General features: G+C 47.1%; 1 protein-coding gene, 24 non-coding genes and 3 pseudogenes across 26 annotated transcripts; 6 read left to right on the top strand and 22 right to left on the bottom strand.

Annotated features, from left to right (window-relative positions):
- Window positions 1-3,905: 3,905 nt before the first annotated feature.
- On the bottom strand, window positions 3,906-11,779 carry LOC148663449 (uncharacterized; annotated as a pseudogene). Its single transcript, XR_015936427.1, has 2 exons — window positions 10,704-11,779; window positions 3,906-7,239 (listed from the first exon to the last, which is right to left on the bottom strand). The product of XR_015936427.1 is annotated as an uncharacterized LOC148663449 (transcript).
- A 4,756-nt stretch (window positions 11,780-16,535) lies between these two features.
- trnal-caa (transfer RNA leucine (anticodon CAA)) lies at window positions 16,536-16,648 on the top strand. The gene is made up of 2 exons: window positions 16,536-16,573; window positions 16,603-16,648. It is a non-coding gene; the product is annotated as a tRNA-Leu (tRNA).
- Window positions 16,649-22,615: 5,967 nt separating this feature from the next.
- On the bottom strand, window positions 22,616-22,697 carry trnal-aag (transfer RNA leucine (anticodon AAG)). Its single transcript has one exon. It is a non-coding gene; the product is annotated as a tRNA-Leu (tRNA).
- Window positions 22,698-37,264: 14,567 nt separating this feature from the next.
- Window positions 37,265-37,373, top strand: LOC148663446 (5S ribosomal RNA; annotated as a pseudogene).
- Window positions 37,374-44,038: 6,665 nt separating this feature from the next.
- Window positions 44,039-44,110, bottom strand: trnap-agg (transfer RNA proline (anticodon AGG)). Its single transcript has one exon. It is a non-coding gene; the product is annotated as a tRNA-Pro (tRNA).
- A 2,117-nt stretch (window positions 44,111-46,227) lies between these two features.
- trnap-agg (transfer RNA proline (anticodon AGG)) lies at window positions 46,228-46,299 on the bottom strand. The gene has a single exon. It is a non-coding gene; the product is annotated as a tRNA-Pro (tRNA).
- Window positions 46,300-48,416: 2,117 nt separating this feature from the next.
- trnap-agg (transfer RNA proline (anticodon AGG)) lies at window positions 48,417-48,488 on the bottom strand. The gene has a single exon. It is a non-coding gene; the product is annotated as a tRNA-Pro (tRNA).
- Window positions 48,489-50,605: 2,117 nt separating this feature from the next.
- trnap-agg (transfer RNA proline (anticodon AGG)) lies at window positions 50,606-50,677 on the bottom strand. The gene has a single exon. It is a non-coding gene; the product is annotated as a tRNA-Pro (tRNA).
- Window positions 50,678-52,794: 2,117 nt separating this feature from the next.
- Window positions 52,795-52,866, bottom strand: trnap-agg (transfer RNA proline (anticodon AGG)). The gene has a single exon. It is a non-coding gene; the product is annotated as a tRNA-Pro (tRNA).
- Window positions 52,867-54,983: 2,117 nt separating this feature from the next.
- Window positions 54,984-55,055, bottom strand: trnap-agg (transfer RNA proline (anticodon AGG)). Its single transcript has one exon. It is a non-coding gene; the product is annotated as a tRNA-Pro (tRNA).
- Window positions 55,056-57,172: 2,117 nt separating this feature from the next.
- On the bottom strand, window positions 57,173-57,244 carry trnap-agg (transfer RNA proline (anticodon AGG)). The gene has a single exon. It is a non-coding gene; the product is annotated as a tRNA-Pro (tRNA).
- Window positions 57,245-59,361: 2,117 nt separating this feature from the next.
- Window positions 59,362-59,433, bottom strand: trnap-agg (transfer RNA proline (anticodon AGG)). Its single transcript has one exon. It is a non-coding gene; the product is annotated as a tRNA-Pro (tRNA).
- A 2,117-nt stretch (window positions 59,434-61,550) lies between these two features.
- Window positions 61,551-61,622, bottom strand: trnap-agg (transfer RNA proline (anticodon AGG)). The gene has a single exon. It is a non-coding gene; the product is annotated as a tRNA-Pro (tRNA).
- Window positions 61,623-63,736: 2,114 nt separating this feature from the next.
- On the bottom strand, window positions 63,737-63,808 carry trnap-agg (transfer RNA proline (anticodon AGG)). Its single transcript has one exon. It is a non-coding gene; the product is annotated as a tRNA-Pro (tRNA).
- Window positions 63,809-73,003: 9,195 nt separating this feature from the next.
- trnaf-aaa (transfer RNA phenylalanine (anticodon AAA)) lies at window positions 73,004-73,075 on the bottom strand. Its single transcript has one exon. It is a non-coding gene; the product is annotated as a tRNA-Phe (tRNA).
- Window positions 73,076-75,911: 2,836 nt separating this feature from the next.
- trnal-uag (transfer RNA leucine (anticodon UAG)) lies at window positions 75,912-75,993 on the bottom strand. Its single transcript has one exon. It is a non-coding gene; the product is annotated as a tRNA-Leu (tRNA).
- A 3,505-nt stretch (window positions 75,994-79,498) lies between these two features.
- On the bottom strand, window positions 79,499-79,586 carry trnay-gua (transfer RNA tyrosine (anticodon GUA)). The gene is given in 2 exon segments: window positions 79,499-79,534; window positions 79,550-79,586. It is a non-coding gene; the product is annotated as a tRNA-Tyr (tRNA).
- An 8,901-nt stretch (window positions 79,587-88,487) lies between these two features.
- Window positions 88,488-88,949, top strand: LOC148663432 (histone H4-like). Its single transcript, XM_088633042.1, has one exon. The coding sequence runs from the start codon at window positions 88,644-88,646 to the stop codon at window positions 88,947-88,949; it is 306 nt and encodes a 101-aa protein (XP_088489168.1). The 5' UTR covers window positions 88,488-88,643.
- A 306-nt stretch (window positions 88,950-89,255) lies between these two features.
- On the bottom strand, window positions 89,256-89,311 carry LOC148663431 (U7 small nuclear RNA). Its single transcript, XR_015938984.1, has one exon. It is a non-coding gene; the product is annotated as a U7 small nuclear RNA (small nuclear RNA).
- A 7,835-nt stretch (window positions 89,312-97,146) lies between these two features.
- Window positions 97,147-97,317, top strand: LOC148663430 (U1 spliceosomal RNA). Its single transcript, XR_015938666.1, has one exon. It is a non-coding gene; the product is annotated as a U1 spliceosomal RNA (small nuclear RNA).
- Window positions 97,318-105,677: 8,360 nt separating this feature from the next.
- Window positions 105,678-105,796, top strand: LOC148663429 (5S ribosomal RNA; annotated as a pseudogene).
- Window positions 105,797-112,843: 7,047 nt separating this feature from the next.
- Window positions 112,844-112,915, bottom strand: trnap-agg (transfer RNA proline (anticodon AGG)). The gene has a single exon. It is a non-coding gene; the product is annotated as a tRNA-Pro (tRNA).
- A 2,117-nt stretch (window positions 112,916-115,032) lies between these two features.
- On the bottom strand, window positions 115,033-115,104 carry trnap-agg (transfer RNA proline (anticodon AGG)). Its single transcript has one exon. It is a non-coding gene; the product is annotated as a tRNA-Pro (tRNA).
- Window positions 115,105-128,528: 13,424 nt separating this feature from the next.
- On the top strand, window positions 128,529-128,600 carry trnah-gug (transfer RNA histidin (anticodon GUG)). The gene has a single exon. It is a non-coding gene; the product is annotated as a tRNA-His (tRNA).
- A 755-nt stretch (window positions 128,601-129,355) lies between these two features.
- trnaf-gaa (transfer RNA phenylalanine (anticodon GAA)) lies at window positions 129,356-129,428 on the bottom strand. The gene has a single exon. It is a non-coding gene; the product is annotated as a tRNA-Phe (tRNA).
- A 2,225-nt stretch (window positions 129,429-131,653) lies between these two features.
- On the bottom strand, window positions 131,654-131,725 carry trnae-uuc (transfer RNA glutamic acid (anticodon UUC)). Its single transcript has one exon. It is a non-coding gene; the product is annotated as a tRNA-Glu (tRNA).
- Window positions 131,726-138,304: 6,579 nt separating this feature from the next.
- Window positions 138,305-138,386, bottom strand: trnal-aag (transfer RNA leucine (anticodon AAG)). The gene has a single exon. It is a non-coding gene; the product is annotated as a tRNA-Leu (tRNA).
- A 2,758-nt stretch (window positions 138,387-141,144) lies between these two features.
- trnal-aag (transfer RNA leucine (anticodon AAG)) lies at window positions 141,145-141,226 on the bottom strand. The gene has a single exon. It is a non-coding gene; the product is annotated as a tRNA-Leu (tRNA).
- Window positions 141,227-141,907: the final 681 nt, after the last annotated feature.

The following is a 141,907-nucleotide window of genomic DNA, read 5'->3' as shown; positions in this document are numbered from 1 at the left end:
CCCGTACTACACTACGCGCTGGCGTGCCGCCCCGCCACCCCGCTTCGCCCGGGTCTGCAGTTCCTTGCCTGCTGATCCTCCTGACGGCTCCTCCTCTGTCCACCCTCCTCTCCTCGGTCTGCGTCTTCTGCGTCTTCCTCAGAGGGGTGGGCAACGTTTTTTTCATTTTGTATCCTCCCCGTTAAGGTGACGCCCTGCGGATTATCAGCCAATGGGGGGCTTCAGTAGGCCAGGATCTTGCCCAGCTGTGCCCTGAAAGAAGCCAGGGTATCGACTTTAACAACATGGGTGGGCGGCTTGTTCCCCACCCCCGCCCCCCTCTGTGTACAGTAGAGCCTCCTGTCCTGACTGGAGGAGCTCACCCAGCTGTGTCTGGAGAGAAGCCAGGGTATCAGCTTCAAACACATGGCTGGGCAGCTTGTTCCCCACCCCCACCACTCTTTGTGTACAGAAGTGCCACCTATCCTGAATGGAGGAGCTCATCCAGCTGTGCCTGGAGAGTAGCCAGGGTATCAGCTTTAACCACATGGCTGGACAGCTTGTTCCCCACCCCCACCAACCTTTGTGAAAAGACGTGCTGAATGGCACACTGCTTGTGGTTTGGCTTGGTCCCACTTCTGTGTATAGACTTAAAGAGACGTAAACCCGAAGTGAAAGGGAAGTCATTTTATTTCTGTTTGTGTGTTTTCAGCAAAATGCGGATGACAGACCTAAAAGACATGAGGGAGAATCCCAGCTTCGGCAGTCGATATTTTTTTTTTCCTGAGACGACCCGAACTACCCCCCAACGCCCCCGAACACCAGACAGAACTCGGTAGACCGGACCCTCTACGATATAATCTGCCCTTGCACAAACCCGCAGAGCTGCGGGTCAGCATGATATCCCCCCATGCCTGCTGGCTGACTGACACACACACACACACACACACACACACACACACACACACACACACACACACACACACAGGAAATGCCTCTTCTTTACCAGCGAGCTGACTGGAAGTCGAGAGCATGTCAGAGTGAGGGCTGGCGGCGAACCTGCTTGCTTTCTTTTTTAATGCAAAACCAAAAAGAAGGATCTGAACACGAGCCGTTTAATGCGCTGGGCTCTGGGGCTGGGTGAAAAAGAGGGGGGATTATTTTTAACACAATAACGTGCTACTACTATGATTCCTGCATTTTCTATAGATTCTACGCGCTCCTTCCGTGTGAAATGAAACACCCAATGTCGCGACAGGCTCGGCTGCAGGAGAGACGGGCTTCAGTTCTGTTTAAAACAAAAAAATACCTGCCTGTAGGAGACTTTCGCTCTGCAGAAGAGCTTTGTCGTGGTCTAAGCAGTCAGGATGTTACTCTGTGGTTTTTAAGGCGCTGTTCCCGGGGGTCTGCAGTAATTGTTCTCGCTTATTGTGGGCTCCTTCCTGTTCCTTACTTTTTGACGTTGGGAAAAAAAATTAAATTCCCCCCCAGAGAATCTTTACTTCTTGTTACTTTTGAGCCGCTGGCAAGATGTCATATGAAAAAAAGGAGCACGTGTTTATCTGTGTTCATCTGTGGCTGAAAACGGGTAGTTTGGACGTGTACCAAAACAAAACCGCCAATGCTTTAACGCTTCTCACGCGGAAATGCAAAAGGACTGAACCTCCAATTAAAACGTGAAAAATAAACATGACCGATGTATGTAAACAAAATGGGCTTTCTTGTGCGCAGAAAACAAACAACAAATCACTCCTGTCTGTCTTGTGGGGTCGTGAGTGGTTAATTGGTTCCAGGGGCTCACCCAGTTGTGTCTGGAGAGAAGCCTGGGTATGGGCTTCAACCACAGGGCTGGGCAGCTTGTTCCCCACCCCCACCCCTCTCTGTGTACGGAAGCGCCTCCTGTCCTGACTAGAGGAGCTCATCTCAACCCAGGGTTTGGGCTTCAAACAAAGGGCTGGGCAGCTTGTTCCCCACTGTGTAAAGATGTGCCTCCTGTCCTGACTGGAAGGTCCCATCCATCTGTGTCTGGAGAGAAGCCAGGGTATCTGCTTCAACCACAGGGCTGGGCAGCTTGTTCCCCACCTCCACCCCCCTTTTTGCAAAGTAGCACCGCCTGCTCTCTGTATGAAATGCCCTTCCTCTGTGCCCTCTGGTCCACGATTCAGTATTCACTCTGAAGAAGCCAGCTGGACTGACTTGGCCAGTGACCTTTAAGGATTTGGAAAATTTGTATCACATTCCCCCCATTCTCCTCTGTTTGAGAATAAAGAGATCTAGTGACTTATCCCTTCTTTTCAGCACAGAAATGTATCCAATGTGATCCCAGAGCAGCGATGTCTTTTCGAGTAAAATCGCATGCAGCATTCTCACCAAGGTGTGAACTATGGCGGCGTGCGGGTGGAACATTGCGTGGTTTTGTGTTTTGCAGCAGGTACCCTTGTGTACGAACGCGCCTTTCTGCACTGTACTGGGGCATCTGTGAACAGGATGTTGCCGTCATAGAAAGACCGAGGTTGCTGCAGTCTTCGCCACCTGCCGTAGAGAAATACGTGGGGGGGGGGGATAAGACGAATATTAAGATCTGGTCATGTACATGAAACGGGTTTGTGCGTGTGCGTGTGTGTAGGTACACTCTCCCCTGGTGGAGATTCGCTAGTCGTATTCCAGAAACAGCAGTGAAATGGGAATCAGGGGGCAGGAGTGGACACACAGATGGTGTGCGTTTTGGAAAGGAGAACGATTGGCGCTACTTTACACAAAGGGTGGCAGGGGTCGGGAACAAGCTGCCCAGCTGGGGTGTTGAAGAGGATCGCCTGGCGCCTCGCAAGACACAGCTGGATGAGATCCTCCAGTCGGGACGGGACTGGGAAGGCGCTTCTTTACACAAAGGGTGGCTGGGGTGGGGAAAGGGCAACTTAAACATCCTGTGTTGTCCAGCCCCACCTGTGTGTGTGTGTGTGTGTGTGTGTGTGTGTGTGTGTGTGTGTGTGTGTGTCTCCCTGACTGTGACAGAAGCTTCGTAGGGCACCGATGTCCTCTGCTGTCCCCCTGGACTACTGAGGGGCTAAGTTTGTGTGAGGCTACATGGGTCAGTTTAATCACCTCTCTCCTCCATTTCTCCTGCCTGATCTCTCTCTCTCTCTTTCTCTCTCTACCTTAGATTCATCAGCCGGAGGTGTTATATATATAGCGCTTTTCTGGACACTCCACTCAAAGTGCTTTACAGGTCATGGGGATCCCACTACCGCCACCAGTGTGCAGGTCTTTACAGGTCATGGGGATCCCACTACCCCCACCAGTGTGCAGCTCTTTACAGTTCATGGGGATCCCACTACTGCCACCAGTGTGCAGCCCCACCTGGATGATGATGCTCCAGTCCACTCCCCACACACCAGCTCTCAGTGGGGAGGAGAGTAGAGTGATGAAGCCAGTTCAGAGATGGGGGTTATTAGAAGGCCATGATGGGTAAGGCAGCAGCCATATCACCCTGCAACTCACAACTGGCAACCCACTGAAGCTAAGAAGGTGTGAGCCTGGTCAGTACCTAGATGGGAGACCTCCTGGGAAAAACTAAGGTTGCTGTTGGAAGAGGTGTTAGTGGGGCCAGCAGGGGGTACTCACCCTGTGGTCCATGTGGGTCCTAATGCCCCAGTATAGTGACGGGGACACTATACTGTAAACAGGCGCCGTCCTTCGGATGAGACGTAAAACCGAGGTCCTGACTCTCTGTGGTCATTAAAAATCCCAGGGCGCTTCTCGAAAAGAGTAGGGGTGTAACCCCGGTGTCCTGGCAAAAATTTCCAATTGGCCCTTACTAATCATGGCCTCCTACTAAAACCCCTCTATGAATTGGCTACATTAATCTGTAATCTGATGGTATTAGAATCCAGCCTTGCGGGATAACTCGAACAACGCACACACACGGGTACTAATACACGAGGATACATTTATTAATACATAAAATGTGCATATAAACATAACAGATCTTATCGTGAGGATTAGCAGAATACAAAAGGTATATATTTAATCATGAAGAGTTACAGATACCAAGAGGACATACATTCAGTATATCATTCATTTAGACCGTTTCGTAAATGAACTTGGATAACAACTTCTACACTAGATACTCAAAACAAGTACATCACTCATAGGAATTAAATTGATATCAACTGGTTGGGATAACAATTGAATTCTCGAGCTGTAATGCAGAATGTTGAATACTCATCCAATCTGTGGGAATTCAGATCTCCCGTGGACACAAAGAAGCAGTGGCAGGCTGTTCCTGTGTCCAATCGGCACTCTCTGGCTCTGTGCCAGGCAGTGCTCAGTGCAGCTTGCGACATCGTGGGAGAGATTCCTGCAATGCTCAAGCAGTGCGCTCTCTGAAGACCAGCTAGTTAGTGTTGGCTGAAACTAGCAAAGTTTGTGCACAGGAGGAAAAGTGACTGCGGGTCCCAGCAGGTCAGGATGAAGACCGGTTTGTTCCTGATGAAGCGCTAGTCCTGAATTCTTATTCAACTGTCCACAGTTCCGACCTGTTCATGAGGCTTGCTGCTGATGCTAACTTCGGGTGGATCCTTTGGTTACGTGCTGGCAACTTTCGCCCTCGACTCTTAGAACAAAGGAAAGTCCTGCCACTCGGACACAGTGGCCGTTACGTGGAGGTCCGGACCAAGTCGGAGGATGTTCAGGAGGTGCTCCAAGGCTGAAAGTCCAGCAGGCGCGCTGTGAGAATGTCCTGCTCTTGGGAACTGTGCTCGAGAGGTGTCCAGCCGGCCCAGGGGCTCTTTGTTGCCTGTTTAGACCTGGAGGAACTGCAGGTCGCTCATTGGTTGAAAGTTTTATGGGGATCAGAGACCCACGTGGGGTTAACCTGCCCTACCAGTTCCTGATTGGCTGATGATGAGTAATAATGCACTCTGACCTTAGGGTCATAAACCAACTTTGAATGACATTTTCCCTTGGAATCTCAGACTTTTAGTCACTAGAAATGACATTTGTTAAGGTGGTTGATGTGTACCAGCTTTTGGGAGCTGTTCCTTAGCAGGACACTCTATCGGCTAGAAAAACACCTTAATTGTGAACCAAATTGAATGGACTCTGTATCAAGCACCACTGAGGTGAAGGAGAGAGGGACTGGCAAGGGAGCAGCAAACTTAATTCTTGTATTTTAATAAACCTTGTTGCTACAACGGTCTCTCTCCTGCGTGAGTGCGCTGGTGGGTTTTTAAGTCACTTGACTGACTAAAACTCTTCTCACACTGACTGCAGCTGGTCTCTCTCCTGTGTGAATGCGCTGATGTCGTTTTAAGAGGTGCGAGTGACTAAAACTCTTTCCACACTGACTACAGCTGAAAAGTCTCTCTCCTGTGTGAATGCGCTGGTGTGAATATAAGTGGTTTTTCTGACTAAAACTCTTCCCACACTGACTGCAGCTGAACGGTCTCTCTCCTGTGTGAATGCGCTGGTGGACTATTAAACTACTTGACTGACTATAACTCTTCCCACATTGACTGCAGCTGAATGGTCTCTTTCCTGTGTGAATGTGCTGATGTCGTTTTAAAAGTTGTAAATGACTAAAACTCTTCCCACACTGACTGCAGCTGAATGGTCTCTCCCCTGTGTGAATGCGCTGGTGTGATTGTAAGTGGCTTATTTGACTAAAACTCTTCCCACACTGACTGCAGCTGAATGGTCTCTCTCCTGTGTGAATGCGCTGGTGGGCTATTAAGCCTCTTGACCAACTAAAACTCTTCCCACACTGACTGCAGCTGAATGGTCTCTCTCCTGTGTGAATGCGCTGGTGGGTTTTTAAGTTACTTGACCGACTAAAACTCTTCCCACACTGACTGCAGCTGAATGGTCTCTCTCCTGTGTGAATGTGCTGGTGCCTTTTTAAGTCATATGACTGACTAAAACTCTTCCCACACTGACTGCAGCTGAAAGGTCTCTCTCCTGTGTCAATGCACTGGTGTGACTGTAAGTGTCTTTTCCGACTAAAACTCTTCCCACACTGACTGCAGCTGAATGGTCTCTCTCCTGTGTGACTGCGCTGGTGGATAATTAAGCTACTTGACTGACTAAAACTCTTCCCACACTGACTGCAGCTGAACGGTCTCTCTCCTGTGTGAATGCGCTGGTGGGTTTTTAAGTTACTTGACCGACTAAAACTCTTCCCACACTGACTGCAGCTGAATGGTCTCTCTCCTGTGTGAATGCGCTGATGCCTTTTTAAGTCATGTGACTGACTAAAACTCCTCCCACACTGACTACAGCTGAAAGGTTTCTCTCCTGTGTGAAGGTGCTGATAGGGTTTTGAAATGCTAGACTGACAGAAACACTGCTCCTCCATGTGCCATAATGGCAGTTTGTCCACTCCATCTGAGCAAGGCCTTGAGTGATTCTTCCTCATCCCCTGATCGTCCTGTGGTCTCTTATTCTGCAAATGCTCCATGGAATGGTCTTGCTCTGTGTGATGAAAGTGAGATTTGTTTTCTTCATTATGTCCCTCACTTTTCTGCTCAGCAGTGTGAATCATCTGGGGCTCCTTCTCCAGCTCTCTGAGACTAAAACCGCCCAGTTCATTCAGTTGTTCCTCTCTTTGCCCAAGAACAAACACACTCTCCAGTTCATTAAAACTTTCAACAATTTTCTCAGTAACCAGATTATTTAACCTGTGTGTAAAGTCATCAGATGCTAAGGGATTACATGATTGTTTGAGACTGTGCAATGACAGTCTCTCCACTTGAACAGAACAAGGCCTAATTATCAAGCCCTGTAGGAGCTGCTGTTGCTTCTCCCTGTACTGACTCTCCTCTCGGTGCTGTATCTCAACAATGTTCTCTTCACCAGGTACATCAGTCTGCTGCTCTGTACAGTCAATCAACTGGGGCTCCATGTCCTGCTCTGTAAGATTAGAGACATCCAGTTCTTCACTGTGCTCTTGTACAGAGACACAGCCCAGTTCATTACAACCTTGTGTAATATTGTTCGAGTCCAGATTATTCATCTTCTTTGTAAAATCATCACATACTAAGAGCCCAGGTGTCTCACTCTCAGACTCCATTTTCATCATGGGCACAGAGTCCAGAACCTCAACAATCTGTCTGCTCTCTGTGTGCTGCTCACTGAGAGTCTTTTTCCCTTCTGGAGCAGTGAGCTCTGTCTCCTGCATCAGACTGGAGCCCCACTCCTCCTCACTGTGCTTCTGTTCAAGAGGAGCCCTTTCCCAAGCCTCAGAGAGAGCACTGGCCTCTGAACCTGTAAACAGAACAAGACAAAATCTTTATAATAATAATAAAAAACTTTATTTTATATAGCACTTTTAAAGGTGGCTTCTCAAAGCATTTTACAGAATGCCAACAACAAAAAATACACAAAATAAGCATGATGAGAACACACAGTTAGAGGAGACAGTAGATGGTGGTACTAAATACAGTAGGAGCAGAGGGGTAAAGAATAGTTCAATGAAGGGTCTTCTAAAGAAGAAGGTTTTGAGTCTGGATTTGAAGGAGTTTAGAGAAGGTGACTCTCTGATATCCTTAGGGAGAGAGTTCCAGAGCTTGGGGGCATAACAGGAGAAGGCCATGTCACCCATTGATTGTAGTCGGACTTGGGGACAGATAGGAGAACACAATTAGAAGAGCGAAGGTTGTGAGGTGGGGAGTAGGGTGATAACCCAGACAGGTACTGAGGTGCCAAGCCATGGAGAGCCTTATAGGTGAGCAGGAGGATTGTTAAGTCGACATGCAACTTGACAGGAAGCCAGTGCAAGGACTCCAGGATAGGAGTAATGTAAACACTTGCACTAGACCTTGTCAGGATTCTGGCTGCCGAATTTTGGACATACTGAAGTTTGTTCAATGTGGATTTAGAGTCCCCAGAGAGTAGAGCGTTACAGTAGTCGATTCAAGATTAGACAACTCTTTTCAGCCACAGTTAGTGATAACATAGGGCGTAGTGGAGCAATATTTTTGAAGTGAATGAAAGATGTTTTGACAACATGCTGCACATATGGGTCAAACGTCAAATATCATCCCCAAGTTTTTCAATATAGACTGAAGCTCAAGTATAAGAAAATCTACAGATAGAGTTACAGCATTGGTTTTACAAAGTTGATGGGTGGTGCCAATAAGCATGACTTCAGTCTTGTCACAGTTAACATGAAGGACATATTGAGTCATCCAAGATTTTATATGGGAGATGCAACTAAATATAATAGAGACAGACACATCAGCGTCAGGTTTGGTATGGATGTATATTTGAGTATCATCAGCATAGTAGTGATAGCTGAGGCCATGTGATCTAAAAAGCTTTAAACTACACAAACGCGTACTAGTACACTGACGATCAATTTGGGTTGTTTAAACAGCGGAATAAGTGGGTATAAGGGGGTGTTCTGATTTAGCTTTGTCAGAAACCTAACTACCATGTAAAAAGTAAGTCTACTGTAATAATATCACAATCACATTACATTTACATTAACAGTGCACTGAGAGAGAGAGGGGGGTTAATACAGACACATTGACTGGACACTACAGTACATTAACACTGCACTGAGAGAGAGGGATGAATACAGACTGACTGGACACCACAGAACATTAACACTGCAATCAGAGAAAGGGGTTAATACAGACACACTGACTAACTGGACACTACAGAGCATTAACACTATACTGAGAGAGAGGGGTTAATACAGACACTGACTGGACACTACAGCACACTAACAATGCACTGAGAGAGAGAGGTGGGTTAACAAACAAATTGACTGCACACTACAGTACATTAACACTACACTGAGACAGAGGGGTAAATACAGACACTGATTGGACATAACAGTACATTAACACTGCACTGAGAGATAAGTGTTAATAGATAAATACTGACTGGACACTGCAGGATATTAGCACTGCACTGAAAGGGGTTAATACAGACATGCTGACTGGACACTACAGTACATTAACACTACACTGAGATAGAGGCATTTATACAGACCATACACTAACAGTGCTCGGGGGGGGGGGGGTAAATGCAGACAGACTGACTGGACACTACAGTACATTAACATTGTACTGAGAGAGAGGTTAATACAGACACTTTCTGGACACTACAATGCATTAACACTGCACTGAGAGAGACAGGTGTTAATACAGACACACTGACTGGACACTCCAGTATATTAACAATGCACTGAGAGAGAGAGGGGTTAATACAGACACATTGACTGGACACTCCAGTATATTAATACTGCACTGAGAGAGACAGGGGTTAATACAGACACACTGACTGGACACTCCAGTATATTAACACTGCACTGAGAGAGACAGGGGTTAATACAGACACACTGACTGGACACTCCAGTATATTAACACTGCACTGAGAGAGACAGGGATTAATACATACACACTGACTGAACACTACAGTACATTAACACTGCACTGAGAGGGGTTAACACAGACACACTGATTGGACACTACAGCACATTAACACTGCACTGAGAGAGAGGGGTGAATACAGACAGACTGACTGGACACTACAGTCTATTAACACTACACTGAGTGAGACGTTAATACAGACTCTTTCTGGACACTATAGTACATTAACACGGTATTGAGAAAGAGAGGGATTAATACATACACTGACTGAACACTACAGTACATTAACACTGCTGAGAGAGGGGTTCATACAGACACTGACTGGACACTACAGGACATAAAAACTGCACTGAGAGAGAGGGGTGAATACAGAAACATTGACTGGACACTACAGCACATCAACACTGCACTAAGAGAGAGGGGTGAACACAGACAGACTGACTGGACACTACCGTGCATTAACACTATACTGAAAGAGAGGGGTTAATACAGACACTGACTGTACACTACAGCACATAAACAATGCATTGAGAGAGAGAGGTGGGTTAACAAACAAACTGCTTGCACATTACAGTACATTAACACTACACTAAGACAGAGGGGTAAATACAGACAGTGATTGGGCATAACATTACATTAAAACTGCACTGAGAGAGAGGTGTTAATAGAGACATGCTGACTGAACACTACAGTACATTAACACTGTACTGAGAGAGGGGTTAATACAGACACACTGACTGGACACTCCGGTATATTAACACTGCACTGAGAGAGAGGGGTTGATTCACACACACTTACTGCACAGTACAGTACATAAACAATGCATTTAGAGAGAGAGGTTAATACAGACACACTGGATTAATATTCCAGACGAGTTAATACAGACACAGACCGTGGAGGACGGTAATACAATTGAAATAATTTTTATATACACAATCATTAGTATACATATAAAATCTAGACCAATACAACGTTTACAATACAATATTTATAAATGTTGTTTCATAATGATGTTGGATTACAAATTGATTCAGTGGAACAATTGTTAAATGTGAACGAGGTGTTTTCAGCACCGTAACCGGACAAAACAGTTCAGTTTCCAGTAAAGTATCCCGTTGCTACATCACACAAGTCTTTCCCACTTCACTCTGCATCTCTCCACTATATTCTCACCAGTGAGGAAAGTTTTTTGATGACAGTTTGATAGTTTGTTAGATAACGAGAATGTTTACTCTTGCGAGATGTTTTCTTTAAAATAAAGTTTGTTATTTAAAAAATCTCACCAGTGAGGAAGTTATAGACACTGGTTTTAAACACACATACTGACTTCATACAAGTCACCACACTGACCTGAGAGCTGCAGTTCTGTGTCCATTTCTTCTTTTATTTCTGCAGAGACTTCACAGGGAAGCGTGTGTCCAACACTGTCTGTCCGTTCCTGATCTCCTCCTGCTCCCGACTCCTTCTCCCTCAGCTGCAATCTCCACTTCAGGCTCTCGTTTTCCTTCTTCAGTTGCGCCATTTCACTCCCGACACTGTCCTCCACACACTGTGTGATTTTAAACACGGCCCGTCTCACCAGGATGTGGGAGATATTGCGGAGTTTGTCTTGAAACTCGTTCTCGGAGTCAGACATCCTGTTTCCAAAAACTTCTGACACTTCATACACGATCGATTTGAGCAAGAGGTGCATGAAAGAGTCAAGCTGGGTTTGCAGATTTAACAAGCACTCCGCCATCCTTCTTCAGAGTCGGTCAGAAACAAAGGCTGACTTCCGGAGTTTAAACAGAACAACTTATTTTTTATTCTTCACAGATCCTGTTGTCAGGGCTGTGCTCTGTTCAAGCATAAACACAGTCGACAAGACGTTACGTATTCAGAACCTGAAGTTATTTTAAAGAAAAACAACAACTTTCTTTAAAGAAAATTATTCAGTCACCCACACGTGGGTGAAATACATGCAGGGTCGCGCAGTAAAATGACGTCATTCGTTAGCGCGGCCGCAGCTTCAAAACAATAGAGAAGCGGAGCTGAGAAAGAGGAGTTTCTTCAGCCGGATATAAACTTCTCTGCACCTCCTAGCGCGACCTATTCAAGAGGAGTGAATCACCTGCGACCTTCGCCGTTCGTAACGGAACAGATTTATTTTTTTGCCCTTCCACAACCCTCCTCCCCAACGAAAACGTCTCAAGTGGATTTTTTCAAGTGGATTTTGATCTCCCTATGCAGGTTTTTGGTTAAAGAAAAAAATGCTGTTGTTTCTTGCCAACTGGCAGTATTTCTTCTGCACTGATAAGCAAGATTTCTATTTCATATTTCACAAATTGTTTGAATTTGTCCATATTCCATAATTGTTGTTTATGTTTGATTAACAGACAAAATATGACAACCCCTCTATTGAGCATATACTTTATTTTCCTGATGTACTGTAGCAGCCTCGACACTGAGAAACGAAGAGAAAATGGCTTTTATCTAGCATTTTTCATGTTCAATGCGTTTGACATATCCCAACAGCGACAGAGTTCTTTTGCGACACTGTTTCTACTTTTATCTTCTTTCTGTACGCTTTGATAAAAAAAAACGAGAAATCGTGCAAGGGGAAAAATGTATTTTTTCATAGAGAAAACGTGCACCAGGAACTGTGGTGTTGAGAAGAAATGATTTAACACGATATGTGACCTTATTTAACGGAGCAAATGCTCACCCAGCAAGGTCTGGAGAACTTGGAGAGTCTGGTGGATGTGATAATTTCACGGTATTATGGAAGAAAATAGTCTTTCTTTGAATTCTCAATCAATCGGAATTCCAGTGTGAAACATAAACCCTTTGTCTGATTTAAAGAGATTATATTTTAAAACTCATAAAAATTCAGAAAACACGTTTCTCACTTTGAAATTTTAGACAGGGCTGTGTATTACTAGTAGCGGCGCTGAGCACACTATGGGGGAATTCAGGTTATGTGATATACTAGAGTTTTAATAAATAACGCATCTGATTTTGGATCTTAAGATTGTAGGTTCGACTTCTAGCTGGTTCGTGTAAATTTTAATCAGGCTCTTCAGTAATAGATTATGTAAGGAACCGCACCTGAAAGCGAACGTTGGGTCTGTTTCCTTTGTTTTCCAGCATGAAATAACAAATCGTTACAAAAGGCACCAGCTAATGTCCAATAGCGTTTTTTTTTTTCAAATTACATTTTCAGGTTTAAGACACTGTTTAATAAAACACAAGTGTCCTTAAAATCTTCAACTTTCAGGTTTGTTTTACTATATAATAAAGGAGATCTGAAACTGAGATCTGATGTAGCTGTCTCTAAAGACAGAGGTGATGATTCACAGATGTGAACCGTGCCTTTTCTCTTGTATTCAAGGGTATTCACTGTGTGAGCTACTAAATGTGTGATCTGTATTACTCTATTTTGTTCAGATTATCTATGTGGTGTACAGATAGAACTCAACTGCATGGTGTGAATTCCATGTTCAGCACAACCAGAACCTGAAAAACCTCGACGTGATTTGAACACGCAGCCTTTTGATGTGAAGTCAGACGCGCTTCTGTTGCGCCACGCCAAACAGTAACTTTTAAGCCCCCATCAGGGTCGCGAATTTTTTTTTCCTCCTGTGAGGAGCGCCGCTCTTCCAAACAGAGTCTCTTCTTCCCAGACCACATTTTATTCTTGCTGTGCAGCTCTTGAGCAGGTGTTGTTCTCGACAACAGATCCAGGAACACTGATTGTTTTTTTTTTTCATTAAGGACCCCATGGTGCAACGGTAGCACGTCTGACTCTAAATCCGGAAATTGAGTGTTTTAAGTACATGGGAGTCAACTGATATTGAACAGGTTCTGCTGCTGAACCTGCAGCCTTCACCATAAGGTCCAGTTCCCCAGCCTTCTGACCTTATATGTCCATCCCTTCTTGTCAAAACTCATATTTTCACAGGGTACCCTTCAGAAATCGCAGTATAGAATGAAAAAACTCCAATAAGTCTCGGCCGCTGTTGGTGATTTTCCTTTAAAAACAAATGAATCTCCGAAACTTTTACGGAGTGTATCACTTGCACTGAGACCGAGATGTGTTAAGCTGTACATGAGTCTTTGTGGCTCGGGTGTTAACCAAAAGGGTGGTGGTTTGAGCCCTCCCAGGGACGCTGAGCCTTTTAATGAACACATCCTCCTCACTTCATTTCTCCACGGGCGGTCTTGTACCACAATCAAATACAGAGCCTGTAGGGGGCAGTAAGCTTGCAAATATAGCTCGCTGTGTATATAATGAAGAAGCAGAGGTTAGTTTCTCATGTGCATGTTGCAGAGCCTTACGAAACTCGTACTAACAGCTGGGGTTTGATCCCTGCACGGGCTATTAGTTAAAAGGCCATTGTAAATGACGTGTAACAGATTTTCCAGATGGCTTTTATGTTTCACACTAAATTGTGATCTTGAAACTAAAATAATAAGAAATAAAGAAATATGGAACACAACTGTTGTTCCCCAAGAAAAGCTGTTTTACACTGATGTCACTCCTTTTAATAAAATCCAGATTGTGAAGACAACTCCGCCCTATCAAAAGAAAATGTTACACTAAAGTTGGAAAGCACACTCTCAATCCATCTGTAAATTTGATTTCCGCCATCCATTCAAGGGTGCTTGGTGCTTCGCAAACAAATCATTTCAGGGAAGAAACTTAGTTTAATGAACTACTGTTGTATTTTCACTGATTGAATTTGATCTTTGTACTCTGCATTCTCAGATATAATATTTCAGAATTACAGTTCAAATTTGTTGGAAAACTTCACAGGCATTATTAAGTTAGCACTGTACAATTGTATTTTAATATCTTGGTATATTTACCTTCATTTTAATATAGAAGTAACCGTAAATGTTGTTATTTTGTACTTTTGTCGCATTTTTTAAAACATTTTAGCTGAGGATGCATGGCGACAATTGTATGATATTATTCCTTGATATCGATGATCAGTTGAAGGATTTGAAGAAACTATCAAAGAAACAGCAGCAATAGCAGATGATTTTGGTTTTTAAACCCATCTTTACACCTCAATACTCCATTTGTCCTTGAAAAAAAGAAAAGACAGGCATGTTTTGAGTTTTGAGAGGAATGATCCTCTTCTCGATTGAAAAGAAACGTATAAATTTGATTGCTTCAGTAGAATTTTGGATTTTCTTTTGAAGATCTCACAAAGTATTGCCAGGATCTATATTTAGCGTTCGGTAGTGATAACACTGCTGATATTGATGGAGTAGAAATCTATGATGTATTGACAGCTTTATCTGAAGCAAAAAGTCCTAGAACGCTGCCTATGAAGTTTTGGGATTCATACCAAGAAATACTCTTTGTTTTCCACCCCAAATGCTACTATTACATTACACATTATGCAAACATTACCAGTTTTAGTAGCTTCTGGGCGTGATTTTCCAAAACTGAAACTAATTACAAATTATTTAAGATGAACCATGTCCAAAAATTGTAAATCAGGATTAATATAATATCAACTGAAATTACTACAGAAGAAAAGATTTAACTGAAATATTAATAAGACTATGCAAGCCTAAAAAGTAGAAAAATTCAATTCATATAACTTTTATTTGTTATTTTTTTACAAATGAGCTCACGCACTGGAAAACACTAACGTTTCTCTTTATTAGAGAATGTGAATAACAGTTTAACCCAGAATGTTTTTAATTGTGATTTTGTTAAAATTCAATCATCTATCTATAGTAAGAAATTATTAAGAAAGTAAGAAATTGTGTTATTTCATAAACTGTAAGACATGGAGACATTGACAGGTTATAACCTTTGCTTTGTCTTTTAAAGTAAGTGTTCAGGATCCAAGCCCATGTTCGGACGGTTGTGTTTCTCTTTTAATCATCAAATGTCATTGTTTTGTCCGTCAGTTCTTTCTCGAGCTGTACCATGGATATTTTATACCATCAATACTTTTCATGCTCTTTTGCATTTTCCTTCACATACGGAAAAAAACTCAAGGCGTTCTTCTCACTGTGCTACACAGTACAGGACACGCAGTGAGTAATTCGCGCAGCTTTCAGAGGAATCCAGAGGGAGGACTCTTAATACAAGGAGCTGTTTTTTTGGGGGGCATTAATCATTATTAACCAGAAACAGCTGCACAACTGGTTGCATTTGTGATTATGTCACTTCTCTGCTTCAGCAAGGTCAATAAAAGACTCTGAAAGTAGTAGAGAAAAACTGAATTAAAATCATATTAGCAATTCTGAGCGATATCTGCATACAGGCAATCCAATAAGAACGTTGAAATCTTTGAATGTCATCTCTCTATATATTGCGCTGCTTTTTACTTGGAGTAAAACTATTGGATTGAAGGGTTAAAATGTATTGTTGTTATTTGGAGAAATCAATGAACTCGTGATTTATATGTTTTAAAAGACGGTCATGCGCACAGAAAAAAGACAGTGCTGATTATTTTTCTGGAGACGGAGCACTGATGACCTATTCGAGCCAATTGATAAAGCCCACCCAGTGGATACTCTAGCAGAACGTGGAAGAACGTTCACCATTGTAACCAAGGCAACCACAGGAACAACATCAAGAAGCACAATCAATTCCCCATTTAAATCTTTCGTGTAAGGTATGCCATGTGAAAGCATGAAGTAAATCCCCTGATCTCTTTTGAACATGGACAAGGTATTTCTGATGGAGCGCAATGAGCAAAGACTTAATAAGCTACTCCTGCCGATGATTCAGCTTAAAGAAGTAAAAGCTTCACAAACAAAAGCAGCTCGCTACCATAGCCAATATTAAATGTACGTGGTGGCACATTACCATTTGCACTGGCTCAAAAGTGGTCTCTTCAGATGTTGTTCCCTACGTAAAGCTGAAAGCGCCAAAGAGCATTTCCATTGAGAAAAAAAATTCTTTCTTGATGTTAAACATAGAGAGCCTGCCTTTTAGAAGTTCTCCCTCTAAACACCTTGTGCAGCCTCCCGACAGACTAACAAAAAGCGCCTTTTCACCAACTCAATTTATAATACGCCCCTCAAAACTCACAACCGAATAACAATCCATCCGTATATTTGATTTCCAAGATCCATTCAAGGCAACTTGGCTCTTCGCAAGCAAATAATTTCAGGGAAGAAACTCAGTTTAGTCAACTACTGGTGCATTCAGCACACCACTTGCTTTTGCTTGTCAGGGTGGCCGAGTGGTCTAAGGCGCCAGACTCAAGGACATGTGTCTTTCCAGCTGGCTTGGGTGTTCTGGTCTCCAAATGGAGGTGTAGGTTCAAATCCCACTCCTGACAGCTTCTGCTTTTACCTCTCTTGAATTGTTCCAGTGCTACAGTGAATGACTGAAATATAAAAGCAGCAGAAGAAAGCAAGCAACTCAGTGCAATTTGTGAGTATTCTGCACTGTTAAAATGCACAGGTTTTCATACTTTTTGGAATTCGTAGCTCAAGAAGTGACTCCTGTTTCATTTTCTATTCACCAACTCGATTTGCATTCCGCCTCTCACACCTCACAACAGAATAACAAACGGCTTCATGTGCCACAGCATTCCCCTGTAGATTCGGTTTGCACTATGAATTAGGCGACCCCGAATGAAATATTTTAGTGTTGGCTCAAATGTGAGGAATTTCATGAACCCTCAAAAAGGAACGCTTGCAGAAAATGCCAGCAATTCAAAGCGTGTAGGCAGCATGAACAGACCAATTCTGCAATTTCTTTTATCGCGGGCGGTGCTTTCCGAGTCGATGGCTCTGCATTAGAAATGAGAAGTGCTGAACTCTAAACACGTTCTTGCCATTACTTCTACTCCTGCTGCTACTCCTTTGTCCTCGAAAAAAGAAAAGACAGGCATGTTTTGAGTCTCAAAATGATCTTCTGGATCCACAAGAAACATGTAAATTTGATTGATTCCGCAGTATTTTGGATGTACTGTACTTATAACTTCCATCGAAGAGAGATTTCATCAGTTGCATGAAATTGAAACTTTCGACTTTTTGTCTGGTATTGAAAATATGTTTAAAAAAAAACATAAATAATTTTCTAACAAACAACTCATGAATTATTGCCAGGATCTATATTTAGTGTTCGGTAGTGATAACACTGCTAATATTGATTGAGTAGAAATCTGTGATGTATTGACAGCTTCATCTGAAGCGAGAAGTCCTAGAACGCCATCTATGAAGTTTTAGGATTCATACCAAGAAATGCCTTTTTTTTCCCACCCCAACTGCTGCTATTGCATTACACATTATGTGAACATTACCAGTTTTGGTAGCTTCTGGGCACGATTTTCCTAAACTGAAACTTATTACAAAATTCTTTAAGATGAACCATGTCCAAAAATTGTAAATCAGGACTAATTTTAATATTAAATGAAATTACTACAGAAGAAAAGGTTTAACTGAAATATGAATAAGACTATGCAAGCCTAAAAAATAGAAAAATTCAATTTATATAACTTATTTTTTTATTTTTTGAGAAATGGGCTCACACACCGGAAAACAATAACGTTTCTCTTCGTTAGAGTATGTGAATAACAGTTTAACCCCAAATGTTTGTAATTGTGATTCTGTTAAAATTATATAAATCGTAAGAAATTATTAAGAAAGTAAGAAATTGTTTTATTTCACAAACTATAAGGCAGTGAAGAGAGTTTACTTCGCTTTTGTTCTTTTAACTTAAGAGTTCAGGGTCCAAATCCATCTGCGGACGGTTGTGTTTCTTGAATTTCTTGTAATCATCAAAAGTCGTTGTTTTGGGCTTCAGTTTTTTCTCGAGTTATACCATGGATATTTTATACAATCAATACTTTTCATACTCTTTTGCATTTTCCTTCACATACAGAAAAAGTTCAAGGTGTTCATGTCACTGTGCTGCACATTTACGCTGGACCACCTGTAACAGTACAGGACACACAGTGAGGAATTCATGCAGCTTTCAGCTCAGTGCCGAGTCCAGAGGGAGGACTCGCTCGCTGAATGATCTCTCAGGAAATCCCGGAAGAGATTCAGAAGGTAAACCTGGCTCTCTATGAACACGATCAAAGAGTTCTCACTCAACAGAAGACTGCGATGTGAGTACAGTAATATAAAACACCTGAAGATGCCAGGGATTGAACCTCGGACCTGTGGAGCAGTAAGTGACTTGTAGCGCTGACATAAGAAATACTTACATAAAGTGCTTTTACTGACCATATTACAAATCACAGGAAGTAAGGTCTTAAAACATTGGGCAGTAGTGGGATTTAAACCCACGCCCCTGAGAGAGTGGAGCCTAAAATCCAGCATATTAGACCATTCAGCCACACTACCTCTGGCCCCTTCTCCTTTCCTCTCGTTGCTGAGTATAGGTGCCTTCATGCAATTGAGCCAGGTTTGAATCCCAGCCAATGCATCTCCAAATCTTTTCAAATTAATCTGTGATCTTGTAGCACATCCTCTGAAACCAGCAATCGAAATTGGAAACGTCTTCTTCAACACTGAAAAGCTCAATTAGGACGAAGCAGTTGTACACAGGACAGCAGTACCATATGTGTTCTTGAATAATTCAGACTCATTCTCAGTGGTTCTTGCTCACCAAATATCTTAAAAGCTGAGGAAGAATGCTACGAAAAATACTAATCAAAATTCAAAATAATAATCATTATTAACCAGAAATGCAGAAAAACTGGTCACAATTGTGATTATGTCGCTTCTCTGCTTCAGCAAGGTCAATAAAGGACTCTCTGAAAGTAGTAAAGCACTAAAGCACTGCAAAACTGAATTCAAAATCATATTAGGAATTCTGAGTGGTGCCTGCTTACATGCAATCCAATACGGATGTTGTCTTTAAATAAGAACTCCCTATGTTTCCCTGCCTTTTCCCTGGAGTGAAACTATTGGATTGAAGGAATTCTTATGACAGGTTTACAAGGTGCCGTTGATATTTGGATAAGTCTATGAACTCGTGATTTTTATATACTTTAAATAACGGCCATACACACAGAATAAAATGACAGTACTGATGATTTTTCCTGAGATGAAGCACAGCTTATCTTTCCAAGACTGCTTATAAAGGCAAGCCAGTTGATACTTTAGCAGAACATGGAAAAACGTTCAGCTTCGTAACCAACAAATTCCCCATTTAGATCTGACATGTGAGGTATGCTTTGTGATTGCTTGAAGTGAAACCCACAATCTCTTTTGAACTTAGACAAGTTATTTCTGATGGAGCGCTATGCGGAAAGACATAATCAGCTCTACCCCTGAGGATGACTCGACTTGAAAATGCAGAACATTAACGTTTCACAGAAAAAAGGAGCACAACCGACATTAAAATTGAGGGCGCACTGTGATTTGCACTGACTCAAAAGTGATCTTGGTAGACAAACTTCCCTGCTGAAGGTGGAAACGATAATTTGTGTTGAGAAGAAGAAACACTTTTTTCTCCCTGCTTTGATGTTAAGCTGATAAAGTAGCTTTTAACACATTGCTCCATTTGGTGGTTGTAACACAAAAACTCCTAGCAGCAGTGGGATTCAAGCCCACACCCCCAAAGAGACTGGAGCCTTAATCCTGCGCCTTAGACCGCTCGGCCACACTACCCGCTGTGCACTCTCTCTTTGTCTCATTACTTGCCCAGAGGAAGCCGGGTGGGTTTTGCTCTTGTCGCCCGACTTAGTGGCGTTATTACCGTGGAACCGACTGCACCTGCTTTTTCTGAGATGCTTCCCCTCTCATGGCGAGATCTCGACTTCTTTAACACCTCTGGATAAAGATCTTCTGTGGAGCAGGTTTCAGACCTCTGCGTACAGCACCCTTGATGTCATTTTATTTTTACAGCAGACGCATCCGGAAAGTTGTGTCTTTTACGTTTTATTTGAACAACAAAACTACATACAATACAAACAAGAGCACATATAACGTATCAAGAAAATCGTCAGGGGCACATGCTATAATACAATTACACTTTATGAAAAACGATTACACAAGGTAAATAAAGATCAGGTCCGCACAGCTTGTTCTTACATTTCGAAAGAGTCCGTAAAAACCCCTTTACGTCTATTTTGAACTGTTCAAACATAGGACTCTTCCCAGACCATTTCACTTTATACCACATCCCTAAACAAGGATGCTTCTCCTGTTTTAGAACTATTTTGGGCGGTATGGCTTATACAGCACACCCACAGTATTCTAATGGTGGACTGCAGATCTGTGCTATAGTTCAGTCGAATTCAAAGGATCCAGCAATCGTACTGGATTTGACTGGGATTCTGAAATGTCTCTTAGAAAAGTATTCGGGTTTGCTTGAACCTTTGATAAAAAAAGTGATCTGATCTGAAACTACCCAGCTTACAATCTCTGAGGTAGTTGTCACTAAACTCGGACGTGATGTGGCACACATGTGCCGTGTGCCTTTACTTTTGTAAAAAACTGGTATCGGGAAAAGTTTCTTAATATTTCTTTTGATTAGCATGCAAGAAAATGTGATCATTACATATGGAATTTCCCGCCAGCGTGGAGCTTGAATTCACAACCTTGAGACTCAGTGTTCAAGAGTCACAGAAGAGGTCAGCCTGGTCTTCAGTTTGCCAACGATAAGCTCCGGCAGTGCTCCTCTGTAAAGCAGATTGTTCGGATCGGTTATGTGGGACCGCACTTCGATACTAAGATCGTTTGCAGCACATGCATGGTATCCCCCTTCACGCAAAAAACATAGACGAAGGAAACTCTCTTGTCTTGGGCTGCTGACTCCCGGATTTAAAGCGCTCTGGGTGCCAGCTATGTCTCTAACAAGCACACTATAAAGACAGGAATTACACTTTGCTCACGTCACGCATGGAATGGCGAGGCTACTTGATCCAACATTATCTAGTCTCACCTCATATGGTGCCGATTCCTGGTTTTCATTTAAGAAAGAGCACTGCAAACACCGTAAACAGTGCAAAACGTGTGATGAAAGAAGTCTTTTCCCCCCTTTGTCTAAAGCAGAACACAGCGGAGTCATGCCGAGGGTTGTGAGATCAAGATTTAAGTGGAGCACTGTCGTCTATGTCTTAAGCTACATGAGTTGGACATCCACTTGTACACGGAAAGCACATTGAGATCCTCTGACATGAAAAATGCCAGATAAAAGCCATTTCTCATCCTTTCTCTTAGTGGTGGAGCTATGGCATGTAAATGAGGCAACTAGCAAGGCGAGCAGGCTCGGTGCACACCGAACGCAGATGTCTCAGAGCAGTTGAGACGTGTCCAAGTGGCTGTCAAAGGACAACACTTTGCCGGTGCCGTGACTGAGTTGGCTAAAGCGCCTGTCTAGTAAACAGGATATCCTGGGTCCGATTCCCAGCGGTGCCATTCTTCCTGTCTTACTGTACATAATTTATCCTTACGGGCAAATCCCATGCCTTTTAATTCAGGTGAATGCAAGTGTTCGTTTCCTTTCTGGAACAACTTGTTTTGAAAGAAATCTATACAGCTTGCGAAAGATGAAACACAAATCTTGCTTATCAGTGAAGAAGAGGTGCTCCCAGCAGGCCAGCTAATACCAGCAAAGTTTTTTTTCACCCTGACCCATAGAATGGAGAAAAGCGAGGCGCCTGTGGCTCTGCAGTGTAATCAGTTCGCGAGTTCGGCGGTTAGCTGAAAGAGTGGTAAATGGAGCTCACCCCAGCCCGTCCTTATTCTTTTAAAGAGGATAAAAAATTACCTTCGCAGCCATTACTACCAGCTTTAAAAGACTGCCATGGGCATGGAAAAAAACACTCTACAGATGACTTTTCAACTTTGTAACTGCAACCAAAGGAAAATCAGCAAGAAGCAGGCTCCATTCCCCATTTAAATCTGTCGTGCGAGGCATGCTTTTTGAACGCATGAAGTAAATCCCACGATCGCTTTTGAACTTGGACAAAGTACTTCCAAAGGAGCGCTATGCGCAAAGATTTAACAAGCTCAACCCCCGCGACGATTCGGTGTGAAGAAGCAGAACATTCAAGTTTCACAGACAGAAGCAGCACGCCAGCACAGCCAACATTAAACGGAGGGCACACTACGATTTGTATTGACACAAAAGTGATCTGGGCAGACGTCGTTCCCTGCATAACGCAAAAAGTGGCAAAGTGCTTTTGGGTTGAGAGGACGCAAGAAGGTTTTTGTTTTGTGCCTTGATGTCAAGCTGAGAAAGTATCTTTAAACACTTTGCTTAGTTTCTCGAGAGACTGCCAAAAAGCAGTTCCCTCCCTTTTGTCTGAAGCCAGCTGAAAGGGGGTCTCGACAGAAGCACCTGGCAGCGGTGGGATTCAAACCCACGCCCCCAAAGAGACTGGAGCCTTAAACCAGCGCCTTAGACCACTCGGCCACACTACCCACTGTGTACTGTCTCTTTGTCTCATTACTTGCCCGGAGGAAGCCGGGTGGGTTTTGCTCTTGTCACCCGACTTAGTGGCGTTATGACCGTGGAACCGACTGCACCTGCTTTTTCTGAGATGCTTCCCCTCTCATGGCGAGATCTCGACTTCTTTAACACCTCTGGATAAAGATCTTCTGTGGAGCAGGTTTCAGACCTTTGCGTACAGCACCCTTGATGTCATTTTATTTTTACAGCAGACGCATCCGGAAAGTTGTGTCTTTTACGTTTTATTTGAACAACAAAACTACATATAATACAAACAGGGGTTCATGCTATAATATTGTACTGTTTTCAGGTTTCCTCAGGAAAAGGTCAAGTGGCGACGTGATAGTAAACCAAGCGACAGCTTTATTCTTTTATCGAAACCACACAAAACCAAACACAGGACATACAGACACATGAGGAGACTGATGGAACACGTTCACATCGTTAGGGTGGTAATTACTTAACAACAGGCTATACACTTATAAGGCTACACAGTACCATGAGTGCCTAGGTGCACTTCCTCCTCACCACCGGGCCAGGGGGGTTACACTGTCCCCACCTGAAGCGTCTGGCGTCCCGCCGACATCGAACACCCCCCTCAGGCTATACTCATACTCTGCTAAAGGCTGTGGATCTCTGCGTGAGCGGCTGTTACGAAGCGGTGGTGGCCGGCGGCCCGCGGTCACCCCATTGTCGGCCGGCTCCGGCCCTGGCTGCTCCTCTGGAGCCTCCCCGCGGGGCTCCTCCTCCCGGTCCCGGTAGGGGGCCAGGCGGTCTCGGTGCAGAACCATCACTCTCCCCCGGTAGCAGACCTTGCCTACCACCCCGAGGACCTCAGCGGCCCCCTCCCACAAAGGCGCCAGCTAAGGCCTGAGGCCTTTGCGGCGGTGCGGGCTGTACACCCAAACCAAGTCCCAGGGCTGGAAGGCAGGCCCCCTGCAGCGCAGGTCGTAGTTCTGCCGGACTCCCGCCTGAGTCAGATGGGTCCGAGTAAAGCTGTGCACCCGCCGCATCCGCTGCTGCAGGTCCTACTCGTAGTCCGGTCCAGCTGGTGGTGCCGACTCGTCTCCGGGAGGCGGGCCGAAGACCAGGTCCACCAGGGTTCGCATTTCCCGGCCCAGCATGAGTGAGGCCAGGGTACACCCGGTAGATTCCTGGACTGTGGTCCGATAAACCCAGAGCTCGAGGGGGAGGTGGCGGTCCCAGTCCTGTTGGTGCCAGGACACCAGGGAGGCCAGCTGGGTGGCGAGAATCCGATTAAACCGCTCCACAGACCCGTCGCTCTGGGGATGCAGCGGGGTGGTCTGAGTCTTAGAGATCCCCAGGCGCTGGCACACTCTGGCGAAGACCTGGGACTTGAAGTTACGCCCCTGGTCACTGAGTAACTCCTCCGGCACCCCCAGCCTGGCAAACATCCCCTTCAGTAGTGCATCGGCGACCATGGGGGCACTCTGGTCCGGGAGGGCATAGGCCTCCGGCCACTTCGTGAAATAGTCCATTGCTACCAGGATATAGTGGTTTCTGGCCTCGGTGCGCGGAAACGGGCCCAAAACGTCCACTCCCACCCGCTCCATAGGAGCCCCCACCTGGTGTTGTTGGAGGGGGGCCCGAGAGCGCTCGGGGGGACCCTTCTGCGCCACGCACACCGCACACGTTCGGCAGTACCGCTCCACGTCCCGGTGGCAAAGACCCCTGCAGGGTTTTTTTACCGCCGAAGTGCCCCACACCCGGCTGGCCGTGCACCGCTCGGAGCACCGCCCCGCGGAGCGACCGAGGCACCACCAGCTGCCACCGTACCTCGCCACTGGAGGGTACCCACCACCCCCGGCGCAGCACCCCGTCCTTTACCTCCAAGGCCTCCCACAGGGCGCAGAGGGCCTTGACGGACTTCGGGTGCGGGGCGAGCTCCTCTCGCGTAGGCCGCACTCCTGCTGCCCTCCAGCGGAGTACCGGCCCCACGTCAGGATCAGCTGCCTGACGCTGCGCCAGGTCTGGCAGGCCCACCCCCAGCGGCCCCTCCCGGGCCGTGGCCGCGGTGCTCACCCCCGCCACGGTGCGGACAGCCTCCTCACGCTGCTCCCGCCGGGCGCAGTGATGGCAGTCCGCGGCCTCGCAGGGGCGCCGCGAGAGAGCGTCGGCATTGAGATGGCGAGACCCCGCACGGTGCACGACAGTGAAGTCGTACTCCTGCAGGATCTCTATCCATCGCGCCATCTGCCCCTCTGGCTCCTTAAAGTGGAGCAGCCAGGTGAGGGACGCATGGTCGGTCCTCAACCGGAACCGGGTCCCGAACAGGTACGGCCTGAAGTGGTGGACCGCCGCCATCACCGCCAGCAGCTCGCGACGGGTCACGCAGTAGTTCCGCTCAGGCCTAGTCAGAGACTATAGTAGGCCACAACGCGCTCCCCATCCGGCCCCTCCTGCGCCAACACCGCACCCACCCCCGAGTCACTCGCGTCGGTGTCGAGAACATACGGCAACCGCGGGTCGGGGTAGGCCAGCACGGGGGCCCCCACCAGAGCTTCACGCAACCGGCCGAAGGCAGTCTCACAGCCCGAGTCCCAGTCAAAACGGCGGCCCTTGTCGGTGAGGCGGTGCAGCGGGGCAGCGATGCTGGCAAAGTCCCGGACGAACCTCCGGTAGTACGAGGCCAACCCCAGAAAGCTGCGGAGCTCCGCAACGGTGCGTGGAGTCGGCCAGCCCCTCACTGCGGCGACCTTACCTGAGTCCGTAGCCACCCCTCGCGGTCCAACAACATGTCCCAGGAAGCTCACCTCCTGCCGCAGGAGCTCGCACTTGCGGGGGTTGAGCCTCAGGCCAGCACGGCGGATGCAGGCCAGCACCGCCTGGAGGTTTGTCAAGGCCTGGTCGAAGCCCAGGGCATGAACCAGCAGATCGTCCAGGTACAGCACACACTGGTTCCGCGGGACCGATGCCAGCACCCTCTCCATCAGCCTCTCGAAAGTTGCCGGGGCATTGCACAGGCCAAAGGGCATGACAGTAAACTGCCAGAGGCCCTGGCCGATGGAAAAGGCCGTCTTTGGTCGAGCATCGGGAGCGAGCGGTACCTGCCAGTAGCCGCAGCGGAGGTCCAGGGAGCTGAACCAGGTCGACCCGGTGATGTAGTCTAGGGCGTCATCTATCCTCGGCAGGGGGTAGGAATCTTTTCGGGTGACCTCGTTCAGCTTGCGGTAGTTGACGCAGAACCTCCACGAGCCGTCTTTTTTTTTGACCAGTACAGCTGGCGCCGACCACGGGCTCGCGGAGGGCTCAATCACCCCCGCTGCGGCCATCTCCTGGATCTTTTCCTCGGCAGCGGTCCACTTGGCGTGAACCATGCGTCCCGGTGGGATGCAGATGGGCCGAGTGTCGCCGGTGTTGATCTCGTGTTGGACCAGGGCAGTGCGGGTGCAGTCCTCATCTATCGCCGCAAAGAGATCCTCGTTCTGGGCGAGTAGCGCCTGGAGCCGCTGCCGCTGGTCCTGATCGAGCCCCTCGCAGCTCCGCTGGTAGAGATCCTCAACGGCGCGCCTCGCTTCCACGCAACGCTCGGCTCCCGCCGCCGCCGCCTTGTCTGGCCCCCCGGCTGACTCGGGAGCAGGATCCAGTACGCTCGCTCCCCGGCTCACAGGCCTGGTCTGCCCCGGCGATTGCCGCCGCCGCCACTGCCTCTTTTTCTCCCGGCTCCGGCAAGCCCGCGTCCCTCGGCCTTCGCCGGGCCTGCCCTCCACCAGGTGAAGTCGCTCCCCCTGCCACACCAACTCCTGCCGGCTCAAGTCCAAACTGGCCCCCACTCGCTGCAGTGCATCCAGCCCCAGAATGCAGTCCTCCTGGATGGGTGCGAGGTAGCAGGGGTGGCGCACCATCGCTGCACCTAGACGGAAGGCAAGCACCTGTTTCCCCCGGACTGCAGCGAGCTGTCCCGTCACGGTCCTTAGCCGCAGGCTGGAGGCCTCCCATCCTGGGGGGTTGGTGCCCTCGGTGTCGGGGAGGACGCCCGGCCGGAGTAGGGTTACTGATGAACCGGTGTCGAGTAGGGCCAGGCAGGGTTGGTCCTCGATTTTGCAGTGGAGGTACAGGCCCCGGCTACAGCCGACTCGCCCCACGGTGGCGTGAGGGGCGCTGGTCTTAACAGCGCTCTCCGGAGCGGGGGTTGAGGTGTTCGAGGGGCGGCCTTCCCCACGCTGAGTCGCCCCATTCCCGTTTCCCTACGCCGATCGGGGAGTGCGAGGTTCGGGTGCCCGGCAGAACCGGGCTCGGTGTCCTCTCTTCCCGCAGCGGTTGCAAATCAGCGTGCGGGGCTGTTCCGCGGGGGTCGCTGCCCGGGCTGGCTCCTCTTCCCCCTCGCTGGATTCCTCCGTCGCCGTCTCGGTCATCCGGCAGGGTGCACTGCGTCTGCTGGCACTTCCAGTCAACCCGAACACGGCCTCAGCCCGTGTAGCAAGGGCCAAGGCCTGCTCCAGCGATGTTGGCCCCGCCAGCTGCACGTGGCGCCGCAGCTCCTCGGGTGAGAGGGCCTTGAGAAAAGCCTGGAAAGCCATCTCCCACTGCGCCTCCCGTGGGAAAGTTGGGTATCCTCGGCGGGCGAGGAACGCGACATCAGCGGCAACCGGGCCCAGTCGCTCTCCTGGTCGGCGCCGCCACAGGGCCAGCCTCTCCCGCATCAAGTCCAGCGCCTCCTCTACACCGAAACGCAGCTGGAGAGCCGCCGCCAGCGCCGTGTATTCGCCTCTGTCCTCCTCCGGGACGTCCAGGAGCACCTGGCAGGCTACTCCTTCCATCTCCGCCCGGCCCCAGCCATTCGTCCGGGCCGCGAGCTGGAACTGCGCCTCGGAGATTTCCCACGGCGCTTCCCCATTGTAGCGACCTGGTCGCACCCGCGCTGATGGGTGTGGGAATCGCTGATCGGCTCCGGCAGGGAGAGTATCCTCTATCTGGGTTGCCCGCTGACCAGGAGTAGCGGCCAGTCGCCCCAATTCTACCGGCAGAACCACTATTGAATAGCCCTGGGGCTGTGGCCACCTGTCGCACCCAGAAGTTGCTCAGGCTCCCTATGTGCGCTGCCGATGGGTTCTGTTTCTTCCAGCGTCAGCTGGCGCTTAACAGAATCAGGTAGTGTCTACCACGAGTTGTCCATTCTGCCCAATGTAGCGTTTGCAGGTTCTTTTCACAACAAGGACAAGTGGAGACGCAACAAACAAGCATTAGCTTTATTCATTTACAACCACACAAAACCAAACACAGGATCTACACACACATGAGGAGACTGACGAACACGTACACACAGTTAGGGTGGTAATTACCTAACAACACACTATACTTTTACAGGACTACACAGGGCACTAGAATTACTAGGACATTATTTACTCAGGTAGGGTCAGCCACTGGTCATCGTGCTGACCCTCAGACTCTCCCCGGCTACCACTCCCAGCATGCCCAGCGGTACTACGAGCGCCTAGGGGCGCTTCCTCCTCACCACCAGGCGAGGGCGTTACAATATGGACTCCCAGGAGGCTCCCATACTTCGGATTCTTGCGTTCTTGTCAGAACATACTGATGCGCAAACATATTCATTACCATATTTCAAAGCATTGGAATAATATATGTCGTACAGCAACACAAAAACAGGAAGACAAGTATCACAGCTACTATAATCGGTGTTAGTAACTTAAAGAAAAACATTCCCCCTGGCCCAAACAGTGATTCTAACCAGGAGAGAAATGGGTGAGGCTGTAGAATGAGGCATTAAAGCACATAACAAGATGCATTAAATTTCTTTAACTTTACAGTATGATTTATAAGTTTATACCACAAATTACTCATATCCCCCTCATTATCAGTTTCATTCAGCCAGTTTGTATACAAAGAGGCTTCGTATTTAGATTCTTCCTCTTTCTGGGTGGTGATAGGCTTCCACATAAAAAGGAAAAAGGCTGGGCACATCAGTCCCAAGCATGTGATCCCCATCTATCCCTGTGGAGACATCACTCCTGCGCTTTGCTCAGTTCGTTTGTGACCTTTTTACAGTGGGAAGCATGAATTCAGGGCACCCTTTCCGTGACTTTCACAGCAGTCGCAGTGGTCAGCAGCCTTGGTACGGCCCCCTCCACCTGAGTGAACACCACTTCTTTTTCCTGAAGTCTTTCACCAGAAGAGTAATAACTCTTAGAAAAATCTACACATTGTTCCACTGCCTCAGCTGTGCCATTTTGCAGAACAATTGTAGCTGAAGTTGTAAAATTTCTCATTGGCCCGTTCCTGCAAAACATCTTATTATGAACAAACAAATCATAATAATAATGTGCATCTAGGGGAATCACTCCCAAGGGTAACCCCCCCTTAAAACTATATTGTTCTACCCATCAGGTTCTGCCACTAGATAAGAGAACCTTTCCCATGAAATCATTTTTTGACCTTCATGATCCCTTCAGGGCGTACAATTAGCACAGAAGCAGCAGCTTTAGTCCACATGTTTTTCCAGCAGGATATTAACAGTATGATTATAACGAATAATACCAGACACACAAATATGTATTGAACCAGAGACCCTCTCCAGGATCCTAGCACAGACTGTAGCCATGCACCAATGCCACAATCATCTGGATTATAATTATGATATATATTTTTCTTCATCATAGATGTGCTTTGCTAAGTCATTAATTTGCTAATAATTGTCTAGAATACAAGTACTGTTTAGTCTTTGCTCACCTAAACAGCTGTCTATCACCCTAATAGAGAATGGCCTAAAACTGTGATTATAGCGAGGAGCATACAGTTATTTCCATTCTAATACATCTGAGTTACACTCAGACTAAAAGCAGGGCTATTTACCCATGCCAATTAACCTAAATAATCACCTCTACCAAAGGGGATTACTCCCATGAGCATCTTTTATAGCAATACAATCCCAACAGGAGCTCTGATTATTATTTGTGGCTGACTGATAAAGTATTGATTCCATATCCCCATTTATTAAAGTAAAACTCCTCACACTTAACAGGTACACTGTCACCCCCCCTCAGGAAGCTCAACAAACACAGAAACAGTGACAATATAATAATGTTCACTCAGTCTCTGGTGCAGTGGTTCGGTGTCAGCGCAATGTGTAGATCCAGCGATCTCATCCTGTCACTCAGATGGCAGAGTCGGTAGTCAGTTGCACTTGATATGGTCCTTCCCAGCAGGGTTGCAACATCTGGCAGGGTATATCTTCCTCACCCACACCCACTCGCCAGGTATCAGGTCGTGTCTTCCCTCTACTGGAGGTCTCCAAGTGTCCAGCACCTGTTCACCAGCCCCGTGCACCACTTCAATTAACAACCTACAATACTACAATAGAGAATTAGCAAATTCAACAATCCATTAGCCAAATTCATCCCTCTAGGAAGTTTCGTTGATTGGCCTGTGATGATATCAAACAGGCTCTATTACACAGTTCTGTTTGATCCAGCCCGCATCCCATGGTGTTCCTTCAGTCTGATGTCTAGTCAATCTTTTCTGTTCCTTCATTCCACTGTTCTAGCAGACTGAGGGTGATCTCAGTCCATCTCACCCCGAATAATCCAGCCATAGCCTGTCCCTTGATCATAATACATGCGGTAGGGCAGTGCCCACCAAGGGCTTATCTCCATCATCAAGTGTTTGGTAGACACAGAGGCAGTGACAGCAACCCACTGGGAAAACAGATTATAAGAGCCAAGGTTGTAAACATTTGGTACTGCATGAAAGGTTTCTCAGGAGCAAGCCTTTTGAGCTGTAGCACCTGCACCTGAACTGTAGTTGAGTTCCTTTGATAAGCATCACATTGAGATGCCACATAAGTGGCTACTGCTTCAAACACGGTCCCCACCCAGGTTTGGGTAACCAGCACACCATTTGACTCACACCCAGGTGTCCGACACAGTGCATTAGTCGAGCTACAAAGGGCATTAGGCTGTGAGGGCATGCAGAGCGTCCAGTGTGCTGGCAGCACCACACTCTTTTCTAACCATGTCCTTTTCTCTGCTTTAGAGGCCTCAGCCTGAATATCCTGTAGCTGTCCCCTTTTCACCAACAGAGGTCTCACAGGGGTCTCAGACTCCTGTTCTACCAGGACTGTGCACCTGACAGCTACATCTGCAAAGTTGTTCCCTCGAGGTACTGGAAACATTTCTTTATTATGTGATTTATACTTTACCACAGCTACTTCAGTTAGTAGCTGCAAAGCTTCTAACAGTTCAGAGACAAACCCAGCATTCTTGATTGGAGTCCCTTCCATGTTGGGGAAATCCCTATTCCTTCACTGCCATCCAAAATTGTGGCATACACCAAATGTATATATACAGTCTATATAAATTGCTACAATTTTCCATTTAGCATATTTACAAGTTTCAATTAAATATTTTCATTCGGTCTGCTAGTTCTACACCAGATTATTCACAGTTTATACAGCCAGGCAGGTAGCCTGCACAACACATAAACACGGCCCCTTGGCCACCGCATCAAGGGGTCCTGAATAATAATAACCCACCAGACGATGCCTATCTCCATGCTCCTGCACCAGCACAACGGCTCACAACCCATTTCTTTCACTTACAGACAGATTACATGCAGATGATCAGTCTGAGGGAATACAGTCCAGGGCCAGTGTCTGCAAGAAAGCTTGTTTCAAAACATCAAAAACAGTTTGTGCTGCAGGGGTCAAGGCAATTTTGTCTTTAGACTGCACTACCCCCCTTAAACCAATACGTCACTGGACAAGCTCGTTCTGAGAAGGCATTCACCCTGGCTTTATCATGTAGTTGGTTTTATACTCCTTTTTTTCCTCTTTAGATCCAATACTTGGAGTAGCCCGGCCTTATGGATTCCGTAATTAGGTAAAACAATCACAATATCACATAACTCTATTGAGTTAGTTTACATAAATGCTATTTCATGCAGTAATTCCTTATAAAATGCTGCGGTCTGGGCCTAAAATAGGTCTGGGGTGTCCCCCACCCACATCAGTAGTTGAAACTGTACATCTTTTCCCAAGCAGACTGTGACAGCTTATATTTGCTTTAAACACAACCCTTGCACCCCTTCTCCTGTAGCCTCCTGTTACCCGTTAGAAAACTTTATATCACATCTTTATGCTGTTTTAGTCTAAAAACAGGACAGCTGTGCTCCTGTGTCCCCCAGTTACTGCACACTGTAAGATTATTTCACTTTTATTTAAATCCTGAGATAAATTTAGGAAGGCTACAGAGGGGTTTACTAGATTAAAACTGTTAGTTCACGCACGGCTCTCGTTTCAGCTTCTGACATGTTCTTTAATTGTGAAATCAAGCCTCTTTCTTACAATTTCTCCAAAAAACACCTTTTTTTTAGTAACTGTACACCAGCTTATTAGTAGTTTTGTCTTTGGGGTTTTATATCTCGGTATAACATTAAAGTCGCACAATAATTTCAACAAACTGGCGGCTCCCTTTTCTCCTCCTTGGGAGTCTTTTTACCCCATTTGCAGCGCTCGCACTTCTGCATGCATGCTTCACGAGTTATTAAATCAAATCTGTCTCCGCTGTCCGTAATATCAGGAAAGCATAGTTGTACATTCTTGGCAACATCAGGTTTTATCATCAGCAACATCAACCCACTCAAGTAAATTTGTTTTATTACTGTGGAAGTATCTTCATTCACTTCCTTCTCATCGGCTAACCCCGAGTATAATATCCATAAAGCTATAAACCTTTCTGTAAAATCTGAAACATCCTCACTTCCTTCTGCTGACATGCTGTCTAATCAGTTTTCGGTGGGTAATGCTCTTTCAAAAATCTCCACACTAATTCCCACCCTTCTCCTAGATTCTCTCTTAAGGCGTTCTATTTCTTCTTTTGCTGTTTCTTTTTCTGCATATATAACTTCGTTTCGTTCAGCCATTGCTTTTAGCTTTTCCATCAGAGATTTTTGTGTCTCATCTATGATATTCTGTTGAATTCTCAAATATTCCTCTAAATATTGTTTATTTTTATCCAAATGTTCATACACTTTTCTACATTCCTGTTCAGCCTAAATTCCGTCCGACATATTTCTTTGTTTCACTTTGGATTAATCAAACTTTTTTTTTTCTTCACACCAAACCATTTTCACTTCTCCCACGCGCCCCGCGGAACCCCCCAGTCGAGACAAACTGACGAACTATCACAATTCAGGAACACGGACCAGGTTCCAAATCCTGGCTTTAAACACACAGTTGAATCGAGTTACCATTTTCGGCTCTTCTGCGAGTACAGTTCTAGTTACTACCTTCAGCCATACTGCAGTCGTGTACCAGGATGCAACACCTGGATTGTTTCGCACGGGCAGGGCGAGACGCTATTCCTTCAGCAATCCCTTTTTTTCTACCCCACCTTCACAAAACAGGCATCTAAAAACACATACACCATTAACTCATTTTTCTGTTGTACTTGCTTCAGCACCACAGCAACATGGAGAGGACAAGGGACTTTTTAGAAAAGAGGAGTCCTTACCTCTTTTTAGAAGCGGCCGCCTAACTTTTCCTCTCCATGTCCGTGTGGTTTAATTTAGATGGATACTTCTTCATCATTTGGGTCATGTATCCGCCAATCTGCCTCCTCCTTTTTAGAGGACGTTGTAAACCTTTAGGAACAATATAATCTAGCAACAAGGTTATGTCACTGTAATTAGGCTTAAGACAATCAAGAACAAGGCTTGCCTTTCTTCGAAATTCTTTACGGTCATCAGGCAATTTAGGAAAAGACTTAACTAATGCAAATAATTCACTAGGAGACCAATGTCAATGTACATATGCTGGAGTTCCTTCTGGACCTGTTAAAGTGCACATTGGCATTTCACGAACAAGTGAAAAGGCTTTGGCTCCGGACCGCTTTCTAGTTTTGGTGGAGACTTTTTCTTTTTAGAAGGCATGGTCATGACTTTAGCTGCAGCTTGCTGTTCTTTAGTTTCAAGACTAGTCTTTTTTGAAGCTTCCCATTATTTCTGTGATTTCTCTTTCCATTACATAAGCTTTCCAATTCGCTTTCTTTCCGTTCTTCTCCTTCTCTTCTTAGTTTCCCCTTCTTCAGAAAACTTATTTTTCCTAATTCAACTTTCCTCTGTCCATTCTGATTCACTTACAAAGATCCTTCATAGTTATGGGCCCCTAATTATCATATATAAATTATGTGCAAGTTCCCTTACACCTATTACCCTAGCTTTACAGTTCATGAACATAAAACATTTTTTTTTACTCTAACCCAGGCTATAATTGTTTCTCTGAATTTGTCGTACATGTACTTTTGCTGGACTGCTCGGTCCCATTTTCATCTTTGAATTTTAATTTCCCATTTTTACCAATCGGTGCCTTACTTAGAACCTTATCACATCAACTACTCCGCAGAGCAAAAACCACACGTCTGTGTTAAGATAAGTTCTTTATATGAGTCCCAGACTCATCAAACCCACGTGAGAACACCCCTGTGGCTCGCTTCTCAAACTATTAATTTTTAAGGATCACTTACTGGCATCAGACAGCTGCCAATTCTCCAGACGCGTCTCTGGAAGGATAAACAATTTATCCTCTGAGGTTCGTCCAATTTTGCTAAAATTGTCAGGGTCCAGATGGAGTTTCAGCAGCCGTTCGCGTTCAGGTTTCTGATCCCGGACGAGCCCCCAAATTGTCATGGAACTATCAAGGAAGCCACAAGAGAGAGTTCTCACCTGAGTAAGGTCTTTATTTCAATATTGCAAGCCCTGCTGCCACTTCGCAAAGTGCAACCAGAGACTCAATTTGTTACAAGCAGTACAGGGTTTTTAAAAGATGTTGCGCTGTAAAAAAGCTCAGCGCTTTGTCCTTTCTAAAAGTTCCCCTTTCCCTAAGAGAAAACAGATTACATCAAAAAGCGAGAGAAGAAGCACTAGATTTGTTATTCAAAGCTAATCAGTTACTTTCAGCTAATTCTAACGACCCAGAAAGCATATATTGTTTTGGTACATTGTCTTCTAAAGTAACCTAAACAGTGTACTTTGTTGATACACTGTTTTCTAAAATTCTGCACGTACTGTAGCACAGCATTTACATCCTTGAAATATATTATCTTTGTAGATTAAGCTGACCCAGGGACGCCAAATAATGTAGGGAAAACCGGTCCAGGGACGCCAAATATGTAATCATAGTGGCTCTCTGAAGGCACCAGTTCTGTAGGGTTTGGGCATTTACTGAGACAATTATTAATTGTAGCAGTAAATCACAAAGTTGATTCTTTTGATGGCTTCAGAATCCAACCATGCGACATAACTCAAACAACGCACACACACAGGTACTAACACACGAGGATACATTTATTAATACATAGAATATGCATGTAAACCTAACAGATCTTATCGAGAGGGTTATCAGAATACAAAAGGTATATATTCAATCAGTTACAAAGTGTTACACATATCAAGAGGACATACATTCAGTATATCATTCATTAAGACCGTTTCGTAAAGTGAACTTGGTTACAACTTCTACATTAGATACTCAAACAAGTACATAACTCTTAGGAATTAAATTGATATCAACTGGTTTGGATAACAATTGAATTCTCGAGCTGTAATGCATTGAAGTTGAATACTCATCCAATCTTTGGGGATTCAGATCTCCTGCGGGCACAAAGAAACAGTTGCAGGCTGTTGCTGTCTAATCCGGGCTCTCTGGCTCCGTGCCAGGCTGTGCTGTGCGGCTTGCGACGGTGCGCTGCTGATGCTCACTGTTGGCTTAACTAGCAAAGTTTGTGCACAGGAGAAAAGATGACTGTGGGTCCCAGCAAGTCAGGAAGAGGACTGGTTCGTTCCTGATGAAGAGCTAGTTCTGAATAGTGATTCAGCTGTCCACAGTTCCGACCTGTTCACGAGGCCTGCTGCTGGTTACTCTCTGGCAACCTCCACTCTAGACTCTTAGAACAAAGGAAAGTTCTGGCACTCGGACACACTGGCCGTTCCGTGGTTGTCCGGGCTGAGTCTCAGGATGGTCAGGAGGCGCGCTGTGAGAATGTCCTGCCCTTGGGATTCTCCTTTGAATTCCCTTTAGAATTGTTGAATCTGAATCTGAATCTTGTCTGAATCTGAATCTGAATCTCAATCTCCCAGGCTCTCTGTGTTGCCTGTTTTACCTGGAGGAACTTCAGCTCATTGATTGGCTGAAAGTTCCATGGGCATCAGAGTCCCACGTGGGTTACTCGGCCCTACCAGTCCCTGATTGGTTGATCAAGGTGAGATATGAGTCACTTAGTCCTGACACTTAGTAATGCAGTCCAGATGTCCAACTGGCACTCCCTAAACAGATAGGCGCCAATGGATGACCATTGATCATGATAGCCAGGCTTAGCTAAGTGCATCCCCCTGTGGGAGCTGTCCTTATCAAAAGAAAACATCTTGCATGAATAGTTTCTCTGTGGCTGCACCACAGAGATGAACAGAGAAATGGGGCCTCATTTGGGAAGCTCAGAAACACTTAATTCTGCCTTATTATTTAAGCCTCACCGCTACATCTTAAAGCACCAATATATTTCTTGCAAAGCTCTCTACATTTTAAGAATCAATTTACTTATTAGATTTCCACTTCAAGACTTGTTAGGCTGGCGTTCTGGGAGTCGCGTTTATCAGAATTGTATTGAAATCGTTTCCCACAGAGCTCAGATGTCAAAGCACAGCAGCAGCTCTCCACAGCGATCCTCTATAGCACCCTTTCTCCCGCAGCTCCGTCCTCATTGGAAGGAAGCAAGAGTGAAAGGCTGAAGTGAAATTGAGCGGGGACGAAGGCAGTGAAGAGAGAGAACGTGGGAAGAAGAGAAAAACGCAGGGGAAAAAAAGCAGCGTCGTAAAAGAGGTGACAGAGCTGTCCTCTCTATAAGTGGGGTGCCAGCGAGCTTTGCTCTAGCTTACGGCCACACCCCCTTGAGCATGCCTGATCTTGGAAGCTGAACAGGGATGGGCCTGGTTAGTACTTGGATGGGAGACAGCCTGGGAATATGAGGTGCTTTTAAGCGCAGGAGGCGCCCTATCCCCGCTCGCTCGCTCATTCCCCTGTTCACAAGTGCAGTGCGGCTTGTCTGTCTGTTTATTTGTCAGCTCTGGCGAGACACGGGTGCTTGTGTATTAGCGTGAGCTTTTTTTTTATTCTGATCATGAACAGTTTTACAAGTCCGCAAAGGATCGAGGAAAGGTTTATCGCCAGCTGAAAAGAGACACAGCGCTTCGGCTGTGGAGACTTGCTCGGCTGGCATTCGGGGAGTCGCGTTTTTCAGAATTGTATTGAGATCGTTTTCCACAGAGCTCAGATGTCAAAGCACCGCAGCAGCTCTCCACAGCGATCCCCTATAGCGCCCTTTCTCCCACAGCTCCGTCCTCATTGGAAGGAAGCAAGAGTGAAAGGTTGAAGTGAAATAGAGCGGGGACGAAGGCAGTGAAGAGAGAGAACGTGGGAAGAAGAGAAAAACGCAAGGGAAAAAAGCAGCGTTGTAAAAGAGGTGATGGAGCTGTCCTCTCTATAAGAAGGGTGCCAGCGATCCTTGCTCTTGCTTACGGCCACACCCCCTTGAGCACGCCTGATCTCGGAAGATAAACAGAGATGGGCCTGGTTAGTACTTGGATGGGAGACTGCCTGGGAATACCAGGTGCTGTAAGCTTTTAAGCGCAGGAGCTTGTAAAACTGATCATGAACAGTTTTACAAGTCCGCAAAGGATCGAGGAAAGGTTTATCGCCAGCTGAAAAGAGACACAGCGCTTCCGCTGTGGAGACTTGTTCGGCTGGCGTTCGGGGAGTCGTGTTTTTCAGAATTGTATTGAGATCGTTTTCCACAGAGCTCAGATGTCAAAGCACAGCAGCAGCTCTCAAAAAAGCAGCGTCGTAAAAGAGGTGACGGAGCTGTTCTCTCTATAAGAAGGAGAAGAAGAAGAGGAACAGAGGATTTGTTTGTCTTAAGTTAGACTTTGTTTTTTTGTGTTTTTTTGGTGTTTTTGGTTGATTTTTGAAGCTCTCCCCTTCAGCCTAGCTCTGTTTGGGGAGGGGAGAGACTTTTGGGGTTTTTTTTGTTGCTTTTTTGTTGCTTTCTGAGTCCTGTTTGTGTTTTAATGGAAGGAAAAAACATGGAGGCAGAGAATGTTATTGTAGTGGAGGAGGACAGTGGTGTAGGTAAGAGAAGGATGAGGAATTTGGACCGACCCCCCTGGCGGGTTTTTGCAAGGGCGCATACTGTTGTGGTGGATGTGAGTGGCGTGGAGAAACCGTCTGCGGGTGCTATTATCGCAGCTGTGTACGGCGTCTGTGGGGAGGGCTCTCTTTTTGCCTGCCGCCCCCAGACGCCAAAAGAGTTTGAACTGACTCTGGACTCAAAAGAACATGCGGACGCTGTGGCTGTGGGGCTGGATGTGCAGGGCACACCCTGCTACTGCCGCTGGCTGGAGCGGAAGGAGGTAGTGGTGTCCTTCCTCCACCTCCCGGCATATATCTCAGATTAGACTATCAAGGAGAAGCTGAGTAGCTGGGGGGTGAGAGTCATTTCGGACATCAGGATGCGCCACTACCCCGGGACCACCATTGCTGATGGCACGAGGTTTGTTCGGATTCGCTTTCCCGATCATGTAGCCTCGTTGCCATACAGCACCCGCTTCGCCACGGCAGAGGGGGGGCAGTACTTCAGGGTCCTCCACGACCAGCAGCAAAGGGTGTGTCATGTCTGCCTGGACTCGGGGCACATCGCCAAGGACTGCCCTGAGTTCCTCTTCTATGAGTGCAGACAGCCCGGCCATCGCGCCAGGAAATGCACCGCTGCCAAGAGCCCGGACTGCCTCCATGCGCTCATGAGCTGCAACTGCGAGCCAGAGCCGGAAGATCCAGCCGCCGCAGGAGCAGCTGCCCGCAACGCTGAGGGGCTTGAAGATGGACTACGAGTGGCCACTGCAGCTGAGCATGGAGAGTTGCTAGCAGCGGCGCCCCAGGACCCCAGTGAGCCAGCAACGCCCCAGCCGGTGATGGGGGAGAGGCAGAGGAGGCCCCTCCAATCCTGGGTACAGCGCAGCAGAAAGGAGCCGTGGACCAGCCAGCATCTCCACCAGCAGAGGCGCCCCGTTGCCCTAACAATCCTGCTGCATCCCACTCTGTGCCGCAAGAGAAGCAGAGGGAGGTTGCTCCACAACATGCGGCGGTGCAGCGTGGTGCAGCTGAGATCCTACGGGCACCACCACCACCAGATGCGGCCCCTCAGCGTACCAGTGGGCTTATGACACCCCAGCCTGTGCAGGGAGAGAGGCAGAGGGAGGAGGCGACGGCAGCACCACCACCACCTCCACCATCACCGTCAGCGGTTCCCCAGCTTACCGGTGAGCCAGCAGGGCCCTCTTCTGGGCCAGGGGATGAGAAGCCTGCTGGGGTCAGCAAAGGCACTGCTGCGAGGCGTGTGACCAAGCAGCAGCGGCAACGGCGACAAGACCCTGGCAAGGTGGACATAGGCCCAAACGAAGAGATGCCCGAGGACCCAGAGGAGCCTGAGGGGAAGCGCCCGGTTGCCCTGCAGTGGCCACAAGACATCCTGCCAGGTGAGGGAGCCTCTTCAATACTCTGGCAGGCACCGTTGGCAGAGACTGAGGAAGGGGAGTTGGATATGGTCGTGGGAGGAGAGGTAGGGGAAGTGGTGGAAGAAGGAATGGAGGATGGGTGTCTTGAGATGGATGGGGCAGGGACAGAGGAGGGGGAATTACAGAGCATGGAGATGGAGGGGGAAGGGGAGGTGGTGGAGATGGATGGGGTGGAGAGGGAGGACAGGGAGGAGGGGGAGGGGAGTGGGCGAGCCGGGGTACAACCGCCTGGGCCCTCGAAGGCTGGAATCCAGTGGCACCACGTCAGGCCTCAGCCCAACCTGAAGCCCAGTTCAAGAGTTGTCCTCAGACCATCCCTGATGTCTCTGCGGTGGCGGAGACAGGAGGTGGGGAGGAAGCGGCAAGTGTTGGCAATGAGAATGTGGCAGAAAGGGCGGGGGAACTGTCGCGCGGGCCGGAGAATTAATTTCACTCTTATGGCCATATGCGTGATGGCAACTTTCGCCTCTTTAAACGCCAACGGGCTGAGGGACTGAGCAAAGCTGGGGGCAGTGTTAGCTCTGCTGGGGCGGACGGATGTTGTCTGCCTCCAGGAGACCTTCTGGGACGAGGAGTGTGTCCGGAAGGTGCGAGCACAGTGGGACGGGGAGCTGTTTTACAGCAACACCTCCAGCCTGTGCAGGAGGGGGGTGGCTGTGCTGGTGAGGAGGGGAGTGTACGAGAGCGTAAGGCTCCTGCACCGCGACACGTAGGGCCAGCTCCTGCAGGTCTGTCTTGGGTTTCCTGGACAGTCCGTGCTGCTGAGTAACATCTACGCCCCCAATGGGGAAGCTGAGCGGCTCGCCTTCTTCAAGCAGCTGGAGGCGAGCTGCTTTCAGCAGCCAGGGCTGGTCGTCGGAGATTTTAACTGTGCACTGAGTGCGCTCGATGTCGCGGTTGGGATGACCTTTAAGAGCAGTGCTGCTCGCAGCTTCCTGGAGCGCAGTGCGGAAGCTCACTGGTTCGTGGATGCGTGGCGTCAGGCTTAGTGTGCGCGGAGGGACTTTTCTCGGCGGCAGGTCGTCGAAGGTGAGACAGAGCCGGATCGACCTGTTGCAGGGGCACATGAGTCTCTTCCCGTGCCTGAGCCAGATGCGCTATGTGTTCATGACCCTGAGCGACCATGCTGTGCTTCACTTTTCTCTAGCAGGGGCACAGGAGGACCGGTGCCCCGGCCTCTGGTGCTTTAATAAGGCGCTCCTGGGGAGGCTTCATTCTGTCAGGGCATAGAAGATCTTATCCGGCAGCAGCTGCAGTGTCCCCTGTATAGGTCAGAAAAGCTGGTCTGGTGGGATAATCTCAAGTACGCCATCAAAGAGTTCAGTATCTAGTATGGCCTGTCCCGGGGGCGGGAGAAGGCCAGGCGGGAGAGACAGCTTCGGGCTCGGATCACCTCAGAGCTCGGGCTCCTGGCAGATCACGGCGGGGGCTGCGAGCTCTTGCTGGAGCTGAGGGGTGAGCTGCAAGCCCTGGAGGAGGAGAAGTGGAGAGGAGCCAGGGTGCGCAGCAGAGCCCAGTATCTTGCCAAGGGCGAGAAGAGCACGAGGTTCTTTTTCGGCCTGGAGCAGGAGAGGCAGCGCAATTCCTTCATCGAGGAGCTGGTGGGAGAGGACGGTGTGCGGCTCTCTGCCCCCGAGGCCATTAGGAATGAGGTGTTTTCTTTTTATAGCGCCTTGTTCTGGCAGAAGTGGTGGATGAGCAGCAGACCCGGGCCATGCTGGCTTGGGTGAGTACCCGCCTGTCACAGAGCGATCGTGAGCTCTGTGACAGTGCGCTGAGCTTGGAGGAAGTGCTTGAAGCACTTCGGGGCTCATCTCCTAACAAGAGCCCTGGGTGGGACGGGCTCTCCTCCAAGCTCTACAGACACTTTCAGCAGTCCCTGGGGCCCCTCCTTCTGGAGGTGTTCCAGGAGATTGCCAGGACCGGCGCTCTGACCCCATCTATGAGAAGGGGGGTGATCTCTCTTGTCTACAAAAAGCAGGGGGATCCCTCCCTTTTGAAAAACTTTCGCCCGATCAGTCTGTTGAACACAGACTATAAGATACTAACTCGTGTTCTCTCCCTCAGGCTCGGGAAGGTTCTGCCCAGGATCCTGTCGCCTTCGCAGACCTACTGCGTCAAGTGGAGAGACATCGCGGACACGGTGTGCTCCATCAGAGATGTTGTGGACCTTATGCGGGAGCAGCCGAGGGGTGGATACGTCCTGAAACTGGACCAGGAGAAGGCCTTCGACAGGGTGGAGCATTCCTTCCTGTTTGAGGTCTTGAAGAGCTTTGGCTTCGGCGAGGCCTTCATCTCCTGGGTGAGGCTCGTGTACAAGGGGATCGTGAGCTGTGTCAAGGTGAATGGTTCCCTCACGAGCTTCTTTCCAGTGACCTTGCCTGGGGGCACCGCCACCTCGTTGATCTACCAATATGCTGACGACACCAGACTGACGTTGGCAGAGGTGGCGGAGATCTCGGCCATTTTAGAGGTGGTGCAGGCCTACTGCGCTGCCTCGGGCGCCAAGGTAAACTTGGAGAAGTCTGAGGTCATGCCGGTGGGGAGGGCAGACCTTGCCCCGCTCTTCGGTTACCCTTTCAGGGTTGAGACGGGTCACCTGAAGGTCCTTGGCATCTACATTAACGCTGATGAGCAGGCCACTGGGCTTCTCCTGTGGAAGGAGAAGCTCATTAAGATGAGGGCAAATTAAATCGGTGGAGACACAGGTCCCTGACCCTAAAGGGAAGGGTCCTGCTCGTTAACACACTGTGCCTGTCCCTCTTGTGGTACCCACTGTCTGTGATGCCTCTTCCTGAACGGGTAGAGAATGAGATTAGGCAACTGGTGGTGGGATTCGTGTGGGAGGGGAAGCCTCCGCGGGTCACTCATGACACCCTCATTGGGAAAATCTCCAGGGGTGGGCTGAAGCTGTGTGATGTAGGCCTGAAGCTGAAAAGCTTTAGGCTGAAAGTAGTGAAGAAGTTCCTTGACCTGGATAATGTCAGCATTTGGAAGATTGGTATGGGAAGCTACCTCGAGACTTGCGGGGGCTTGGGGCAGGAGACTCTCCTGGTGAGGCTGACTCCGGGGTTGATAAAACATCTGCCCTCCTTTTACAGGGAGGTCCTGCTGGCGAGGGGGTAGTTCATGTCCCAGCATGTCTCCTACACGCCGGAGACCCGGGCCCAGATTCTGGAACAGCCTCTGTTCCTCGACCCCCTGCTGGTGTCTCGATGGAACAGGCAGCTCTACGAGGCTGGCATATCCAAGGTCAAGGATCTTCTTTATGAAGTAAAGGACGGATTTCTGCCCACCCAGGCTATTGTCGACGCTGTGCGAGAGGTCGACGACGAGCTGCCTGTCAGTAAGATCCGTCAGGATTACGAGCAGCTCAAACTCGGTCTCCCGGACAGTTGGCTGGAGAAGCTCCATCTACAAGACGGGGCAGCAGGCCCGGCCTGGCCGGAGCTGAGGGTGAAGTGGGGGGACCGTGGGGTGGACCTCCTGGGGTTCACCACCAGCATGTTCTACAGGCTGATGGTGGCGAAACGCTTCAGAGTGCCGGTCTCAGAGGTGTTCTGGGGTAAGATCTTCCCCCAGCTCGAGCCAGGGCGTACTTGACGGATCTGCTGGATGGCCTGTTTCGCTCTGTTCGAGGAGCTGTTCTTGACGGGGTGCCCTGGAAAGAGCTGTTCCTCTTTGGGTACCGCGGGTCTGAGAGGGGGGTTAACGCCATTTTAGTGAACCTCCTCCTCAGCCTAACGAGGACAGCTGTCTGGGAGAGGAGGAACCTCATGATGTACAATGGCCTGAAGCCAGACCTTGTCAGGCTGTGCATTGCCAGGGTGAAGGACTGCTTCTCTCTCAGCCTGGCCTACTGCAGGGCTGAGAGGCGGATGGCCGACTTTCGCAGGATCTTCTTAAAAAATAACATCTTTGTGGACCTGCGGGAGGAAGGCCTATACTTCCGGCTCTGAGATGGGGGTGTCTTTGAACAAAAGACACACACGGCTCCACCCTTTTCCACCCCTGAATAGCATTGGCGAGTTGAATAGCATTCAATTCACATCGAATAGCATTGGCCCCTGAATAGCCCCTGAATAGCATTGGCGTAGCTCAGCACTGGGCCACTGGGCACAATTTCCCGCCGTTTCCAGAGTGTAGTGGTTATCACGTTATCACGTTAGACCGTTACACAGACAGTTTCCATGAGACGTTGGACTTCCGATATTTAGAAGGATCCGTTTTTCAAGAAACATTTAAATTGATTCTTTTATCAAGCTCGTAGTTTTCCTTCAAATCTTGAAAGCTCTCAGTGAGAACATCATAGGCTGCAGGACGCCCCGTAACTTGATTACTTCAACAGAAAGAAGAGCAGACAGCTCGACAAATATGTGAGGCGCAGAGAGCGCAAGGCGAGCCGCACACGTTTCGGTGGCTGAGAGAGGGCAGTTTTTGCTTCTGCATTTCCCAAGTAAGGACGCATGACAACAAGCGATCGCGGTGCTCATCTACGACACAGTGGTGATGAGTTTTCAGTACGTGTTCTTTTGAACGAGCAATGAGGTTGCCGCCTTGGACAGCTGACTGCACGCTCTCATTGTGCCACGTGATGAGAATTCACCAGGCTCGTTCAGTCATTAGTCACATTCCATCGTTTGCCATAAGCAGACGCTGCGAAGTGATGTGGATATCAGTTCCCAGTCTTGTGGAAGAGGAGGAAAAGAGCACACGAGGGCTCGTCCGGGAGTTGAACCCGGGACCTCTCGCACCCTAAGCGAGAATCATACCACTAGACCAACGAGCCACAGCAGCACTTTCCATTTCAATCTGTCAGCGAGCTTGAGGATGGGGAGAGGCGCCATTCGCTCGTCCAGTCAGACCTTCATCAATAAGTCAAGAAAGCTGCAATTACACGACTGCCTTGCAGACGAAGGGCAGTGAACTGTGCCCGGTAAGAGGGGAACAAGCGGCACTAGGTGACGCCGAGGCATAAGTCCCAGCGAGGGGGGTTGGCTTGTATGGTACAGCGCTTGCTTTGCATGTGGGAGATAGCAGGATCAATTCCCGCATTCTCCAGGTGTGTGCTTAGAGCTTGATGTGCCGAAAGGTGTCCTTTAGCCTGTGGTCCCGCCTTACATGGAGAGCATCGTGCAGCTGTCAAGCGTTTCGCAGCCACGCCCCCTTTTCATCTTCTCTCTGGCTTAAGCGTCACTCCGCCCCTCTCTCTTGACATTTCATGTCAGCATGTCAGAAGTCCGAGTGACATTTTTAATGGCTGAGTGAGGGCACGATGCTGAAGCAGAGAGGCCACTTCAGCCACAGAGACTTGTGCTAGGTGAGATCTGAAAGACGGACTCGCAACAGAAACAGACCAAAAATGTATCGGTGAGATCAAAAGGCAAATGCAACATTCAGCAGAGGGCGTCTAAAGATTAGGGAACGGGCGACTGAAATCCATGTGAGGCAAACTTTCCGGTGTGTGTACTGCAGCTGGGCTTGTTGGCGTAATTGGTAGTGCGTCAGTCTCGTCATCTGAAGGGCCTGAGTTTGATCCTCACACGGGGCAGGGCTGCTTCCTCTCTTGCTCTTTTCAAACACTTGCGGCAACTGTTCGCTCATAACCACGTCTGGAATGCGTGACCTTTACATGGGCAAGAAGCAACGCCGCATCCCTTTTCTAAAGAACATTCACATTCAGAAATAAGTCAAGAAATTTGCCATTACTTTCGCTCGCACTGCTGTCAGCCTGCCCATGTTGCCAAAGAAAGATTCACTCGGCGTCAACATGACAGAACAGCGATCACTTGAAAACAATGTTCCACACTCCGTAAGCAAGAACTTCAGTGTTTGCAGTCACCCGATATGCCGATAGTCAAAGGAGCGCAAAACACGAAGCGTCAAAAGACAAGATGAGTTGATGGAAAGAGCGTTGAATTGATGAGCACAAAAGTTCAGCTCGTACAATAGGCAACGAAGGTCTTAGCGTCGTCATCGCACTTGAAAGGACTGCCTTGCAGACCAAGGGCAGTGGGCGGTGCCCGGTAAGAGGGGCAGAGGCGGTAAGACATGATGCCGAGACGCATGAAGTGAGGGAGATTAGCTCAAATGGTAGAGCGCTCGCTTAGCATGCAAGAGATAGCGGGATCGATGCCCGCATCCTCCAGGTCTGAGTTTGGATCTCCGGAAGCCCGGTGCTCTTGTTTAGCTTCTGCGACTTCTGACAGGTGCTCCTCCGTTGCGGAGAGAATGTCCTTCAGTTGTCAAGCGTTGAAGGGCCACACCTCCTTCCCAACCTCAGTCTGCACTGAGTGCGTCTCCGGCATTTTCTCGTCCAATTTGTCAGCTTAGCAAGTGAAAAGTATATCCGAGTGAAAACAGTGCTGATAATACTCTCACGAATTGTTAGAAGACGTGCTTTTGATCATCGATTGCTTAACAATCACATTCGGTCGACTTGAGCCATCAAGCTCGTAGTTTTCCTTCAAATTTCGAAAGCTCTCAGTGAGAACATCATAGGCTGCAGGACGCCCCGTAACTTGATTACTTCAACAGAAAGAAGAGCAGACAGCTCGATAAATATGTGAGGCGCAGAGAGCGCAAGGCGAGCCGCACACGTTTCGGTGGCTGAGAGAGGGCAGTTTTTGCTTCTGCATTTCCCAAGTAAGGACGCATGACAACAAGCGATCGCGGTGCTCATCTACGACACAGTGGTGATGAGTTTTCAGTACGTGTTCTTTTGAACGAGCAATGAGGTTGCCGCCTTGGACAGCTGACTGCACGCTCTCATTGTGCCACGTGATGAGAATTCACCAGGCTCGTTCAGTCATTAGTCACATTCCATCGTTTGCCATAAGCAGACGCTGCGAAGTGATGTGGATATCAGTTCCCAGTCTTGTGGAAGAGGAGGAAAAGAGCACACGAGGGCTCGTCCGGGAGTTGAACCCAGGACCTCTCGCACCCTAAGCGAGAATCATACCACTAGACCAACGAGCCACATTAGCACTTTCCATTGCAATCTGTCAGCGAGCTTGAGGATGGGGAGAGGCGCCATTCGCTCGTCCAGTCAGACCTTCATCAATAAGTCAAGAAAGCTGCAATTACACGACTGCCTTGCAGACGAAGGGCAGTGAACTGTGCCCGGTAAGAGGGGAACAAGCGGCACTAGGTGACGCCGAGGCATAAGTCCCAGTGAGGGGGGTTGGCTTGTATGGTACAGCGCTTGCTTTGCATGTGGGAGATAGCAGGATCAATTCCCGCATCCTCCAGGTGTGTGCTTAGAGCTTGATGTGCCGAAAGGTGTCCTTTAGCCTGTGGTCCCGCCTTACATGGAGAGCATCGTGCAGCTGTCAAGCGTTTCGCAGCCACGCCCCCTTTTCATCTTCTCTCTGGCTTAAGCGTCACTCCGCCCCTCTCTCTTGACATTTCATGTCAGCATGTCAGAAGTCCGAGTGACATTTTTAATGGCTGAGTGAGGGCACGATGCTGAAGCAGAGAGGCCACTTCAGCCACAGAGACTTGTGCTAGGTGAGATCTGAAAGACGGACTCGCAACAGAAACAGACCAAAAATGTATCGGTGAGATCAAAAGGCAAATGCAACATTCAGCAGAGGGCGTCTAAAGATTAGGGAATGGGCGACTGAAATCCATGTGAGGCAAACTTTCCGATGTGTGTACTGCAGCTGGGCTTGTTGGCGTAATTGGTAGTGCGTCAGTCTCGTCATCTGAAGGGCCTGAGTTTGATCCTCACACGGGGCAGGGCTGCTTCCTCTCTTGCTCTTTTCAAACACTTGCGGCAACTGTTCGCTCATAACCACGTCTGGAATGCGTGACCTTTACACGGGCGAGAAGCAACGCCGCATCCCTTTTCTAAAGAACATTCACATTCAGAAATAAGTCAAGAAATTTGCCATTACTTTCGCTCGCACTGCTGTCAGCCTGCTCATGTTGCCAAAGAAAGATTCACTCGGCGTCAACATGACAGAACAGCGATCACTTGAAAGCAATGTTCCACACTCCGTAAGCAAGAACTTCAGTGTTTGCAGTCACCCGATATGCCGATAGTCAAAGGAGCGCAAAACACGAAGCGTCAAAAGACAAGATGAGTTGATGGAAAGAGCGTTGAATTGATGAGCACAAAAGTTCAGCTCGTACAATAGGCAACGAAGGTCTCAGCGTCGTCATCGCACTTGAAAGGACTGCCTTGCAGACCAAGGGCAGTGGGCGGTGCCCGGTAAGAGGGGCAGAGGCGGTAAGACATGATGCCGAGACGCATGAAGCGAGGGGGATTAGCTGAAATGGTAGAGCGCTCGCTTAGCATGCAAGAGGTAGCGGGATCAATGCCCGCATCCTCCAGGTCTGAGTTTGGATCTCCGGAAGCCCGGTGCTCTTGTTTAGCTTCTGCGACTTCTGACAGGTGCTCCTCCGTTGCGGAGAGAACGTCCTTCAGTTGTCAAGCGTTGAAGGGCCACACCTCCTTCCCAACCTCAGTCTGCACTGAGTGCGTCTCCGGCATTTTCTCGTCCAATTTGTCAGCTTAGCAAGTGAAAAGTATATCCGAGTGAAAACAGTGCTGATAATACTCTCACGAATTGTTAGAAGACGTGCTTTTGATCATCGATTGCTTAACAATCACATTCGTTCGACTTGAGCCATCAAGCTCGTAGTTTTCCTTCAAATCTTGAAAGCTCTCAGTGAGAACATCATAGGCTGCAGGACGCCCCGTAACTTGATTACTTCAACAGAAAGAAGAGCAGACAGCTCGACAAATATGTGAGGCGCAGAGAGCGCAAGGCGAGCCGCACACGTTTCGGTGGCTGAGAGAGGGCAGTTTTTGCTTCTGCATTTCCCAAGTAAGGACGCATGACAACAAGCGATCGCGGTGCTCATCTACGACACAGTGGTGATGAGTTTTCAGTACGTGTTCTTTTGAACGAGCAATGAGGTTGCCGCCTTGGACAGCTGACTGCACGCTCTCATTGTGCCACGTGATGAGAATTCACCAGGCTCGTTCAGTCATTAGTCACATTCCATCGTTTGCCATAAGCAGACGCTGCGAAGTGATGTGGATATCAGTTCCCAGTCTTGTGGAAGAGGAGGAAAAGAGCACACGAGGGCTCGTCCGGGAGTTGAACCCGGGACCTCTCGCACCCTAAGCAAGAATCATACCACTAGACCAACGAGCCACAGCAGCACTTTCCATTTCAATCTGTCAGCGAGCTTGAGGATGGGGAGAGGCGCCATTCGCTCGTCCAGTCAGACCTTCATCAATAAGTCAAGAAAGCTGCAATTACACGACTGCCTTGCAGACGAAGGGCAGTGAACTGTGCCCGGTAAGAGGGGAACAAGCGGCACTAGGTGACGCCGAGGCATAAGTCCCAGCGAGGGGGGTTGGCTTGTATGGTACAGCGCTTGCTTTGCATGTGGGAGATAGCAGGATCAATTCCCGCATCCTCCAGGTGTGTGCTTAGAGCTTGATGTGCCGAAAGGTGTCCTTTAGCCTGTGGTCCCGCCTTACATGGAGAGCATCGTGCAGCTGTCAAGCGTTTCGCAGCCACGCCCCCTTTTCATCTTCTCTCTGGCTTAAGCGTCACTCCGCCCCTCTCTCTTGACATTTCATGTCAGCATGTCAGAAGTCCGAGTGACATTTTTAATGGCTGAGTGAGGGCACGATGCTGAAGCAGAGAGGCCACTTCAGCCACAGAGACTTGTGCTAGGTGAGATCTGAAAGACGGACTCGCAACAGAAACAGACCAAAAATGTATCGGTGAGATCAAAAGGCAAATGCAACATTCAGCAGAGGGCGTCTAAAGATTAGGGAACGGGCGACTGAAATCCATGTGAGGCAAACTTTCCGGTGTGTGTACTGCAGCTGGGCTTGTTGGCGTAATTGGTAGTGCGTCAGTCTCGTCATCTGAAGGGCCTGAGTTTGATCCTCACACGGGGCAGGGCTGCTTCCTCTCTTGCTCTTTTCAAACACTTGCGGCAACTGTTCGCTCATAACCACGTCTGGAATGCGTGACCTTTACACGGGCGAGAAGCAACGCCGCATCCCTTTTCTAAAGAACATTCACATTCAGAAATAAGTCAAGAAATTTGCCATTACTTTCGCTCGCACTGCTGTCAGCCTGCCCATGTTGCCAAAGAAAGATTCACTCGGCGTCAACATGACAGAACAGCGATCACTTGAAAGCAATGTTCCACACTCCGTAAGCAAGAACTTCAGTGTTTGCAGTCACCCGATATGCCGATAGTCAAAGGAGCGCAAAACACGAAGCGTCAAAAGACAAGATGAGTGGATGGAAAGAGCGTTGAATTGATGAGCACAAAAGTTCAGCTCGTACAATAGGCAACGAAGGTCTCAGCGTCGTCATCGCATTTGAAAGGACTGCCTTGCAGACCAAGGGCAGTGGGCGGTGCCCGGTAAGAGGGGCAAAGGCGGTAAGACATGATGCCGAGACGCATGAAGCGAGGGGGATTAGCTGAAATGGTAGAGCGCTCGCTTAGCATGCAAGAGGTAGCGGGATCGATGCCCGCATCCTCCAGGTCTGAGTTTGGATCTCCGGAAGCCCGGTGCTCTTGTTTAGCTTCTGCGACTTCTGACAGGTGCTCCTCCGTTGCGGAGAGAACGTCCTTCAGTTGTCAAGCGTTGAAGGGCCACACCTCCTTCCCAACCTCAGTCTGCACTGAGTGCGTCTCCGGCATTTTCTCGTCCAATTTGTCAGCTTAGCAAGTGAAAAGTATATCCGAGTGAAAACAGTGCTGATAATACTCTCACGAATTGTTAGAAGACGTGCTTTTGATCATCGATTGCTTAACAATCACATTCGTTCGACTTGAGCCATCAAGCTCGTAGTTTTCCTTCAAATCTTGAAAGCTCTCAGTGAGAACATCATAGGCTGCAGGACGCCCCGTAACTTGGTTACTTCAACAGAAAGAAGAGCAGACAGCTCGACAAATATGTGAGGCGCAGAGAGCGCAAGGCGAGCCGCACACGTTTCGGTGGCTGAGAGAGGGCAGTTTTTGCTTCTGCATTTCCCAAGTAAGGACGCATGACAACAAGCGATCGCGGTGCTCATCTACGACACAGTGGTGATGAGTTTTCAGTACGTGTTCTTTTGAACGAGCAATGAGGTTGCCGCCTTGGACAGCTGACTGCACGCTCTCATTGTGCCACGTGATGAGAATTCACCAGGCTCGTTCAGTCATTAGTCACATTCCATCGTTTGCCATAAGCAGACGCTGCGAAGTGATGTGGATATCAGTTCCCAGTCTTGTGGAAGAGGAGGAAAAGAGCACACGAGGGCTCGTCCGGGAGTTGAACCCGGGACCTCTCGCACCCTAAGCGAGAATCATACCACTAGACCAACGAGCCACAGCAGCACTTTCCATTTCAATCTGTCAGCGAGCTTGAGGATGGGGAGAGGCGCCATTCGCTCGTCCAGTCAGACCTTCATCAATAAGTCAAGAAAGCTGCAATTACACGACTGCCTTGCAGACGAAGGGCAGTGAACTGTGCCCGGTAAGAGGGGAACAAGCGGCACTAGGTGACGCCGAGGCATAAGTCCCAGCGAGGGGGGTTGGCTTGTATGGTACAGCGCTTGCTTTGCATGTGGGAGATAGCAGGATCAATTCCCGCATCCTCCAGGTGTGTGCTTAGAGCTTGATGTGCCGAAAGGTGTCCTTTAGCCTGTGGTCCCGCCTTACATGGAGAGCATCGTGCAGCTGTCAAGCGTTTCGCAGCCACGCCCCCTTTTCATCTTCTCTCTGGCTTAAGCGTCACTCCGCCCCTCTCTCTTGACATTTCATGTCAGCATGTCAGAAGTCCGAGTGACATTTTTAATGGCTGAGTGAGGGCACGATGCTGAAGCAGAGAGGCCACTTCAGCCACAGAGACTTGTGCTAGGTGAGATCTGAAAGACGGACTCGCAACAGAAACAGACCAAAAATGTATCGGTGAGATCAAAAGGCAAATGCAACATTCAGCAGAGGGCGTCTAAAGATTAGGGAACGGGCGACTGAAATCCATGTGAGGCAAACTTTCCGGTGTGTGTACTGCAGCTGGGCTTGTTGGCGTAATTGGTAGTGCGTCAGTCTCGTCATCTGAAGGGCCTGAGTTTGATCCTCACACGGGGCAGGGCTGCTTCCTCTCTTGCTCTTTTCAAACACTTGCGGCAACTGTTCGCTCATAACCACGTCTGGAATGCGTGACCTTTACACGGGCGAGAAGCAACGCCGCATCCCTTTTCTAAAGAACATTCACATTCAGAAATAAGTCAAGAAATTTGCCATTACTTTCGCTCGCACTGCTGTCAGCCTGCCCATGTTGCCAAAGAAAGATTCACTCGGCGTCAACATGACAGAACAGCGATCACTTGAAAGCAATGTTCCACACTCCGTAAGCAAGAACTTCAGTGTTTGCAGTCACCCGATATGCCGATAGTCAAAGGAGCGCAAAACACGAAGCGTCAAAAGACAAGATGAGTGGATGGAAAGAGCGTTGAATTGATGAGCACAAAAGTTCAGCTCGTACAATAGGCAACGAAGGTCTCAGCGTCGTCATCGCATTTGAAAGGACTGCCTTGCAGACCAAGGGCAGTGGGCGGTGCCCGGTAAGAGGGGCAGAGGCGGTAAGACATGATGCGGAGACACATGAAGCGAGGGGGATTAGCTCAAATGGTAGAGCGCTCGCTTAGCATGCAAGAGGTAGCGGGATCGATGCCCGCATCCTCCAGGTCTGAGTTTGGATCTCCGGAATCCCGGTGCTCTTGTTTAGCTTCTGCGACTTCTGACAGGTGCTCCTCCGTTGCGGAGAGAATGTCCTTCAGTTGTCAAGCGTTGAAGGGCCACACCTCTTTCCCAACCTCAGTCTGCACTGAGTGCGTCTCCGGCATTTTCTCGTCCAATTTGTCAGCTTAGCAAGTGAAAAGTATATCCGAGTGAAAACAGTGCTGATAATACTCTCACGAATTGTTAGAAGACGTGCTTTTGATCATCGATTGCTTAACAATCACATTCGTTCGACTTGAGCCATCAAGCTCGTAGTTTTCCTTCAAATCTTGAAAGCTCTCAGTGAGAACATCATAGGCTGCAGGACGCCCCGTAACTTGATTACTTCAACAGAAAGAAGAGCAGACAGCTCGACAAATATGTGAGGCGCAGAGAGCGCAAGGCGAGCCGCACACGTTTCGGTGGCTGAGAGAGGGCAGTTTTTGCTTCTGCATTTCCCAAGTAAGGACGCATGACAACAAGCGATCGCGGTGCTCATCTACGACACAGTGGTGATGAGTTTTCAGTACGTGTTCTTTTGAACGAGCAATGAGGTTGCCGCCTTGGACAGCTGACTGCACGCTCTCATTGTGCCACGTGATGAGAATTCACCAGGCTCGTTCAGTCATTAGTCACATTCCATCGTTTGCCATAAGCAGACGCTGCGAAGTGATGTGGATATCAGTTCCCAGTCTTGTGGAAGAGGAGGAAAAGAGCACACGAGGGCTCGTCCGGGAGTTGAACCCGGGACCTCTCGCACCCTAAGCGAGAATCATACCACTAGACCAACGAGCCACAGCAGCACTTTCCATTTCAATCTGTCAGCTAGCTTGAGGATGGGGAGAGGCGCCATTCGCTCGTCCAGTCAGACCTTCATCAATAAGTCAAGAAAGCTGCAATTACACGACTGCCTTGCAGACGAAGGGCAGTGAACTGTGCCCGGTAAGAGGGGAACAAGCAGCACTAGGTGACGCCGAGGCATAAGTCCCAGCGAGGGGGGTTGGCTTGTATGGTACAGCGCTTGCTTTGCATGTGGGAGATAGCAGGATCAATTCCCGCATCCTCCAGGTGTGTGCTTAGAGCTTGATGTGCCGAAAGGTGTCCTTTAGCCTGTGGTCCCGCCTTACATGGAGAGCATCGTGCAGCTGTCAAGCGTTTCGCAGCCACGCCCCCTTTTCATCTTCTCTCTGGCTTAAGCGTCACTCCGCCCCTCTCTCTTGACATTTCATGTCAGCATGTCAGAAGTCCGAGTGACATTTTTAATGGCTGAGTGAGGGCACGATGCTGAAGCAGAGAGGCCACTTCAGCCACAGAGACTTGTGCTAGGTGAGATCTGAAAGACGGACTCGCAACAGAAACAGACCAAAAATGTATCGGTGAGATCAAAAGGCAAATGCAACATTCAGCAGAGGGCGTCTAAAGATTAGGGAACGGGCGACTGAAATCCATGTGAGGCAAACTTTCCGGTGTGTGTACTGTAGCTGGGCTTGTTGGCGTAATTGGTAGTGCGTCAGTCTCGTCATCTGAAGGGCCTGAGTTTGATCCTCACACGGGGCAGGGCTGCTTCCTCTCTTGCTCTTTTCAAACACTTGCGGCAACTGTTCGCTCATAACCACGTCTGGAATGCGTGACCTTTACACGGGCGAGAAGCAACGCCGCATCCCTTTTCTAAAGAACATTCACATTCAGAAATAAGTCAAGAAATTTGCCATTACTTTCGCTCGCACTGCTGTCAGCCTGCCCATGTTGCCAAAGAAAGATTCACTCGGCGTCAACATGACAGAACAGCGATCACTTGAAAGCAATGTTCCACACTCCGTAAGCAAGAACTTCAGTGTTTGCAGTCACCCGATATGCCGATAGTCAAAGGAGCGCAAAACACGAAGCGTCAAAAGACAAGATGAGTGGATGGAAAGAGCGTTGAATTGATGAGCACAAAAGTTCAGCTCGTACAATAGGCAACGAAGGTCTCAGCGTCGTCATCGCATTTGAAAGGACTGCCTTGCAGACCAAGGGCAGTGGGCGGTGCCCGGTAAGAGGGGCAGAGGCGGTAAGACATGATGCGGAGACACATGAAGCGAGGGGGATTAGCTCAAATGGTAGAGCGCTCGCTTAGCATGCAAGAGGTAGCGGGATCGATGCCCGCATCCTCCAGGTCTGAGTTTGGATCTCCGGAATCCCGGTGCTCTTGTTTAGCTTCTGCGACTTCTGACAGGTGCTCCTCCGTTGCGGAGAGAATGTCCTTCAGTTGTCAAGCGTTGAAGGGCCACACCTCTTTCCCAACCTCAGTCTGCACTGAGTGCGTCTCCGGCATTTTCTCGTCCAATTTGTCAGCTTAGCAAGTGAAAAGTATATCCGAGTGAAAACAGTGCTGATAATACTCTCACGAATTGTTAGAAGACGTGCTTTTGATCATCGATTGCTTAACAATCACATTCGTTCGACTTGAGCCATCAAGCTCGTAGTTTTCCTTCAAATCTTGAAAGCTCTCAGTGAGAACATCATAGGCTGCAGGACGCCCCGTAACTTGATTACTTCAACAGAAAGAAGAGCAGACAGCTCGACAAATATGTGAGGCGCAGAGAGCGCAAGGCGAGCCGCACACGTTTCGGTGGCTGAGAGAGGGCAGTTTTTGCTTCTGCATTTCCCAAGTAAGGACGCATGACAACAAGCGATCGCGGTGCTCATCTACGACACAGTGGTGATGAGTTTTCAGTACGTGTTCTTTTGAACGAGCAATGAGGTTGCCGCCTTGGACAGCTGACTGCACGCTCTCATTGTGCCACGTGATGAGAATTCACCAGGCTCGTTCAGTCATTAGTCACATTCCATCGTTTGCCATAAGCAGACGCTGCGAAGTGATGTGGATATCAGTTCCCAGTCTTGTGGAAGAGGAGGAAAAGAGCACACGAGGGCTCGTCCGGGAGTTGAACCCGGGACCTCTCGCACCCTAAGCGAGAATCATACCACTAGACCAACGAGCCACAGCAGCACTTTCCATTTCAATCTGTCAGCGAGCTTGAGGATGGGGAGAGGCGCCATTCGCTCGTCCAGTCAGACCTTCATCAATAAGTCAAGAAAGCTGCAATTACACGACTGCCTTGCAGACGAAGGGCAGTGAACTGTGCCCGGTAAGAGGGGAACAAGCGGCACTAGGTGACGCCGAGGCATAAGTCCCAGCGAAGGGGGTTGGCTTGTATGGTACAGCGCTTGCTTTGCATGTAGGAGATAGCAGGATCAATTCCCGCATCCTCCAGGTGTGTGCTTAGAGCTTGATGTGCCGAAAGGTGTCCTTTAGCCTGTGGTCCCGCCTTACATGGAGAGCATCGTGCAGCTGTCAAGCGTTTCGCAGCCACGCCCCCTTTTCATCTTCTCTCTGGCTTAAGCGTCACTCCGCCCCTCTCTCTTGACATTTCATGTCAGCATGTCAGAAGTCCGAGTGACATTTTTAATGGCTGAGTGAGGGCACGATGCTGAAGCAGAGAGGCCACTTCAGCCACAGAGACTTGTGCTAGGTGAGATCTGAAAGACGGACTCGCAACAGAAACAGACCAAAAATGTATCGGTGAGATCAAAAGGCAAATGCAACATTCAGCAGAGGGCGTCTAAAGATTAGGGAACGGGCGACTGAAATCCATGTGAGGCAAACTTTCCGGTGTGTGTACTGCAGCTGGGTTTGTTGGCGTAATTGGTAGTGCGTCAGTCTCGTCATCTGAAGGGCCTGAGTTTGATCCTCACACGGGGCAGGGCTGCTTCCTCTCTTGCTCTTTTCAAACACTTGCGGCAACTGTTCGCTCATAACCACGTCTGGAATGCGTGACCTTTACACGGGCGAGAAGCAACGCCGCATCCCTTTTCTAAAGAACATTCACATTCAGAAATAAGTCAAGAAATTTGCCATTACTTTCGCTCGCACTGCTGTCAGCCTGCCCATGTTGCCAAAGAAAGATTCACTCGGCGTCAACATGACAGAACAGCGATCACTTGAAAGCAATGTTCCACACTCCGTAAGCAAGAACTTCAGTGTTTGCAGTCACCCGATATGCCGATAGTCAAAGGAGCGCAAAACACGAAGCGTCAAAAGACAAGATGAGTGGATGGAAAGAGCGTTGAATTGATGAGCACAAAAGTTCAGCTCGTACAATAGGCAACGAAGGTCTCAGCGTCGTCATCGCACTTGAAAGGACTGCCTTGCAGACCAAGGGCAGTGGGCGGTGCCCGGTAAGAGGGGCAGAGGCGGTAAGACATGATGCCGAGACGCATGAAGCGAGGGGGATTAGCTCAAATGGTAGAGCGCTTGCTTAGCATGCAAGAGGTAGCGGGATCGATGCCTGCATCCTCCAGGTCTGAGTTTGGATCTCCGGAAGCCCGGTGCTCTTGTTTAGCTTCTGCGACTTCTGACAGGTGCTCCTCCGTTGCGGAGAGAATGTCCTTCAGTTGTCAAGCGTTGAAGGGCCACACCTCCTTCCCAACCTCAGTCTGCACTGAGTGCGTCTCCGGCATTTTCTCGTCCAATTTGTCAGCTTAGCAAGTGAAAAGTATATCCGAGTGAAAACAGTGCTGATAATACTCTCACGAATTGTTAGAAGACGTGCTTTTGATCATCGATTGCTTAACAATCACATTCGTTCGACTTGAGCCATCAAGCTCTTAGTTTTCCTTCAAATCTTGAAAGCTCTCAGTGAGAACATCATAGGCTGCAGGACGCCCCGTAACTTGATTACTTCAACAGAAAGAAGAGCAGACAGCTCGACAAATATGTGAGGCGCAGAGAGCGCAAGGCGAGCCGCACACGTTTCGGTGGCTGAGAGAGGGCAGTTTTTGCTTCTGCATTTCCCAAGTAAGGACGCATGACAACAAGCGATCGCGGTGCTCATCTACGACACAATGGCGATGAGTTTTCAGTACGTGTTCTTTTGAACGAGCAATGAGGTTGCCGCCTTGGACAGCTGACTGCACGCTCTCATTGTGCCACGTGATGAGAATTCAGCAGGCTCGTTCAGTCATTAGTCACATTCCATCGTTTGCCATAAGCAGACGCTGCGAAGTGATGTGGATATCAGTTCCCAGTCTTGTGGAAGAGGAGGAAAAGAGCACACGAGGGCTCGTCCGGGAGTTGAACCCGGGACCTCTCACACCCTAAGCGAGAATCATACCACTAGACCAACGAGCCACAGCAGCACTTTCCATTTCAATCTGTCAGCGAGCTTGAGGATGGGGAGAGGCGCCATTCGCTCGTCCAGTCAGACCTTCATCAATAAGTCAAGAAAGCTGCAATTACACGACTGCCTTGCAGACGAAGGGCAGTGAACTGTGCCCGGTAAGAGGGGAACAAGCGGCACTAGGTGACGCCGAGGCATAAGTCCCAGCGAGGGGGGTTGGCTTGTATGGTACAGCGCTTGCTTTGCATGTGGGAGATAGCAGGATCAATTCCCGCATCCTCCAGGTGTGTGCTTAGAGCTTGATGTGCCGAAAGGTGTCCTTTAGCCTGTGGTCCCGCCTTACATGGAGAGCATCGTGCAGCTGTCAAGCGTTTCGCAGCCACGCCCCCTTTTCATCTTCTCTCTGGCTTAAGCGTCACTCCGCCCCTCTCTCTTGACATTTCATGTCAGCATGTCAGAAGTCCGAGTGACATTTTTAATGGCTGAGTGAGGGCACGATGCTGAAGCAGAGAGGCCACTTCAGCCACAGAGACTTGTGCTAGGTGAGATCTGAAAGACGGACTCGCAACAGAAACAGACCAAAAATGTATCGGTGAGATCAAAAGGCAAATGCAACATTCAGCAGAGGGCGTCTAAAGATTAGGGAACGGGCGACTGAAATCCATGTGAGGCAAACTTTCCGGTGTGTGTACTGCAGCTGGGCTTGTTGGCGTAATTGGTAGTGCGTCAGTCTCGTCATCTGAAGGGCCTGAGTTTGATCCTCACACGGGGCAGGGCTGCTTCCTCTCTTGCTCTTTTCAAACACTTGCGGCAACTGTTCGCTCATAACCACGTCTGGAATTCGTGACCTTTACACGGGCGAGAAGCAACGCCGCATCCCTTTTCTAAAGAACATTCACATTCAGAAATAAGTCAAGAAATTTGCCATTACTTTCGCTCGCACTGCTGTCAGCCTGCCCATGTTGCCAAAGAAAGATTCACTCGGCGTCAACATGACAGAACAGCGATCACTTGAAAGCAATGTTCCACACTCCGTAAGCAAGAACTTCAGTGTTTGCAGTCACCCGATATGCCGATAGTCAAAGGAGCGCAAAACACGAAGCGTCAAAAGACAAGATGAGTGGATGGAAAGAGCGTTGAATTGATGAGCACAAAAGTTCAGCTCGTACAATAGGTAACGAAGGTCTCAGCGTCGTCATCGCACTTGAAAGGACTGCCTTGCAGACCAAGGGCAGTGGGCGGTGCCCGGTAAGAGGGGCAGAGGCGGTAAGACATGATGCCGAGACGCATGAAGCGAGGGGGATTAGCTGAAATGGTAGAGCGCTCGCTTAGCATGCAAGAGGTAGCGGGATCGATGCCCGCATCCTCCAGGTCTGAGTTTGGATCTCCGGAAGCCCGGTGCTCTTGTTTAGCTTCTGCGACTTCTGACAGGTGCTCCTCCGTTGCGGAGAGAATGTCCTTCAGTTGTCAAGCGTTGAAGGGCCACACCTCCTTCCCAACCTCAGTCTGCACTGAGTGCGTCTCCGGCATTTTCTCGTCCAATTTGTCAGCTTAGCAAGTGAAAAGTATATCCGAGTGAAAACAGTGCTGATAATACTCTCACGAATTGTTAGAAGACGTGCTTTTGATCATCGATTGCTTAACAATCACATTCGTTCGACTTGAGCCATCAAGCTCGTAGTTTTCCTTCAAATCTTGAAAGCTCTCAGTGAGAACATCATAGGCTGCAGGACGCCCCGTAACTTGATTACTTCAACAGAAAGAAGAGCAGACAGCTCGACAAATATGTGAGGCGCAGAGAGCGCAAGGCGAGCCGCACACGTTTTGGTGGCTGAGAGAGGGCAGTTTTTGCTTCTGCATTTCCCAAGTAAGGACGCATGACAACAAGCGATCGCGGTGCTCATCTACGACACAGTGGCGATGAGTTTTCAGTACGTGTTCTTTTGAACGAGCGATGAGGTTGCCGCCTTGGACAGCTGACTGCACGCTCTCATTGTGCCACGTGATGAGAATTCACCAGGCTCGTTCAGTCATTAGTCACATTCCATCGTTTGCCATAAGCAGACGCTGCGAAGTGATGTGGATATCAGTTCCCAGTCTTGTGGAAGAGGAGGAAAAGAGCACACGAGGGCTCGTCCGGGAGTTGAACCCGGGACCTCTCGCACCCTAAGCGAGAATCATACCACTAGACCAACGAGCCACAGCAGCACTTTCCATTTCAATCTGTCATCGAGCTTGAGGATGGGGAGAGGCGCAATTCGCTCGTCCAGTCAGACCTTCATCAATAAGTCAAGAAAGCTGCAATTACACGACTGCCTTGCAGACGAAGGGCAGTGAACTGTGCCCGGTAAGAGGGGAACAAGCGGCACTAGGTGACGCCGAGGCATAAGTCCCAGCGAGGGGGGTTGGCTTGTATGGTACAGCGCTTGCTTTGCATGTGGGAGATAGCAGGATCAATTCCCGCATCCTCCAGGTGTGTGCTTAGAGCTTGATGTGCCGAAAGGTGTCCTTTAGCCTGTGGTCCCGCCTTACATGGAGAGCATCGTGCAGCTGTCAAGCGTTTCGCAGCCACGCCCCCTTTTCATCTTCTCTCTGGCTTAAGCGTCACTCCGCCCCTCTCTCTTGACATTTCATGTCAGCATGTCAGAAGTCCGAGTGACATTTTTAATGGCTGAGTGAGGGCACGATGCTGAAGCAGAGAGGCCACTTCAGCCACAGAGACTTGTGCTAGGTGAGATCTGAAAGACGGACTCGCAACAGAAACAGACCAAAAATGTATCGGTGAGATCAAAAGGCAAATGCAACATTCAGCAGAGGGCGTCTAAAGATTAGGGAACGGGCGACTGAAATCCATGTGAGGCAAACTTTCCGGTGTGTGTACTGCAGCTGGGCTTGTTGGCGTAATTGGTAGTGCGTCAGTCTCGTCATCTGAAGGGCCTGAGTTTGATCCTCACACGGGGCAGGGCTGCTTCCTCTCTTGCTCTTTTCAAACACTTGCGGCAACTGTTCGCTCATAACCACGTCTGGAATGCGTGACCTTTACACGGGCGAGAAGCAACGCCGCATCCCTTTTCTAAAGAACATTCACATTCAGAAATAAGTCAAGAAATTTGCCATTACTTTCGCTCGCACTGCTGTCAGCCTGCCCATGTTGCCAAAGAAAGATTCACTCGGCGTCAACATGACAGAACAGCGATCACTTGAAAGCAATGTTCCACACTCCGTAAGCAAGAACTTCAGTGTTTGCAGTCACCCGATATGCCGATAGTCAAAGGAGCGCAAAACACGAAGCGTCAAAAGACAAGATGAGTGGATGGAAAGAGCGTTGAATTGATGAGCACAAAAGTTCAGCTCGTACAATAGGCAACGAAGGTCTCAGCGTCGTCATCGCATTTGAAAGGACTGCCTTGCAGACCAAGGGCAGTGGGCGGTGCCCGGTAAGAGGGGCAGAGGCGGTAAGACATGATGCCGAGACACATGAAGCGAGGGGGATTAGCTCAAATGGAAGAGTGCTCGCTTAGCATGCAAGAGGTAGCGGGATCGATGCCCGCATCCTCCAGGTCTGAGTTTGGATCTCCGGAAGCCCGGTGCTCTTGTTTAGCTTCTGCGACTTCTGACAGGTGCTCCTCCGTTGCGGAGAGAATGTCCTTCAGTTGTCAAGCGTTGAAGGGCCACACCTCCTTCCCAACCTCAGTCTGCACTGAGTGCGTCTCCGGCATTTTCTCGTCCAATTTGTCAGCTTAGCAAGTGAAAAGTATATCCGAGTGAAAACAGTGCTGATAATACTCTCACGAATTGTTAGAAGACGTGCTTTTGATCATCGATTGCTTAACAATCACATTCGTTCGACTTGAGCCATCAAGCTCGTAGTTTTCCTTCAAATCTTGAAAGCTCTCAGTGAGAACATCATAGGCTGCAGGACGCCCCGTAACTTGATTACTTCAACAGAAAGAAGAGCAGACAGCTCGACAAATATGTGAGGCGCAGAGAGCGCAAGGCGAGCCGCACACGTTTCGGTGGCTGAGAGAGGGCAGTTTTTGCTTCTGCATTTCCCAAGTAAGGACGCATGACAACAAGCGATCGCGGTGCTCATCTACGACACAGTGGTGATGAGTTTTCAGTACGTGTTCTTTTGAACGAGCAATGAGATTGCCGCCTTGGACAGCTGACTGCACGCTCTCATTGTGCCACGTGATGAGAATTCACCAGGCTCGTTCAGTCATTAGTCACATTCCATCGTTTGCCATAAGCAGACGCTGCGAAGTGATGTGGATATCAGTTCCCAGTCTTGTGGAAGAGGAGGAAAAGAGCACACGAGGGCTCGTCCGGGAGTTGAACCCGGGACCTCTCGCACCCTAAGCGAGAACCATACCACTAGACCAACGAGCCACGGCAGCACTTTCCATTTCAATCTGTCAGCGAGCTTGAGGATGGGGAGAGGCGCCATTCGCTCGTCCAGTCAGACCTTCATCAATAAGTCAAGAAAGCTGCAATTACACGACTGCCTTGCAGACGAAGGGCAGTGAACTGTGCCCGGTAAGAGGGGAACAAGCGGCACTATGTGACGCCGAGGCATAACCCCAGCGAGGGGGGTTGGTTTGTATGGTACAGCGCTTGCTTTGCATGTGGGAGGTAGCAGGATCAATTCTCGCATCCTCCAGGTGTGTGCTTAGAGCTTGATGTGCCAAAAGGTGTCCTTTAGCCTGTGGTCACACCTTGCATGGAGAGCATCGTGCAGCTGTCAAGCGTTTTGCAGCCACGCCCCCTTTTCATCTTCTCTCTGGCTTAAGCGTCTCCGCCACTCTCTCTTGACATTTCATGTCAGCTTGTCAGAAGTCCGAGTGACAATTTTAATGGCTGAGTGAGGGCACGATGCTGAAGCAGAGAGGCCACTTCAGCCAGAGAGACTTGTGCTAGGTGAGATCTGAAAGACGGACTCACAACAGAAACAGACCAAAAATGTATGGGTGAGATCAAAAGGCAAATGCAACATTTAGCAGAGGGCGTCTAAAGATTAGGGAACGGGCGACTGAAATCCATGTGAGGCAAACTTTCCGGTGTGTGTCCTGCAGCTGGGTTTGTTGGCGTAATTGGTAGTGCGTCAGTCTCGTCATCTGAAGGGCCTGAGTTTGATCCTCACACGGGGCAGGGCTGCTTCCTCTCTTGCTCTTTTCAAACACTTGCGGCAACTGTTCTCTCATAACCACGTCTGGAATGCGTGACCTTTACACGGGCGAGAAGCAACGCCGCATCCATTTTCTAAAGAACATTCACATTCAGAAATAAGTCAAGAAATTTGCCATTACTTTCGCTCGCACTGCTGTCAGCCTGCCCATGTTGCCAAAGAAAGATTCACTCGGCGTCAACATGACAGAACAGCGATCACTTGAAAACAATGTTCCACACTCCGTAAGCAAGAACTTCAGTGTTTGCAGTCACCCGATATGCCGATAGTCAAAGGAGCGCAAAACACGAAGCGTCAAAAGACAAGATGAGTTGATGGAAAGAGCGTTGAATTGATGAGCACAAAAGTTCAGCTCGTACAATAGGCAACGAAGGTCCCAGCGTCGTCATCGCACTTGAAAGGACTGCCTTGCAGACCAAGGGCAGTGGGCAGTGCCCGGTAAGAGGGGCAGAGGCGGTAAGACATGATGCCGAGAAGCATGAAACGAGGAGGATGAGCTCAAATGGTAGAGCGCTCGCTTAGCATGCCAGAGGTAGCGGGATTGATGCCCGCATCCTCCAGGTCTGAGTTTAGAGCTCCAGGAGCCTGGTGCTCTCATTTAGCCTCTGTGACTTCTGACAGGTGCTCCTCCGTTGCGGAGAGAATGTCCTTCAATTGTCAAGCGTTGAAGGGCCACACCTCCTTCCCAACCTCAGTCTGCACTGAGTGCGTCTCCGGCATTTTCTCGTCCAATTTGTCAGCTTAGCAAGTGAAAAGTATATCCGAGTGAAAACAGTGCTGATAATACTCTCAGGAATTGTTAGAAGACGTGCTTTTGATCATCGATTGCTTAACAATCACATTCGTTCGACTTGAGCAATCAAGCTCGTAGTTTTCCTTCAAATCTTGAAAGCTCTCAGTGAGAACATCATAGGCTGCAGGACGCCCCGTAACTTGATTACTTCAACAGAAAGAAGAGCAGACAGCTCCACAAATATGCGAGGCGCAGAGAGCACAAGGCGAGCCACACACGTTTCGGTGGCTGAGAGAGGGCAGTTTTTGCTTCTGCATTTCCCAAGTAAGGACGCATGACAACAAGCGATCGCGGTGCTCATCTACGACATAGTGGTGATGAGTTTTCAGTACGTGTTCTTTTGAACGAGCAATGAGGTTGCCGCCTCGGACAGCTGACTGCACGCTCTCATTGTGCCACGTGATGAGAATTCACCAGGCTCGTTCAGTCATTAGTCACATTCCATCGTTTGCCATAAGCAGACGCTGCGAAGTGATGTGGATATCAGTTCCCAGTCTTGTGGAAGAGGAGGAAAAGAGCACACAAGGGCTCATCCGGGAGTTGAACCCGGGACCTCTCACACCCTAAGCGAGAATCATACCACTAGACCAACGAGCCACAGCAGCACTTTCCATTTCAATCTGTCGCGAGCTTGAGGATGGGGGAGAGGCGTCATTCGCTCGTCCAGTCAGACCTTCATCAATAAGTCAAGAAAGCCGCAATTACACGACTGCCTTGTAGACAAAGGGCAGTGAACTGTGCCCGGTAAGAGGGGAACAAGCGGCACTAGGTGACGCCGAGGCATAAGACCCAGCGAGGGGGGTTGGTTTGTATGGTACAGCGCTTGCTTTGCATGTGGGAGGTAGCAAGATCAATTCCCGCATCCTCCAGGTGTGTGCTTAGAGCTTGATGTGCCGAAAGGTGTCCTTTAGCCTGTGGTCACGCCTTGCATGGAGAGCATCGTGCAGCTGTCAAGCGTTTCGCAGCCACGCCCCCTTTTCATCTTCTCTCTGGCTTAAGCGTCTCCGCCACTCTCTCTTGACATTTCATGTCAGCTTGTCAGAAGTCCGAGTGACAATTTTAATGGCTGAGTGAGGGCACGATGCTGAAGCAGAGAGGCCACTTCAGCCAGAGAGACTTGTGCTAGGTGAGATCTGAAAGACGGACTCACAACAGAAACAGACCAAAAATGTATCGGTGAGATCAAAAGGCAAATGCAACATTCAGCAGAGGGCGTCTAAAGATTAGGGAACGGGCGACTGAAATCCATGTGAGGCAAACTTTCCGGTGTGTGTCCTGCAGCTGGGTTTGTTGGCGTAATTGGTAGTGCGTCAGTCTCGTCATCTGAAGGGCCTGAGTTTGATCCTCACACGGGGCAGGGCTGCTTCCTCTCTTGCTCTTTTCAAACACTTGCGGCAACTGTTCGCTCATAACCACGTCTGGAATGCGTGACCTTTACACGGGCGAGAAGCAACGCCGCATCCCTTTTCTAAAGAACATTCACATTCAGAAATAAGTCAAGAAATTTGCCATTACTTTCGCTCGCACTGCTGTCAGCCTGCCCATGTTGCCAAAGAAAGATTCACTCGGCGTCAACATGACAGAACAGCGATCACTTGAAAACAATGTTCCACACTCCGTAAGCAAGAACTTCAGTGTTTGCAGTCACCCGATATGCCAATAGTCAAAGGAGCGCAAAACACGAAGCGTCAAAAGACAAGATGAGTTGATGGAAAGAGCGTTGAATTGATGAGCACAAAAGTTCAGCTCGTACAAAAGGCAACGAAGGTCTAGGCGTTGTCATCGCATTTGAAAGGACTGCCTTGCAGACTAAGGGCAGTGGGAGGTTGCTGTTTTGAGACGGAGGCATTGGGATGGTGGGCCGAGATCTATTCTTCTTAAGGAATTCTTCATCGTGAAAGATCGGTCCACAGGTCATCCAACGAACTCAGGGAATCATGTGGTACTGAAGGGAGTGAAGTGCTGAAACACATGACATGCCCCCTTGATCTCACATGCACAATTCTGCTGCAATATACACAGCTACCGTCCACACCAGGCAGTGGGGCTTCAGCAGAATCTGCTACGCCACCTGTAATTACATATCCAGCTGCACACATATACATGGCCCTTCTGTCCTTTTCAGGATCTCAAAAAAAAGCATAGCGTGGTTTTCCTGCCACATGATTGACCTCATCTCCCTCAGAATGTGCCCCGCCACATTCATTGCTGAAGCAGGACGGAGGCTAACGGACATGTCAGAACAGTGAGGTTCAACGATCTCTCCAAAATATTGTGGTTGTAGTGGAAGAGATATGTTTTAAATTGTACCTTGGTATTTCAAACTCTCTCTAGAATGTTATCCATTTCTATTTTATTTTGACAGGAACTGTTAAAAGGCTAATGACACTAGATGAAAAGAGAAGAAAGAAAACACAACGTTTCAGCTGTGGAGCCTTCTTCAGGTGTGAGGGCTCCACGGCTGAAATGTTGTGTTTTCTTTCTTTTCTTTTAAGCATGGAATAGACCTATTACTTGTTCCTTTGCAGCCTACACATGGTGATGCAGCTCCCCACCTGAACTGCTAATGATACTAGATGCCTGGTAGTTTGTGGTACTTGGTTATTGTCTTATGTTTGCTCAAACTGCATATGTGTTGTAGCAGCGAGGCTTATTAATAAGAAAGAATTAAGTGTTCTGAGCCTTCCCAAATGAGGCCCCATCTCTGTTCATCTCTGTGGTGCAGCCACAGAGAAACTATTCATGCAGGCTGATTTAAGGTTTCCTTTGATAAGGGACAGCTCCCAAAGGGGGATGCACTTAGCTAAGCCTGGCTATCATGATCAATGGTCATCCATTGGTGCCTATCTGTCTAGGGAGTGCCAGATGGACATCTGGACTGCATTCCTAGGTGTCAGGAGTAAATGACTCATATCTCACCTTGATCAACCAATCAGGGACTGGTAGGGCCAAGTAACCCACGTGGGACTCTGATGCCCATGGAACTTTCACCAATCAACGAGCTGAAGTTCCTCCAGGTAAAAACAAGAAACACAGAGAGCCTGTAGTAAGATTCAGGAGAATTCTGTGGACTTTTCTAAAGGGAATTCGAAGGAGAATTCCAGGGCAGGACGGCCCAGGAGCAGAAGGCTCCCAAGGGCAGGACATTCTCGCAGAGCGCCTCCTGACCATCCTGAGACTCAGCCCAGACAACCACGGAACGGCCAGTGTGTCCGAGTGCCAGAACTTTCCTTTGTTCTAAGAGTCTAGAGCGGAGGTTGCCAGAGAGTAACCAGAGGATCCACCCAAGGTTAGCACCAGTAGCAGGCCTCGTGAACAGGTTGGAACTGTGGACAGCTGAATCACTATTCAGAACTAGCGCTTCATCAGGAACGAACTGGTCTTCTTCCTGACTTGCTGGGACCCACAGTCATCTTTTCTCCTGTGCGCAAACTTTGCTAGTTAAAGCCAACACTAACTAGCCGGTCAGTGAGCATCAGCAGCGCACCGTCGCAAGCCGCACAGCACAGCCTGGCACCGAGCCAGAGAGCGCGGATTGGACAGCAACAGCCTGCAACTGTTTCTTTGAGTCCGCAGGATATCTGAATCCCCAGAGATTGGATGAGTATTCAACTTCACTGCATTACTGCTCGAGAATTCAATTGTTATCCCAACCAGTTGATATCAATTTAATTCCTAAGAGTTATGTACTTGTTTTGAGTATCTAATGTAGAAGTTATAACCAAGTTCATTTACGAAACGGTCTAAATGAATGATACATTGAACGTATGTCCTTTTGATATGTGTAACACTTTGTAACTGATTGAATATATACCTTTTGTATTCTGATAACCCTCTCGATAAGATCTGTTAGGTTTATATGCATATTCTATGTATTAATAAATGTATCCTCGTGTATTAGTACCTGTGTGTGTGCGTTGTTTGAGTTATGTCACATGGTTGGATTTTAAAGCCATCAAAAGAATCAATTTTGTGATTTACTGCTACAATTAATAATTGTCCCAGTAAATGCCCAAACCCTACAGAACTGGTGCCTTCAGAAAGCACACTACAGTGTGATTGCATATTTTTGTGTATTTTCATATGTCAATATTTAATTCACTCACATTCCTGTATGATTGGAAGGAAGGCAGATTGGATTTGGCACAGGACGCCTGCTCATATATGTTGATCTTTGTTGGGCTGGAAAAACAATGATAAAAAGTGAAAAAAGCTCTCCCCAACATTTCCCTTCTCTTGGCCATGGTTACACTGCCCTTTCTTTCCTTCTTTTGTCCTTCTACAAAGATTCCAGGGCTCTTTATCCACCATAATATCAGAAGCCAAAAATAACCATCTAATGTGTAAACAGCATTTGTAATGTTGGTAGCTGGAAGAGGTTAAGTATGTTTGCAAGACCTAGTTGATTACACCACAGACTTACCTTGTTTTTTAACAACTTTAAGCCACTGAACTACCGTAGTTCCTCCAGATAAAACAGGCAGCACGATGCCCAGAAGGTGCCCCTCCAGGACGTTCTCAGACTCAGCTCGGACAATCACGTGACGGCCAGTGTGTCCGAGTGCCAGGACTTAACTTTGTTTTAAGAGTCGAGAACGGAGGTTGCCCACGCATAACCAAAGGATCCGCCCGAGGTTAGCCCAGCAGCAAGCCCCGTGAACCGCGGGTACTCCACCTTCAAAGCTAACCTGATCAACGAGTGAACTACGGTTGGAACTGTCGACAGCTGAATCTCAGGATTCAGGACTAGCGCTACATCGGGAACGAACTAGTCTTCTTCCCATCTAAAGAGTGTGACTGGCTTGGACCCGTAGTCACTTTCCATGTGCACAAGCTCTGCTAGTTTCAGCCAACACTAACTAGCCGGTCTTCAAAGAGCATCAGCAGCGCATCGCAACAGGAATCTCTCCCTCCTCTCCTTCTCACCAGCCGCACCGGCCACTGCCTGGCACCGAGCCAGAGAGTGCCGATTGCACACAACAACAGCCTGCCACTGCTTCTTTATGTCCGCGGGAGATCGGAATCCACACAGATCGGATGAGTATTCAACATTCTGCATTACAGCTCAAGAATTCAATTGTTACCTCAACCACAATTGATATCAATCTAATACCTATGAGTGATGTACTTGCTTTTGAGTATCTAGTGTAGAAGTTGTAATCCCAGTTCATTTACGAAACAGTCTAAATGAATGGTATACTGAATGTATATCCCTCTTGGTTTGGAACTCTTCATGATTTAATATATACCTTTTGTATTCTGCTAACCCACACTCTTAAGATATGTTATGTTTATATGCACATTTTATGTATTAATAAGTGTATTAGTATCTGTGTGTGTGCGTTAATGAGTTAACCCGCAAAGTCGGTTTTCTAATAGCCATCAAAGAATCATTTTGTGACTTACTGCTACAATTAATAATTGTCCCAGTAAATACTCAAAACCCCTACACACGCATGGAAACCAATATTTACCTGCTAATCCAGAATGCAGCAGAGAACAGTTGGACAGAAGGTTAGTATCTGTCGATACTGCATCACAGAAGTCAGTCTCTTCCCCCTCATTATGCAGGCTCACTGACTCAGACATGGTGTTGATACACTGAGGGCACTTTGGCTGATTTGGTTAACATGCTTTCCTCTTAAACAGGAGATGCTTAAATCCCAGCAGTGCTTTTCTTCCTGTCTTGTCTTACAAAATGTATCACTATGGATGATTACGTACAGCTTGATTTTGTTTAACGCAAGTTTTCATTTTCTTTCTGGAACAACTTGCTTTTCATGAAATTCATACAGCTTGTTAAAGATGAAATACAAATCTTGCCTTGTATATCGCAGGCTGGTAAGAAAAAAGCATTATTTTCTTTTTTTTAAGCTTGCAAATGGAGAAAAGGGACACACGTGAGTCTCTGTTAATTTAAAGGTTAGTGGTTTGAGCCCACCCAGAAATGCACTTCTCATTATTGCAATGTAAACCTCATCTCTACTTATTCAGATTTCTTAGCAAAACCTTAACCCACTTGATATTTGCAAGAAATGTGAATGTTTTTGTTAAACAATTAAGTATGTAAGTCAATATCACTGGGAATGGCCAATAATGACCAACATTCAAGGACATCATATTCAGCCAAGGACTTTGATCTTCGAACGGCTAGCAGAAGAATTCATTTATGCTCTCGATGCATCCTTAGTTAGAATATTTAAAATTACGACACAGATTTGTTGGAGAACTTGACAAGCAAAAAAGACAGTTGTACAGCATGATTATGCTAGGACTGTACATTTGTATTTTAATACTTTTGTATATTTATCTTAATTGTAATATACATATAACCATAAATGCTGTTCTATGTAAATACATTTTGTTGTATTTTATCATATTTTAGCTGAGGGCACAAGGGGGTCTATTATACCTTCCGAAACTTCCAAGACAACTATAACAGAGGCTCATATTTTAATATAATTTGCTTTAAAAGAAAACCACAATTTGTACGATATCATCCCTCAATGTCGACGTTCAAATGAAGGATTTAAAGAAGCAACAGCGATAGGAGAGTTCATTGATTTTGGACCAATGTTTGAATCTGAACAATCCTTCCTCCTGGAAAGAAGAAAAAACAGGTATGTTTTGAGTCTCATGATGATGCTCTTCTGGATTAAAAAAAAAAACAGTGCAAATTTGTTTCGGATGTATTTTGGATAAAATTATAACTGTCATCGAAGAGAAATTTGATCAGTTGAATGCAGTCGAAACTTTTGACATTTTATATGATGACAGGACGTACATTTAGGACTCAGTACCGATAACGCTGCTGATATTGATGGAGTAGAAATTAAGTGTATTGGCAATTTTATCTGAGGCAAGAAGTACTAGAACACCTCCTATAAAAATGTTAGGATTCAGAGCAAGAAATATTTTTCCACCTCACCCAATGGTATTGCATTAACGAGGCTGAAGCTGGCTTCTTATTCGCCAGCTTCTTCTTCTGCCTTTAATGCTGCTGCTGTGTTGTTATGCCGCCTTTCGCCTTTAGATGGCTCTTTACAGTAATTTTTAAAAGTACTAATCAGGATGGATTACTGTATTTATCCTCAGTAAATGGGAATATGTAAGTAGTGACTATCCAAATAACATTTTTGTGTGAAACACATTTCAGAAAATTGTAAACCAATTTTCAAAACTCACAATAACACAAACACAATAAGTAAATAAGACAAAGGCAAAACATAAGTTCACAGGCACTTTCTGCATATTTACCACGACCTTGCCTTCTGATCATAAAAAGTCTTAAAATCTTGCATTTTACAAGAACTTTTTAATATAAATGGGACATTTAGAACATGGCATATGAGAATATATGGTTAACCGAGGATGAGCAACAGGAGATGGCACTTCCTGCTTCTTGCTATAAACCTACCCCCTGGTTATAAAAACATCTAAAAATTCTGACACTGAGGTGTGAGAGACAATGGAACAGACTATCAAAATCCTGAACTTTAGGAAATTTTACAGTGCCATTTTTTCAAATATGACCCTGTGAACATGGCATGTCCCTCCTTCCTCATTACCAAAACATCTCAATGTTCCAACACTATGTACATTGGTAATTACAACACTTCAATGTTGCATTTCTGAGTTGTGACATTGTGAACATGGCATGTTCAAGTATATAGAAACTCTAGATCAGAACAGGCTAAATGCAATTCATAGTGATTTATCATTTTCTGACTTTCTAAATGAAAAAAAAAATCGGTGATTATGACACTTCGGTATGACATAAAATATGCTTCAATGATAGAATAAATAATCATGGAAAAAATACCCACATTGGACATTCATAGTTGTGATTATAGGAATGTTAAATATCAGGTGAGTAGCTGCGTCAGCATGCGTAGGCTGCAAAGGAACAAGTAAAGGGTTATTCCATGCTGAAAAGAGAAGAAAGGAAACACGACGTGTTGGCCGTGGAGCCTTCTTCAGGTGTTAGAAAGACAGGGCAGTATGCACAGATAATTTTCTTTTTATCTTTGCTTACTGCAGTTTATCTTTGATGACAACATCAAAGACATTAAGGAATTCTTACGGCTAACAGCTCCACATCAACTTCCTTTTATAACTAACCTCATCAGATCTCTCAACTGCACTCTTCCAGTTTCTCACTTCAGAGAAGGATAAAAAACTCAATCATCCTCTACAGAGAAAAACCATCAACACCCCTACCACCTCCACCAATCCTAACCTTGTTGTTACTATACCCTCTGACCTTTCCCTTTCACCCCTTTGCATCCTCAGCTAACATATTTTAATATTACAACACAATTACAATAGATTGTACAGTATTTACAGTTTAAAATTAAGGTAAATATGTCCAAATATCAAAATCCAACTGCACAGTGCTAACAAAACAATGCTTGTCAAGTTCTCAAACAAATCTGCATTGTATTTTTAAAATATTTCAGCAGAGGATGTGACGGGAGTATAAATGACGATTCAACGATCATTTTTCTTGGGTGAATATGGTTTTCTGGGGAGTTGCGATGTTGGGCATTATTGGACATTTTTGACAAGTGTTGAACAGTCACATTTCCTACAAATATTAAAATGGCTATGGTTTAGCTGAGAAATCCAATCGACCTATGTGAAAACAATGTTTACATCACAGAAGAAACCCATCCCTGGGTGGACTTGAACCACCAACCTATCGGTTAATAGCTAAACACGGTAACCGATTGCGTCACAGAGACTGACTGGTGGAGTCTCTTCTCGAATCAAAAAAAAAAACTCTTCCCGTTTATTTTGCCAGCCGGTAATATTTCTTCTGCACTGATAACCAAGAACTGAATTTCATGTTTCGCAAGCTGTGTGAATTTCATCAAAAACAAGTTTTCCAGAAAGGAAATGAACACATGCATTTAATGGAATCAAGCCCTTTGTGAGTGCCCAAAATGGTACGTTCTGTACTACAAGATAGGAAGAAAGACACGGCTGGGATTTGAATCACAGTTCTTTTGTTCAATAAAGAGGCTCTTTAACCAAATAAGCTACGGTGACAGGACCACCATCACCTTTTACAGCCACTTGGACACACCGCTCTGAGACATCTGCGTTCAGTAAGCGCTGAGCCTGCGCTCAGAGCAATTTGCCTCTTTTACATACAGTAGCAGCCCCGACACTGAGAAACGAAGAGAACTGACTTTTATCTGGCATTTTTCATGTCCAATGCGTTTGACATCTCCCAAGGGCGACAAGGTTCTTCTGATTTTGGATCACAAGATTGTAGGTCCGACTTCTACCTGGCTCGTGTAAATTTTATTCAAGCTCCTCAGTAATAGATGTCTATTATGTAATGAACCGCACCTGAAAGCAAACATTGGGTCTGTTTCCTTTGTTTTCCAGCATGAAATAGCAAATTGTTACAAAAAGTACCTGCTAATGTCCAATAGCGTTTTTTTTTCAAATTACATTTTCAGGCTTCAGACACTTTTTAATAAAAAAAAATGTCCGGAAACTCCATAACTTTCAGGTTTGCTTGAACCTGTATTAAAAGAAGTTATTTGAAACTTCCGGGATTCCATTCTCTGATGTAGCTGTCTCTAAAGACGGATGTGATGTTTCGCAGATGTGAACTGTGCCTTCTCTCTTGTGTTCAAGGGTATTCGCTGTGTGAGATCCTAACTGTATGTCCAGTAGGGCTCTATTTTGTTTAGATTATCTATGTGGTGTACAGATAGAACTCAACTGCATGGTGTGAATTCTGTGTTCAGGACGAGCAGAACCTGAAAAACTAAAAGCAGACCTCAACGTGATTTGAACACGCAGCCTTCTGATCTTTAGTCAGACACGCTACCTTTGCACCACAAGGTCACAACTTCCAGCTAATTTGAATTCCCCAAAGGAGACAAATCAGCTTCACAAAAAAAAGATTTTTTTTCCTCCTGTGAGGAGCGCCGCTCTTCTGAAGAGAGTCTCTTCATCCCAGACCACATTTTATTCTTCCTGCGCAGCTGAAGTGCAGGTGTTGTTCTCAATAACAGATCCAGGAACACTGACTGTTTTTCTATTTTTTTTAATTAAGTACCCCATGGTGCAACGGTAGCACGTCTGACTCTAAATCTCCAAGTTCATTTTCAAAGTATATCAGAGTCAACTGATACTGATCAGGTTTTGCTGCTACTGAACCCGCAGTCTTCACCTTAAAGTTCAATTCCCCAAGCCTTCTGACCTTATATGTCCATCCCTTCTCGTCAAAACTCGTATTTTCACAGAGTACCCTACAGAAATCGCAGTATAGAATGAAAAACTCCAGTAGATCTCGGCCACTGTTGGTGATTTTCCTTTAAAAACAAATTAATCTCCTGAAATTTTAGTGTATCACTTTCACTGAGACCGAGGAGTGTTAAGCTGTACATGAGTCTTTGTGGCTCGGTTGTTAACAAAAAGGGTGGTGGTTTGAGCCCTCCCAGGGACACTATGAGCCTTTTAATGTACACACCCGTCTCACTTTATCTCCACGGCTGGTCTCCACCGCAATCAAATACAGAGCCCGCAGGGGGCAGTAAGCTCGCATATATAGCTCACTGTGTATATAATGAAGAAGCAGAGGTTAGTTTCTTATCTGCGCGTTACAGGGTCTTATGCAACTCGTACCAACAGCTGGGGTTTGATCCCTGCACGGGCTATTAGTTGAAAGGCCATTGTAAATGACATGTAAGAGATTTATAGATAGATACTTTATTGATCCCGTGAGGGAAATTAATCAAGCTTATCCAGCTGGCTTTTACGTTTCACACTAAATTGCGATCTTGAAACCAAAATAGTTAGAAATATGGAACACAACCATTGTTCCCCAAGAAGGAAAGCTGTTTAACACTGATGTCACACCTTTTTATTTAACCCAGATTGTGAAGACAACTCTGCCCTATCAAAGGAAAATGTTGCACAAAAGTTGGAAAGCACACTCTGAATCCATCTGTACTGTATATTTGATTTCCGCGAACCGTTCAAGGCTGCTTGGTGCTTCGCAAGCAAGTCATTTCAGGGAAGAAACTCAGTTTAGAGAACTACTGGTGCATTTTCACTCATTGAATTTGATCTTTGTACTCTCTTTTCATTCTCAGCTATAATATTTCAAAATTACAGTTCGGATTTGTTGGAAAACTTCAGAGGCATTATTAAGTTAGGACTATACAATTGTATTTTAATATCTTGTTATATTTACCTTCATTTTAATATGGATGTAACCATAAATGTTGTACTTTTTAAAACATTTTAACTGAGGACGCACAACGACTATTATACCTTGTGATACATGCAAGACATCTGTAAACGAAGATGTAATTACAGTCAAATTGGCAATTAAAAGAAAACCACAATTTGTATAATATTATTTCTCTATGTCGATGATCAGTTGAAGGATTTGAAGAAACGATATATTATTCCTCGATATCGATGATCAGTTGAAGGATTTGAAGAAACAGCAGCAATAGCAGGTGATTTTGGTTTTGAACCCTTTTTTACACCTCAATAATTCATTTGTCCTCGAAAAAAAAAAAACAGGCATGTTTTGAGTCTCATAATGATCATCTTCTCGATCCAAAGAAACGTATAAATTTGATTCCTTCCGTAGTATTTTGAAGGATTCAGGCTCCTTCTCAGAGATCCTTGCTCGCCAAATAACTTTGCATCTGAGGAAGAGCACCACGGAAAAAACCCAACTCAACAAGAGAGCGCGTTGGTTGCTCTTGCTCTTAATGCAAGGAGCTGTTTTTTTTTCCTCACAATAATAATTATTAACCAGAAACAGCAGCACAGGTAGGTCGCATTTGTGATTATGTCACTTCTCTGCTTCAGCAAGGTCAATAAAAGACTCTGAAAGTAGTGAAGCAAAACTGAACTCAAAATCATATTAGGAATTCTGAGCGATATCTCCATACAGGTAATCCAACAGAACGTTGAAATATTTGAATATCATCTCTCTGTATATTGCGCTGCTTTTAACCCAGAGTAAAACTATTGGATTGAAGGAATGCTAACCGCTGGGTTAAAATGTATAGTTGTTATTTGGAGAAATCTGTAAACTCGTGATCTTATATGTTTTAAAAGACAGCACAGGAAAAAACAGTGCTGATTATTTTCCGGAGACGGAGCACTGATGACCTATCCGAGCTAATCGATAAAACCCACCCAGTGGATACTCTAGCAGAATGTCAAAGAACATTCACCTTTGTATCCAAAGAAACCACAGGAACAACATCAGGAAGCACAATCAATTCCCCTTTTAAATCTTTCCTGTAAGGTATGCTATGTGAATTCATGAAGTGAATCCTCTGATCTCTTTTGATCACGAACAAAGTACTTCTGATGGAGCGCTATGTTCAAAGATTTAATAAGCTTTACCCCTTCCAACGATTCGGCGTGAAGAATTAAAAGTTTCACAGACAAAAGCAGCTCACCACCACAGCCAATATTAAATGTACTTGCTGGTACACTATCATGTGCACTGCCTCAAAAGTGATCTCGGCAGATGTTGTTCCCTACATAAAGCTGAACGTGCCAAAGAGAATTTCTGTTGAGAAAACAAAATATTTTTTCTGCCTTGATGTTAAGCCTGTCTTTTAGAAAGTCTATCTCTAAACACCTCCCGCAGCCTAACAAAAAGCGCTTTTACTGATCGTATTGCAGGTCTTAAAACAATAACATTTGGCAGCGGTGGGATTCGAACCCACGCCCCCAGAGAGACTGGAGCCTAAATCCAGCGCCTTAGACCGCTCGGCCACGCTACCTTCCACCAGTTCCATCTTCCTCACATTGCTGGCTTGGAAAATGCCGGAGGCTTCAACTCTTGTCGTCGGATCTAATGATATCATGACATGTGGAAGTGACTGCACCTTCATCTTCCAAGATGCTTTCAATAGCACAAACGCTACTTTCACCGGCACAAACATAGCAATAACGAAGGAGGTGGGTTTCATCCTTTGTGCTGTTCGTAGGGGCGCAACTCTACGTCGATCTACTGACTTGAAGAGCAAAAATCAAAATCCTCTGCTGCTACTATTGCTTTTTTCATAGTTTCTTCAAATCCTTCATTTGAACGTAGATTTTGAAGGATATTGATGATAATACCACATAAATTGTGGTTTTCTTGTGATCGCCAATTTTATTCAAATACCAGCCTTTTTTACAGTTCCTTGCGTGTTTCACAAGGTATAATAGCCCCCCTCGCATCCTCAGCTAACATATTTTAAAATTACAATAGATTATACAGCATGCATGTTACATTTATATTAAAATTAAAGTAAATATACAAGAATACATACAGTGCTAACCCAATAATTCTTGTCAGGTTCTCCAACAAATCTGCGTTGTTATTTTAACATGTTTCAGCTGAGGGTGCAACAGGAGTATAAATGAATTTTCCCGCCAGCCATTCAAAGACCAAATTCCATGAGTGAACATTATTTTCGCAGACGTTGCCGGCATTGGACTTTGCCGGTGGTATTGAATTATGTCCACAACTGTTGTAGTAGTTCCTTCTTGAAATTCGACACGTGCAAAGCACTCGTAATATCATAGGTGTTAACGTTCGCTGAGACTATTCGAGTCATGGTGTGTATCCCTGCCTATCATTGGGAGACGGGTAGCTTTTTTACACTCAGATTCCAATCTTCAATGCTTGTGGGAGAGATTACATAACTTTCATTTTCTCACATTTTCTGACGACTGTTCCAAAGGGGCACCCTGTCAATTCCGAATACTTTTCAAAAATCTGCCTGCATGTTTGATTATTGTCATTTAATTTCGAAAAAGTTCAATATTGATCATAACTAAAGAAAATAATGATCACGAACAAAAAAGGGATAAAGATGCGAGTCGATCTTGAATCACAGCTGGGTGACACGGGCTTCTGTTCTGATATGGTTGTACGAGAAACAGAAGGAATCGCCAATCTCCTATAGAACATGAGTTGAATCAGGAGTGAGACATTTCGTATACTCGTGCATATGTCAACGCCTGACCTACATCGTTAAACTAACATTAAGTTGTCAGAGACATTCATTTATATACAAACAAGAGACAGACCAAGTAATAATTCTACATTAGTTCAGGTGGGTAAACCTGAACTAACTAACTAATAAACCTATTAATAATTCTACATTAACATGTCCTACACGGATCAGACTAATTGACATGGTCTGATTCAGAGCCTGTGCAGTTCGTGCTAATTACAACAAGGACAGTTCTGAACCCTCATCACCGAACTGAGCACAAGTTCAGCTGTTCTCCAGTTTTGTTACGCATGGTTTTTCATTGCAATTGAGTTCAGAGCTGGAGCTGATCTCCAGACAGTACAGTGTTTTGGGTAAGTTGTCAAAATTCACATGAGGCTGCAGACAACTTACCCAAAGTGTTTTCTATAGCTTTCAGGTGGAGTTCATTTATATAAAAGAATGTAAGTGGTATAAACGCAACAAGCCAGACGGCAGGCCAACCTATAATTTTCCGACGCGAGGCCTGACGCGTTATTCATTACGCCACTGACCCTGCTATTGCAGTACTAAAAAAAACACATTTTCTACATTTATGTCTGTTTAAAAATCACTCTAAAAAAGACAAAGGGTTTGGGTGTCGCGCTAAAAATCCGCTTCATTTCGAATGCAAATAAAAACCGTTTTGTTCCAAGAAATCACAAATTTGTCACATCTTTCATACTTCTCTCTTGTATCAGTAAAGCATTTTGATTTAAACTGAACAATATATGAAAGGTTTCATCTATACATTTACACATAATAAGTATACGAATAAATACTCGGAAGAAGCCGCAGCTCAGGTATTAGATAGATTTAAAATCGGATCGGAGGATTTAGAGCCCAGACTGCAAACCAACAGCTGACACAGGTCTTTTATAGAACCGTTTTGATTTCCTCTACTTTGTCCCCATGACGTCATTGTCCTGCTCGCAGCCGAGCCCGACACACGTCTGGTTTCTGTCGCTGGGCGCACACCCTGCGGTCCATGCGGGTCCTGATACCCCAGTACAATGACGGGGACACTAAACTGTAAACAGGTGCCGTCCTTCGGCTGAGACATTAAACCGAGGTCCTGAGTCTCTGTGATCATTCAGGAGAATGGTGGTGGTGGAGGGGAGTCCCCATTACCTGTAAAGTGCATTGAGTGGAGTATCCAGAACAGCGCTATATAAGTGTACGCAATAATAATGATGATGATGATGATTATTATTATTGTAATGTAAAATGCAATAAAAAATAAAAAAAATATCAAACTTTGATTCAAAATAGATTAATGTAAAAACTGATAAAGCTAATGCTTTTTTCAGGGCTATATCTACGTTTTTTTTTAATAAGCGAAGTCTGTCGCGATTGTGAAAGTTAGAGAAGGTATACCAGCGGGTGCCTTCATACCGCGAGCGTCAGTCTCGCCCGTAGCTGCGAGAAGGTTAAAAGCGCACAAGTGGTCTGTCTTTCGTCAAAGTAATTGCCGGAGCAGTAAGACGCTCCCAGCAGAATCCATCCTGGTTTGGTTACAGTGAGTCTGAGGCTCTTTGGATCGTAACGTAAAAAAAACAATTGCTCACATCGTGTGACTTCCACGACAGGAAGGAAAGATATCACTTAAAAAAATCAAAACTGAAGATTTGGATCCTGGGCCTCAATTTGATCAAATTATTAAAATAATAACTATCAAAATATCAGATTGTGTTTCTGCAACAATTCGTGCACAGTACGCCATTTTAATCTAAAACAGTCACAACGAGGGCTTTACACGCAGTCTGGGGTATTTTCCCCTTTTATATTTTTGCCACTTTATATCGAACCTGTTATACTCCCAGAAGTGCACAGTAGCTTGTACTTAATAAAAATGTACAATTCACCACTGGTATAAACAGATGTGTGCCGTGTTTGCCTTTGTAAGCATTTGTTTAAAAAATAAGTTCACAATACGATAAAAACACAGAAAGCACAAACTTTATAATACAACGATACAAAATCAATACCAAATCATTGTGCCAATTAAGTACCTATCCTTTGAAAACAGAGAACACCTTTATATCTACAAAAAACTTGACATTTGTATGTATTTTTGAATTACAAAGCAGACAGTGTAGTCGCTTAATTCAAAGATCAGATCTTGGCCAAAACAAGACAATCAGACGTGGGCTGAATTCGGAACAGGAGCCTTTGCTTAGTCGATTATTGAGCTTTTGATCAATGTCTGAATAAAACAGATTCGCTTTTTTAACTCTTTTATTAAATTACATGAAAAGCACCTTCCTTCGAGCCGGAATCGAACCAGTGACCTAAGGATTCCCTGTTGACTCCACTACAGTCCTCCGCTCTACCAACTGAGCTATCGAAGGGACGCTGTAGCATTGCTCTCTGGCCCATACTGCCCAATGAAGTAAAATGTGAAATGGGTGATTTAAATCCCACTTCGACATCAAGTTTCCAACTCGTTTCCTTAGTCTCATTAACTTGAATTTAAGCCAAGAACCAGGATTCTACTGTATAAACTTCCAGGGATATTACAAAATGTTTGATGGGGCATCAATCATTCCAGGCGGAAATTGATTCCTTTTTTTTCTCGAGGGATCATATTAAACATTTCATTAGTCTCGAGAGGAGGATCACCATAGCGTTTGTGCTACATTAATAATATTTTCGTGGAAATAAAGAAGTTGTAAATTTTAAAAATTTATATTTGAATCGAAATGTGGTTTTGAGTTAAATATTAGCGTGTTCATGTAATTAGTTTGTGTTTGTCATTAATATATATATATATATTGCCATGTTACTAGAATTTGGAACTGAAGTTTACTAGTTGTGTTTTTTATAATGATTAGACATTTGAATACAATATTGTATATAATGTATAATTTGAACTACATATTGTTAAGGTGTGAATAATTGTATATTTTAAGAATACATTTCTAAAACAAATCATTGGCTTTATTTACTAGTTTCTACACCTATAAAAATCTTTCTTTGATGTCTAATAGACATCAAAGAAAGATGTCTATTATACAGATGCAGCCATTCAAAATGGGTGAGGTATTTCGCGGCATACTGCGACACGCCCACCGGGGTATCACGCAGTTCACGTGTGTCACGTGACTAACTATCCGGCGTCGCCTTGTAAAACCGCCAGGGGGAGCTTAACCTCTCATGCACAGCATTTGAGCCTTTAATTTTGAACTGTGTATTACAGCATGTTAATCATCAGTCATTAAAATGTTGGTATATTTTATGAAAGCAAGATTGCTCAGTTGGACAAAAGTACACAACCTACCTTTATCAGAAATATTTATGCATCAAAGCCTTTACTGAAGATATTACTAATAGTATTAATAATGGATGACTTTGGACAAGCTGTATACTCAAAGTATAATTTCTTTAGCACATTTGTACAAGCACTTGGAATCTGTCCAAGCCATACTTTGTCAGGCATTTTGTTTTACTTCAACGGGCATAAAAACTTCCTTGCTTTTAACAGGGCGTTTCATAATTTCTAACTACGAAAATGATTTAAAATGCGACACCTATCATTCAACTAGAGCTTAAAATATAACAAGGATCCTCAAGAGCACAGCAAAGAGTGTTTTAAAAGACACTTGTATTTATCAACGCTTTCTTTTCCGTATACCAGATTTTATGGAACCACTTCAGAGGGGTGTTCCAGGAATCGGCACTTTAAAGAAAAAAATACACACCAGTATTCCATTTCTCCCTAAACATTGTAAGCTTCGAAGTCTTTAACTAACGTGATACCGGAGTCAACAAGCATACTTTTAGAATTTGATTAAAAGGGAATATAATATGGAATCGCGTATCTCAAGAAATTAATAATGATATAATTATATTAATGTTGCAAAAGAACTGCAATGGACATAAAAACTCCCTTGCTTTTAACAGAGCGTTCCATAATTTCTAACTACGAAAATGCCAGGTGAAAGGATTTGTAAACATATTTTGTTAAAGCAAGTCATTTTTTTCCGCAGCACATAAAATACATTTTTCCAAGAAAGTTTAGCCTTTGTCACTAATGAAACCACTAAATAAAGACATAAATATAGAAATCTTAAGATTTGTTTTATTTAATGTTGGTAGCAGGATGAACTGTCAGAGTGTATATTTTGTGGCAGAGTTGCTGCAAGATGTTAACAGTGAAAAAGGTATTTAGAAATGAGTTATTTCAAGATGAAAAAGAAAACATACATGAAACATGGTTTCATTATGACTAGAATCGGTCTTGAGATATTTTTAACTTGATTTACAGTATTTGAGAGGTATGTCTTAACACCGATACTACAGTGCTTAAGTACTGCTCACGTATATGTTTCTAGGTTTATATTCTGCATTTCATACGGTCAAATTACTTTTGAGCAACTTATAAGAAGGGCGAAACGGTATTCGTTTTAGTTTCGTTTTGTGCTGGGACCCGTGGATTGATTAGAGATATCAAGTACATAAAAGTCATTTTTTAAATGTTGTAGTTCGTCTTGAAAAAATGTTACGAGTACATCATCTATCAACAATTAAACAGGTTCTGTTTCCATATTGCGGATTTTGGTTAGGTATTATCAAATCTGGTGGCGCTGTTTGTTAGTTTACTGAGTCCCATGTCACATGGTCTGTGATTGAAACCTGTAAAACCGGTTTAATTCGTCACAGCCAGCACTCTTCAGGTGTGAGGGTCTTCTGCTCAGAATGAAACGCTAAAATGTTTGTGTATATTCTAATGGTAGTGGGGGCAGGGTGTGTGGGAACAGGTTTGGTTGAAATTGCATTGGAGATCTATGTTCTTCACACCTGAAACATTTTCTCTGAAAGCATTTTCTTCGCAGTTTAACCGATCTTGTTACAGCATGTTACAGTTTACTATTATTAACCATATTAATTTTAAGTGCTTAATGTAAAATCTTGTAAAAATATATTTTCAATGTTCAAATATACATTAAGTCTGACTATCATATAATAAGTTAAATACAAAACTAAAGAAAAAATAGGGTTAAATATAATTCAAAATATTTTGCTAACAATGTTAACTGTTTATGAATAATAAAATGTATTAACTAAGGAGTAGGATGGCACAGTTGTTAGTATGTTTTTTGTTTTGTTTCTTTCTCATAAATACAACAGTAGTACCTGATGTCTCAGTGGCTTTCAAAATTAAATTATGCATGCAAACCTGTGAACTAGAAAGATAACTAAGATATCCATCCATTATATTCCATAATATCCATGAAATATACGGCGCTGAAATATGTGTGACGCAGTGGTGGCCTGACACGGTGAGGTGCCCTGGCAGCTGTATGATGCAGTGGTGGCCTGGCACGGTGAGGTGCGCTTGCAGCTATGTGACGCAGTGGTGGCTTGGCACGGTGAGGTGCGCTGACAGCTGTGTGGTGTGGGGCAGTTGTGGCCTGGCACGGTGAAGTGCGCTGGCAGCTGTGTGGTGTGACGCAGTGGTGGCCTGGCACGGTGAGGTGCGCTGGCATATAATGAATATATTCATGTGCATCCAACACACAGTTCAATGCTAGCAACTACACAAAATCTAAAATATGAGCTCTACTTGCCACTTACAATACCAACAGTACCAGTATATTCCATAATATCCATGAAATATATAGCGCTGAAATATGTGTGATGCAGTGGTGGTCGGGTATGTAGAGGTGCACTGGCAGCTGTGTGTTGTGACGCAGTGGTGGCCTGGCACGGTGAGGTGCGCTGGCAGCTGTGTGATGCAGTGGTGGCCTGGCACGGTGAGGTGCGCTGACAGCTGTGTGATGCAATGGTGGCCGGGCACGGTGAGGTGCGCTGGCAGGTGGGTGATGCAGTGGTGGCCTGGCACCGTGAGGTGCGCTGGCAGCTGTGTGGTGTGACGCAGTGGTGGCCTGGCACGGTGAAGTGCGCTGGCAGCTGTGTGGTGTGACGCAGTGGTGGCCTGGCACGGTGAGGTGCGCTGGCATATAATGAATATATTCATGTGCATCCAACACGCAGTTCAACGCTAGCAACTACACAAAATCTAAAATATGAGCTCTACTTGCCACTTACAATACCAACAGTACCAGCTAACTTTAGTAGTGACATTTTCATGGATCTTTTTAACAAAAAAAATTTACAACATCAGACTTCAGACACAATTAAACAGGCCTCAAAAAAGTCTGGTACAAACATTTTCAGCATGGTGAAACATGGTGAACATTTCCACCACTGCGTCACACCACACAGCTGCCAGCGCACCTCACCGTGCCAGGCCACCACTGCATCACCCAGCTGCCAGCGCATCTCACCGTGCCAGGCCACCACTGCGTCACAACACACAGCTGCCAGTGCACCTCTACATACCCGACCACCACTGCATCACATAGCTGCCAGCGCACCTCACCATGCCAGGCCACCACTGCATCACACAGATGCCAGCGCACCTCACCGTGCCATGCCACCAGCTGCGTTAAACCACACAGCTGCCAGCGCACTTCACCGTGCCAGGCCACCACTGCGTCACACCACACAGATGCCAGCGCACCTCACCGTGTCAGGCCACCACTGCGTAACACCACATAGCTGCCAGCACACCTCACCATGCCAGGCCATCACTGAGTCAGAGATTAAATAAAACCTCACTTGCACCAAACAAATTTATATTTCTAAATATCACAACATGATCGAATTTAAGTCATTTTAATAACAATGAATAGTCACCTAGGCGTTACAATATAAACATTTATATTGATTTAAATAACGTTTTGATTTAAATCACAAATGCTGGTTTAAATATATGTGTTTTTTGATTCACAATCAGACAAATGCAACATAAATTGATATCTTTGTCTTCTAAGTATTTTAATAAACTTTCAGCATAGCTTTCTCCCCGTTTAGATTTATTTTGGGATCAAACGTGGAAAGATTAGATTGTAATCGTTTTTATTTTTTAAATACATTTTAGAAAAGTGTTATCTATCCTAAAAAGCTGTACACCACCTGCTATAAAGATACATATTGTAATACTTTCGAGTTCGGATAGGACAGACACAAGAACTCAGACTTGCGGAGTTAAAACAAGTTAAAGCCTTGATTTTATATATCACCTTTAAAAGTGGCATCTCAAAGCAAAGCAAATACCCAACACTGATTGTACCCATCTGTCATGCTAATAAAGCTGCTTGAATTGAATTGAGAGAGGTGGAGGGGGGTTATATTTGCTTTGTGTATAAAGTACATTGTGAATGTTTTCACAGCCTTCACTTTGTCGTTTTTATGCCATTTTTTGACCACGCACGAATATTCCTATGTCCGTATCTTCGCAAGGGAATCAGTGTGAATTTTAATACTAATTAAATGACCGCGGGCACTTTCCACCCCCTCTACATTCTCAGAGTAGAACAGACTAACCTTCTAATGAAAGACGGTCCACCCCCCACTGACAGGAAAAGTGCCCACAGGCACTTAAACTTAAAATGGTCAGTAACAGTAAACAGTAACATGGTCAGAAGGAGCACGTACAAACGTTTCCGAAATAACCATATGTAAGACTCTGATGCTTAAAATTTTTAGGGAGAAAGTGGAATACTGGTGTGAATTTTTTCTTTAAACTACCAATACCAGCCATATACAGTCTGTAACGTAGGGATTTCTATATGTCTTTATTTAGTGGTTACATTAGTGACAAAGGCTAAACTTTTAGCTTCAGTAACGTGTACATATCTCCCCTTTTTATAAAACGACATGGTTGAAAACTGTTCCAGAGCCACTGTTGTTTCATCAGTGAAAAGTACATAATGAAATGCCTCTCCCTGTTCAATCCACTGGAAAAAAGAAAAGGAGCATAAAGCTTCTGATGGTCATAAACGATATTCATTTAGGAGCAGCATCAGAGGTATGTTTTTAACTGCACTGCATTGGAGAGAATACCATAGTGTGTTTTTTTTTTTACTCCCTGGCGGAAACTGGCTTCCAGAAGAATCAGTATGGCTCAGAGATTAAATAAAACTTCACTCGCACCAAACAAATGTATATTTCTAAATATCACAACATGATCGAATTTAAGTCATTTAAATAACAATGAATAGTCACCTATGCGTTACAATATAAACATTTATATTGATTTAAATCGCGTTTAAATCACCTTTATTTAAAACCCATAAATAAAGCTGATACTGTTTAGACTTTTAATTATTTAAAACTGTATTAAAGCAGCACGATACACAATGCAATGTAAATCGCTATCTTTGTCTTCTGTGTAATAATGTTCACCTCTCTGTCCATCAAATTTACAATAGTAATAATAATGAACTTTATTGTATATGGTGCCTTTAAAGGTGTCTCCTCAAAGCGCTTTACAGGTTAAAAACAATACTGTTAGGCTGGGAAAACGATTTTTTTTAAAGAAATACAAAATGAGATATAATGATATGTTCCGGCTTAGACATTAACGAAGAGCATAACTCGTGTACTGTATACACTGCAAGTACAACCCCCCTCTCTGCAGGAGTGCTGGCTGTGACGAATTGAACCGGTTTCACGGGTATTTTCAAAGTAGGAGGCGAGATTTCCAGCGAAAGACACCTCCCCCCCCTCAAAAACCCAGTAAGTACAGTACTTACTAGTTAAAGGCTAGGCTCCCAACTACGGCGAAAGGAACCCTTCTTTCATTAGAAGACAATGAACATATTTTAGCCCTGAATGAATTAATAGCAAACATGGTTTACATAAAATACATTTTTCCAAGAAAGTTTAGCCTTTGTCACTAATGAAACCACTAAATAAAGACATAAATATAAAAATCTTAAGATTTTTAAAATACATGACTTTGCTAAAATTTATTTGAAAATAAAAACAATTACAACCGCCAGGGGAGAGAGAGAACAGGGGAGGGATGTTGGTTTTGCATAAGGGGCGGGGCTATTGAAATTAGGTCTGTTTCGGAATGTGTAGTTACATGTTCTGGCTGTTTGTGAATTATCGTTGTTGAGTATGGAGTGTTGAGGTATTGATTTTGTGTAATGCTTTATGTTGAAAATTGAGGTGGATTTTGTTTATGATAAAGAGGATAAACTGGGATGGGAGGAGGGTTTGGTTTTGCATAAGGGGCGGGATTATGATAATTGGTGGAATTAGCGAGAGTAAAATGGTTTGATATATTTGATTTTGTATTGTGGTTGTTATCTATGTTTTTGGTTGGTATTATGTTTATATGGTTGTTTTTGTTGGTTGGTTGTTATTATGGTTATTAATAATACGATCTATAGTTGAAATCTGAGCCTAAATAAAAAGAAAAAGCAAGTGATTAGGTTTATGAGCAATCTAATTACTTATTCGTTTAAAACGCTATATAAAATAAAGTTTATTATTAATTTGCTGGACAGAGCGGTGAACATTATTATGCATAAGACAAAGATAACGATCCTGATCAGTTTAGAAATCTGTGTACGCTGTAAGGTTTTTACTTCTTAAACTTTTAAAATACACGTTTTGAATAGAAAGAAATCCTCTTCCTGGTACAGTATGTATAGCAAACCAGCACGTCTTTTTTCTCCTATGAGAGGGGTGTCAGATGGTGTCAGCTAATCACCATTCTGAAGCCCTACCATAATCTCTGGTATGGGGAGACCCCAAAATTCTGTCCCATAGTTTAGACAGATGATAGATAATTTTATTGATCCCGTGAGGGAAATAAAGTAAATCATTTTCATTTTAGGAAATTATTAAACGCTCGGTTAAAAGCAAAGGAGATTGTCTGTAATAGTGGACATAAAAACAAGAGTTCCCTGGCATTATATCCTGGAAGACACAGACCGGCGCCAGACCGGTAAAATGCCTGATGAAGTAGGGATTGGACAGTTTCCAAGTGCTTGTACAATCGATAGAAATGTTCAAATAAATGTGCAAAAGAAATAAACAAAATAATCATTTATTTCTTTATCATATTGGGTAGCTAATGTCCTCTCTTTGCTAGTTAGTGGCTGTGTTTCTGCGTTGGGTAGCAACGGGTGACTGTTCTCAGGCGGAAGATGTAAACAGCTTAATGTTCGTGTCAAATAATTTTTTTAAATTCAATTAAACGGGCACAGTTAAGACATTAAATATACATATACATACTGTATACAGTAAAGTTTGCATACAGTAATATGTTTATGTTACGCGATTAAAAAATAAATAAATAAAAATGAAAAGTCCAGCACCAGCTGGATTCGAACACACAACCTGTCAGTTGGTAGTCACGCACCTAGACCAGGTAGGCTACAAGAAAGCTCGCATGAACAGGCAGGCGAAACAGCCCTACACAGCCCTGTCGCAGCACACGGATGTAATCATACCATTATTAAATTCTTGAGATACGCAATTCCATATTATATTCCCTTTTAATCAAATTCTAAAAGGATGCTTGTTGACTCCGGTATCACGTTAAAGACTTCGAAGCTTACAATGTTTAGGGAGAAATGGAATACTGGTGTGTATTTTTTTCTTTAAAGTACCAAGACCAGCTATATACTGTATGTTTATGTTCCAAAATTAATATCGTTTATGGCCTTCACACGCGTTACAGTATGCTCCTATTCTTTTTATGCTCAGCTACTAAGATTTCCCTTCAGCAATAGTCACAACATTATTCCACACCTCTAACCCTGCACTAGGGGGCATGCTTCAGGCTCGGGCCAGGGTGAGAGGCGGGTTATGATGACAGTCATGCTTTCTACACCTTATACTGAGCTCAGAAATGGACCGAGCGGACATCTCACGAGCAGATCCCTCCGCGTATAAGAAAGGCAACTTGTCTCGGCAAAAATACCGCGGTATTTTGCGTCATCGCGCGTCAGGATGCACGACGCCGTAGCCAATTACCTCCGGTACGTGTCTGTACCGCGCAATTTGAATGGCTGCATCTGTACATCAAAGATGAGCAGTGTGTGTCATGTTCACAGCTGATAACTAGAAGATTGTCACGATATTAGTTCCCCCTCCTTAAGGGTGCTCCAGCCCTTTCACTTAAGACTTTATTCTCTGCACGTTTCCCATTCCCAGCCCACCTTAAAAGCCAGGCGCTGACGCTCATCCGGGCTCTGCATCTGATTTCCGTATCGTGCGAGTCTGGGACATGGAAGCGCCTGGTCCCGTTAAGGTTTTAATCTCGGTTCCCGTTCCTGTTCCCTGTCCGCCGGTCTTCGCGGTTTTTAACTTGTTCTGATGGATCTTCTGGTTTTGGACTTTCTCTTGTGTTTTGGATATTCCCTTAGAACTTCTCTTTTGGATTGTTCGCCTCGGCCACACCTCCGCTGTGCACCAGCGCACCTTGGACACGCCCTCCTGTCTTCAGCCCCGTATTCCTGCATGACGTTTCCCCAGTGTTTCCCCACTTCGTCGGATTGTGTCGTCCGCATAGGGTATGGAAAGAACTGTTCGTTACAAAGATGTCTGGAAGAGCCAAAGGCGGAAAAGGACTTGGGAAAGGAGGCGCTAAGCGTCACCATAAGGTTCTCCGTGACAACATCCAGGGAATCACCAAGCCCGCCATCCGCCGCCTGGCTCGCCGTGGGGGAGTGAAGCGGATCTCTGGGCTGATCTACGAGGAGACCCGCGGGGTGCTGAAGGTGTTCCTGGAGAACGTCATCCGCGACGCCGTCACCTACACCGAGCATGCCAAGAGGAAGACCGTCACCGCCATGGACGTGGTGTACGTGCTGAAGCGCCAGGGCCTGTACGGCTTCGGAGGCTAAACAGGAGCGGAGCTTCACTACTGGACCCCGACGTATAAACCCAAGTGACCCAGTGACATTTGTCACTGCTGAGGTTGCTTTATGGGTCTATTTTCTATACTGTGCTGATCAATTGGAAATCAAATTGCAAAAAAGACCCGTTCCCACACCTAAGGTCAAATATTAGGAATCAAAACTGCTAGAGTGTATGGAAGCACACAGCTTTATCAAGATTTCCAAGTGCAAGATCTTTTTATTCATAAAAGACCCTATTTATGTTGTATGAGAAATATTAATATTAATACAGAATCTTTTTTCACCAAATAAATGGGCTTCCTGACTTTAGAAAGCCTTCTAGACAAATACTAAAAGAGCAAAAATTTCAGTTGGTAAAAGAAATGAAAACACATACCCTACCAAACCTTGAGTACAGCCAATTCAGGGTGATAATACAGAACCATTTATAATTCAACAAATGAAACCTGTCAACTGGTAATCACCACTTATCATAAAAAATAAGTAGCAATACACAGTAGGGGTCTCTTGGGTGCAAGTTAAATCCATGCAAGAAGGGGGTTCAGTGTTGTATTTCCAAATCAGATATGCAAATGAGAGATCTGGCCCAGCCAATCTCAAAGCTCCCTTGGTCTGGAATGGAGCTGCTCCCGTCTTCTAGTTATTCACACTGGAGTTAGGTTACATATTAGCACATTTCATCTAACAGTTGCTCCAGAAACAAAAACGTAAACAAATGACCTGGAATGTGACCACACCTATTAGAATGTAGTTCAACAGATAACTTGTAAACCTTGTCATAAGATTTTTTTTGTTCTACAAAATATACTTTATTCCGCAAAATAAACATCTCAAAAGAAACATCTCACACATATTAACACTCCATGTAATAAATAACAACGGCGTAACGGAGATTGATTGTCCGTTATCAATCTTTGCAAGTGGGGGCGGATTTGCGCAAATAAGAGAGTCCCTCCAAACCTACCACTCGCTATTGTCCTTTAATCCCTGTATAGGGCCCAAAGTCCTTTCCAGCGCTCCCTCGCCGTGGGGAAACCCCATTTGGCGACTAGGCACTTCGTCCTCCTCCTGAGGTCCGATGGGCTCCCGCAGCGCCCGACAGAGGTTGCAGTAGAAGATGCAGTCGAGTTTCAGGGAGAAATGTGGGACATCTCGACCCCCTTCCTCGACCGGCTGACACATCCGGTTTCTCGTGATGTACTCGTACTTCCCGCCCCAGACGAAGCCGAAGATCATCCCTTGCAGCGCTCGTCTGAGTCTGGCCGGCAGCGGGTACACCACCGCCAGGTAAACCAAAGCCAGCAGGATCACTTTCCCTGTGTAGGACAGCGACCGCGTTTTCCACAGACCCAGCTTCGCGTTCACCTTGGCGATCCTCTTGGTCCAGTTGTTGGTCTCGTTGTCCTGGCTCTGGAAGGAAACTCCCAGTATTTTGAGGGGCTCCGTGCAGAGCTCGAGACCCTCCGGCGCCGTCGTCCTGTGCTTCCAGGGCCCGAAGAACTTCAGTTTGCTCTTTCGGCGGTTGAGTTTCGACCCCGAGACTCTGGAGTATTGCTCCATGACCTGCAGGGCCCTCCTCAACCCCCTGTCCGACCTCAGGAACAGCGTCGTGTCGTCGGCGTACTGGGAGATCTTCAGGGTTTCCCCCACGCCTCCCGGTATCTCCAGGCCGTCGATGACAGGGTCCCGTCTCACCGTCTCTGCTAAGGGCTCTTGAAGAGCAGGGAGCCCTCCCTCATGGTGTCTCCGAGTTTCCCCCGGCGGAAGATCTCCTGCGCCACTTTCACCAGGTCTTCCGCCAGGGTGTCCCAGAAGCAGGTGTAGAATTCCTTGGGGAGTCCGTCCGGCCCTGGCACCTTGCCATTCTCCATGGACAAGAGCACCGCCTTCAGCTCCTCGGCCGCAATCGGACCCTCCAAGTCCTCCCTCACCACCTCCGTCTGCTTTTCTGAAAAGAGCTCCGTGTAGAAAGCGGTGGCCGCTTCTACCTTGTCGCTCTCGCCCAGCAGTTCCTCTCCATTTCCCCGTCTCAGGCCGTGGATCACACTCTTTTTCTGGGCTCTTCGGACCTGATTGAGTTTGCGGAGCCTCTCCTTCAGGTCCCGTGCCCGGGCTGAATTGAAGGCTCCTCCCCCGTTAGCCGAGCTGTACTCCTCCTCTAGTTGGCCCTGGAGTCGTGCAGCTTCCTTCCTCTCCCTGGCCACCTTCCGTCTGCAGTACGTCTGCGCCAGGGTTCGGGTCCTGTCTTTCACCGACTCCCACCATTCCACCATGGAGCTGTAGCCGTCTCTCAGATCGACCCAGCTCGCGTAGTCTTTACGGAACAGTGCCTTGAATTCATCTTCCTCCAGTATCTCCCGGTTCAGCTTCCAGTACCCACGACCGAATGGCGGCAGGTTGGTGTTAGCCACCACCATCAATCGCTCGTGGTCGGAATACCCCTCCGGGGACACCGTCGCCGACTCCAGGGAGCAGGTCGTGTGCAGAAAGATGTAGTCCAGGCGGCTGCACACTCCCCGGGAGTTTTTCCATGTCGTTCCGGTGTCGTTAGGGCAGCACCGTCTGAAACCGTCTACCGGTGAGAACTGCTTGAGTAGCGACTCCAGCTCTGCCGAGCTAGCATCGCTCCCATTCTCCCGGTCGACGTTGAAGTACCCGCCAAGCACCACCTGTCTGTTGGTGGTGCAGCAGCTGGCCAGGTCAGCAAACACTTCCTTCAGGATAGAGGGTTCTGTTGGAGCATAGACGTTAATTGCTCTCAACTTCTGCCCCCTCCAGTCGATGTCTACGACCAGGATCCGGCCCTGCACCACCGAGAAGGAGGAAACCAGCGTCATCTCTGGGTTTCCGAGGAGGATTCCCACTCCGGAAGAGTGGACCCCTCCTACGCTCCAGCATGATTCTCCCTTCGTCCATTCCCTGCTGAATGTCAGCTTGTCGCTTTCATCCTTCAGGTGGACCTCCTGTAAGAAACAAACTGAGAAAGACTTTGAGGCCAGATCATGAAAGACTCCCCGTCTTTTCACCGGGTCTCTTAGCCCTCTCACGTTAGTTGTTAGAAAGATAAGTTTCACAGTCATGATTAAACAAGTGAAAGTTGAACCTCCTCTCTTTGTGCTTACAGTGGAAAACTTGGGAGTCTACATCTGGGCACTGTTTAGCCTAGATGTAACTCCTCTCGTTCGGGTCCTGGGGGGAATATGCTGGGCTCCCTCCAGGTATCGCTGGGGACTGAAAGGTAAACATGCTGGACAGGTCCAGCCCTACCATCAGTCCAGGCTCCAGGGCGGCTTCAAAGTAATCCTAGTCTTCCTCGAGGATACTCTCCGCCACTGCTTCGGGAAGGCTTTTTTCTTCCCTTTCTCCAGGAGTTTCGGGGACCTCCAGTTGCTCCTGGGCCTTGGGGGAGGGGGGCTCCACTTCCTGGGCTGCCTCTTCCTGTTGTTCCTGGGCCTCAGGGAAGGGGGTTCCGACTTCCTGGGCTGCCTCCTCCTGTTGTCCGTGGGACTCGGGGGAGGGGGGTTCCGTTTCCTGGGCTGTCACTTCCTGTCATCTTTGGGCCTCGGGGGGGAGGGTTTCCATTTCCTGGGCTGCCTCCTCCGTTGGTTTCGGGCCTCGGGGGAAGAAAGTTCTGTTTCCTCTAGGACGAGGAAACGGTTCTCCCTTACCACTCTTTTCTTTTGTCCTTCGGAAGGTGGATCCTCTTTCCCTTCTTGCTGGGAGTTATCCAGGGCCCTTCCTCCGGTCAGCCATTTTGTCCGTCGTCCTGGCGGCCATCTTGAGGCACTGGTGCGGCTGGGGTGTGGCCTCGGCAGTTTCGGTTCTCTGCAGGGGAGGTGCGGGTTCTTTGTTCTCACCTATCTCCCTTTGTCTTGAGACCGGTTTCTGCCGGTCGGCTTCCACCACCTGCGCAAACGAAGGTTTGCTTACCTTGCATTAGTGAAGGAGGTGTCCCTCGACGCCGCATCCATCGCACTTTTTGGCTGCCCGGCAGGTTTTTGCCAGGTGCCCCTCTTTGTTACAGTTGTGACATCTGACGATGTCACACGTGTTCTCCTTGTGGCCGGACTGTCTGCACTTCTTGCAGAAATCCAGCATCCTGGGGTAGTAAAGCTACCCCCTGTCAGCTCTGATGTTGAAGTGGGCCGGGGGGTGCTGGAAACCGTCAACGCCCTCTAGGTCCTCTTTCAGGAGGACTCGGTACTGGCGTTTGCCGTACCAGACGCCGCAACTGTCCCTGATCTCCGTCGGTTTGCCCACCACAGTTACATACCTCCCTAGGTACGCTGTTACCAGTTCCATTGGTACGTAGGGGTTGTATGTGAGGACTGTGATGGTCCTCTGGTTTGTCTTCCTCATAGGCTCCGGCCTGAAATCAGAGAAACAGGGGTGCTTACCTTTTTCTCTGATAATTTTCGTGGCCTTTTCATATGAGGCGTCCGTGGCCATGTAGGCCTCCATGTATCTCTCTGCCTTGTTGTCTTGCAGGCAGTAGAGATCTCCGGCCACCAACTGCAGGATCCCTCTCAGGAAGGTAATGAAAAAGGATTTCGCAGTTGGCATCGTCTCTGTTTTCTTGGTCCAGTGGAACCGGATCAGTGTCTTCTTGTCTGCCATCTGGAAAGGAGAAAAAAGAAAAAAGGAGAGAAAGAGAGAGAGCAAGGTCCTGTGGAGAGGAGGGTTTACCTGCTAAAGGAGCAGCGAGGGAGCCCTGGCCTTTGTCCTTGTGGGCAAAGCCCAGCTAGGTGCAGGCGCAGGAGGAGAGAGAGGGAGGGAGCGGATAGTGCTTCCGTGTCTCGAGGAAGAAAGTAAGCACCGCGGGCAGGCCACGAGTACCTACTCCCAGCCAAGAGGCCAAGGAGGCAGAGAGAGAGAAAGGGAGAGGGGAGAGGAGAGAGCAGAGAGAGAGAACGTTGCTGCCGGATCCCACCCAGCTCAGCTGCTGCTTGGCCTTAACCCCCTAGGCTCAACCTAGGGTGATACCAGCTCAAGCGCTCTTCAGGATCTTTGATCGCCTTCTAGAACTTTGGAAAGACAAGAACTGCGGGCATGCCACTTGAACTTGATCTTAGCCAAAAGGCCGATAAAATTGGATTCCAGCTCACTGGCCCTGCAAAACTTAGTTCAAGACTTTAAACTCTCAGACACATATAGATGTATATATCCCACAACAGCAGGATATACATGGTCAGGGAGGAATAGCAGCTCCAGAATTGACTATTGCTTTGTGTCAGAGAAAATGAAAGTTGTTGGGGTCACTCTTCAGCCTGTCTTCTTCTCAGATCATCAGGCTTTAGGGTGTAGAGTGGAACTCAAGGGCGGGACTGTCTTTGGCCCAGGCCTCTGGAAACTCAACACAAAGCTGCTAGAGAACGAGGGGATTAGTATCCCGCTACAAGGAGAAACTATCACAGTGGCTGTCCTTGCAGTGTCTGTATGGGTCAGTAGGAGAGTGGTGGGAGGAGGTGAAGGTGAGGACAAAGGCCTTTTTCATGGCTGAGGGAAGGAAGGCTGCTGCCAGACGGAGAGGAGTGCTAGCCAGGAAACAGAGGCAGCTGCAGCGTCTCTACACGATGCTGCACAGTGGCTTCGATGTGCTCGAGGATATCACCCTCTTAAAAAAGGACATCCGGAGCATAGCGAAAGAAAGTAGTCGAGGAGTGCTGTTAAGAAGCTGAGTGCAGTTCTTGGAAGAAAATGAGAAGTGTACTCGCTTCTTTTTCAGGAAAGTGGTAGGCTCCAAGTCTGTCATGGAAAGTGTAGTTGATGAGGAGGGAAGAGAGAGAACAGAGCCGAGTGCTATCCTCTCCTGCACCGAGGCCTTCTACTCAAGACTGTACAGCTCTACAGAGGTAAAGGATGAAGAAATTCATTTTTTTACCTCAAAGCTAGAAAACGTTTTGAGTGAAGAAGATAGGGAAGTACTTGAGAGGAATTTGACAGTAGAAATGCTGAGACAGGCTATGGAGAGCTTACAAAAGGGGAAAAATCCGGGTGCTGACGGGCTCCCTAAAGAATTTTACTGCACCTTTTGGGATCTGCTTCAGGATCCGCTACTGCTCCTATTCGAGGAAAGCTATAAGACAGAATTGCTGCCTGACTCCTTTAGAGAAGGCACTATCTCTCTCTTGTTTAAGAAAGGAGCAAAGAATGACATAAAGAACTGGAGACCCTTCAACCTGTTAGGCATGGACACTAAGATTCTGTCCAAAGCCCTTTTCCTGCTCCTACAAAATGTAGTGGCCTCACTGGTAGGGAAAGAACAGACTTGTGGGATAGCAGGACGCCTGATGAGCGACAACCTGGCCTTGTTGAGGGATGTCTGTCTGTACTCAGAGGATCGCTCCCTCCCTCTGTGCATTTTAGGTGTAGACCTAGAAAAGGCCTTTGACTGCCTAAACCGGCAGTACTTAACATCGGTACTTGAGCACATGAAGTTTGGCCCCATCATGAGAAAGTGGATTAACCTGCTGTACACAGGTAGCAACAGCAGAGTAATGGTTAATGGCAATAGATCACGCCCCTTTGAAGTCTGTTCAGGGGTGAGGCAGGGCTGCCCATTATCCCCCTTGTTATTCGTTTTGGCTATGGAGCCCTTAGCCTGTGCCTTGCGCCAGGATCAGGCCATTAATGGGATACCAGTGCCTGGAAGTGGGGGAGGAGAGGTAAAGACATCTCTATACATGGATGACGTCACCCTGCTCCTCTCTGACAATGCCTCAATTAGCAGAGCTCTGCAGTGATGTGATCGTTTCTCTTTGGCTTCCTCTGCAAAAATTAACAAATCTAAGAGTGAGATTTTTTATCAGAACTGGAGGGAGCCAAAAGAAGGACATGACCTCAGGCTGCAAGAGAAGAGAATTAAGGTCCTGGGGGTGTATTTTGGAGAAGAGATGGGAACAGTAAATTGGCAGAACAAATTGCCAATCTTAAACAAAAAACTGATGCAATGGAAGGACCGAGACCTCACCATGACAGGTAAGGTGCTGGTCATCAAAGCCGAGCTCTTGCCTGTCTTGAATTTTCTGGCTTCTACCTTCCCAATCCGACACCGTGTTGCGGCGGTGCTGAGGAGATTGATGTTTCAATTTCTATGGGGTGGGAAGCAGGAAAGACTCAGAAGGGAAATAATGTACAGGCCGCTACCCTCAGGGGGGAAGTCTGTCCCAGATATTGCTACGAAGCTGCTGTGCATTTTCCTGGCCTCTGTGCTGAGAGGCTTTGCAACAGCACCTGCAGCGCATACCTGGACTTATTGTGCCAGGCTCTGGGTAGGTAGGGAGGTGTTCAGAGTGTGGGGTGTCAGACCCAAGCTGGATGTCCCACTCTCTGACACATGCCCTGCAATTTATGGGACAGTTAAAAGTTTTCTAAGATCTCACCCAATTCGCCATATTCCCCTCAGAGATGTCAGCGTCCAAAAACTGGAAGATTTCGTTGCACCCCAGAACAATAGGCAGACCCCTGTGGGCATTTTAACATCAGCCCAAACAAGGAAGGTGTGGAAACACACATCCTCTAAGTTTCTGTGCAACATTCACAGAGATTTAGCCTGGAGTGTCGTCCACCAGTGCTTACCGGTACGAACTTTCTTAGTTCTTAGGCCTCACCCCCAGCCCTCGCTGCGTTAGGGTGGGCTGCGGCGAGGAGGAGACTGTGACCCATCTCCTGTGGTCCTACTTTTTTGCTAAGGCCTTCTGGGCACAGTTTGAAGATTGGTTGCAAGCTCTCTTGCCCCAATTTACCCTGACCGCTGCTTTCGTCATATACGGCATCTCTCCTGTCAAACTTCCTCCTGACGTGTTTGACAGGATCTGGGCCGTGGTGAACAGTGGGAAAGACGCCCTGTGGAGAGTGAGGAACATGGGGCTGTTCAAAGGCATCGAGGTCCCAGTCAAGGCAGCAGGTAGCCTGGCCCTGTTCATCACCCGAGAGAACTATTACCTCAGAGATCTGTGGAGAGAAAGGAGGGAGGAAGCAGAAAATCTGTGGGAAATAGAGAGCATAGGTCAATATCTCAAGAAACTGTGAAAAACATTATCATGTTTAAGTAAAGAATGTGATTTGCTTCAGAAAAAAGAAATTGTTGCTATGTAACTGGTACCGTGTCAAAATGTAATAAGATGTGATCATATATACTGTTTTAAGTATGTATATTAATGTAAAGCATTTGTGATGCCCTGTATTTGATTGTGAAAAGGAAATAAAAGTTCTTAAAAATCGAAATCGGTTCACCCAGAGCGAGGCTCGGCCATTGCACTCCGGCTGTGCTGACCCCTGCGAATTCCCCAAATGTGGGAATCTCGACTGCATAATTTCTGGTAGTGGGGGACTGTGTTCACGCTCTCCCCTGATGTGCTTGGTCCAATATCAGATACGGAAGAGTTACGACACCACGAGCTGCGATAGGATCCTAGTTCGAAAGGAGTCGATGCCACTGCTGGTTCCCGGTTTCTTTTAGTTAGAGGTCCGGAGAAGCATCTCAAGCTGGTTACACTTCTCCTTCCGGACATTCATTCCCTTTTCAAAGTCAGTCGTTTTGCTGTGGTCTGCATTATTTAGGCTGATTATCGAGGTTAGCCTTTATTTGGTCATGGGGGTCTCAGTACTGTGTGCTAATTCTAAAGACAGTTTCACCTGTTTTCTGATTGCTATGTTCTGTACCAGTACAGACATGTCAAATAGTGAATGGCTGTACCTCTATTGTATCCGTGCTCAATGAATGAAACCAGTAATAAATGAATATATTGTAGCATTTATAGGTTCTTTTCAGAACAAAAGACCAGTAGAGACGCGATTAACAAACCAAGCGCTAGCTTTATTTGTTAACAACCACACAAAACCAAACACAGAATATACACGCACATGAGGAGACGGAACACGTACACATCTTTATGGTGGTAATTACTTAACAACACGCTATACTCTTATAAGACTACACAGGGCGCTAGAAATACTAGGACATTATTTACACAGGTAGGGTCAGCCGCTGGTCATCGTGCTGACCCTCAGACTCTCCCCGGCTACCACTCCCAGCATGCCCAGCGGTACTACGAGGGCCTAGGGGCGCTTCCTCCTCACCACCACCAGGCGAGGGTGTTACACTGCCCCCACCTGAAGCGTCTGGCGTCTCGCCGACGTCGAACACCCCCCTCAGGCTGTACTCGTACTCGGCTAACTGCTGCGGAACCCTGCGTGAGCGGCCGCTGCGCCGCGGTGATGGCTGGCGACCCATGGACGCCCCACTATCGGCCGGCTCAAGCCCCGGCTGCTCCTCTAGAGGCTCCCCACACGGCTCCTCCTCCCGGGCCCAGTAGGGGGCCAGGCGGTCTCAGTGCAGGACCACTACTCTCCCCCGTGTTCGCAACCGGACACGGTGGCAGACCTTGCCCACCACCCCGAGTACCTCAGCGGGCCCCTCCCAAGACGGCGCCATCTTAGGGCTGAGGCCTTTGCGGCGGCGCGGGTTGTACACTCAAACCGAGTCCCCGGGCTGGAAGGCAGGCCCCCTGCAGCGCAGGTCGTAGTACCGCTTGTGCCGGACCCCCGCCTGTGTCAGGTGGGTCCGTGCAAAGCTGTGCACCCGCTGCATCCGCTGCCGCAGGTCCCACTCGTAGTCCGGTCCAGCCGGTGGTGCCGACCCGTCTCCGGGCGGCGGGCCGAAGACCAGGTCCACCGGGGTTCGCATTTCCCGGCCCAGCATGAGCGAGGCCGGGGTGCACCCGGTGGATTCCTGGACCGCGGTCCTATACGCCCAGAGCGCAAGGGGGAGGTGGCGGTCCCAGTCCCGTTGGTGCCGGGACACCAGGGTGGCGAGCGTCCGATTAAACCGCTCCACCAACCCGTCGCTCTGGGGATGCAGCGGTGTGGTCCGCGTCTTAGTGATCCCCAGGCGCTGGCACACTCTGGCGAAGACCTGGGACTCGAAGTTACGCCCCTGGTCACTGTGTAACTCCTCCGGCACCCCCAGCCTGGCAAACATCCCCTCCAGCAGTGCATCAGCCACCGTGGGGGCACTCTGGTCCGGGAGGGCGTAGGCCTCCGGCCACTTCGTAAAATAATCCATGGCCACCAAGACGTAGCGGTTCCCGGCCTCGGTGCGCCGAAACGGGCCCAAAACTTCCACCCCCACCCGCTCCATAGGAGCCCCCACCTGGTGTTGTTGGAGGGGGGCCCGAGAGCGCTCGGGGGGACCCTTCTGCGCCACGCACACCGCACACGTTCGGCAGTACCGCTGCACGTCTCTGTGGCAATGGCCTCGGAGACGCTGCAGGGTTTTTTTACCGCCGAAGTGCCCCACGCCCGGCTGGCCGTGCACCGCGGCCTCACAGGGGCGCCGCGAGAGAGCGAGACCCCGCACGGTGCACGACAGTGAAGTCGTACTCCTGCAGGATCTCTATCCATCGCGCCATCTGCCCCTTCGGCTCCTTAAAATGGAGCAGCCAGGTGAGGGACACATGGTCGGACCTCAGCCGGAACCGGGTCCCGAACAGGTACGGCCTGAAGTGGTGGACCGCCGCCATCACCGCCAGGAGCTCGCGACGGGTCACGCAGTAGTTCCGTTCAGCCCTAGTCAAAGCCCGACTATAGTAGGCCACTACGCGCTCCCCATCCGGCCCCTCCTGCGCCAACACCGCACCCACCCCCGAGTCACTCGCGTCGGTGTCGAGAACATACGGCAACCGCGGGTCGGGGTAGGCCAGCACGGGGGCCACCACCAGAGCTTCACCGGCCGAAGGCAGTCTCACAGCCCGAGTCCCAGTCGAAACGGCGGCCCTTGTCGGTTAGGCGGTGCAGCGGGGCAGCGATGCTGGCAAAGTCCCGGACGAACCCCAGTACAAGTACGAGGCCAACCCCAGAAAGCTGCGGAGCTCTGTGATGGTGCGTGGAGTCGGCCAGTCCCTCACTGCGGCGACCTTACCTGGGTCCGTAGCCACCCCTCGCGGTCCAACAACATGTCCCAGGAAGCTCACCTCCCACCGCAGGAGCTCGAATTTGCGGGGGTTGAGCCTCAGGCCAGCACGGCGGATGCAGGCCAGCACCGCCTGGAGGTTCGTCAAGGCCTGGTCTAAGCCCCGGGCATGAAGTATCGGATCGTCCAGATACAGCACACACTGGTTCCGCGGGACAGATGCCAGCACCCTCTCCATCAGCCTCTCGAACGTCGCCGGGGCATTGCACAGGCCAAAAGGCATGACAGTAAACTGCCAGAGGCCCTGGCCGATAGAAAAGGCCGTCTTCGGGCGAGCATCGGGAGCAAGCGGTACCTGCCAGTAGCCGCAGCGGAGGTCCAGGGAGCTGAACCAGGTCGACCCAGTGATGTAGTCTAGGGCGTCATCTATCCTCGGCAGGGGGTAGGAATCTTTCCGGGTGACCTCGTTCAGCTTGCGGTAGTTGACGCAGAACCTCCACGAGCCGTCTTTTTTTTTTACCAGTACAGCTGGCGCCGACCACGGGCTCGCGGAGGGCTCAATCACCCCCGCTGCGGCCATCTCCCGGATCTTTTCCTCGGCGGCGGTCTGCTTGGCGTGAACCATGCGTCCCGGTGGGATGCGGATGGGCCGAGCGTCGCCGGTGTTGATCTTATGTTGGACCAGGGCAGTGCGGGTGCAGTCCTCATCTCTCGCCGCAAAGAGATCCTTGTTCTGGGTGAGTAGCTCCTGGAGCCGCAGCAGCTGGTCTTGATCGAGGCCCTCGCAGCTCCGCTGGTAGAGATCCTCAACGGCGCGCCTCGCTTCCACGCACCCTTCGGCCCCCGCCGCCGTCGCCTTGTCTGGCCCCCCGGCTGACTCGGGAGCAGGATCTGGCACGCTCGCTCCCCGGCTCACAGGCCTGGTCTGCCCCGGCGACTGCTGCCGCCGCCGCCACTGCCTCTTTTTCTCCCGGCTCCGGCAAGCCCGCGTCCCTCGGCCTTCGCCGGGCCTGCCCTCCACCAGGTGCAGTCGCTCCCCCTGCCACACCAACTCCTGCCGGCTCAAGTCCAAACTGGCCCCCACTCGCTGCAGTACGTCCAGCCCCAGAATGCAGTCCTCCTGGATGGGTGAGAGGTAGCAGGGGTGGCGCACCGTCGCTGCACCTAGACGGAAGGCAAGCACCTGTTTCCCCCGGACTGCAGCGAGCTGTCCCGTCACGGTCCTTAGCCGCAGGCTGGAGGCCTCCCATCCTGGGGGGTTGGTGCCCTCGGTGTCGGGGAGGACGCCCGGACGGAGTAGGGTTACCGATGAACCGGTGTCGAGTAGGGCCAGGCAGGGTTGGTCCTCGATTTTGCAGTGGAGGTACAGACCCCGGCTACAGCCGACTCGCCCCACGGTGCCGTGAGGGGCACCGGTCTTAACATCGCTCTCCGGAGCGGGGGTTGAGGTGTTCGAGGGGCGGCCTTCCCCACGCTGAGCCGCCCCGTTCCCGTTTCCCGACGCCGATCGAGGAGTGCAAGGTTCGGGTGCCCGGCAGAACCGGGCTCGGTGTCCCCTCTTCCAGCAGCGGTTGCCCGGGCTGGCTCCTCTTCCCCCTCGCTGGATCCCTCCGTCGCCGTCTCGGTCAGCCGGCAGGGCGCACTGCGTCTGCTGGCACTTCCAGTCACCCCGAACACGGCCTCAGCCCGTGTAGCAAGGGCCAAGGCCTGCTCCAGCGATGTTGGCGCGGCCAGCTGCACGTGGCGCCGCAGCTCCTCGGGTGAGAGGGCCTTGAGAAAAGCCTGGAGAGCCATCTCCCATGTTGGGGAAATCCCTATTCCTTCACTGCCATCCAAAATTGTGGCATACACCAAATGTATATATATAGTCTATATAAATTGCTACAATTTTCCATTTAGCATATTTACAAGTTTCAATTAAATATTTTCATTCGGTCTGCTAGTTCTACACCAGATTATTCACAGTTTATACAGCCAGGCAGGTAGCCTGCACAACACATAAACACGGCCCCTTGGCCACTGCATCAAGGGGTCCTGAATAATAATAACCCACCAGACGATGCCTATCTCCATGCTCCTGCACCAGCACAACGGCTCACAACCCATTTCTTTCACTTACAGACAAATTACATACAGATGATCAGTCTGAGGGAATCCAGTCCAGGGCCAGTGCCTGCAAGAAAGCTTGTCTCAAAACATCAAAAACGGTTTCTGCTGCAGGGGTCAAGGCAATTTTGTCTTTAGACTGCACTACCCCCCTTAAACCAATACGTCACTAGACAAGCTCGTTCTGAGAAGGCATTCACCCTGGCTTTATCATGTAGTTGGTTTTATACTCCTTTTTTTCCTCTTTAGATCCAATACTTGGAGTAGCCCGGCCTTATGGATTCCCTCATTAGGTAAAACAATCACAATATCACATAACTCTATTGAGTTAGTTTACATAAATGCTATTTCATGCAGTAATTCCTTATAAAATGCTGCAGTCTGGGCCTAAAATAGGTCTGGGGTGTCCCCCACCCACATCAGTAGTTGAAACTGTACATCTTTTCCCAAGCAGACTGTGACAGCTTATATTTGCTTTAAACACAACCCTTGCACCCCTTCTCCTGTAGCCTCCTGTTACCCGTTAGAAAACTTTATATCACATCTTTATGCTGTTTTAGTCTAAAAACAGGACAGCTGTGCTCCTGTGTCCCCCAGTTACTGCACACTGTAAGATTATTTCACTTTTATTTAAATCCTGAGATAAATTCAGGAAGGCTACAGAGGGGTTTACTAGATTAAAACTGTTAGTTCACGCACGGCTCTCGTTTCAGCTTCTGACATGTTCTTTTATTGTGAAATCAAGCCTCTTTCTTACAATTTCTCCCCAAAACACCTTTTTTTTAGTAACTGCACTATTAGCTTATTAGTAGTTTTGTCTTTGGGGTTTTATATCTCGGTATAACATTAAAGTCGCACAATAATTTGGACAAACTGGCGGCACCCTTTTCTCCTCTTTGGGAGTCTTTTTACCTCCCATTTGCAGCGCTCGCACTTCTGCATGCATGCTTCGCGAGTTATTAAATCAAATCTGTCTCCGCTGTCCGTAATATCAGGAAAGCATAGTTGTACATTCTTGGCAACATCATCACTAATTCCCACCCTTCTCCTAGATTCTCTCTTAAGGCGTTCTATTTCTTCTTTTGCTGTTTCTTTTTCTGCATATATAACTTCGTTTCGTTCAGCCATTGCTTTTAGCTTTTCCATCAGAGATTTTTGCGTCTCATCTATGATATTCTGTTGAATTCTCAAATATTCCTCTAAATATTGTTTATTTTTATCCAAATGTTCATACACTTTTCTACATTCCTGTTCAGCCTAAATTCCGTCTGACATATTTCTTTTAAGTTTCACTTTGGATTAATCAAACTTTTTTTTTTCTTCACACCAAACCATTTACATGTCTCCCACGCGCCCCGCGGAACCCCCCAGTCGAGACAAACTGACGAACTATCACAATTCGGGAACACGGACCAGGTTCCAAATCCTGGCTTTAAACACACAGTTGAATCGAGTTACCATTTTCGGCTCTTCTGCGAGTACAGTTCTAGTTACTACCTTCAGCCGTACTGCAGTCGTGTACCAGGATGCAACACCTGGATTGTTTCGCACGGGCAGGGCGAGACGCTATTCCTTCAGCTATCTCTTTTTTTCTACCCCACCTTCACAATACAGGCATCTAAAAACACATACACCATTAACTCATTTTTCTGTTGTACTTGCTTCAGCACCACAGCAACATGGAGAGGACAAGGGACTTTTTAGAAAAGAGGAGTCCTTACCTCTTTTTAGAAGCGGCCGCCTAACTTTTCCTCTCCATGTCCGTGTGGTTTAATTTAGATGGATACTTCTTCATCATTTGGGTCACGTATCCGCCAATCTGCCTCCTCCTTTTTAAAGGACGTTGTAAACCTTTAGGAACAATATAATCTAGCAACAAGGTTATGTCACTGTAATTAGGCTTAAGACAATCAAGAATAAGGCTTGCCTTTCTTCGAAATTCTTTACGGTCATCAGGCAATTTAGGAAAAGACTTAACTAATGCAAATAATTCACTAGGAGACCAATGTCAATGTACATATGCTGGAGTTCCTTCTGGACCTGTAAAAGTGCACATTAGCATTTCACGAACAAGTGAAAAGGCTTTGGCTCCGGACCGCTTTCTAGTTTCGGTGGAGACTTTTTCTTTTTAGAAGGCATGGCCATGACTTTAGCTGCAGCTTGCTGTTCTTTAGTTTCAAGACTAGTCTTTTTTGAAGCTTCCCATTATTTCTGTGATTCCTCTTTCCATTACATAAGTTTTCCAATTCACTTTATTTCCTTTCTTCTCCTTCTCTTCTAAGTTTCCCCTTCTTCAGGAAACTTCTTTTTCCTAATTCAACTTTCCTCTGTCCATTCTGATTCACTTACAAAGATCCTTCATAGTTATGGGCCCCTAATTATCATATATAAATTATGTGCAAGTTCCCTTACACCTATTACCCTAGCTTTACAGTTCATGAACATAAAACATTTTTTTTACTCTAACCCAGGCTATAATTGTTTCTCTGAATTTGTCGTACATGTACTTTTGCTGGACTGCTCGGCCCCTTTTTCATCTTTGAATTTTAATTTCCCATTTTTACCGATCGGTGCCTTACTTAGAACCTTATCACATCAACTACTCCGCAGAGCAAAAACCACACGTCTGTGTTAAGATAAGTTCTTTATATGAGTCCCAGACTCATCAAACCCGCGTGAGAACACCCCTGTGGCTCGCTTCTCAAACTATTAATTTTTAAGGATCACTTACTGGCGTCAGACAGCTGCCAATTCTCCAGACGCGTCTCTGGAAGGATAAACAATTTATCCTTCGAGGTTCGTCCAATTTTGCTAAAATTGTCAGGGTCCGGATGGAGTTTCAGCAGCCGTTCGCGTTCAGGTTTCTGATCCCGGACAAGCCCCCAAATTGTCATGGAACTATCAAGGAAGCCACAAGAGAGAGTTCTCACCTGAGTAAGGTCTTTATTTCAATATTGCAAGCCCTGCTGCCACTTCGCAAAGTGCAACCAGAGACTCAATTTGTTACAAGCAGTACAGGGTTTTTAAAAGACGTTGCGCTGTAAAAAAGCTCAGCGCTTTGTCCCTTCTAAAAGTTCCCCTTTCCCTAAGAGAAAACAGATTACATCAAAAAGCGAGAGAAGAAGCACTAGATTTGTTATTCAAAGCTAATCAGTTACTTTCAGCTAATTCTAACGACCCAGACAGCATATATTGTTTTGGTACATTGTCTTCTAAAGTAACCTAAACAGTGTACTTTGTTGATGCACTGTTTTCTAAAATTCTGCACGTACTGTAGCACAGCATTTACATCCTTGAAATATATTATATTAAAGCACCAATATATTTTTTGCAAAGCTCTCTACATTTTAAGAAACAATTTACTTATTAGATTTCCACTTCAAGACTTGTTCGGCTGGCGTTCGGGGAGTCGCGTTTTTCAGAATTGTATTGAGATTGTTTTCCACCGAGCTCAGATGTCAAAGCACAGCAGCAGCTCTCCACAGCGATCCTCTATAGCGCCCTTTCTCCCGCAGCTCCGTCCTCATTGGAAGGAAGCAAGAGTGAGAGGCTGAAGTGAAATAGAGCGGGGACGAAGGCAGTGAAGAGAGAGAATGTGGGAAGAAGAGAAAAACGCAAGGGAAAAAAAGCAGCGTCATAAAAGAGGTGACGGAGCTGTCCTCTCAATAAGAAGGGTGCAAGCGAGCCTTGCTCTCGCTTATGGCCACACCCCCTTGAGCACACCTGATCTTGTCTGATTTCGGAAGCTAAACAGGGATGGGCCTGGTTAGTACTTGGATGAGAGACGTCCTTGGAATACCAGGTGCTGTAAGCTTTTAAGCGTAGGAGGCGCCCTATCCCCGCTCGCTCGCTCATTCCCTTGTTCACACGTGCAGTGCGGCTTGTCCGTCTGTTTATTTGTCAGCTTTGGCGAGACACGGGTGCTTGTGTATTAGCGTGAGCATTTTTTATTCTATTCTCAGTGAAGAGAGAGAACGTGGAAGAAGAGAAAAACGCAAGGGAAAAAAGCAGCGTCGTAAAAGAGGTGACGGAGTTGTCCTCTCTATAAGAAGGAGAAGAAGAAGAGGAACAGAGGATTTGTTTGTCTTAAGTAAGACTTTGATTTTTGTGGTTTTTTGGTGTTTTTGGTTGATTTTTGAAGCCCTCCCCTTCAGCCTAGCTCTGTTTGGGGAGGGGAGAGACTTTTGGGTTTTTTTTGTTGTTTTTTTGTTGCTTTCTGAGTCCTGTTTGTGTTTTAATGGAAGGAAAAAACATGGAGGCAGAGAATGTTATTGTAGTGGAGGAGGAGAGTGGTGTAGGAAAGAGAAGGATTAGGAATTCGGACCGACTCCCCCGGCGGGTTTTTGCAAGGGTGCATACTTTTGTGGTGGATGTGAGCGGTGTGGAGAAACCGTGGCGTGGAGATAATAGCGGGTGCTATTATCGCAGCGGTGCACGGCGTCTGTGGGGAGGGCTCTCTTTTTGCCTGCCGCCCCCAGACGCCAAAAGAGTTTGAACTTACTCTGGACTCAAAGGAACATGCAGACACGGTGACTGTGGGGCTGGATGTGCAGGCCACACCCTGCTACTGCCACTGGCTGGAGCGGAATGAGGTAGTGGTGTCCTTCCTCCACCTCCCGGCATATATCTCAGATTAGACTATCAAGGAGAAGCTGAGTAGCTGGGGGGTGAGTGATTTCGGACATCAGGATGCGCCACTACCCCGGGACCACCATTGCTGATGGCACGAGGTTTGTTCGGATTCGCTTTCCCGAGCATGTAGGCTCGTTGCCATACAGCACCCGCTTCGCCACGGCAGAGGGGGGGCAGTACTTCAGGGTCCTCCATGACCAGCAACAAAGGGTGTGTCATGTCTGCCTGGACTCGGGGCACATCGCCAAGGACTGCTCCGAGTTCCTCTGCTATGACTGCAGACAGCCCGGCCACCGCGCCAGGAACTGCACCGCTGCCAAGTGCCCGGACTGCCTCCATGCGCTCATGAGCTGCAACTGCGAGCCGGAGCCGGAAGATCCAGCCGGAGCAGGAGCAGCTGCCCGCAACGCTGAAGGGGTTGAAGATGGACTACGGGTGGCCGCTGCAGCTGAGCATGGAGAGTTGCCAGCAGCGGCGCCCCAGGACCCCAGTGAGCCAGCAACGCCCCAGCCGGTGATGGGGGAGAGGCAGAGGGAGGCCCCTCCAATCTTGGGTACAGTGCAGCAGAAAGGAGCCGGGGACCAGCCAGCATCTCCACCAGCAGGGGCGCCCCGTTGCCCTAACAATCCTGCTGCATCCCACTCTGTGGCGCAAGAGAAGCAGAGGGAGGTTGCTCCACAACATGCGGCGGTGCAGCGTGGTGCAGCTGAGATCCTACGGGCACCACCACCACCAGAGGCGGCCCCTCAGCGTACCAGTGGGCTTATGACACCCCAGCCTGTGCAGGGAGAGAGGCAGAGGGAGGAGGCGACGGCACCAGCACCACCACCACCATCACTGTCAGCGGTTCCCCAGCTTACCGGTGAGCCAGCAGGGCCTTCTTCTGGGCCAGGGGATGAGAAGCCTGCTGGGGTCAGCAAAGGCACTGCTGCGAGGCGTGTGACCAAGCAGCAGCGGCAATGGCGACAAGACCCTGGCAAGGTGGACATAGGCCCAAACGAAGAGATGCCCGAGGACCCAGAGGAGCCTGAGGGGAAGCGCCCAGTTGCCCTGCAGTGGCCACAAGACACCCTGCCAGGTGAGGGAGCCTCTTCAATACTCTGGCAGGCACCGTTGGCAGAGACTGAGGAAGGGGAGTTGGATATGGTCGTGGGAGGAGAGGTAGGGGAAGTGGTGGAAGAAGGAATGGAGGATGGGTGTCTTGAGATGGATGGGGCAGGGACAGAGGAGGGGGAATTACTGAGCATGGAGATGGAGGGGGAAGGGGAGGTGGTGGAGATGGATGGGGTGGAGAGGGAGGACAGGGAGGAGGGGGAGGGGAGTGGGCAAGCCGGGGTACAACCGCCTGGGCCCTCGAAGGCCGGGATCCAGTGGCACCACGTCAGGCCTCAGCCCAACCTCAAGCCCAGTTCAAGAGTTGTCCGCAGACCCATCCCTGATGTCTCTGCGGTGGCGGAGACAGGAGGTGGGGAGGAAGCAGCAAGTGTTGGCAATGAGAATGTGGCAGAAAGGGCGGGGAAACTGTTGTGAGGACCGGAGAATTAACTTCACTCTTATGGCCATATACGTGATGGCATCTTTCGCCTCTTTAAATGCCAACGGGCTGAGGGACAGAGCGAAGCTGGGGGCAGTGTTAGCTCTGCTGGGGCGGATGGATGTTGTCTGCCTCCAGGAGACCTTCTGGGACGAGGAGTGTGTCCGAAAGGTGCGAGCACAGTGGGACTGGGAGCTCTTTTACAGCAACGCCTCCGGCCTGTGCAGGAGGGGGGGTGGCCGTGCTGGTGAGGAGGGGAGTGTACGAGAGCGTAAGGCTCCTGCACCGCGACACGGACGGCCGGCTCCTGCAGGTCTGTCTCGGGTTTCTGGGACAGTCCGTGTTGCTGAGCAACATCTACGCCCCCAATGGGGAAGCTGAGCGGCTCGCCTTCTTCAAGCAGCCAGGGCTGGTCGTCGGAGATTTTAACTGTGCACTGAGTGCGCTCGATGTCGCGGTTGGGATGACCTTTAAGAGCAGCGCTGCTCGCAGCTTCCTGGAGCGCAGTGCGGAGGCTCATGGGTTTGTGGATGCGTGGTGTCAGGCTTATGGTGTGCGGAGGGACTTTTTTCGGCGGCAGGTCGTTGAAGGTGTCTTGAGAAAGAGCCGGATCGACCTGTTGCTGGGGCACATGAGTCTCTTCCCGTGCCTGAGCCGGATGCGGTATGTGTTCACGACCCTGAGCGACCATGCTGTGCTTCACTTCTCTGTAGCAGGGGCACAGGAGGACCGGGGCCCCGGCCCCTGGTGCTTTAATAACGCGCTCCTGGGGGAGGCTTCATTGTGTCAGGGCATAGAAGACCTAATCCGGCAGCAGCTGCAGTGTCCCCTGTATAGGTCAGAAAAGCTGGTCAGGTGGGATAATCTCAAGTACGGCATCAGAGAGTTCAGTATCTCGTATGGCCTGTCCCGGGGGCGGGAGAAGGCCAGGCGGGAGAGACAGCTTCGGGCTCCTGGCAGATCACGGCGGGGGCTGCGAGCTCTTGCTGGAGCTGAGGGGTGAGCTGCAAGCCCTGGAGGAGGAGAAGTGGAGAGGAGCCAGGGTGCGCAGCAGATCCCAGTATCTTGCCAAGGGCGAGAAGAGCACGAGGTTCTTCTTCGGCCTGGAGCAGGAGAGGCAGCGCAGCTCCTTCATTGAGGAGCTGGTGGGAGAGGACGGTGTGCGGCTCCCTGCCCCCGAGGCCGTTAGGAATGAGGTGTTTTCTTTTTATAGTGCCTTGTTCTGGTCCGAATGGGTGGATGAGCAGCAGACCCGGGCCATGCTGGCTGAGGTGAGTACCCGCCTGTCACAGAGCGATCGTGAGCTCTGTGACAGTGCACTGAGCTTGGAGGAAGTGCTTGAAGCACTTCGGGGCTTGTCTCCTAACAAGAGCCCTGGGTGGGACGGGCTCTCCTCCAAGCTCTACAGACACTTCCAGCAGTCCCTGGGGCCCCTCCTTCTGGAGTTGTTCCAGGAGATTGCCAGGACCGGCGCTCTGACCCCATCTATGAGAAGGGGGGTGATCTCTCTTGTCTACAAAAAGCAGGGGGATCCCTCCCTTTTGAAAAACTTTCGCCCGATCAGTCTGTTGAACACAGACTATAAGATCCTAACTCGTGTTCTCTCCCTCAGGCTCGGGAAGGTTCTGCCCAGGATCCTGTCGCCTTCGCAGACCTACTGCCTCAAGTGGAGAGACATTGCGGACACGGTGTGCTCCATCAGAGATGTTGTGGACCTTATGCGGGAGCAGCCGAGGGGTGGATACGTCCTGAAACTGGACCAGGAGAAGGCCTTCGACAGGGTGGAGCATTCCTTCCTGTTTGAGGTCTTGAAGAGCTTTGGCTTTGGCGAGGCCTTCATCTCCAGGGTGAGGCTCGTGTACAAGGGGATCGTGAGCTGTGTCAAGGTGAATGGTTCCCTCACGAGCTTCTTTCCAGTGACCTTGCCTGGGGGCACCGGCACCTCGTTGATATACCAATATGCTGACGACACCACACTGACGTTGGCAGAGGTGGCGGAGATCTCAGCCATTTTGGAGGTGGTGCAGGCCTACTGCGCTGCCTCGGGCGCCAAGGTAAACTTGGAGAAGTCTGAGGTCATGCCGGTGGGGAGGGCAGACCTTGCCCCGCTCTTCGGCTACCCTTTCAGGGTTGAGACGGGTCACCTGAAGGTCCTTGGCATCTACATTAACGCTGATGAGCAGGCCACTGGGCTTCTCCTGTGGAAGGAGAAGCTCATTAAGATGAGGGCCAATTAAATTGGCAGCTCTACGAGGCTGGCATATCCAAGGTCAAGGATCTTTTTATGAAGTAAAGGACGGATTTCTGTCCCACCCAGGCTATTGTCGACGCTGTGCGAGAGGTCGACGACGAGCTGCCTGTCAGTAAGATCCGTCAGGATTATGAGCAGCTCAAACTCGGTCTCCCGGACAGTTGGCTGGAGAAGCTCCATCTACAAGACGGGGCAGCAGGCCCGGCCTGGCCAGAGCTGAGGGTGAAGTGGGGGGACCATGGGGTGGACCTCCTGGGGTGCACCACCAGCATGTTCTACAGGCTGATGGTGGCGAAACGCTTCAGAGTGCCGGTCTCAGAGGTGTTCTGGGGTAAGATCTTCCCCCAGCTCGAGCCAGGGCGTACTTGACGTATCTGCTGGATGGCCTGTTTCGCTCTGTTCGAGGAGCTGTTCTTGACGGGGTGCCCTGGAAAGAGCTGTTCCTCTTTGGGTACCGCGGGTCTGAGGGTTGGGGTTAACGCCATTTTAGTGAACCTCCTCCTCAGCCTAGCGAGGACAGCTGTCTGGGAGAGGAGGAACCTCATGATGTACAATGGCCTGAAGCCAGACCTTGTCAGGCTGTACATTGCCAGGGTGAAGGACTGCTTTTCTCTCAGCCTGGCCTACTGCAGGGCTGAGAGGCAGATGGCCGACTTTCGCAGGATCTTCTTAAAAAATAACATCTTTGTGGACCTGCGGGAGGAAGGCCTGTACTTCCGGCTCTGAGATGGGGGTGTCTTTGAACAAAAGACACACACGGCTCCACCCTTTTCCACCCCTGAATAGCATTGGCGAGTTGAATAGCATTCAATTCACATCGAATAGCATTGGCCCCTGAATAGCCCCTGAATAGCATTGGCGAAGCTCAGCACTGGGCCACTGGGCACAATTTCCCACCGTTTCCATAGTGTAGTGGTTATCACGTTAGCTTCACACGTGGAATGTCCCCAGTTCAAAACAAAGCAGCTTTTTTTGTTACCACGCACACTGTTTGGGGATTCGCCTAGCGCTGTGATCGAACAGACCCACTCACCTCTTAGTGTGGCGGGATCTGCACAGTGCATGTCGCAGTGCTTTCTGCTTTCACTTCAATGTGCTTCCTGATGTCGAGTCGTGTGCTGTGCAGAGGCTCTGTAAGTGAGAGCAATGAAAAAGTGCACAGCGCTGTGAAAGAAAACACAGAGAAGTGAAAGGCAGTCCTTTCTCTAAGACCGGGGTAAAATTAGCTTGAAGTTCGAAAACGATTTTGGCACGCCTGTAGTGCTTCCGCGAAATTCCGCGAGTTACAAAAACACTTGATTTGTGTATAAAATGCATTGTGAATGCTTTCTCAGCATTCACTTTGTCATTTTTATGACTTTTTTTTACCACGCTCAAATATTGTTTTGTCCATATCTTCACAATGGAAGCACAGAACGTCTTCAAACCAAATGCATTTTAAAGACCACAACATGTGGAAATTTCCAAATTCTCTACATCAAACTTTCAGTGAGCTAATTTCGTTTTTCATCGATGCGTAATTACGCACTAACTGGAACCCGGGGGACCGCTGTGTGCACATGTTCAAAATGCGACAAATACTGTAAGACATGATGCCAAGAAGCATGAAGCGAAGGGGATTAGCTCAAATGGTAGAGCGCTCGCTTAGCATGCAAGAGGTAGCGGGATCGATGCCCGCATCCTCCAGGTCTGAGTTTGGATCTCTGGAAGCCCGGTGCTCTTGTTTAGCTTCTGCGACTTCTGACAGGTGCTCCTCCGTTGCGGAGAGAATGTCCTTCAGTTGTCAAGCGTTGAAGGGCCACACCTCCTTCCCAACCTCAGTCTGCACTGAGTGCGTCTCCGGCATTTTCTCGTCCAATTTGTCAGCTTAGCAAGTGAAAAGTATATCCGAGTGAAAACAGTGCTGATAATACTCTCACGAATTGTTAGAAGACGTGCTTTTGATCATCGATTGCTTAACAATCACATTCGTTCGACTTGAGCCATCAAGCTCGTAGTTTTCCTTCAAATCTTGAAAGCTCTCAGTGAGAACATCATAGGCTGCAGGACGCCCCGTAACTTGATTACTTCAACAGAAAGAAGAGCAGACAGCTCGACAAATATGTGAGGCGCAGAGAGCGCAAGGCGAGCCGCACACGTTTCGGTGGCTGAGAGAGGGCAGTTTTTGCTTCTGCATTTCCCAAGTAAGGACGCATGACAACAAGCGATCGCGGTGCTCATCTACGACACAGTGGTGATGAGTTTTCAGTACGTGTTCTTTTGAACGAGCAATGAGGTTGCCGCCTTGGACAGCTGACTGCACGCTCTCATTGTGCCACGTGATGAGAATTCACCAGGCTCGTTCAGTCATTAGTCACATTCCATCGTTTGCCATAAGCAGACGCTGCGAAGTGATGTGGATATCAGTTCCCAGTCTTGTGGAAGAGGAGGAAAAGAGCACACGAGGGCTCGTCCGGGAGTTGAACCCGGGACCTCTCGCACCCTAAGCGAGAATCATACCACTAGACCAACGAGCCACAGCAGCACTTTCCATTTCAATCTGTCAGCGAGCTTGAGGATGGGGAGAGGCGCCATTCGCTCGTCCAGTCAGACCTTCATCAATAAGTCAAGAAAGCTGCAATTACACGACTGCCTTGCAGACGAAGGGCAGTGAACTGTGCCCGGTAAGAGGGGAACAAGCGGCACTAGGTGACGCCGAGGCATAGGTCCCAGCGAGGGGGGTTGGCATGTATGGTACAGCGCTTGCTTTGCATGTGGGAGATAGCAAGATCAATTCCCGCATCCTCCAGGTGTGTGCTTAGAGCTTGATGTGCCGAAAGGTGTCCTTTAGCCTGTGGTCCCGCCTTACATGGAGAGCATCGTGCAGCTGTCAAGCGTTTCGCAGCCACGCCCCCTTTTCATCTTCTCTCTGGCTTAAGCGTCACTCCGCCCCTCTCTCTTGACATTTCATGTCAGCATGTCAGAAGTCTGAGTGACATTTTTAATGGCTGAGTGAGGGCACGATGCTGAAGCAGAGAGGCCACTTCAGCCACAGAGACTTGTGTTAGGTGAGATCTGAAAGACGGACTCGCAACAGAAACAGACCAAAAATGTATCGGTGAGATCAAAAGGCAAATGCAACATTCAGCAGAGGGCGTCTAAAGATTAGGGAACGGGCGACTGAAATCCATGTGAGGCAAACTTTCCGGTGTGTGTACTGCAGCTGGGCTTGTTGGCGTAATTGGTAGTGCGTCAGTCTCGTCATCTGAAGGGCCTGAGTTTGATCCTCACACGGGGCAGGGCTGCTTCCTCTCTTGCTCTTTTCAAACACTTGCGGCAACTGTTCGCTCATAACCACGTCTGGAATGCGTGACCTTTACACGGGCGAGAAGCAACGCCGCATCCCTTTTCTAAAGAACATTCACATTCAGAAATAAGTCAAGAAATTTGCCATTACTTTCGCTCGCACTGCTGTCAGCCTGCCCATGTTGCCAAAGAAAGATTCACTCGGCGTCAACATGACAGAACAGCGATCACTTGAAAACAATGTTCCACACTCCGTAAGCAAGAACTTCAGTGTTTGCAGTCACCCGATATGCCGATAGTCAAAGGAGCGCAAAACACGAAGCGTCAAAAGACAAGATGAGTTGATGGAAAGAGCGTTGAATTGATGAGCACAAAAGTTCAGCTCGTACAATAGGCAACGAAGGTCTCAGCGTCGTCATCGCACTTGAAAGGACTGCCTTGCAGACCAAGGGCAGTGGGCGGTGCCCGGTAAGAGGGGCAGAGGCGGTAAGACATGATGGCGAGAAGCATGAAGTGAGGGGGATTAGCTCAAATGGTAGAGCGCTCGCTTAGCATGCAAGAGGTAGCGGGATCGATGCCCGCATCCTCCAGGTCTGAGTTTGGATCTCCGGAAGCCCGGTGCTCTTGTTTAGCTTCTGCGACTTCTGACAGGTGCTCCTCCGTTGCGGAGAGAATGTCCTTCAGTTGTCAAGCGTTGAAGGGCCACACCTCCTTCCCAACCTCAGTCTGCACTGAGTGCGTCTCCGGCATTTTCTCGTCCAATTTGTCAGCTTAGCAAGTGAAAAGTATATCCGAGTGAAAACAGTGCTGATAATACTCTCACGAATTGTTAGAAGACGTGCTTTTGATCATCGATTGCTTAACAATCACATTCGTTCGACTTGAGCCATCAAGCTCGTAGTTTTCCTTCAAATCTTGAAAGCTCTCAGTGAGAACATCATAGGCTGCAGGACGCCCCGTAACTTGATTACTTCAACAGAAAGAAGAGCAGACAGCTCGACAAATATGTGAGGCGCAGAGAGCGCAAGGCGAGCCGCACACGTTTCGGTGGCTGAGAGAGGGCAGTTTTTGCTTCTGCATTTCCCAAGTAAGGACGCATGACAACAAGCGATCGCGGTGCTCATCTACGACACAGTGGTGATGAGTTTTCAGTACGTGTTCTTTTGAACGAGCAATGAGGTTGCCGCCTTGGACAGCTGACTGCACGCTCTCATTGTGCCACGTGATGAGAATTCACCAGGCTCGTTCAGTCATTAGTCACATTCCATCGTTTGCCATAAGCAGACGCTGCGAAGTGATGTGGATATCAGTTCCCAGTCTTGTGGAAGAGGAGGAAAAGAGCACATGAGGGCTCGTCCGGGAGTTGAACCCGGGACCTCTCACACCCTAAGCGAGAATCATACCACTAGACCAACGAGCCACAGCAGCACTTTCCATTTCAATCTGTCAGCGAGCTTGAGGATGGGGAGAGGCGCCATTCGCTCGTCCAGTCAGACCTTCATCAATAAGTCAAGAAAGCTGCAATTACACGACTGCCTTGCAGACGAAGGGCAGTTTGCCTCTTCCCGGTAAGAGGGGAACAAGCGGCACTAGGTGACGCCGAGGCATAAGTCCCAGCGAGGGGGGTTGGCTTGTATGGTACAGCGCTTGCTTTGCATGTGGGAGATAGCAGGATCAATTCCTGCATCCTCCAGGTGTGTGCTTAGAGCTTGATGTGCTGAAAGGTGTCCTTTAGCCTGTGGTCCCGCCTTACATGGAGAGCATCGTGCAGCTGTCAAGCGTTTCGCAGCCACGCCCCCTTTTCATCTTCTCTCTGGCTTAAGCGTCACTCCGCCCCTCTCTCTTGACATTTCATGTCAGCATGTCAGAAGTCCGAGTGACATTTTTAATGGCTGAGTGAGGGCACGGTGCTGAAGCAGAGAGGCCACTTCAGCCACAGAGACTTGTGCTAGGTGAGATCTGAAAGACGGACTCGCAACAGAAACAGACCAAAAATGTATCGGTGAGATCAAAAGGCAAATGCAACATTCAGCAGAGGGCGTCTAAAGATTAGGGAACGGGCGACTGAAATCCATGTGAGGCAAACTTTCCGGTGTGTGTACTGCAGCTGGGCTTGTTGGCGTAATTGGTAGTGCGTCAGTCTCGTCATCTGAAAGGCCTGAGTTTGATCCTCACACGGGGCAGGGCTGCTTCCTCTCTTGCTCTTTTCAAACACTTGCGGCAACTGTTCGCTCATAACCACGTCTGGAATGCGTGACCTTTACACGGGCGAGAAGCAACGCCGCATCCCTTTTCTAAAGAACATTCACATTCAGAAATAAGTCAAGAAATTTGCCATTACTTTCGCTCGCACTGCTGTCAGCCTGCCCATGTTGCCAAAGAAAGATTCACTCGGCGTCAACATGACAGAACAGCGATCACTTGAAAACAATGTTCCACACTCCGTAAGCAAGAACTTCAGTGTTTGCAGTCACCCGATATGCCGATAGTCAAAGGAGCGCAAAACACGAAGCGTCAAAAGACAAGATGAGTTGATGGAAAGAGCGTTGAATTGATGAGCACAAAAGTTCAGCTCGTACAATAGGCAACGAAGGTCCCGGCGTTGTCATCGCATTTGAAAGGACTGCCTTGCAGACTAAGGGCAGTTGGAGGTTGCTGTTTTGAGACGGAGGCATTGGGATGGTGGGCCGAGATCTATTCTTCTTAAGGAATTCTTCATCGTGAAAGATCGGTCCACAGGTCATCCAAAGAACTCAGGGAATCATGTGCTACTGAATGGAGTGAAGTGCTGAAACACATGACATGCCCCCTTGATCTCACGTGCTGCAACATGCACAGCTACCGTCCACACCAGGCAGTGGGGCTTCAGCAGAATTTGCTACGCCACCTGCAATTACATATCCAGCTGCACACATATACATGGCCCTTCTTTCGTTTTCAGGATCTCAAAAAAAAGCTTAGCTTGGTTTTCCTGCCACCTGATTGACCTCATCTCCCTCAGAATGTGCCCCGCCACATTCATTGCTGAAGCAGGACGAAGGCTAACGGACATGTCAGAACAGTGAGGTTCAACGATCTCTCCAAAATATTGTGGTTGTAGTGGAAGAGATATGTTTTAAATTGTACCTTGGTATTTCAAACTCTCTCTAGAATGTTATCCATTTCGATTTTATTTTGACAGGAACTGTTAAAAGGCTAATGACACTAGATGAAAAGAGAAAAAAGAAAACACAACGTTTCAGCCGTGGAGGCTTCTTCAGGTGTGAGGGCTCCACGGCTGAAATGTTGTATTTTCTTTCTTTTCTTTTAAGCATGGAATAGACCTATTACTTGTTCCTTTGCAGCCTACACATGGTGATGCAGCTCCCCACCTGAACTGCTAATGATACTAGATGCCTGGTAGTTTGTGGTACTTGGTTATCGTCTTATGTGTGCTCAAACTGCATATGTGTTGTAGCAGCGAGGCTTATTAATAAGAAAGAATTAAGTGTTCTGAGCCTTCCCAAATGAGGCCCCATCTCTGTTCATCTCTGTGGTGCAGCGGCCCAGCACTGAGCTTCGCCAATGTGATTCAGCTGCTTCCAGTGCCTTTATTGGAGTGCGCTGATGGACCGTGCTCTCTCTCCAGAGACCAGCACGCCTGTCATGGACGGAGCAGGAAAGGCGGCGCCACATTCTACAGCCCTCTCCACGCAATCGATGAAATCGGGCTACTGAAGTGGAGAAAATCGCCTCTCCAGAAAGTGCAAATATCATCTTGGAGACTATAAATCCTATTGCCGAAGGTCAGCCCTGTCTACCAGAGTAACCCTCCCACAGCGATGATCAGCTCGTCTCACACGCGAGAAGTTTCGGTTGGAAACAAGCGCCCCCTCTTCTCGCACGTTTTGCACGTTCGAGTAGTTTTAATGCGGCTCTTTCGTACACAGTGCTGATCTTTTGGAAAGCAGGAGGCAAAACCGAGTCGAACCCGGGCCGCCTGGGTAAAAACCAGGAACCCTAACCGCTAGACCATATGGCAGCGAACAGCCATGCTGTTCCCGGCATCATCCGAGCAAACTACGTAAATATGAGAAAACACGCAAGAGAGTTGTCACTCAGAGTGTCGAAGGGTCGATGTATACTGGGGCTCAGTTGAAATGCAACGTCAGGACTTTTCCAAATTATGTCACACGAAGAGAGCACAGCCTTTTCCACCCTGCCATGCGTGTATCGGTAACTCCCCGTGATCGTATAGTGGTCAGTACTTTGCGTTGTGGCCGCAACAACCCCGGTTCGAATCCAGGTCACGGCAGAATAGGGGCGTCTGCTTTTACTACTTGCACGAATGAAGGCAAAAAAAAGCCAATCGATGTGAACGAACGGCGCTTTACAGAGGAGTACTGCCTGACTGGATCGTTGATGAGCGACAGAGGCCACTCCGACCCCTTCTTGGTTTTCTTCAATGACTTACTAAGGATCTTCTTCACATTCGCCCATGCAGGGGAAGCCAGTTACACCAAAGCAAACGCAGGAAAGTGCATTTCAAGCAGAGACCAGGAGGGACTTGTTTACACTGAGAGTGGGTGGAGAATGGAACAATGCGCCCAGCCCTGTTGCTGGAGCCGATTCTTGATGAGATCTTGGGCTCACTAAGAGGCCCCCTTTGGATGCTATTCTTTCTGTTGTTCTTGCAGGTCCTGCGCTGCTTTTGAGCTGACAGAGCTCGTCCTGGTCTGTCGGCACAGCCCAATTGCAAATGATCAGCTCCGCATACAGAAGGAACGTGCATTTGGTACAAGAGTGCATGAAGGCACCAGAAATACATTGGGAACAAATGACCGGTCGCTCAAGACCTCTGTGAAGTACAGGAGCTTGCAAGAAGCAGCTGTTTCCGCCCGGTCTCGAACTGGGGACCATTCGCATGTGAGGCGAACGTGATAACCACTACACTACGGAAACGGTTGTAAACCGTGCCCAGCGGCCCAGTGCTGAGCTTCGCCAATGCGATTCAGCTGCTTCCATTGCCTTTATTGGAGTGCGCTGATGGACCGTGCTCTCTCTCCAGAGACCAGTACGCCTGTACCGGGGTAAAGTTAGCTTGAAGTTCGAAAACGATTTTGGCATGCCTGTAGCGCTTTCGCGAAATCTCTTAGAGTTACAAAAACACATGCTTTGTGTATAAAATACATTGTGAATGCTTTCTCAGCCTTCACTTTGTCATTTTTATGACATTTTTTTGACCATGCTCACATTTTCTCTTGTCCATATCTTTGCAATAGAAGCACAGAACGGCTTCAAACCAAATGCATTTTAAAGACCACAACTTGTGGATATTTCAACAGCCTCTACACCAAACTATCAGTGAGCTAATCATCTTTTTTAAAACCTCCAGTTTTTCATCGATGCGTAATTACACACTAACTGGAACCCGGGGACTGCTGTGTGCACACGTTCACAACGCGAGAAATACTGTTCAATACGGCTTCGTGTGAAAAACCCATATATGACCATAGGAAGCAGAACAGTGCAGTCTCCAATTAGCCAGACTGTAAGCACGGGAATAAAGCTTTGTTTGATTTCTGAAACCCTTCCTTTACGTTCTATTTTCATTCAGGTGTGGTTCAACTATATTGACAATACTACTGACAGCAGGAAGTTTAAAATATTCTTTTCTCAGCAGCTTATTAAAAACAGCTCCCATGATGTTCAAACCGACTTTTTACACAGAACACTGACACAGCTTTGTGTTCTGAATCTTTTTTTCTCGTGCTTTTATTTAATGTGGCACAATGCACTGGTATAGGGGTATTTTGTTAACAAACCAATAGCATTTAAACCAATAGTAAGTGTTTTGCACACTAAGCAGGTCCTCTGACTTTTCCCAGCTTTGTTTTGGTTTTTTTAAGATAACAGTACAGGTAAGACACTGGGATAGGGGGGTCGTCTTCATGGCTCAATAGCATTTCAAATACAACAGCCACACTGCTGAAACCAAGTGTTTTACACACCAGTCTAGCCCCCTAACCTTATACAACCTTGCTGTGGCTGTGGCACCTTTCTTTATTTTTTTATTATTTTTTGAAGATAACACTACAGGTAATACACTGGGACAGGTGGGTCGTCTTCATGGCTCAATAGAATTTGAAATACAACAGCCACACTGCTGAAACTAAGTGTTTTACACACCACACAGGCCCCCTAACCTTATGCAACCTTGCTGTGGCTGTGGCCCCTTTCTTTATTTTTTTATGAAGTTTTCAATATGGCACCATTAGACAGGCGGTACATGGGGATAGGGGGGTGCTATTCACGAGTCAATAGCTCTTCAAGCACAACAGCCACAGTGCTGCAACCAGGTGTTTTACACCAGACATTTCACCTAACCTTATACAACCTCGCTTTGAGTTGTAGAACATTTCTTTATTTTTTTTTACTGTAATCAAGTGTTGTGCTCACTAGTCAGGCCTCCTGACCTTTCACAGTCATGCTTTGTTGTGTGCAACTTTAATTATCTTTTTAGGATTTTTTGAACATGGCAACTTCCACCGAGATGGGTGGGGGGTGTTGGGGTGCTCTTCAATAGCTTTTTCATCTATACACACAAATGGATGTAACTAAGACACTCAGAACCTGTCACGCAGGGGCTGACTGCTGAGGATAGGGATCCAATGCGGTGCCCTTGGTAGGGTTGGCGTGAGACACAGGCATAATCGGAGTAAACAGGCAGGGGTCCGAGTCCGGGAAGGCGTAGTACAGGCATAGGCACAGAATCGACAGGCGAAGGCGTAGTCGAGGTACTGGCAGGGGTCGGAGTCCGGGAAGGCGTAGAAGTTGCGTCGGTAGACAGAGGTGTAAACGAAGAGACAGGCTTGGGTCAGGATCCGAGAAAGCGTAAAACAGGCGAAGGTACAAAATCGAGTGGCTAAAGCGGTAGTCGGAAAAGCAGGGTCGAGGTCCAGGGGAGAAGTCGTAGTAAGGCAAAGGTGTAGTTAGTACATAAGCTCCGGGAGAGAATCTCAATCGTGAGCAATGACCGGGGGACAGATGAGGGTTTAAGTAGAGGACTGATTGACGCGTGGACGTTTGGTACGGAGAGAGCTCGAGGGAATGCGGGAGCGCTTGCCTGCGTGAGGGAGATTCGTGGCAAAACCAACAGAATCAACCTGAACTCACAGAAAAACAAGAATGCCCCCGAGACACCTGCACCCCCCCCGGACCACTCTGGTATCAACACCCCAAAACCCATCCATATCAGCTAACAAGACTCAGAATCGGTGCAACCCTCCAACCTGGACCAAGAGCAGGATGGGACAAGTACCTGCACCACACTACGCACCCCTCATCCAGACCAGCAGGACAGCCATACCACAGACAGCACCATCATGTAACCCCCCTGTTCATTCCAACAGAAAAGCCGAACTGACCCCCACCAGCATGGCGACGCTGCAGCTCTGGTTACACCAGCAGGCCCAATGGGCTCAGAGCTGGGGGACATACAGATGCAGCCATTCAAAATGCGTGGGCGATACCGCATTATTTTCCGGTACGCTGTACGCAGTCTACCGCAAGTTACCATTAAATACCGCGAGTTACTGGTAAATACCGCTAGTTACCGTAAATTCTCCTATAATATGACAAGCAAAATAATAGTATCCGGAATTTCGGCAAGGTGGAGCTAATAAACTCAACCTCTCATGTTTGAGCTGTGGCCATCAAAGTCTTTAACAAAGGTATTACTAAAAGTATTAATAATGAATGACCTTGGACAAGCTGTAAGTGTAAACTCAAAGTATTGCCCTGGTCAACATTCTTTTTTTCATTGACCGTCTTTGTAAAAGTAACACCACAGCATTTCGCAATCACGCATTTGTTTCCAATCATGCAAAGTACAGTAATTTTTGAGAATCGATTCACCATGCCTTTCACATGCTCATAAAAGAGATTGATTTAGGAACATAAACATATTACTGTATGAAAACTGTACTGTATACAGTATGTATATGTATATTTAATGTCTTAACTGTGCCCGTTTAAGTATTGAATATTCATATCTAATTTTACCACTGAAGGGAAATCTTAGTAGCTGAGCATAAAAAGAATAGGAGCATACTGCAACGCGTGTGAAGGCCATAAATGATATTAATTTTGGAACATAAACATACAGTATATGGCTGGTCTCGGTACTTTAAAGAAAACATACACGAAAGATGGTTTCATTATGACCAGAATCGGTCTTGAGATATTTTTAACTTGATTTACAGTATTTGAGAGGTATGTCTTAACACCGATTCTACAGTACGTAAATACTGCTCACGTATGTTTCTAGGTTTATATTATGCATTTCATACGGTCAAATTACTTTTGAGAAACTAATAAGAAGCGCGAAACGGTATGCCCAGGGCGTTTTAGTTTATTTTTACTGGAACTCTGCTTTAACAATGTCGCCGTGGATTGATTAGAGATATCAAGTACATACAAGTAATTTTTTAAATGTTGTAGTTCGTCTTGAAAAAATGTTACGAGTACATCATCTATCAACAATTACACAGGTTCTGTTTCCATATTGCGGATTTTGGTTACGTAATATGATTTTCTAAATTTCACGTTGTGAATATATGATTTGGGCAACCAGAGCCGCAAAGAAGTACATTATGGGTTGTTGTTTTTTTTTTGCAGTTTTATCTAGAACAAGCGATGCTTAAACCTTTGTCTGATTCTTGTGAAACTATCCACACGACAGTTACAGTACCTAGGAGTTGACTTCAGTGATGTCACTGATGGGATGTTTCTAAAAATCCTTCCTCTGTAAAACGTCTTCTCTAGTTGTCCTGCATATGTATTCGGTAATGAAGCTGTGTGTTCTGTCATGGAAATATAACTATCAAGGAAGACACAAAAGAGAGTTCTCACCTGAGTAAGGTCTTTATTTCAATATTGCAATATTGGGAGCCCTGTGGAGAGATCACTCCTGCTCTTTGCTCAGTTCGTTTGTGACCTTTTTACAGTGGGAAGCATGAATTCAGGACACCTGGCACCCCCTCCACCTGAGCGAACACCACCTCTTTTTCCTGTCTTTCACCAGAATCCAGTCTCCTTATTCATGCATTAGTTCCTACAGCACAGGTAAATCCCTGTGGGCTGGAGCCCAGCATTTTTCTTAGGGTTTTTTTACAAGATTGGTCAACAGCTGGGTCACCTAAACAGCTGTCTATCACCCTAATAGAGAATGGCCTAAAACTGTGATTATAGCGAGGAGCATACAGTTATTTCCATTCTAATACATCTGAGTTACACTCAGACTGAAAGCAGGGCTATTTACCCATGCCAATAAACCTAAATAATCACCTCTATCAAAGGGGATTACTCCCATGAGCATCTTTTATAGCATTACAATCCCAACATGAGCTCTGGTTATTATTTGTGGCTGACTGATAAAGTATTGATTCCATATCCCCATTTTATGTAAAGTAAAGCTCCTTACACTTAACAGGTACACTGTCGCCCCCCCTCAGGAAGCTCAACAAACACAGAAACAGTGACAATATAATAATTAATGTTCACTCAGTCTCTGGTGCAGTGGTTCGGTGTCGGCGCAATGCGTAGATCCAGCGATCTCATCCTGTCACTCAGATGGCAGAGTCGGTAGTCAGTTGCACTTGATATGGTCCTTCCCAGCAGGGTTGCAACATCTGGCAGGGTATATCTCCCTCACCACACCCACTCGCCAGGTATCAGGTCGTGTCTTCCCTCTACTGGAGGTCTCCAAGTGTCCAGCACCTGTTCACCAGCCCCGTGCACCACTTCAATTAACAACCTACAATACTACAATAGAGAATTAGCAAATTCAACAATCCATTAGCCAAATTCATCCCTCCAGGAAGTTTCGTTGATTGGCCTGTGATGATATCAAACAGGCTCTATTACACAGTTCTGTTTGATCCAGCCCGCATCCCATGGCGCTCCTTCAGTCTGATGTCTAGTCGATCTTTTAGAGTTCTGTTCCTTCATTCCACTGTTCCAGCAGACTGAGGGTGATCTCAGTCCATCTCACCCCGAATAATCCAGCCACAGCCTGTCCCTTGATCATAATACAAGCGGTAGGTCAGTGCCCACCGAGGGCTTATCTCCATCATCAAGTGTTTGGTAGACACAGAGGCAGTGACAGCAACCCACTGGGAAAACAGATTATAAGAGCCAAGGTTTCCCTTTACAAATGTAAATTGTAAACATTTGCTACTGCATGAAAGGTTTCTCAGGAGCAGGCCGTTTGAGCTGTAGCACCTGCACCTGAACTGTAGTTGAGTTCCTTTGATAAGCATCACATTGAGATACCACATAAGTGGCTACTGCTTCAAACACGGTCCCCACCCAGGTTTGGGTAACCAGCACACCATTTGACTCGCACCCAGGTGTCCAACTGAGTGCATTTGTCGAGCTACAAAGGGCATTAGGCTGTGAGGGCATGCAGGGCGTCCAGTGTGCTGGCAGCACCACACACTTTTCTAACCATGTCCTTTTCTCTGCTTTAGAGGCCTCAGCCTGAATATCCTGTAGCTGTCCCCTTTTCACCAACAGAGGTCTCACAGGGGTCTCAGACTCCTGTTCTACCAGGACTGCGCACCTGACAGCTACATCTGCAAAGTTGTTCCCTCGAGTTACTGGAAACATTTCTTTATTATGTGATTTACACTTTACCACAGCTACTTCAGTCAGCAGCTGCAAAGCTTCTAACAGTTCAGAGACAAACCCAGCATTCTTAACTGGAGTCCCTGCCATGTTGGGGAAATCCCTATTCCTTCACTGCCATCCAAAATTGTGGCATACACCAAATGTATATATACAGTCTATATAAATTGCTACAGTTTTCCATTTAGCATATTTACAAGTTTCAATTAAATCTTTTCATTCGGTCTGCTAGTTCTACACCAGATTATTCACAGTTTATACAGCCAGGCAGGTAGCCTGCACAACACATAAACACGGCCCCTTGGCCACCGCATCAAGGGGTCCTGAATAATAATAACCCACTAGACGATGCCTATCTCCATGCTCCTGCACCAGCACAACGGCTCACAACCCATTTCTTTCACTTACATACAGATTACATACAGATGATCAGTCTGAGGGAATCCAGTCCAGGGCCAGTGCCTGCAAGAAAGCTTGTTTCAAAACATCAAAAACGGTTTCTGCTGCAGGGGTCAAGGCAATTTTGTCTTTAGACTGCACTACCCCCCTTAAACCAATACGTCACTAGACAAGCTCGTTCTGAGAAGGCATTCACCCTGGCTTTATCATGTAGTTGGTTTTATACTCCTTTTTTTTCCTCTCAAGATCCAATACTTGGAGTAGCCCGGCCTTATGGATTCCCTCATTAGGTAAAACAATCACAATATCACATAACTCTATTGAGTTAGTTTACATAAATGCTATTTCATGCAGTAATTCCTTATAAAATGCTGCAGTCTGGGCCTAAAATAGGTCTGGGGTGTCCCCCACCCACATCAGTAGTTGAAACTGTACATATTTTCCCAAGCAGACTGTGACAGCTTATATTTGCTTTAAACACAACCCTTGCACCCCTTCTCCTGTAGCCTCCTGTTACCCGTTAGAAAACTTTATATCACATCTTTATGCTGTTTTAGTCTTAAAACAGGACAGCTGTGCTCCTGTGTCCCCCAGTTACTGCACACTGTAAGATTATTTCAATCCTGAGATAAATTTAGGAAGGCTACAGAGGTGTTTACTAGATTAAAACTGTTAGTTCACACACCGCTCTCTTTTCAGCTTCTGACATGGTCTTTAATTGTGAAATCAAGCCTCTTTCTTCCAATTTCTCCAAAAAACACATTTTTTTTTAGTAACTGCACACCAGCTTATTAGTAGTTTTGTCTTTGAGGTTTTATATCTCGGTATAACATTAAAGTCACACAATAATTTCTAAAAACTGGCGGCTCCCTTTTCTCCTCCTTGGGTGTCTTTTTACCTCCCATTTGCAGCGCTCGCACTTCTGCATGCATGCTTCGCGAGTTATTAAATCAAATCTGTCGCCGCTGTCCGTAATATCAGGAAAGCATAGTTGTACATTCTTGGCAACATCAGGTTTTAACCCACTCAAGTAAATTTGTTTTATTACTGTGGAAGTATCTTCATTCACTTCCTTTTCAACGGCTAACCCCGAGTATACTATCCATAAAGCTATAAACCTTTCTGTAAAATCTGAAAACATCCTCACTTCCTTCTGCTGACATGCTGTTACTTTTCTCTAATCAGTTTTCGGTGGGTAATGCTCTTTCAAAAATCTCCACACTAATTCCCACCCTTCTCCCAGATTCTCTCTCAAGGCGTTCTATTTCTTCTTTTGCTTTTTCTTTTCCTACATATACAACTTCGTTTCGTTCAGCCATTGCTTTTAGCTTTTCCATCAGGGATTTTTCCGTCTCATCTATGATATTCTGTTGAATTCTCAAATATTCCTCTAAATATTTTTATCCAAAGGTTCATACACTTTTCTACATTCCTGTTCAGCCTAAATTCCGTCTGACAGTCAATATTTCTTTTAAATTTCACTTTGGATTAATCAAACTTTTTTTTTCCCTTCACACCTAACCATTTTCACGTCTCCCACGCGCCCCGCGGAATCCCCCAGTCAAGACAAACTGACAAACTATCACAATACGGGAACACGGACCAGGTTCCAAATCCTGGCTTTAAACACACAGTTGAATCGAGTTACCATTTTCGGCTCTTCTGCAAGTACAGTTCTAGTTACTACCTTCAGCCGTACTGCAGTCGTGTACCAGGATGCAACACCTGGATTTTTTCGCACGGGCAGGGCGAGATGCTATTCCTTCAGCAATCCCTCCTTTTCTACCCCACCTTCACAAAACAGGCATCTAAGACACATACACCATTAACTCATTTTTCTGTTGTACTCGCTTCAGCTTCAGGAAAACCCTGAACCCACCACAGCAACATGGAGAGGACAAGGGACTTTTTAGAAAAGAGGAGTCCTTACCTCTTTTTAGAAGCGGCCGCCTAACTTTTCCTCTCCATGTCCGTGTGGTTTAATTTAGATGGATACTTCTTCATCATTTGGGTCACGTATCCGCCAATCTGCCTCCTCCTTTTTAGAGGACGTTGTAAGCCTTTAGGAACAATATGATCTAGCAACAAGGTTATGTCACTGTAGTTAGGCTTAAGACAATCAAGAACAAGGCGCTTGCCTTTCTTCTAAATTCTTTACGATCATCAGGCAATTAAGGAAAAGACTTAACTAATGCAAATAATTCACTAGGAGACCAATGTCAATGTACTGTACATATGCTGGAGTTCCTTCTGGACCTGGAAAAATGCACATTGGTATTTCACAAACAAGTGGCTCCGGACCGCTTTCTAATTTCGGTGGAGACTTTTTCTTTTTAGTACGCATGGCCATGACTTTAGCTGCAGCTTGCTGTTCTTTAGTTTCAAGACTAGTCTTTTTTTTTAAGCTTCCCATTATTTCTGTGATTCCTCTTTCCATTAAATAAGTTTTCCAATTCATTTTCTTTCATTTCTTCTCCTTCTCTTCTAAGTTTCCCCTTCTTCAGGAAACTTCTTTTTCCTAATTCAACTTTCCTCTGTCCATTCTGATTCACTTACAAAGATCCTTCATAGTTATGGGCCCCTAATTATCATATATAAATTATGTGCAAGTTCCCTTACACCTATTACCCTAGCTTTACAGTTCATGAACATAATTTTTTTCCCTAACCCAGGCTATAATTGTTTCTCCGAATTTGTCGTACATGTACTTTTGCTGGACTGCTCGGTCCCATTTTCGTCTTTGAATTTTAATTTCCCATTTTTACCGATCGGTGCCTTACTTAGAACCTTATCACATTAACTACTCCGCAGAGCAAAAACCACACGTCTGTGTTAAGATAAGTTCTTTATATGAGTCCCAGACTCATCAAACCCGCGTGAGAACACCCCTGTGGCTCGCTTCTCAAACTATTAATTTTAAAGGATCACTTACTGACGTCAGACAGCTGCCAATTCTCCAGACGCGTCTCTGGAAGGATAAACAGTTTATCCTCCGAGGTTCGTCCAATTTGCTAAAATTGTCCGGGTCCGGATGGAGTTTCAGCAGCAGTTCGCGTTCAGGTTTGTGATCCCGGACGAGCCCCCAAACTGTCATGGAAATATAACTGTCAAGGAAGCCACAAGAGAGAGTTCTCACCTGAGTAAGGTCTTTATTTCAATATTGCAATATTGGGAGCCCTGCTGCCACTTCGCCAAGTGCATCAGAGACTCAATTTGTTACAAGCAGTACAGGGTTTTTATAAGACGTTGCGCTGTAAAAAAGTTCAGCACTTGGTCCCTTCTAAAACTTCCCCTTTCTCTAAGAGAAAACAGATTACATCATAGAGCGAGAGAAGAAAAACTAGATTTGTTATTCAAAGCTTATCAGTTACTTTCAGCCAATTCTAATGACCCAGACAGCATATATTGTTTTGGTACATTGTCTTCTAAACTAACCTAAACAGTGTACTTTGTTGACGAACTGTTTTCTAAAATTCTGCACGCACTGTAGCACAGCAGTTACATCTTTGAAATATATTATCTAAAACCACAAATATATTTTTTCAAAGCTCTCTACATTTTTAAGAATCAATTTACTTATTAGATTTCCACTTCACCGGCATCATGTAAGCAAACTACATGAATATGAGAAAACACGCAAGAGAGTTGTCACTCAGAGTGTCGAAGGGTCGATGTATACTGGGGCTCAGTTGAAATGCAACGTCAGGACTTTTCCGAATTATGTCACACGAAGAGAGCACATCCTTTTCCGCCCTGCTACATGTGTATCAGTAACTCGCCGTGATCGTATAGTGGTCAGTACTTTGCGTTGTGGCCGCAACAACCCCGGTTCGAATCCGGGTCACGGCAGAATAGGGGTGTCTGCTTTTACTACTCGCACGAATGAAGGCAAAAAAAAGCCAATCGATGTGAACGAACGGCGCTTTACAGAGGAGTACTGCCTGACTGATCGTTCATGAACGACAGAGGCCACTCCGACCTCTTCTCGGTTTTCTTCAATGACTTACTAAGGATCTTCTTCACATTCACCCATGCAGGGGAAGCCAGTTACACCAAAGCAAACGCAGGAAAGTGCATTTCAAGCAGAGACCAGGAGGGACTTGTTTACACCGAGAGTGGGCGGAGAATGGAACAATGCGCCCAGCCCTGTTGCTGGAGCCGATTCTTGATGAGCTCTTGGGCTCACTAAGAGGCCCCCGCTGGATGCTAATCTTTCTGTTGTTCTTGCAGGTCCTGCGCTGCTTTTGAGCCGACAGAGCTCGGCCTGGTCTGTCGGCACAGCCCAATTGCAAATGATCGGCTCCGCGTACAGAAGGAACGTGCGTTTGGTACAAGAGTGCACGAAGGCACCGGAAATACATTGGGAACAAATGACCGGTCGCTCAAGACCTCTGTGAAGTACAGGAGCGTGCAAAACGAGGCTGTTTCCGCCCGGTCTCGAACCGGGGACCTTTCGCGTGTTAGGCAAACGTGATAGCTGCTACACTACGGAAACCTGTAGGGACTGCTGCTGGTGTCTCGCTTGCGTTTCGGACTGAGAAAGGGACGCATCACTTTAGGCAGGGGGCGCTGGAGAGAGGAACAAAGGGCGCGATGAAACAAAATGCCAAAACCCGGGATCGAACCAGGGACCTTTAGATCTTCAGTCTAACGCTCTCCCAACTGAGCTATTTCGGCGGTGCGCAAAGCCCACAGCCACCTGCTCCAGCCTTCCTGTGTTGTGGCATGAGCGCACCAAGAGTAGCGGGAGAGTGTTGCAGGAACGTCACTCAGAAGGAAAGCCACCCAGCTGCGCCCTCTGAGCTCTGTCCAGCGCATCTTCCTCGCATGGACTCCTGCCTGCGACGGGCAGGAAACAATTAGCAAGAACAGAACGACACCCCATGGGTGTCTCATGACCGCACCTTAGGTTGTGACACGTGCAGATGTGAGGGGTTGCCGGGCTACTTTGGAGCAGAGCTTGGGCGGAGGGGGGGCGGGAAAGCAGACAAAGAGGTGACACCTCAAGGTCTGCACGATCACAGCTCTCCGCCGCCCCAGGCTTCCGCTCGATAAGCTACTGGACACACCCGCCCCTCCTCACACAGACCGTGGAAAAGCCCCCGAGTGGGAGGGCTCTCTCTTCCTCCCAGGAGCTCTTGGACACGACGCACAGACAGGGCGCGGGGAGCCGCCGCCTGCAAACACGGCTCCAGGCAGGACTCCACTCCGCAGGAGCCGCAGAGCAGAGGAGATGAGGGCAGCTTAGCTCCTGTGCAGAGACCTGAGCTGTTGTTGCTGTGGATGCTGTCTTTTCTGCACTCGGGGTAGGAGTGAATGTTGAGTTGCCCTTAGAAATGAAGCAGAGCACTTCAACGGCACGGGTGTGTGTGTGTGTGCGCCCTGGTGATTCTGGGAGACAGATCGAACCTGGGCTAAAAGAGAGGGGGCTTAGCCCTCTTCCATTTGCTAGTTCAAAGTTGTACAACCCATTTGTATCTGCTAGGCGGCGCAGTCGTCGTGCACAAAGAACGCATTGAAAAGCGTCAAAGGCAAGTCATTCCGAGTTGGTCGTTTGTGTTTTCCGTTCAGACGCGAAATGCTGAAATGATCTCTCGGCTCCTCGGTTGTCATTTCTGCTCCGTAAAGGGATCACAGCACGCGTCGGCTTCCAGCATGCTGGGTCGGGACACGATGCCGGGGGTTGGAGAGAGCGATGTCTTCCTCGTTAGTATAGTGGCAAGTATCCCTGCCTGTCACGTGGGAGACCGGGGTTTGATTCCCCGACGGGGAGTAGCATTTCTTTCACCTTCTTAGAGAAATGACTGCCTTTCACTTCTCTGTTTTCTTTCACAGCGTCGTGCACCTTTTCATTGCTCTCGCTTTCAGAGCCTCCGCACGGCACACGACTCGACATCAGGAAGCACATTGAAGTGAAAGCAGGAAGCGCTGCGACATGCACTGTGCAGATCCCGCCACACTAAGAGGTGAGTGGGTCTGTTCGATGCACAAAGAACGCTTTGAGAAGCGTCAAAGGCAAGTCATTCCGAGTTGGTCGTTTGTGTTTTCAGTTCAGACGCGAAATGCTGAAATGATCTCTCGGCTCCTCGGTTGTCATTTCTGCTCCGTAAAGGAATCACAGCACGCGTCGGCTTCCAGCACGGTGGGTCGGGACACGATGCTGGGGGTCGGAGAGAGCGATGTCTTCCTCGTTAGGACCTGTCACCTGTCCCCACCTGTCACGCGGGAGACTGGGGTACATCAGGACGCGCATTGAAGTGAAAGCAGGATGCGCTGTGACATGCACTGTGCAGATCCCGCCACACTAAGAGGTGAGTGGGTCTGTTCGATCACAGCGCTAGACGAATCCCCAATCCCCTTTTGTGCCTGGCGACAAAAGATGTCTGTTTCCACCCGGTTTCGAACCGGGGACCTTTCGCGTGTGAGGCAAACGTGATAACCACTACACTACGGAAACAGTGGTAAGACATGCCCAGCGGCCCAGCGCTGAGCTTCGCCAATGCAATTCAGCTGCTTCCAGTGCCTTTATTGGAGTGCGCTGATGGACCGTGCTCTCTCTCCAGAGACCAGCACGCCTGTCATGGACGGAGCAGGAAAGGCGGCGCCACATTCTACAGCCCTCTCCACGCAATCGACGAAATCGGGCTACTGAAGTGGAGAAAATCGCCTCTCCAGAAAGTGCAAATATCATCTTGGAGACTATAAATCCTAATGCCGAAGTTCAGCCCTGTCTACCAGAGTAACCCTCCCACAGCGATGATCAGCTCGTCTCACACGCGAGAAGTTTCGGCTGGAAACAAGCTCCCCCTCTTCTCGCACGTTTTGCACGTTCGAGTAGTTTTAATGCGGCTCCTTCGTACAAGGTGCTGATCTTTTGGAAAGCAGGTGGCAAAACTGACACGTTCCCATACCGGGAGTCGAACCCGGGCTGCCTGGGTGAAAACCAGGAATCCTAACCACTAAACCATATGGGAGCACACAACCCTGCTGTTCCGGGCATCATGCAAGCAAACTACATAAATATGAGAACACGCAAGAGAGTTGTCACTCAGAGTGTCGAAGGGTCGATGTATACTGGGGCTCAGTTGAAATGCAACGTCAGGACTTTTCCGAATTATGTCTGTTGTACTTGCAGGTCCTGCGCTGCTTTTGAGCCGACAGAGCTCGTCCTGGTCTGTCGGCACAGCCCAATTGCAAATGATCGGCTCCGGTTACAGAAGAAACGTGCATTTGGTACTGTTGTAACAGAAGGAATAAGGTTCTTGATCCCAAGATGAAGTAAAACAGATGAGTTTATTGCATGCAAGGAACAATAAAGCTGAAGTCTTGTTTCCCGCAAGAAACAACAAAACCGAAGTATTGTTCGATGTGCTGGTACAAACTTTTAGGTTATATAGTCCTTGCTTGCTGCTTCAGACGTCATTCAATGTTATGGTAAGGGGGGGGGGTCATGGTATTTGGCCAGTTAAGAGGCCCAAATGGTCAGTTTAAGATTATGCCCCCAGGGGGTTCCTTGTTCGCATCTGGAATCCTTATCAGTTAACCCCCTTTCCTGCCATAAACCCCTGTTGCTTAGAAGTCTAATTTTCAGGCAGAACTGACTTAAGTTAACCCTTTTTACATCTTATCTCTTACTTCATTCCCCCCTTATAAAATATGGCATACGTCAGGACTGCCTATTTTTACACATACAATGTCAGGGCAGATCTTTCCTTTTTAAAATGTACAGGCATGCATTACCATGACATTGTGTGTTCCACAGTTACAACAAGATGTTATTGATGTTTTTGTACAAGTGATAGTTACAATTATACATATAAAACAACCCTAATCCTACAAATACATAAAGTCCTACTCCAGGACCCAAACGCAGACCTCAGCCATGTGGAGATCTATCGTCAGGATCTTGGAACAGCAATACTGACCCAACTCCGATTATAATTTTTTGGCTTATAGATATGCCAACACCCGGAATGTATTGATACCATATCCCCAGAAATGCTCCTCAGGCCTAACAAGCACACTGTTGGTCTTAGGAAACATCAGACACAGAAACGGTAACAACATCCTTCTTTCTGTTCACTCAGTCTCTGGTGCCGTGGGTCGGTGAAAGTGCGATACGCGGATCCAGCGATCTCATCCTGTCACTCAGATGGCACAGTCAGTAGTTGGTGGCACTTGATATGGTCCCTCCCAGCAGGATTGCAACGTCTGGCAGGGTATCTCTTCTTCACCTACACCCACTCGCCAGGTATCCGGTCGTGTCTCCCCTCTACTGGAGGTCCCCAAGCGTCCGGCACCTGTTCACGAGCCCTGTGCACTGCTTCAGTTAACAAACCTAAAATACTTTAATAGAGAGTTAGTTAATTCATCAGTGCGTTAGCCAAACTTGGCCTCCAGGGAGTTTCTTTGGCTGCCCGTGATGATCTCAAATGGGCTCAGTCTCACAGTTCTGTTTGCTCCAGCCCGCAAACCGCACAGGACTGCAGGTAGAGCATCTACCCACGGTGTTCCTTCAGTTGATATTTCCTTAGTTGGTCTTTCAGACTGTGGGTGATGGGGGCAATGTGACTTCTAACTTACCCCTAGTGAGGCAATTACAGCCTGGCACACCTTCCCAGTGTAGTATGCCCCTAGATCAGTATCCAAGGGGAAGGGCAGTCCGTACCACGGGATCATCTTTGTCATACACTTGGGTATGTGCCAGCCCACATCCCATCATTATACAACCCCACATTTTTACACATTTGTTCTAACCACTATTAAACATCTATTAAAGCCCTCAACCTGAATTCTCCCCTTTCCCCAATAGAGGTTTCACAGGGGTCTCAGACTCCCGCTCTCCCAGTGCCGCTCGTCTGGCATCTGCATCTGCATGGTTGTTACCTTGAGTTACTGGAATTCTTTATTTATTGTGTTATTTACACCTTACTCAAGCTGCTTCTGTCAGCAGCTGTAAAACTACAAATCAGTTCAGAGACAAGCCCAGTATTCTTAACTGGAGTCCCTGCAGTTGTGAGAGAATCCTATTTCTCCATAGCCATCCAGAATTGTGGCCTACATGCAACAAATACATACATTATATACATATACAGTAACCCTTTGTCCACACTTACATATAAAGGAATGGTTGATCCATCTGAGGAAACCCCAGTCTCAGCACCTGTAAGAGAGCTTGTTTCAAATTATTACAGGCGGCTTTTGCTGCTGGAACCAAGGCAATCTTGTCCTTGTACTGCACTCCCCCCTTAAGCAGATCTGTTAAAAGTTGTGCTCACCCCGTAAAAACATTGCACCCTGGCCCTGTTAAAATTCCACAATGCTCGACACAAAAGGGCCTTATTATAACTGCTTAATATTAGACACTCTAAAGCTGAAGCAACTCAGACTTGTGGGTTTCTTCGTCAGGGGAAGAACTCAGAATAAGTAAACAGATCTTCTCACAAGACGTTATTCTCTCCAGTCTTGATTCTAAACCTACAGCGTTTCAGCATGTCTGGTTTCGAGACATTCGAAAAAATCCAAATTGTTTCCACTATTGCAACTAATTGTATAAAAATACAAACACTGTTTATCTAACTACTTTTACGTCCACCTGTACTGTACTTATACGTTTCAGACGCTCTTATATTTTCCAATCTCCTTACAGATGCAGCCATTCAAAGTGCGCGGTACAGACACGTACCGGAGGTAATTGGCTACGGCGTCATGCATCGTGACGCGCGATGACGCAAAATACCGCGGTATGTGATTGGTTGACCGACAGGGGCACTCGTGGTCCGTTGGTCTGTCATAGAAAGACTTACTGTAAACGTCTTTACTGTGCCCGTTGTAGATATTGAATTTTACCACTGAAGGGAAATCTGAGTAGCTGAGCATAAAAAGAATAGGAGCATACTGTAATGCGTGTGAAGGCCATAAACGATATTAATTTTTGAACATAAACATACAGTATATAGCTGGTCTTGGTACTTTAAAGAATAAAATACACACCAGTATTCCATTTCTCCCTAAACATTGTAAACTTCGAAGTCTTTAACTAACGTGATACCGGAGTCAACAAGCATACTTTTAGAATTTGATTAAAAGGGAATATAATATGGAATCGCGTATCTCAAGAATTTAATAACGGTATGATTATATCCATGTACTGCGACAGGGCTCTGTAGGGCTGTTTCGCCTATGTATTCATGTGAGCTCTCTTTTAGCCCACTGGTCTAGGTGCGTGACTACCAACTGGCAGGTTGTGTGTTCGAATCCAGCTGGTGCTGGACTTTTCATTTTTATTTATTTATTTTTTAATCACGTAACATAAACATATTACCGTATGCAAACTGTATACAGTATGAATATGTATATTTAATGTCTTAACTGTGCCCATTTAAGTATTGAATATTCATATCTAATTTTACCACTGAAGGGAAATATTATTACATGGGGATTCAGTTGTCTGAAAAAACGCGTTTATTTCGGGCTGAAAAACACGTTTTGAAAAGTGTACTCTTACTGCCCCATAACTTACATGGGGTTGACCAAACTTGCAGAAACATGTTTATTTCTGCTGAAAAACACGTTTTGAACCTTTCTGCACACTGGGGATAAGGTCTGAGTGTGTGGGCTCTTCTGAGCCTTGCTGCTACATGGGGATTCAGTTGTCTGAAAAAACGCGTTTATTTCGGGCTGAAAAACACGTTTTGAAAAGTGTACTGTTACTGCCCCATAACTTACATGGGGTTGACCAAACTTGCAGAAACATGTTTATTTCTGCTGAGAAACACGTTTTGACCCTTTCTGCACACTGGGGTTAAGAGCTGAGTGTGTGGGCTCTTCTGAGCATAAAAAGAATAGGAGCATACTGTAACGCGTGTGAAGGCCATAAACGATATTAATTTTGGAACATAAACATACAGTATATGGCTGGTCTCGGTACTTTAAAGAAAAAAATACACACCAGTATTTCATTTCTTCATAAACATTGTAAGCTTCGAAGTCTTTAACTAACGCGATACCGGAGTCAACAAGCATACTTTTAGAATTTGATTAAAAGGGAATATAATATGGAATCGCGTATCTCAAGAAATTAATAACGATATAATTATATTCATGTTGCAAAAGAACTGCAACGGACATAAAAACTCCCTTGCTTTTAACAGAGCGTTCCATAATTTCTAACTACGAAAATGCCAGGTGAAAGGATTTGTAAACATATTTTGTTAAAGCAAGTCAGTTTTTTCCGCAACACATAAAATACATTTTTCCAAGAAAGTTTAGCCTTTGTCACTAATGAAACCACTAAATAAAGACATAAATATAGAAATCTTAAGATTTGTTTTATTTAATGTTGGTAGCAGGATGAACTGTCAGAGTGTATATTTTGTCGCAGAGTTGCTACAAGATGTTAACAGTGAAAAAGGTATTTAGAAATGAGTTATTTCAAGATGAAAAAGAAAACATACACGAAACATGGTTTCATTATGACCAGAATCGGTCTTGAGATATTTTTAACTTGATTTACAGTATTTGAAAGGTATGTCTTAACACCGATACTACAGTGCTTAAGTACTGCTCATGTATATGTTTCTAGGTTTATATTATGCATTTCATATGGTCAAATTACTTTTTGAGCAACTAATAAGAAGCGCGAAACGGTATCTGTTTTAGTTTCGTTTTGTGCTGGGACCCGTGGATTGATTAGAGATATCAAGTACATACAAGTCATTTTTTAAATGTTGTAGTTCGTCTTGAAAAAATGTTACGAGTACATCATCTATCAACAATTACACAGGTTCTGTTTCCATATTGCGGATTTTGGTTACTTAATATTATTTTCTAGATTTCACGTTGTGAATATATGATTTGGGCAAACAGAGCCGCAAAGAAGTACATTACTGGTTGTTGTTTTTTTTTTGCAGTTTTATCTAGAACAAGCGATGCTTAAACCTTTGTCTGATTCTTGTGAAACTATCCACACGACAGTTACAGTACCTAGGAGTTGACTTCAGTGATGTCACTGATGGGATGTTTCTAAAAATCCATCCTCTGTAAAACGTCTTCTCTGGTTGTCCTGCATATGTATTCGCTAATGAAGCTGTGTGTTCTGAGCCTGGATCTCTACATTTCTGTATGAACCAGCTTAGAGGGCTAAAGACAGCTTGTGTTTAAATTGAGTGTAAGGCAATTTATGCTTCTAAAGTCATGGTCAGCATTTATTTTTGTACTGTGCTGTAAACTTGTTCTGTTAAAGTCACATTATTTTATAGCGTTTTTATAGCGTTATCAAATCCAGTGGCGCTGTGTGTTAGTTTCCTGACTCCCATGTCACATGGTCTGTGATTGAAACCTGTAAAACCGGTTTAATTCGCCACAGCCAGCACTCTTCAGGTGTGAGGGTCTTCTGCTCAGAATGAAACGCTAAAATGTTTGTGTATATTCTAATGGTAGTGGGGGCAGGGTGTGTGGGAACAGGTTTGGTTGAAATTGCATTGGAGATCTATGTTCTTCACACCTGAAACATTTTCTCTGAAAGCATTTTCTTCGCAGTTTAACCGATCTTGTTACAGCATGTTACAGTTTACTATTATTAACCATATTAATTTTAAGTGCTTAATGTAAAATCTTGTAAAAATATATTTTCATTGTTCAAATATACATTAAGTCTGACTATCATATAATAAGTTAAATACAAAACTAAAGAAAAAATAGGGTTAAATATAATTCAAAATATTTTGCTAACAATGTTAACTGTTGATGAATAATAAAATTTATTAACTAAGGAGTAGGATGGCACAGTTGTTAGTATGTTTTTTGTTTTGTTTCTTTTTCATAAATACAACAGTAGTACCTGATGTCTCAGTGGCTTTCAAAATTAAATTATGCATGCAAACCTGTGAACTAGAAAGATAACTAAGATATCCATCCATTATATTCCATAATATCCATGAAATATATGGCGCTGAAATATGTGTGACGCAGTGGTGGCCTGACACGGTGAGGTGCCCTGGCAGCTGTATAATGCAGTGGTGGCCTGGCACGGTGAGGTGCGCTTGCAGCTATGTGGCACGGTGAGGTGCGCTGGCAGCTGTGTGATGCAGTGGTGGTCAGGTATGTAGAGGTGTCGAGCGAGGCATGCTTTTTGCACGCATGAAGTAAATCCCACGATCGCTTTTGAACTTGGACAAAGTCCTTCCAAAGGAGCGCTATGCGCAAAGATTTAACAAGCTCAACCCCCGCCGACGATTTGGTGTGAAGAAGCAGAACATTCAAGTTTCACAGACAGAAGCAGCACGCCAGCACAGCCAACATTAAAACGGAGGGCACACTACGATTTGCATTGACACAAAAGTGATCTGGGCAGACGTCGTTCCCTGCATAACGCAAAAAGTGGCAAGGCGCTTTTGGGTTGAGAGGACGCAAGAAGGTTTTTGTTTTGTGCCTTGATGTCAAGCTGAGAAAGTATCTTTAAACACTTTGCTTAGTTTCTCGAGAGACTGCCAAAAAGCAGTTCCCTCCCTTTCGTCTGAAGCCAGCTGAAAGGGGGTCTCGACAGATGCACCTGGCAGCGGTGGGATTCGAACCCACGCCCCCGAAGAGACTGGAGCCTTAATCCAGCGCCTTAGACCGCTCGGCCACGCTACCCGCTGTGTGTTGTCTCTTTGTCTCATTACTTGCCCGGAGGAAGCCGGGTGGGTTTTGCTCTTGTCGCCCGACTAAGTGGCGTTATGACCGTGGAACCGACTGCACCTGCTTTTTCTGAGATGCTTCCCCTCTCATGGCGAGATCTCGACTTCTTTAACACCTCTGGATAAAGATCTTCTGTGGAGCAGGTTTCAGACCTCTGCGTACAGCACCCTTGATGTCATTTTATTTTTACAGCAGCCGCATCCGGAAAGTTGTGTCTTTTACGTTTTATTTGAACAACAAAACTACATACAATACAAACAAGAGCACATATAACGTATCAAGAAAATCGTCAGGGGCACATGCTATAATACAATTACACTTTATGAAAAACGATTACACAAGGTAAATAAAGATAAGGTCCGCACAGCTTGTTCTTACATTTCGAAAGAGTCCGTAAATACCCCTTTACGTCTATTTTGAACTGTTCAAACGTAGGACTCTTCCCAGACCATTTCACTTTATACCACATTCCTAAACGAGGATGCTTCTCCTGTTTTAGAACTATTTTGGGCGGTATGGCTTATACAGCACACCCACAGTATTCTAATGGTGGACTGCAGATCTGTGCTATAGTTCAGTCGAATTCAAAGGATCCAGCAATCGTACTGGATTTGACTGGGATTCTGAAATGTCTCTTGCAAAAGTATTCGGGTTTGCTTGAACCTTTGATACAAAAAGTGATCTGATCTGAAACTAGCCAGCTTACAATCTCTGAGGTAGTTGTCACTAAACTCGGACGTGATGTGGCACACATGTGCCGTGTGCCTTTACTTTTGTAAAAAACTGGTACTGGGAAAAGTTTCTTAATATTTCTTTTGATTAGCATGCAAGAAAATGTGATTTTACCTATGGAATTTCCCGCCAGTGTGGAGCTTGAATTCACAACCTTGAGACTCAGTGTTCAAGAGTCACAGAAGAGGTCAGCCTGGTCTTCAGTTTGCCAACGATAAGCTCCGGCAGTGCTCCTCTGTAAAGCAGATTGTTCGGATCGGTTATGTGGGACGGCACTTCGATACTAAGATCGTTTGCAGCACACGCATGGTTTCCCCCTTCACGCAAAAAACATAGACGAAGGAAGCTCTATTGTCTTGGGCTGCTGACTCCCGGATTTAAAGCGCTCTGGGTCCCAGCTAAGTCTCTAACAAGCACACTATAAAGACAGGAATTACACTTTGCTCACGTCACGCATGGAATGGCGAGGCTTCTTGATCCAATATTATCTAGTCTCACCTCATATGGTGCCGATTCCTGGTTTTCATTTAAGAAAGAGCACTGCAAACACCGTAAACAGTGCAAAACGTGTGATGAAAGAAGTCTTTTCCCCCCTGTGTCTAAAGCAGAACACAGCGGAGTCATGCCGAGGGTTGTGAGATCAAGATTTCAGTGGAGCACTGTCGTCTACGTCTTTAGCTACATGAGTTGGACATCCTCTTGTACACAGAAAGCAGATTGAGATCCTCTGACATGAAAAGTGCCAGATAAAAGCCATTTCTCATCCTTTCTCTTAGTGGTGGAGCTATCGCATGTAAATGAGGCAACTTGCAAGGCGAGCAGGCTCGGTGCACACCGAACGCAGATGTCTCAGAGCAGTTGAGACGTGTCCAAGTGCCTGTCAAAGGACAGCACTTTGCCGGCACCGTGGCTTAGTTGGCTAAAGCGCCTGTCTAGTAAACAGGAGATCCTGGGTCCGATTTCCAGCGGTGCCTTTCTTCCTGTCTTACTGTACAGAATTTATCCTTATGGGCAAATCCCATGCCTTTTAATTCAGGTGAATGCAAGTGTTCGTTTCCTTTCTGGAACAACTTGTTTTGAAAGAAATCTATACAGCTTGCGAAAGATGAAACACAAATCTTGCTTATCAGTGAAGAAGAGGTACTCCCAGCAGGCCAGCTAATACCAGCAAAGTTTTTTTTTCACCCTAACCCAGAGAATGGAGAAAAGCGAGGCGCCTGTGGCTCTGCAGTGTAATCAGTTCGCGAGTTCGGCGGTTAGCTGAAAGAGTGGTAAATAGAGCTCGCCCCAGCCCGTCCTTATTCTTTTAAAGAGGATAAAAAATTAACTTCGCCGCCATTACTACCAGCTTTAAAAGACTGCCATGGGCACGGAAAAAAAACACTACAGATGACTTTTCTGGAACCGAAGCAGAGATTCCTTTACGAACCAACTGAAAAAGCTCAGCCAGTGAATACTGTTAACAGAATGTGAAAGCACGATCAACTTTGTAACTGCAACCACAGGAAAAACAGCAAGAAGCAGGCTCCATTCCCCATTTAAATCTGTCGTGCGAGGCATGCTTTTTGCACGCATGAAGTAAATCCCACGATTGCTTTTGAACTTGGACAAAGTACTTCCAAAGGAGCGCTATGCGCAAAGATTTAACAAGCTCAACCCCCGCCGACGATTTGGTGTGAAGAAGCAGAACATTCAAGTTTCACAGACAGAAGCAGCACGCCAGCACAGCCAACATTAAAACGGAGGGCACACTACGATTTGCATTGACACAAAAGTGATCTGGGTAGACGTCGTTCCCTGCATAACGCAAAAAGTGGCAAAGCGCTTTTGGGTTGAGAGGACGCAAGAAGGTTTTTGTTTTGTGCCTTGATGTCAAGCTGAGAAAGTATCTTTAAACACTTTGCTTAGTTTCTCGAGAGACTGCCAAAAAGCAGTTCCCTTCGCCTGAAGCCAGCTGAAAGGGGGTCTCGACAGAAGCACCTGGCAGCGGTGGGATTTGAACCCACGCCCCCGAAGAGACTGGAGCCTTAATCCAGCACCTTAGACCGCTCGGCCACGCTACCTCCGATATACTTTGACAACTTAACTTCTGGATTTAGAGACATTTACCTTAGTGTCGGTATACTAAGATGTTTTGGTAACGAGGAAGGAGGGACAAAGCAAATTGGCAGAATGTGTGCTATTTTTAGTCCTCACATGCCAGAGGGTCAATATTAAAAAAAATGTAACAGTATAATCTCTTGTACTTCACAATTTAATAGTGTCTGTTACATTGTGTCTCACACCTCAGTGTCAGAATTGTGAGACGAGTTTGTAATCAGGAGGGAGGGCCATAGCAATTCAGCAGAAATTGCATTCATCTTTTCCCAATGCATTCTCACATGGCATTTTCTCACATGCCATGTTCAGAGGGTCATATTTTTAAAATGGTACCGTAAAATGTCCTGAAGTTCAGGATTTTGACAGTCTGTTATATTGTGTCTCACACCTTGATGTCAGAAATATGAGACGATTTTAAAATCAGGAGGGAGAGCCCTAGCAATATAGCAAACAGTGCATTTACCATTTGCCAATGTATTCTCTCATGCCATGTTCAGAGGGTCGTATTTAAAAAAACAGTACAGTAAAATGTCCTGAAGTTCAGGATTTTGATAGTCTTTTCCATTGTCTCTCACACATCTGTGTCAGAATTTTTAGACATTTTTATAACTAGGAGGTAGGTTCACAGCAATAAGCAGAAAGTG

Source organism: Lepisosteus platostomus, chromosome 5 (assembly GCF_059453375.1).
Source record: "Lepisosteus platostomus isolate fLepPlt1 chromosome 5, fLepPlt1.hap1, whole genome shotgun sequence".
In the NCBI taxonomy this organism is placed as follows: domain Eukaryota; kingdom Metazoa; phylum Chordata; class Actinopteri; order Semionotiformes; family Lepisosteidae; genus Lepisosteus; species Lepisosteus platostomus.
The sequence above is the reverse complement of the archived record's forward strand: the minus strand, read 5'-3'. Positions and strand labels throughout refer to the sequence as shown.

Excerpts from the sequence above, each read along its gene's own strand:
- LOC148663432 (XM_088633042.1), top strand. The coding sequence starts at position 88,644 with ATGTCTGGAAGAGCCAAAGGCGGAAAAGGACTTGGGAAAGGAGGCGCT.